The 144179-nt window shown below is 40.7% G+C and overlaps 5 protein-coding genes across 8 annotated transcripts; all 5 read right to left on the bottom strand.

Annotated features, from left to right (window-relative positions):
• Window positions 1-3429: 3429 nt before the first annotated feature.
• LOC311018754 (putative oxidoreductase YjmC) lies at window positions 3430-11900 on the bottom strand. Its single transcript, XM_084017827.1, has 11 exons — window positions 11739-11900; window positions 8368-8516; window positions 7855-8043; window positions 7381-7442; window positions 7177-7230; window positions 6997-7095; window positions 6721-6856; window positions 5423-5541; window positions 5058-5153; window positions 4826-4936; window positions 3430-4072 (listed from the first exon to the last, which is right to left on the bottom strand). Exons 1-11 carry the CDS (start codon window positions 11744-11746, stop codon window positions 4007-4009), a joined length of 1089 nt encoding a protein of 362 aa, XP_083873953.1. The 5' UTR covers window positions 11747-11900; the 3' UTR covers window positions 3430-4006.
• A 7558-nt stretch (window positions 11901-19458) lies between these two features.
• ifitm5 (interferon induced transmembrane protein 5) lies at window positions 19459-21488 on the bottom strand. Its single transcript, XM_084016884.1, has 2 exons — window positions 21225-21488; window positions 19459-19681 (listed from the first exon to the last, which is right to left on the bottom strand). The coding sequence occupies exons 1-2, from the start codon at window positions 21429-21431 to the stop codon at window positions 19460-19462; spliced, it is 429 nt and encodes a 142-aa protein (XP_083873010.1). The 5' UTR covers window positions 21432-21488; the 3' UTR covers window position 19459.
• Window positions 21489-27822: 6334 nt separating this feature from the next.
• On the bottom strand, window positions 27823-51383 carry cat (catalase). Of its 4 annotated transcripts, none has more exons than XM_084017820.1 (13): window positions 51226-51383; window positions 49091-49262; window positions 48822-48932; window positions 47868-47998; window positions 47626-47730; window positions 47276-47401; window positions 46988-47179; window positions 46505-46657; window positions 46069-46207; window positions 36775-36905; window positions 31931-32038; window positions 30120-30218; window positions 27823-28197 (listed from the first exon to the last, which is right to left on the bottom strand). In XM_084017820.1, exons 1-13 carry the CDS (start codon window positions 51289-51291, stop codon window positions 28132-28134), a joined length of 1599 nt encoding a protein of 532 aa, XP_083873946.1. In that variant the 5' UTR covers window positions 51292-51383; the 3' UTR covers window positions 27823-28131. The 4 variants fall into 4 exon arrangements, with proteins under 4 accessions (XP_083873946.1, XP_083873948.1, XP_083873945.1 ...); XM_084017822.1 differs by having other exon boundaries at window positions 30135-30218; XM_084017819.1 differs by lacking the exons at window positions 27823-28197; window positions 30120-30218; window positions 31931-32038; window positions 36775-36905 and adding exons at window positions 40565-41846; window positions 42591-42689; window positions 43903-44010; window positions 45002-45132.
• Window positions 51384-53121: 1738 nt separating this feature from the next.
• Window positions 53122-72028, bottom strand: syt12 (synaptotagmin XII). Its single transcript, XM_084016724.1, has 8 exons — window positions 71588-72028; window positions 63687-63747; window positions 62827-63020; window positions 61369-61773; window positions 57386-57601; window positions 55752-55872; window positions 54633-54766; window positions 53122-54005 (listed from the first exon to the last, which is right to left on the bottom strand). Exons 2-8 carry the CDS (start codon window positions 63730-63732, stop codon window positions 53832-53834), a joined length of 1290 nt encoding a protein of 429 aa, XP_083872850.1. The 5' UTR covers window positions 63733-63747; window positions 71588-72028; the 3' UTR covers window positions 53122-53831.
• Window positions 72029-74580: 2552 nt separating this feature from the next.
• On the bottom strand, window positions 74581-100059 carry peak1 (pseudopodium-enriched atypical kinase 1). The gene is made up of 4 exons (XM_084017814.1): window positions 96539-100059; window positions 88301-88539; window positions 81938-82749; window positions 74581-78782 (listed from the first exon to the last, which is right to left on the bottom strand). The coding sequence occupies exons 1-4, from the start codon at window positions 99922-99924 to the stop codon at window positions 77400-77402; spliced, it is 5820 nt and encodes a 1939-aa protein (XP_083873940.1). The 5' UTR covers window positions 99925-100059; the 3' UTR covers window positions 74581-77399.
• Window positions 100060-144179: the final 44120 nt, after the last annotated feature.

The raw sequence follows: 144179 nt of genomic DNA, 5'->3' as shown, positions 1-144179 counted from the left end.
AATTAAACTCTCTCGGGGTGCACTCAGCCCGACAGAACTTTTTGGTTACATGCTTGAATGGATGCCGGCCAATATACAACAGAACCTTTTCAAATAGAAAATCATTTGTTTAGGTTTTTTATCAAAGATAACGATGAGACCAGATTTGACTCTGCATATGTTGTATCCCAAAGACATGACCTGATGTGAAGCTGATGACCCTACTGGAGCTTCTACCCGTCCTTCTCCATCATCCTCTCGATGATGGGAGGTCACTAGTGATGGTTTTGAAAAATATGTAAAAGAATCATCTGAAACATTTTGGTGATATGTGTGCTCTGTCTAAACAGATTAAATTGAACTCTCCCATAAGAAGGACTTCTTTACCATCATATCTTTGGTGAATTGTAGATAAGTGGTCACAATAAAACACTTGTCGCAGTAGATGGTTGACAGTCTACAAATAAAAAAATGATGTAATATAATGAAGGATAAAGAGATAGAGGTAAATATGTTTTATAGAAAGGTGTAATATTGTAATGTAATATTCCAGTATTCCATTATTCATGTCTGGGGTTCAACTCCCAAAATCTTCAGGCATTTAAGTTTTGGACCAGCATGACGAACACCAATCAGTGAGGGAGACAGCAGATGGAGAGATGTTTGCATTCCGGAGCAGTTGGAGAGAACAAGACACCAGATGCTTTGCTTTTATTTTAACATGTCCACTTGGTCATTTGGAGGTATGGTAGCCCAAGCAGGACAAAGAGCCAAGGCCAAATATCTTGGCTTTGTAGGGACAACAGCTGTGAGGAACAAACCAGGAAGTCGCTCCACTTCATTAAAGACCCAGCAGGAGAGCAGCACAGCTTTTCTCGCTTTCCTCCCGTCGTCTCCATCACTCCACTCGTCTTTACATACATAATACTCACCTACCCCCACCAGGGTTGATTAGCAGCATATACTCAAGATAATAACTCCACTCCAATTCCAACTTATTGTTATTTATTTATTTATATATATATTACAAATTTGTATTATTTACTGTTTAAAACCAACCTATATTTTGTATACCTGCAATTGTCATTTTGTACCTATTTCATGGCATCCATGGCTGCGTTATTATTTTATATATTATTTCTCCATCTTATTAATGCGTCAGAGGGCTGAGATGCAGTCAAATTTAGGCCGAGGTGGATAATAAATTTGTATTTCATCGATACAAAAATCCTTTTTCTATACCAGGGGTACAGCACAATCAAAATATGAAAGACCAATTATCTAAAGTTGTATTTTGTCAACTATGGGCTTGAAAAAGTTTTGTTAGAAATAAAAATCAAATCGTTTTTTGTACTTTTTTGATACTGTGTCATATCTATCCTTAACACCAGCTGTGTTGTTGATGTGTGTATTTCTGATTCTCTGCTAAAGAGGTTAGTGACGAGCTCTGAGACGTCTAAGCTCTTCTGATCTTTTCCTCGTACAGTGTGAAAGTGTTCTCCACTGCTTTCCAGTAGCAGCTCCACTAATCTTCTCAGGATCCCTGCAGTGCTGCTTCTTCACAGCCATCACTATGACTTATCGGTTGCATCAGGATGTTACCTTCTGAATAAAGCTATTTGTTATTAATCTCACAGTTTCGCACCAGTTCAGTTAAATGTTCTATCCCTAATCTGACTAATATGCTCATATACAATGACCCTGCTTTATAGAGGAAAACCACCACTGCACACTCATCACGAAGCAGCGCATAGTGGCTTCAAGCCTAAAACAAACGCTGACCCACACACACGCGCGTCATGCCCTTGCTCCATCAGTAGAAGCCGCTCACTTCATGATTTGCTCGTTTAGTGAGTGACGGACAGATCCCCCGTCAGCACCACAAAAGAAAACACCTGTTAGAATCTGCTTAATCCTAGCCAGCGGCCCTGCTCTTTGGGCTCTTCGGGGCCCAGTCTAATCCGAACAAGGGCACCAGGCCAAGGCCAGGACAGATTAGACCCCCAAAATCCATCTACCCATCCATGCACACACACCTCCGAGTCTGCCCCCTGTAACAACTGTTTGAATCGGCCCCTTAATCCTTGGACTCGGCGGAGCCCTCCACCAAGCACACAGCCTCCTTCCCCCTCAACACAGGTCTAATCTCCATGCGTCCCCTTTACGCACACTCGCAGACCTCGTCCAGTCCAGCACTCATTTAGCCCCCATCTTCCACCTCCTTTCCCCTCCCCCGGTGGGGCTGAAAGCCCATTGATTTGTTGATTTCTCTTCTTTTGTCTGCAGCCGGCCGAGTGTTAACGGGACATCCAGGGTCTGGGGCCTAGTGCCAGGACTTTTGGCATTGGAGATTAGGTCCTGATTTGGGCATCTGTCACTGCCCAGTCCGTCCTCTCCCATGTGGCTCTGGGAGAGACCTTTCCTGCATCATCATCATCAGCATTTTTATTATCATCATCATCATCGTCGTTGTCATCATTCTTCGGTCATTTTTAAAATGCAAATGCTGCTTTAGCTAAAATTATTTTAACCCAGAAGAAAAAACATTTTACAGTTTACAATTTATATCATATATGAGACATAGGGGTCAGGGGAGCAACTAAGACATTAAAAAATAACATTCAAACACAAAACGAGCCCTCAACGGAAGCCGAAGGTCTTAAAAATTACGCAATCACGTCCACTGGACAAGGACCTTGACACACAGTATATGCAATCCTGGTACCTTCACAGCTCCCTGAGGCTGCTCTCTGGTTGAAGAGTGGCCTCCACCACAGCCTTTCATCCTCCTGGTCATTTTTAAATGTACGATAATGCACATGGACACACTGCCCCCCTGCTATGTATTCATCTTCACACAGCTGTTTATTCCACACATACACACCCATACACACATTCAAAACTGGGCCTATAATAGAAATCAGAATCCAGTAAGGAAAATATATTTATACCACTATGACTAAGACCATATAGTTTATGATATCAAGGTGATGAGTATCGATACTAGTTTGTCTTTACCTTAATGATGAGAGACACATAAATGAAAAATTAATCTGTGTGCATTATTATATTATATAGTATTATAGTATCTTGTTACAAATAAATGGAGGTAAATATAAAAGTATGTAAACTGTCAAAACCAACATCACAGATGAAATGTACATAAAATCCCATAAAGACATCTAATAGACAATGACGCTTCAAACCCAGGAGCTTACTGATACTTTGTCTCCATCTAGCGGTGAGACCTCTAACTGCATGTTAGATGTCTCACCGCTAGATGGAGACAAAGCTGCGGTCTCAAGGCTTTCATGGGGAGGTTGGATTTAAACATGAAAGCGGGTTGTTGTAGTAGGTGGTTAAATACAACAACTCCACGTTTCTATTCATGTAAAAGACAGACAGACAGACACACAGACCAATTCAGACCACATGAGACATTTGAGAAAACATGTTGAGATAATGATCTTTATTGAATAAGGCACATAGGAATGGTGATTTAAAAACAATTGCAAGAAAACGGGGACTTGAACTTTTAAAAGTAGCAAAAAATTCTCATGGCCATTTTTAAATGCTTCTCAGTATTAACAGAAAAGGTTCTTGTGCATCATACGGGAGCTAAATCACCATATAGTCACAAATATTGCACTGCATTATAACAGCTCGCCGAGAGGGAATGACCCAACTGTTAAGTTAATGTAACAAACCAGGATGACTATACGCCACACAAACTTTGTTAACTCGTTCACATCCAGTCGTCAGCCATAAAGCTTCAGACAAAGAACGTGCATATTTCTCTGTCTGGCCATGCAGCATCTTGAAGACGTGTTTACATTCACATTTGGGTGCAGAGTCTTGGGACACCAAAAAAACATGAAGCAAATTTAATTCCTCAGAAAGTTGCTTTTTGTTTTAAACTTCTATGAATTAAAACGATTAAAATACCTGACGAGTGGTGTTAAAATGAATGAAAATGCCTATGGCAACATTTGTGGTGAAACAAGTAGCTCAATGTGAACTGGATCGACTACTCGGAGATGACATTGTCACATGGCAGCAGGGGGCTGACGCCGACTCTCTTGGCACATTCGTTCTGCAGAAATAAAATGCAAAGTCGAGTTAGCTCAATCTCAAAGGCTTTTCCTTAAAGCATTAGTTGGACATTTGGGGAAATATGCTTCTTTGCTTTCTGACAGTTAGCGGAGCATGCTGGCTGTCTCCAGAAGTAACAAAAGCGTCCTTTGAGTAACTCTACCGCTCACTAAATAAAGGTGGATCCTGAAGTATAAAAATGAAACCCCATAAAACTAATCTTCTCTTTTTCCATGAAAAATATTCAACAAAAGGGAAAGTTAACAAGCTTCAGTGGTGCTCAAAGATTTTGGTAACTTTGGATGGTGCTTAGTTAAGCTAACCAGCTTGGTTGTAGGTTTATATTAAGGATACAGACAATATCTGTTTATTATGAGAGGAGTCTCAATCTTGTCATTTAATATGCTTTTAGTGAAAAGCATATTACCCCCCAAAAATATTGCTTTATTTCAAGAGAAGTGACTGATCACATTCGTTCCTGCATATTATTAATAAACTTAATAATAATAATGAACTATTGCTATGAGTAAAAGAGAATATTTCTGAATGATACAACCTTCATTTGAAAAAGTGTGAGAGACATTTTTTCCAGACACTATATAGACATATAATAATAATAATAATAATAATAATAATAATAATAATAATAATAATAATAATAATAATAATAATAATGATAATAATGATAATAATAAATTAATTAACTACAAAATATTTCAGATGACCACTTGGTTCTTTGTTGTGCAACTCTTACCATGTAGTTGACAACATTGATGTGGTAGGGGATCCCGCCTATCTCCTCACACTTCTTCATGTTCGTCCTCTCTGGATCTCCAGCAGTCAAAACAGGACGGTCGGGGTCAGCCTGAGACGAAAGCAATTAACTATAAGACTTTGCGGGTTGCAATCTTTGGACGTCATCTTCACATTCTTCCCCCCCTCCCATCAGTCTGTATATTAACGTTGCAGCAGTATGGTCTACTCACAGGGTCCATCTCCCTGTGGATGGACAGCAGGTCTGACATCCTGTCGCCGAACCCGGGAGCAAAGTTCTCTGGGTTAATTGCCACGAAACATTGACCCTGAAGACACAAAACCGGTGATGACATCACTGTTAAGTGACCCAATCCAAACAGTAAAGAGAGATGTGATGTAACATAAACCAGCCTGCGCGGGCCTCATTGATTGTGCTTATCTTTCAGATAGTGGTGCCTGTCAAAGACAGCATTTCAGTACGTAAAAGACGTGGCTATGAGTTTCAGGTAAACCATTGTCAATTTCACAGTAAGACAAGAGGACATGGGTCATGTTTTTTTTTTAAACTGGGTTTATAAACAAATAAATAAATTACCAGGTTGGCAACTCGGTCTGTTACTTTCCATGTACGGACATGTTTGCTGTACTGGGCACCAGCCAAGATACCACAGAACACTTCCACCATCATTCCTAGACCATAGCCTTTGTACCCTCCTGAGAACAACAACACAGGCACACAATCAAGTTGTTTCATGTGGAGAGAGTATGAATGCATCAAATGTACTTTGTCATAGGATATAGGCCCTCTCACAAGATGCATCATTCAAATGGTTGCTGCATGAAACTATCATATTACATTTGAAGAGAAAAAAATATTTGGAGAATAGCTCAAAAGTAGGCTTGGGCCAGTTTAAACATTTTCAAACCAGTCTGATACTAAGCCAAAGACCAGACCGAACTGGTCATACCAACCATTCCCACTAGGCGTCGCACTTGTCATAGAAGACCCTCCCGAGTGATACATTGTTTTTGTTTTTTTACACAGAAGATTTTTTTTAAACACAAGATTTTCACGGAAAGGAGATTTAAAAATGTCGATCGTACCATTTATAAATAACTTTGCTTTCCGGCATAACGCCGCAACGGTGTCTCTTTTTACAAAACGTCCCGGCTTCGTGGAACAAGAGGGGCGGATATGGCGCCGCAGACCGTGCGACGTATTCAATGAGCGTCGGAATTCCGATTAGCTTGTGGCTTCAAAACAACTGTGGAAGGTGAACTTTTGCTTGTCTTGCATATTTACACGACTCTTCAACAGCAATAGAAGTTGCTGTGCATCATCTGGATACAACGGCAGGCTCGTACGAGCAACTAGCAGCTTTTCGTCTTCTTCGGATCTACGTTTTCATCATTCATCATCATTTTGCCGTTAATAAATAAACACAATATCATTTTACTCACGTGTCATTATTGTTGCTTATTATAATGAAAGGCATATTGGGTTTAGTGCCATGTCGCAGAAAGTGGACAAATGCAGGTTCAACCGGTTTGTGCATACATTAATCCGGTTTAGCCCGTACACCGAACCGGTGAAACCGGATATCAGCCCAACCCTACTTGAAAGTGCTTTGATATGGGTTATGCCTGGGGTTTTCACTTTGTAAGACAAAGAGTCTGTTTGAACAACAGACTGACAGTCGGCCAATCAGAGCAGTGATTGCATTAGCAACTGTATAATTATTCCTTAATCCTTACATAAATCATCCGTGAAGACAGGAGGATTATTTCAACACAATATCTGAATGTGGGCAAAAATGTCTAAAATCTAAGCAGTATAACTTCAATATCATAATTTAACATTGGAATGAGCAGACTTATCAGCTGGTTTCTGACCTGTGGCTTCACTGCCACCGATGGGCACCAGTCCTCCTCCGTTCAGAACTTCCTTCGGGTCGGGGGTCAGCTTGCCCTGGGCGTCACAGCCCCAGCCCTCAGGGATGGTGTCTCCACGCCGCTCATGGAGCTCCACCTGGGCACATGAAACATGTCTTCAGTAGACTTTCACACACACACACACACACACACACACACACACACACACACACACACACACACACACACACACACACACACACACACACACACAAAAGAAAAAGGAAATAAGTGTACCTTTCCAAGTGCTACCGCTGATGTGGCCATATCCAGAACGAAGCTGTCTCCGTCCTTAGCAGGAGCTGCCACACTGATGGGGTTGGTGCCCAAAGTGCACTATAAACAGCAGGTTCACAGTATTAGAATGAGACAAGGCGTGACGTGCAGGTTGTTCTGGGGAATAAATAATAGATTCACCTCTTTACCACGTGTGGGAACCACCAGTGGGGACGTGTTGGTAAAGGACATGCCCTGTGGTGGTCAGAAAGTATTATATTAGACGTCGTACAGTGAAAACCATTTGGGAAAACAGCAGGTTTCACCTCCATTACTAAATAGAGGACATTTTTTGTAAATTAAATTAATAAAAACAAAAAAAAAGCAGATAAACATTTCACTCACAATCATGTTTTCCTTCAGAGCCTGCATTGCGTAGTATCCGGCAATACCGTAATGGTTGGAACCTGAGAAAGAAAAGTGCCATACAGTAAACATGTATTATTAATTGTTTTTTTTGTCGAGATTCATCGAGCACTTTAGTTTGAATTGATTAAAACCTATTAAAGCAGTACTTTTCCTTGCTAAAGTAAATTCTATGAATTCAAATCCAACACACTTTGTAGTCATCAGATACTACAGTGGTTTCTCTTCCAACGCACTTAATTGTCTGTTAAAGAGGATAATACCTTCACACATGCTGAACTTTCAGTCCGATAAAGTACAGACCTGGTTCACAAGTAGAGTCAACATGTTCATCCGACAAACTTTGGTTCAATCAAAATGCATCATACACTGGACGTTTCTATAGAACTGGACATGAGTTGTGACCTTTGAAGTGTCTCAATCAATCAGCTGTCCCAGGATGCTCGGACTCACCGTGTGCCACCACCCAGCCAATGCCAACTTCTTTTGCCTTCTTAATGGCCATTTTCATGCAGAAGTTTCCCACCACTGGACCCAGGAGGTTCTTCCCATCCACCAGTGCTGTGGCTGCGCTCTCCTTCTCCACCACTGGCTCGCCGTCCTTGGCACAGATTCCTGACTTGATGTCCTTTACATACATGTCTGGTAAAAAGTACAAATGACAAACATTTAAATAAAGGCACAAAAACCTAAAAAAACAAAGAGCCGAAGGCTATTTGTTTTCATATATAGACTTGCAGTACTTTGTTAGTTTGACCTGTCTTTTTCAAATGCATTCCTGGTATACACCATTGTGCATAACATGTTATATAATTAAATAAGAATGGGTCTTTAAAAAGTCAAATTTACATAAATGATTATCTGATTGGAATAAGGCTCTCACTTGTGGTCTTCTGCCCCTGGATTTAAAACCACCTTTAAATCAGACATGCAGACACAGTGTTAAACTTCCAGCCCACCACTGACCCATCCTGTTGAGTCCATGGCTGTAGTGGCCCCTGTAGTCTCCCTCCACCAGCACCTCGGCCAGGCTGTGAGCATGATGTGGCTGGGTGCCCACGCCTGTCATACACCTCTCAATGAAGGCTTGCACCTCCGCCTTCTTAATCAGACATCTGCAGCAAGAAAAAAAAATCATGATCTCATGATGAAATCCTCAAATATGCTCCCCCCCTCCCCCTCCCCAAGAAACCAAAGCCATATTCCAGTGTCGTGAGAGCATGTGTTACAATTGTATTTCGCAATATTTAGTAACTGTTTAGATAAACATAATATCATGTTGTTTTGCAAACAAACGTTATTCACATTCACTATATGGCTGCAGAAGTGAGGAAAGGTTATGACATTAAGTTGTCTCTTTTCATTCGTTCAATTCCTCTGACTTGATGAAGTTGCAAACTCAACAATGAGTCAACAATGAGGTTTGGCTGTTTGTTCTTTTCTGCAGAAGCAGAACATTGTGTCTGACTTTTGGCTTAAAAAGGAAAAGGTGACCTATTGAAATGGTGCTGAATTATGTTCCACACAAAAGTCCTGCAGACCACCTTTCTCATTGTTTACCCCACATCTCATAGGATTTGACAGAATGCCCACCCGACACTAAACAACTTAAAGTTTGAAGTCCGTGTTGCAACAGCGATTTCACAACCTGCAACCACATACATGATGTAGGTCATGACAGTTAAGCACCGCTGGTGCATTATATTGTTTGTGCAAACAGAAAACAGAAACACTGTGATGGTGGAACCACTGTAAACAGAACGGCAGCTCTGGGCTGCGGGACTATAAGAACCGACAGGACACCATGTACCAGATGATGTTTTGGAAAACCGAGTGTCACTATAACAGTGGAGTCATTGTTTCGCTTTCTGTTACAGTTAGTCACGTGCAAGATAACCCTCAGGAAAGGGCAATAATTAAACTGCATGTTTAAGCATGTGAACTATGAGTTAAACACTTAAGGATGGGCACGGACTTAAACATGGCAGTAGCTAAAGCATTCAGTCAAACTGTAATATTATTAGGCCTTTAATGAAAAGATCAAGGTTTTTAAAATCATGAAACTGCAAGTCCTGCAGCTATGAATGTTGCGGTCACATGCTTGACTAAATACATGACTAAATTAACAGCACATGATCAATCAGGCAGAGCAAAGACTGCTGAATGGAAGAAAAAAAACATGCATAAGATGTAAAAGGATTTGCAGCTTTTTAAACACTGTATGCAATGATAAGAATACAATTTAGAGATTCTCAGTAAATTCAATTCCAGCTAAGATACAAAAAATATAACTATGTCTTCCAAACAAATCGTAATAAGTTCTTTACAAACACAAAGTTGATGAACTTATTAGTTGACGAATAATAAGAAACAGATTAGTCATAAAATTCAGGCTTTTTCTCTGTGTTATCTAGTCTCGTCATACTGAACATGTTGTGCTTTACTTCCCCCTTTTCCCATTGTTCTCCTTATTCTCCTTCCCTTTTTTCCTTCATTGTACTTTGGGGGATTCGGTGGTTAGAGAACGGAAAGTCTTGGAATGCACTATAATTAGGTCCAGATTTGGGCTGTGGACGAGCTGGATCTGTCTCGTGATTGGACGAATCTCAGTTCCTCTCCAAAATAACATTGCGTTCTGTACAGACTGCTCGATAATCAATAACTGGTGCAAGTCAGCAAATCTTCTGCACCACAGAGTTTTTGTTTGCATGTTTTAGAATGATTAATCCACTTTCCACTGATTAATTCACTGAAACAGTTGCACTCCAGTTTAGGATCTACTATTCACCTTTCTGTTGTGGTATACGGTTGTAATTATTGCTTTCAGGCTAAATCTGCAGGATCTCGGGAGCCACATATTTGAATAGAGCTCAAAAAGAACACCGTGTGCACCTACAGCTCACATGAGCCACAGCCCAACCCTCCTATCACTAACTGCAATCAAAAACATGTGTGGTTAAGTTAAGTGTAAAGGGTGCAACTCTTCCTTTAGATAATTAAATAAAGCTATATTTAGGCCTCACTAATATTATGTAGGGAAATTAATGAGATGTACTTGCTGTTTTTATTTGACCAATGTTATTGCAGAAACCCCCCATTTGTTGTGCAGGATGAATAAACAAGGGAACATCTGGTGTAACACACGTTTCCCTATAAATCTCTCTTCATTCTCATTTTTTAACTTTACCCTCGTTGAAATTGTACACCTGGCCCCGTGGAGAAACAAAAACAGGGGTAATGGAGACGGGACTTGGAGCGGGGTCAGGAGGATGGAAAACACAGCAGCCCTGATGGACTCCAGAAGGCAGAACATTCAAGTATGTAGGAGGGCCCCGCGGAAGGTTATGCAATGTCTTATGTAAGAAAGTAGTTAAAAAAACCCTCGTACAATTTCAGAAAAATGAGAAAGAAGTCATTGATAAGGGAAAACAGACGAGGGCTGTCAAAATTGTCCCATGGACACGCTAGTCCCCCATGCTGTTTGTTTAGGTGCTGCTGTTACGTTTTCAGTTGCCATAGTTTGGAACATTCCATATTTCTCCATAAAAAAGAAAGACATTGGCACATAATCTGGTTTTGATTGAATTCTCTGTGGACAATGTGAAGAGTAAAAGAAGCTGTTGTTTCCTTTAGGGATTCTTGTTAGAAGTATAAGAGGACATGTGCATATCCATCCACACTGTCCTATAGGACAAAGAAATGACAATCATAATGGGTAAAGATCCACTGTAGGTTTTGATGCATTCATTAATTGCTCTGCAATCTTTAGAGACATTGCACCATGAATCACTTCACCTGTAGGAGGACCTGACTTTGAATATCCTGCTGAGTGTGTGAAGGAGTGTGTTATGTGTGTTTATTGAAACAAAGCAGTGACCTTGACAGGTCTACAAGGAAAACACTAAAGTACAGGCTGTAAAGTAAACTGAGGTCTGGTTAATCGATGGATTGTGCAGACTGCTAATACTGTGTGATGTGTTGTAATTGTTGTATTATATGTTCAATGGATCTATGCCAACTTACTTTAGTTCCCAAACGAAAGTAAAAAAAAAAAAGGGAGAGAAAAAAGATACAGCGAAAACGAAATGTTGCAGAGTGGAAGAAAGTATTTCAAATACTCCATTCCAAGTGTGCAAAAAAACGTAAAAGTACTTTGAGCAGAAACATGCCCCTTGTTAGTGCACCACATTAAATTAACCTTCTTTAGGCCCAGTTTGTTATTTTGCACTTCTGCAAGTTTATGAGTCTTATCATTCAGACCATCGGGACCAGTAGACTCTCACGTCACGAAAGTACACTCAATTGTCCTTCAGCTGGAGCGCAGAGCGAGTCCTTACCTGCTCATGTTGACTGTCCTGCCTGTTGCTCCGTCGGGTTGGGTCGCGCTTGGCTCTGGTGCTGGAGATCTGCTGGTGACGATGATCGACGGAGAGAAGAAAGAACACAACTCAACTTCCTCCTTAAGATATGGAGCGTTTGGAAACGCCCCGTGTTGTAAACATCTAGTGTATCTAGTGATGTGTATGTGGGCGTGTTTCAACGCGCGTCATCAAACAGGTTAGACTGTCTGGAGAGGTTGGGTGCTGGCGTTGCGTAAATTGCGCATGTTGCTGCGCCGGTGTTTGACATGCTAGATAACCAGCTTTTGGAGGACGCGTGGACGTGCGGTTAGTGCCCCCGGACAAAAGTAAGAATGCAATATGAAATCATATAAAAGCTCCATCAATCATTAAAAAACGTGTCGGGCATCCTGAACATAGGCCCACCTGTTCACCCTACAGTTAATTACGTCTGTTGCGTGTTGTAACAAATGAGAGCAAATAGCTTTAAGCTATAGGTGTTAAAATTAAATGGAACACCAGAGGTCTGAACCAAGCCTGAAACTGAACACAAACAAAGGAACTTGCTGGCTTGCATTTCCGTTGGTTTACTTTGATTTCTTATGTTTAATTGTTGTTTTACATTTCCCCCTTTAACATTAGTGGAAGAAGCAGGCTATTCACATTGTAGCAATACTACACTGTAGAAATACAGTAACTTTAAGAGTCCAGCATTAATTATGTTCTTCTAAGTTTGCTTTCCCCCTTGACACCACAGTTGTCTCATGTTAAAGAACAATGTCATCCATAGGCGTGTCTAGCCTGTTTTAGGGGTGCTTTAGCATCCCTAAGTCCCAGCACCCCTAAAAAATATTGCATATATAAATGCAATATAAAAATAACACTCATGTATTTTTTTTTAAACGCGAGTCCTTGTTTGACCAGCATAAACATGGTCAAAAACCATAGACAGTACTTATAAAGGTTTACTTTAAACTTAATATTTTAACAACGAAAATACAATAGACCCCCCCCCCCCCCCCCCCCCCCCAACCACATCATGGTATGGTATGATCCACTTTCTCTCTATCCCACCTGCCCCATTCACCCCATTATACCTCATTATCTTTTCATTTTAATACAATTTAATTTGTAGTACTTTGTAAAACCAAGTGAATTTATGCTCAGCATTAAAGTAAGATTTCCAGTCACAGTGATTCCCCCTACCCCGAAAGTCTGATGTTCTTCACAAATGTGGGAATAGTCCAAAATAATGTTAAATAGTCCAAAACGTTAAAAAGTACAGTTTTTTGTTTTAAAAAAAGGGAACACTTTTTGGGATCATTGGGTGTTCAGCCGCTGATGACATCCTTAAGAGCACATTACATAACACTGCAGAGTTCAGTGCTCAGGAGGACAGAAAACCAGCATCATACTTGAGTACAATGCCAACAAAGGAGGAGTGGACAACCGTGACAATATAACAAGCAAATATAGCTGCAAGAGGAGAACCAATCTTGTGATATTCTACAATATCATTGACATATTGGTCTATGATGTCTTGGTCATCTGGAGTGAGGTGAGCCCTGATAACCTCCAAGCTTGTTGGAGGAGCTTGGAAAGGGCCTTCCTTACACAGCACAGTAGAGCTGAGCCGATCTGAGCAACAAGATCAACAAGTCACACAAGAAGCATAGGAAAAACAGGACATGATATTGTGTGTTTTTTTTTTTTTATAAAAACAAGTGTTAAAGTGTACAAAATATATACTCTCCTTGCTCTCTGAAACATTAATTAATGATTAATGTATTAATGTCAGACAGGCTTTTTCTACATTGTACTGTAGTTAAAAACTTAATATATATTTATTATGAGGGAATTTTAGGCCCGGGTCAAAATTACCTATAAAGTAAAGTAACCTCAAAATTGTACTCAAGAACAGTAAATACACCTTGTTCCTTTCCACCACTGGTCCAGCATTTGATCTCTACACAATTGATGACTGATCTTGAATCAATTTCTTTCTCAAACAGGTTTATTTATACAGTAACAGTAACACCGTTACATAAGGTATTCTACAATCACTTTATTGAGCTTTCACAATCAGAAAATAAACAGTTGTGCTATTTTCACTGTTTTCCAGAGGCTGCCAACATGACACATATTAATGCATTTGTATTTGTTCCTTACAAGCATAATATTGATTGATTGACTATACTGACTTCATGTAAGGCTTTCATGCGATTGTCATCCAACCAATTCTGAGAAAGAAAGGAGATATTTAAGTCAGATTTTCTCTGCAAACCAAATCTGGGAAACCATGTAACTATTATACCATTATCAGAAAATATCATATTTCACCTGAGCTTCTATATTCCTATTTTAAAAAGTGTCTTACTGTCTAAGCAAAGAATCCGTGTCTGTCTTTGTGTGGCGAGTGTATTTCCACAGTGTTTTGCAACTTGGGCGTGATTTCCCCCTGGGATTAGAGAAAAGGAGAAGAGAAGCCTGGAGAACGGGGGGAGGAGGAGAAAGCAAAAGTACTGCAGTCGAGAACATAAACAGAACAAATACTATGAAAAAAATAAAATAATAATAAATATAATGACAATACTAAAATTAAATAAATGTGTGTGTGTGTGTGGGGGGGGGGGTATTTCCCTCTCTGAGATAATAAAGTAACCATCTTGGTAGACGATGGATGGCAGATGCTGTAAAGAAGAAGAATGTTAATCAAGGGCAAAGCACAAAACCAATGGGGGCATTAAAAAGTAACCTATTACTTTATTGCATGAGGGAAACAATCCCAAATGCCAGTCCAAAATAAATTGAATGAACTGAGGCCACAGTGGAAATGCAGTCCGCAGATTATGTGACCCACAGCTCCGGGAACAAACTAAACACAAATTATCCAAAACAACCCGGCCATTGAATTGCACAATTGGACTCCACTCACCACCTCTGGCATAGAGCTGGGCACATGGACTCAAAATGACTGACTCATTGGGTAACTGGGGAACACTCAGGCTGCATTCAGCAGCAGCTCACCACACTGTTGTGTTTTAGCAGCACCTACAACCAGGAGCGCGTACACACTACACTAGGAATGAGCATGACAGCGACTCACTGATCCAAATCCTGTAACAAATTGAACAACAAACACTGTTGCACACAGTCATCTAAATCCAAACCGTTCTTTCCTTCCTTGATGCAAAAGTCATCAATCACATCATCATACCAAATCTGCTCAGCAATTCACATCACAATCCAGAAAAGGAAATGCAACAATATGTCTGTGAAATTATATATTCCCAGTATTCTGAATAAAATTGACGTTTGTTCGGTAGCATTTCGTAGTGTGACTGATTTGACTAACTGTGTTAGTTCTGAGAATGCGGACATATCCGCATTCTTGACACAAAGTCAAGCTTGTTCTCAGTGGATGTTGGACCCCACAGTTGGACTCCTTGTCTCCGATCCTGTTCCTGATATACTGATGACAAGATCTCAAGCTGAGGAGAGTGTCCGGATTGGGAACCTCTGGATTGCATCCCTGCTATTTGCAGACGATGTAGTTCTGTTGGCTTCATCAGGCCAGGGCCTTCAGCACGCGCTGGGACGGTTTGCAGTCGAGTGTGAAGCGGCTGGGATGGAAGTCAGCACCTCCAAGTCTGAGGTGGTTCTCCACCAGAAAACGGTGGATTGCCCTCTTCGGTGGGGAGTGAGTTGTTTCCCCAAGTGAAGAAGTTCAAGTATCTCGGGGTCTTGTTCACGAGTGAGGGAAGATGGGAGCGTGAGATTGACAGGCGGATTGGTGCAGTATTGCGGGTTCTGTACTGGACCATCGTGGTGAAGAGGGAGCTCAGACAAAAGGCAAAGCTCAAAATTTAGCAGTCAATCTACGCCCCGACCCTCGCCTACGGTCATGAGTTTGGGTCGTGAACAGAAGAACGCGATCGCAGATACAATGTGTTTCCTTCGTACGGGTCCGTAGGCTGGCTGGGCTCAGTCTTAGAGGTAAGGTGAGAAGCTCAGTCATCAGGGAGGAGCTTGAGTCAAGCTGCTGCTCCTTCACGTCGAAAGGAGCCAGCTGTGGTAGCTCCTGGACACCTCCCTCGGGAGGTTTTCTGGGCGCATCCAACTGGGCAGATACCCCGGGGCAGACCCAGGACCCGCTGGGGGGATATTATATCCCGGCTAGCCTAGGAGCACCTGGGGATCCCCCAGGAGGAGCTGGTGAGTGTTGCTGGGGAGCAGGACGCCTGGAATGCCCTGCTTAGCCTGCTGCCACCGCAACCCGACCCTCGGATAAGTGGAAGATGATGGATGGATGGATGGATGGATGGATGAGTGGATGGATGGATGGGTGGCTGCCTGTGCAGCCCATGACTATACCCACCACTGCTGTTCGTGCTGCAGCGTGGTGAGACCATCACCACAGGTAGAATGGCAGAAAGGCTCACGTCAAAGCTTCGGAGGAATTCAAAAAGCCAAGGGCAGACAGAAACCACGACAGCTCAAATATCAAGGTCAGGGAACGAATGCTGAGGTGATATCCGGGATTCAGGTGAGGCAGGTGAGTCGGAGACAGGCAGGGTCAGCACCGGGGAATCAGTCTGGAGAAAAGTTCCGGAAAGTCTGGCATGCGAAGGGCGAACAGTCTGGCGGTGATTGTGTGTGAAGCAGGAGTCTTTATACTGGTTTGAATAGAGATTCAGAGCAGCTGTCTGCAACAGGTGAGTGGAAAAGTGGAAGTGAAGTAGCTACTGAATGGAAAAGTCTGCGGTGAGTCTGAATGGGGAGTGAGATGACTGGTTTAGCCGGGTTGAATACAGAACTGTGACACAGGTTGTTGAGCCAGAAGACAATTAACGTCCATGTGGCATTTCAATGGGTATCATGAATTGTATTAATCCACTGGGATCATGAACGTCTGTTGTACTTTCAGCTTGTCTAAATACCCGCCAGAAGATGAACCCTTTCCACACTGGATACTCATTGAGCTTGCCTCTTGCACTATTGCACCATCTTGTGTGCAGTGTCAGACAAGACACAATATGTTGCTCTAACACGCTTTAACATTTGCAGCCTCAAGGGTTTTCTTTGCTTTTGTTCAGGCTGTTGACTTTAAAGCTGTATAACAGATGCACAAGCAAACATGTAGGACGCAGTCCAATGTGTTGAACATTGTTGTGATTTATAGTGGATCTTTACAGGCAGGAAGCTTGTTTATAATAGTGTTGGTAGCATTTATTTTTTTGTTAATGGTTAACATGAGAAAGATAGAGAAGGACATTTTATCAAGATGGGTTGTTTTAGTGTTTGAGGTTAAATTAATGGATCAACTTGGAGTATAGTGCAGACATGGAGTATAGTAATACATACATGTTGTTTAGTAGATAATCGTTGTGTTTTCATTACCTTTGAGCCATCAACATACCGAGCAGATCATCTTGAGGGAATCGTCCATCATGTTTCTATAGCATCCCAGAAAGGACAACCTTTGGCTCTTGTTGTGTTTTCACATCTTTGCGTCGGCCATCGTAGGACTCTGACAGGCTTGGCACACAGGACAGGTTTCAGGTGGTTGCAGTCTGCAACTTCACTGCTAGATGTTGCTAAATCCTAAACTCTGTACCTTTAAGGACATTCCTTTCAGACTAATTGTTCAAATAATACATTAATACCCAAATCTCTTTAAATTGGGATTATTTATCAGTAAACACCACAAACATTGTCCTTGGTATGACCAAAGTGAACTATCTGCCTAGTTATTTTCATAAAACTCCTTTTTATGATAAAGTTTAGGTTAGGGTAAAAGTCAAGAATGTTTTAGTTAAGGTTGGAAGGTAAGGAGTGTTTGTCGAACCTGACTTGTGCCATGCCAAGTGTATAGTGTCTACATATATTCCTCCCCAGGCTTCTGCTGTAGTAAACATCTCCTCAAAAGAGTCAGTGCCCGCTCCTAGTCTGTAATTCTCCTCGGCTCAAACATCTGTAAGCATTTCTCTCTGACCACAGGAGCAAAATAGATTGTTGGAAGCTAGAGGCTGTGATTTGGGTGCGTATAAATAAAGTTGCGAGCAAAGGAGAGGCTGCTAATATGATGGGAGTCCAGAGGGTGGGAGGTCTTGAGGAGCGGGACACCCGGGTCATCAAAGACGATGGACGAGGAGGACAAATGGAGCCTCTGAGGGTTTCATACAGGACATTCAGATGAAGTCTCTGTGCTGCTCAATGGCATCTCACATTTCATATGCAAGTAAAATCTGGATTTATTTTTCTGCAAGATTTTTACTCCTTTCCACTCCTTAATTTATTAATAAAAACACAAGCATTCCTGTCCAATGGTGCATTATAATTCAATTTAATATTTGTTCTCGTCTGGCGCATTATTTAACATTTCTATGGGATTTATATCTTTGGAAACCTAAAATGTTGCAGCACAACACACAACATACAAGCAGTAATATCCATGCATAGACTCGAAGAGTTTCCTGTGGCACTAACCATCCAGCAGAGGGCTAATAGAAACTAGTCTTTCCTAAAACATGAGCCATTTCATCTGCTGAAAGTCCAGATTGAGCAGATTGAGTGGGAATGATCTTGTCCTGCTGCTGCTCCCCACCCTGCGCCCGGCTCCTCTGTAGTGGTCTGCCGGGGCGGCCTAGCCTAACAATCAAGGGCACGCTTGCACAGTTTCCTAAAACGGCATCATCTGTTTATAGTGCAGCAGCAGGCTCACAGCTGAGTTGAAGAAAAAAGAAACACGCCTTGTCTGTTTCCTCAGACTCACCCCAGAATCAAACCTACGAAGCAAAATGATGACTTTAAAATTAAGTCTAGGTAAAGTAAATAAAAGCATCGTGAAAGAGAAAAGAAAGGCTGATTTATTTTTCAATGCATTACTTAGTTAACAATAGCTGGTTTATTTAGCTCACTGACAAGAGGTCAGTAAGATGATATGAAATTAAAATACTTAACACCACAAAATACTAACAAAAAATACATGAATAATGACCAAAAACAGATGTATGTTGAAACAAAATGTTTTAAAAATAACTGCTTAAAGACGAAAAATAAATGACAATGGGAGGTGAATGTTGATTATCCTTTGTCATCATTGTGACATTCAGACTTTGGCTCCACAGTCCTCTGTTCTCTGCTCTTTCTACCCTGACTAAAGATGATTTCAGCTGTCATCAAAATTCCCATTCAACATAAATACAATAAATAATAACAAAAATGACCAAGAGTAGCTGCTTGCTCAATCTCACCACATTTTATAACTGTTTTTTCCCTTCTCTTCCATTTCAGGCTGTTTTGTCTCTTATCAACTTTTCTACCGACCATGTCTGGGAGACTGGCATGCAATCTAAACTACCTCTTATAATGCAGTAAAGTAATTTATTCTCTTATTTGAAGGTTTGATACCTGCCTTAGTACTGGTGCATCCCAAAGAGGACCTTCTAATAATACACAAAACACTTCTCTTTCTCACCAGTTAGGGTTATTTTAATGCGGTGCAGACTTTAGCCCAGCACACAGGTCCTGATTTCCATGTAGATTCCCTTTAAAGCTTGGCTTGGATTGGCTAAAATTCTTAGGAGCTATTAAGTCAGCCCTCAACTTCTGAATCCAATCGGATACCCTCTCCCAGGTAGCGTGAATGGGTTGATATTGAGACTGATCTGTTTTTATTTATTTATTTATTTCTCTCTCTCTTCCTTTGCCTCCATCTACCAGCTGAACAGTTTCATGAAGCTTTGGAAGCCGTCCTCCCCGAAGAAGTCGAAGGAGCCCTCGGACGTGCCCAGGTGGACGAGCAGGAGGACGAGCAGGACGACGACCAGAAGTGGAATCAGCATGTTCCAGCCGGCGGCCAGGATGTTGTACCACTTGGCCTTGTCCGAACACTCCTGGGCCAGCTGTAGGTTGCCCTGAGTCTTCTGGTCCCTGGCCTACACAGAGGGACATGCACACACTCACATAATTACATACAGCCGCTGAAGGCAGAAAAAAACACTTTGTTTCGATATAGCTTAAAGAGAGTTGAAGACAAGTGTCGACTCTACTACATGGTCCAGCTATTTCTAACGACAACTTGTGTACATAAAAAAGTTTTAGTTTACCCGATGTACACTGTAAAAAGTGAGAGGAGAGGGGTAAACAAAGACATATTATAATGTTCAGTTTACAATCAGGTTATGACAGCGTGTCCCATAATTCCCGGTTTTTCCAAGACCAGGTTCAAGTTTGAGCAAGGGTGGAGTGATATGAAATCCTTGAGCTGCTTCTAAGTGTACCCATACATTTTGGAAAGCACTAGGCTGAGTCTTTCCCTAGCACTCTCTAATTTCCCATGAGTACTTGCCCATTAGGAAGATGCCAATTACGCCATTTTTAACTCCCCAGACAAGCAGCCAGTCAGTGTCTTTAATTTGAGTGCTGAGCCAATACTGGGCCTGTGATTCAGAGCTGTGCCCTATGCAGACACAAGATTAAAAAATAAAATAAAAAAACCTATAAAGGGTATGCGTATGCTTTTGTGGGGAGTTTTTCCACAAACATATTCCTCATTCAGTCACATTCTTTGTCTTTCCAGGATCATTGAACCGTCTTTAAGTTAGACAACATTGCCAAACAGGTTCCTGTTTCTCCGCAGGCCATTCCTGTGGTAAAGGGTACACCAACTTTCTACCATTTGCCATCTGAACTGGGACAATAACATTAAATGGGAAAAAAGCAATGTTCAAACATTGTAGAGACCAATGTTTGAACATTGCTTTTTTCCCATTTAAAAAATAATGGATTTCATAACAGCATTTACATGATGGGATACATGATACATTTACACTTGTTTTCAACCAACCTATTGTACAAGTCTGGCACTCTAAATTCCTTCTCCTAATTTTAGAAATTATACTGCTGGCATTCATCTCTGCACCATTGCTTTCCCTTGCCAGATTTGCCAAAGTTTTGTCTATTTCTACAGAAATACTCCCCTTAGATTCCTTACTTCTGCAGATTAGGTTTCACCGGACTGTCACTAAACAAATGATACATTATTGTATATTGTTAACTTATTTCAAAATTGTTCTCTTGTCTTGTCAAGTCTATTTTCATGTTTCTACCTCGCAGTTACGGTAATGAAACAGTTTTATGAACACGTTTTAGATCACTTAATAAACATCAATGAAGTTAGCTTGGATTTACACTGAATGGTGAAGGCTGAGAAATATATTTGAAAATATAAAAAAAAAATAGTATTAATGAATATAACAGTGTCAAATAAAACAATTTCACATGACAGTGAACAATGGCTTGGCTCTTGTGTTGTTAGATCCGGCTGTAAAACACATCAGTGGAGAGAATCTTTCATCACGACAGCCTGATCTTTTTCCTTTTGACTCCTCAGTTTCTTGGCTGTTGCATGATTGATGAAGTCCAAACTAAAACTTACAAATGTGGCACAAAAGTTAAAAGAGGAGCACAAGATCTCACCTTGATGGAGTAAACGAGAGCCATGAATCCCAGGCAGCAGAAGTTGACGTACAAGGTGTTGCACAGCGACCAGACTAGATAGTCCCGGGGAGGATTCTTCCCGGTGTTGTCCATGTTCACCACGGTGGATCCGGCCGGCTTACGGGCGGACTTACAGTTGGTGAGCGGGGTGCAGTCTGAGGGGAAGTTGTACGAATGGTTGTCCATGTTAGCGTTTAGACAGATGATCCCCTGTGAGTGAATAGCTGGGTTTGTGAAGTGGTGAGCCTTCCAGAAGCTTGTGCACGGTCCCTCTTTGGAAAGTAGTGCCCCCCCCCCCGTATGAGAGACTTATAAAGGCCCATGAAGAGGGAGGTGACCAGGAGGGGACGCATGGGCAGGGTCCTTTAATATATAGCAGGTCTGTCATTATGTGGTCAGGCCTGAGAGAGACTGAAATAGAGATAACTAGACACAGAAAGCGGTATATGAGAGAGAAGACAGAAAAAGAGACATCAAATAGATTCATGGGAGCAGTGCAAGGTGTCTTCCACCAAAGTCCCAATCACCTTAGTTTTCTCTGGTCCAGCTGCCCAAATGCAAAGTTTTGCTTCATGTCATTGTGATACGTGATAGTTTCAAGATGGCGCTGCACAAGCTTGTTACAGCAGCTTGACATGGTGAAATATTTTAAGTATGGGTGTTCACCTGAACAATAAACTGGACTGGTTGGACCACTCAAATGCACTCTGCAAAAAGGGACGGAGCAGACTCTGCTGACGAGGTCTTTTTGAGTGCAGGGAGCAACCTTGAGGAGCTTTTTGACTCTGTGGTAGCGTCAGCCATCTTTTTATGTGGTCTGCTGGGGCAGCAGCATCTCGACTGCTGACAGGAAGAGACTGAGCAGACCCATTAAAAATGTCCACTAATATATCTTTTCATTTAAACGTTTTACTGTTACTTATTTTTAATATATTTACTTTTACTTATTTCTTATATTTCTTCTGTTTTGCCTCTTTGTTGCACTTTGCTCTTTGCTGCCGTAATCCTGTAGAAATATTTGTATTTGATCTAATCTTCACAGAATATCTTGGGTTTTTGGCTGCTAGTCAGCCAAAACAAGCAAGTTAAGGGTGGCACCTTCGGGCTCTGGGAAATGCTAATATAGGTATATTTCAATATTTTCTCAAATTTAATGGACAAAACAAGAAACCAATTGATCCCAAATTATTCAGCAGGTTAATTTATAATGGAAATGGTTGGTATTGGCAGCCCTTACAACACAAGGTAGCATCTCTGTGCTTGACAAATGACAAAACAGAGATGATAAAACTGTAATTGAGAGGGCTAAGAGATAACGAGGCTACATCTGTTTTACTTTGACTAAATCTTTCTTTTTACAGGACAGGATTGGCTCAGTAGGCTATTACATTTTTAGCACATCAAATCCATTTAGTTACACACATTGGAGTTTCCAAGTACGACCACAGTCTACTGCTGATGGTCACTCAGCATCCCCATTGCAGGAAATAGGTGTTTAATGCCATGCGAAAAAGGGACAACAGGCATTACTCATATTCTTACAGGTTTCCCCAGTCAGTGTCGGGGGACGCTGGCATGTTGCTGTCTTTGTTTGGATGTGAAGCATGTGAGATTTCGACAGTAGTGAGGAGTTTTCACAAAACAAAAGCACATTTTGAGTTCAGGCCACATCATTATCAGTCAGACAGTGTCAGAATTCTGAGAAGAAAATCTGAATGATTCTCCAAAACACTCCAGTTGCAGTCAAAGTAGGACTGTAAACATTGCCTCGTCGGCCTATCTCTTTACAGTTGTCACCTCGTGCTTAGCAGATGTACATTTCTACAAGGGGCTGCACAGGGAACACAGCGAACACCAACGTGTATGTGTCTATTTAGTGGCGTTGATTGATTCAATTCCATAGCTTGACTGCAAAGTACTTGAATTGGAATTCCTATGTTATGCATGGTGACTGCCCTCTACTGGTTGAAACCTGGCCATTGCAATTTAATTTTGCCATTGAGCTCATCTGGACCCAGAGCAGCTCGTCTTATAGCGCGTCACACCCGTACAGCATTGAAAACGACCACGCTTGTGTCATGTTGCTGAGAACTGTTAAAAGAGGTTAGTGCAAAGTATAACGATACAAGGTGAAGGTGTCCTCCACGTCGAGTAATTGTTGTATGTGCATACTTAACTGTATGATGTGTAGCCGAACGATATACACAGAAACATTACTCCGACTGCTTACAAAATGCAAAATAAACTTTTCGAAGTTAATTTGTAGTTACATAAATGACACGTGTTCGCAAAAGTAAAACAAAGCTACAAATGTCAAGAAAACGAAAAAATAGCAGAGGATGGTTTCGATCCATCGACCTCTGGGTTATGGGCCCAGCACGCTTCCGCTGCGCCACTCTGCTCCGTATCCTGCTTGGCGAACACAACTCGTTATATAGTGAAAGCATGGCATTACGGACTATTGGTTTCTTTCTGTTATCTTCTACAATCGTTTTTTTATGTAATAATTCGTTTTTATTTTAAATTTGATTTTTAATACAATTGTAAAAGTTTTGTGGACCAAGCTGCGATGGTTTTACTGTCCTACATAATTGCTATATAAACATTTTCTTTATACATTAGGCCTATAATGTATTTGTTTAATGTATGTTTTCTTCCCTTAAAACATGTGTTCTATCAGTGATGCAATACAAATAGTTCAGCCTCTCTAATGTTTCTTCAATTACTTATGAAAGAAATAAAAAAATATGTCAATGCATCCATCTACCCGTTTATCAAAGGCACACAAATCTAATCAAACAAGACTTTTTTTAAGCCTTAGATGCATGAGTGATTCAACCCTATAATTTCTTCCATAAGTGGGTCAAAACTGACCCGTATTAGAATCGTTTTTGTCATTTTTGTAATAATAATTTGTTATATTTTCGATTGTATACACAATAATTTTTTTTTAATTTTTTTTTTTTTTTTTACCCAGTTATTGAAGCATGGGGTAGCAATACAAAAACTAAAATGTCTTAAAATGTAGGCTATAAAAGGTAGATTACTTTTTTTTTAATTGCCACTACTGTAAATGTCAAAATGTCGTAATTTGTAGAAATTAGGAAAATCATGTCATCGTGTATTGAAATACAATCTGTTAATTCATCATTTAAAAAATAACTCACAAGCATATTTCAGAGTTTTGATAAGACATATTTATTGACAGATTAAACTGTTCTCTTTTTTTGAACAATGCTAGGAGACAGGCCTTGTCGAAAGGAAATCAGAATTTAATAACAAAGTCTGGCATAAAAGGGTATTATTGATTGTCAGTAAGGAAAACATGGATGAGTTAACACGTTTGTAACACAAACACATCTGTATTAGTTTTGCAGAATACAAGTAAAATGGTATAAGGTTAAAAAATTGTGCTCTAAGTGTAAAGCACAGAACCACAAGCATCACTAAGCCACAGCAGCAGGCAACTCTACCCATATTTAATATTAGGGTAATGTACATTAGGGTAATGCCAATTTGTATTGTCCCTGTAACTTGAGTATGCCTCATTCGTTTTTACAACCATGACAATGGTTACAATAATGGAAATTAGGATAATGGCAGAGATGAGAACTGTGGCACAGATGTTGATGCAGCGGGCAGTAGAGCCATAGTGTCGGGCACCGTCCAGATCTCCAACCACCTTCCGGTCTCTGGCCTGGAAGGATTATTTTAAAAGTGAATTCACAGTTATGCTTCAATTAAATGGAACATAAACTAACAACACTGACCCTTTTCCATCCATTCTCCCTTTACCCATATCGTCTTCTTCACATAATTGTTCTATCTCTGATTCTTTTCTTTTCAAGAAAAGTAACACATTTAAAGTCTCTATTGTCTTTTTTCTTTTGTCTCATTTACTAATGGAACATCTTTGTATTGTATGATTTCAGTTGTTAAATCGTCATTTTGAGGACGACTGAACAACTGCAAAAGCATCTAAAAGCAAGTGAGGACTGTGTCTTGTCTACAAAAACTTGGCAGACACTTCTTTATTTTCCACTAACCCTTTCTCTGCTTTGTAAGAACTGTTATTTTAGAATTTGATATATTGCTAAAGCAATATACTGGCTGATTTACTGGCTGGCTGATTGGGTGATCATAATTTATCAACTCATAACCACTGGTATGGATCCGGGTCGGCCTTAGCTAGACTTGCCTAGTTTCAATACACGTTAATAGGCACAACGGAAGATTTCCCATGAATGAAACTCACCTTGACAGAGAAAATGAGAGCTGCTAGTCCAAGACAACAGCAGGGGTATGAGTAGAGTAAGCAGAAGACGGACCAGATGATGTGGTCCTTGGGGGGTTCAGTGGGGATGGTCACGGTGGTGTGCTGAACCACTGTTGATCTTCCAGGCTGTACAAGGATCCCATCATTGCTCTCCCACAATGGAAGACTCTCATTCCCTGGAGGATACTTTGCTGTTGGCTCAACCATAGTTTGTAAGGCAGGCTGCAGGGCAATGTGCAAGAACTCAACTCACAAGGAAATAAGAGAAGAACTCAATCGTCAAGGAGTTTCCTTTTGAAGCCTTTTGGGCGTTGGCATACAGGTCTGCCCCCCCCTCCAACCAAAAGCCAATGAGGCAGCAGCAGAGGCAAAACACACATGGCAGAGAAAATATAATACATGATGTTTTGTTGTCTTATAAATGTGCTGAAGAGTTTGCCGATTCAATAAAAATACAGTCGATTATGTCCATTACATTTTCATCAACTGTCATGTTTGAAAATAAAAATAAAAGATGCTACAGAGGCTGCACGGTGGTGTAGTGGGTCGTCTCACAGCGAGAGGGTCCCAGGTTAGACCCCCGGGTCGGGTTCCGGTTCGAAGTTTGCATGTTCTCCCCGTAAGCGTGGCTTCCTCCCACAGTCCAAAGACATGGGATAGGTTAATTGATGACTCTAAATTGCCCGTAGGTGTGAATGTGAGTGTGAATGGTTGTTTGTCTCTACATGTCAGCCCTGTGATAGACTGGCGACCTGTCCAGGGTGTACCCTGCCTTCGCCCAATGACAGCTGGGATCGGCTCCAGCCCCCCCGCGACCCTGAATACAGGATAAGCGGTAGAAAATGGATGGACTTGCTAAAGAGCAGCCGAGTAGGTCACTTCACAATCTGTTTTGGTCATTTTTTCCGAGGGGTGACGGTATAACACATTTGGATCAAATGACCTAAAAGACTGATGAGCTGAAATCAGTGTAGAAACAAGACCAGAATACCTGTTAGTCAACTAGAAAAGCAGTTGCTCAATGGTTCACAAAACAGAAGCTAAGATAATACGAATAAATATAAGCACTGTGAAGATAAAGCCCTGCATCACAAGCATCTGGTTTGTTTCCATTTGGTGAAACTTCCAAGTTCAAATAAAATATTTAACAATTAAAATGCTATAAAGTACATAACACGGTGGAAATGTAGTACTACAATAGTGCAAGAGAGTATCAGTGTGTATTCAACCACATTTTTTTTACCCTCAACTCTCAATTTCAAAGAAGAATGAAACTTGACTTTCAACCACATGTTTTTTACCCTCAACTCTCAATTTCAAAGAAGAATGAAACTTGACTTTCAACCACATTTTTTTTTACCCTCAACTCTCAATTTCAAAGAAGAATGAAACTTGACTTTGACTTTCATTTATTTAGTAGTGAAACTGTTCCTAAGACACATGACTCATAGACAAGAATTGTCAATTCAAGTGATCCTCTGTCTTTCTGTGTCTTTCTGTGTCAAACGATCCATGAAGATGCAAACCTGCTTAAAAAAGTCAGCGGGAACAAAAGAAACGGAGAAAAATTAGAGCTGCCAATAAGCTTTGAAATTAATAATTACATTACAGGCACTAAATACACATCATCTGAAAAAGGTTCACTTGAATATTAATAAAAAATCTGTTACATTCCGATACAGAACATTTTTAATGTTTTCAAATACACAACAATGGTAGGTTACATGGACATACTGCACAGTGATACATTTGATTGTTTGCGTCCTGTTGGTGGATCTTTACGGTGTCTTCTCAGGATGAAAAGGACCAATATGACATCTTTAAACTTAAACTCTGAAATAATCAGGTTTTTCATATTTTTTGGGCAGTTGTTAAATAATAAATAAATGTAAGAAATGTATGAAAACACCAGACAGAGCAATTCATAAGTGATGCTTCCAGTTTTATGTCAAATCTGTCTATTCTACTGTGTGTTACGACACATAAGGCACTATTGTCTTAGCTGTAGTGGAAATAATCCCTCTACTTGAAACTTGCTCTTGGTAAATTGCATATCTGACAAATAATACAGACGGCTTCTTTAAAGTTAAGATGAAGAAAAGAGCACAGCAGGACACACAATCTGAGGAATTATTGGAAACAGATATTCTTCATAGCTTCATAGTTGGGGTCAATTGATTAAATGCAATCAAATCAACATGGTAATACAATTACATTTTAAATTTCTTTCAAGGCCTTCATGTGGTAGAAGTCAGGCACTCAAAATGAGCATGTTTTCATTATAACCAGGTATAAAGAGTCAAAATTATACACCATGATGTTTTAATTGGTTAAAAACAAATCCTAGTGATTCAATCAAGACATATGAACCTCACAGGGTTTTATCAGAGATTAAGACCCTCCTGAATATTACGAGCTTTGAGAATTTTGAAGAAAATCAACTGTTTGGATTGGCTGAACTAAAGATGAATTTATCTCAACCCCGACACTACAAGGTTAGTATTTTAGTCATTGGCAATAGTGGACGGTAGAGCTCGTCATAGCAGTTGGTAAAAGTGCATTTGCTCTTGGTTAAATGAAGGAGACACCCCCTGGTGGAAAATTAAGTCATCACATCTTGGAGGACGCTGCGATGGCCGAGGCTCCTGGACGGCTGTAAACACGCACAGGTGTATTCTGAGAAAGACAAAATGAGATGGAGAGAGAAAAACAGAGATATTGTATTTTCTTTTTACATTTTTCAAACATTTCATCCCACATCTCATCTTTCCTTAAGGTGAAATATTATCCTACAGCTATAAATGTCTTCCAATCAGTTAAGTCTCATATTATTACTTTAAAAAAAACACAGTGGTGGCAAAACCTGCTTTATAGTTTTGGATCCAATGCAATGACGTTCAAAGAAACTTCTGTGTGTTACGTTTACATTTACATTTAGGTCATTTAGCAAACGCTTTTGTCCAAAGCGACTTAAAAAAAGTACATTTGTCAAAAGAAGGAAACAAAGAAACCACAACGTATCATTGCCGATAAAGTAAGAGCTAAAAATAGAACAAGTGTTAGGTCCTCGTAGTATGTTTCTAGAACGTTTACAACTAGCAACTTTGAGCTTAATGCCGACTTGTCCACAATGACAATACTGACATGCTAATGTTTAGCAGGCTATATTCTATTTTTGAAAATCTAGAATAGCCTGTTAGAACATAACTTTCGCAACTTGGCACTTCACACAACATACAGGTAAAGTAGATGGTAAAGTCATTCGTTTTGAAAGGATTTGGTCATAAACCAAATGTGACAGGATGGTCGGGTAGTTTCCACCGTTCCCCCTCCTCCTTGCTTGATCCACACCAGGTGTGTGTCAGTGCGCTGCACTGATTGTAGGGCGGAGCCGCCAGCGCTCTTGGCGCAGGTGTCTATTTAATCCAGTCTGTCCTTCACCTTCCTCATGGCTGGTATCTTGGCGTGGCATGGCGCTGTGTGTGGTCTGAGCTGTGTGGCGGTTGGCGTCGCCGATTTTGCCGGACCCTCGATTTTGCTGGACCCTCTCCACCTTGAAATTGTAAGTCCTTTGCGTTGCGCTATTGGGGTATTTCTGCGGCCTCTGGGCATTACACCTGCTTTATCCTTGTGCCTTGCAGCGTGGCGGTCAGCTGGCTACTGCTGTGTGGGATTGGAGTTGTCCGTGCTGCGGATTCACTCTCTCCAGGATTTACCTGTGGCTTGTGGCTTGTCGCTCTCCCTCTCCTCTGTGTTAGCAGAGCCGCACCTGTGCTTCGGGGTATGTGATCTGTACCGGTTACTCCTTTCGGTCAGATAGTGATTAGTATTAAAATTGAAATCTTTCGTGCATGCTTTCCAGGTACGCTCTCGGCCTGGCTGTGCGCTGCGGTGCTCCACTTACCGGCGTCTGACGCTTCGGTGCACCGGGACTCTACTGCTGTCTTGTAGTGTTTTAATGTCCAGTCTCACGATCACCGTTTACTTGCTCTCTTTCCCACTTACTATTGGTCCTATTGGACCTTAAGTGCTCCACCGTTGTGTAGCCAACCAGTGAGCTCTGATTTATTATCCTTAGTATGTTTATTGATTGTTTTGCATGAATATTGTTTCCTTTTTAGTTTATTATGACTAATTGCTTTGCTTTTGTGTGCTATTAACAGTTTGCTTTTCTTTGTTTTTGTTTAATGGTTATGTTTGTTTTCTTTATTCCAAGGTTTATTTGTTGTATATAATTGATTGTGTCGTTGTTTTGTTTTTGAGCCACTGCTACCTGAGTGAAGAAAAGGTGGTTGAAATATTGCAGCATTTAAAAGAGTAGGATGTCACTGACTAAACTATTTTAACTTGTATTTTTATATTGAGAATTAATAAAATTAATTATTTTCATAACTCACGTCTTGTCTGGGTGCATTCGGACTTGTGTCCTTTAAAACTAATTTCCTGGGGGCGAAATTCCCCCAGGTGGCGTTGTCGAGCAGCACTTTATCTGCAATTTAAATTGTTAATTTTGCACATACCACCCTCATGCCACACAAAGTATTGGACATATTGGAATTTGACTATGGACTATTACGTAACGCTGGATTACACCTTACAGGGGATGTGATTACCTTCTGGGCCTCTGCATTGTACTTGTTGAGAAGGGTCTGAACCCGGTTTGCGTAGTCTGGATGGACAGCCCTCAAGGTCTCGACCTGCATGAAGAAGCAGACGATGAGACTCGAAGGCTCTGAGGACATAGTTTCTCAATCAGCAACATATTAAACTGTAAGTAAACTATTGTCTACCAAAGAGTTCAGAGTGACTGAGAATCAGAGGCAAGGGACTTTTAGAAACGGTGATGTACCCACTTCCTCAGGAAATCACAGTGGTTTGTTCTGCTGTGGTTTGTTGTTGAAGGTTAAGTTAGGTTAATTGGTGAGTGACGCATGGAACAAAAAGAAGAGAACTATACATCTCAATACAATGTAATCAATTCTGCAAATGCTATTCAAACAGGGCTGTAAACTAACGGTCGCCACTCGCCAAATGCGACTAAAATATTCCCCTGGCGACTTAATTTTGGAGGGATACATGCCACTGGGGCGGGTAAATGTTTGTCCCGATGGTCGTGCTCTTGCAATAAATTATGCATGATATTACAAAACATTGTAATAGCTGTTGTAATGGGAATTTTGGATGTTTGTACTTTATAATCAGAATATTTGTCAGGCTGACTCGATCCGCATCTCCTCATCTGACTGTTATGCTATGATGAAAATGAATGCCTGTTTGTAGATATGAACATGAGTGCCACATTGACATAAGATAATTTCAGGACTATGACGCATGTGTTCTGTAAATCTTGACCTTGCCTGTACATCTTGTCTTTGTAAGATAGGACATGATCCGTCCTTTGGTTCCTCCTCCTTAAAAGGGAGATTGTTGTTGGACTCAGGGTCGTTCCTGCTGATTCTGAACCTTTGCATCAGAAGGCAGGGGTGAACCTCCTCTGCAGATGAGAATACTTAATGGAATAAACCTCGGAGAAAAAGCTGATCCTGGTTGTTGATCTTTATTGGGCAGATTCATTTTTCCACAACACTGTAAACTGATAAATTATGACGGTAGCAAACGTCAAGCTAAACCGGTGATTTGTTGTGTGCCAACCACAATTAATGCAGTGATACTCAAACATTACATATGTTCCACCAACAGCATCCATCCTGTGGAAAAACTGCATTCACCTGATTAATGCTGATCAGTGGCGCAAAAAATCATTACCAATATTGGATTCACAGGATGTTTGTATCACTATGATGAATTTCTTTAGATGACAATGACCTTTTTACTGAATTATGCTCATTTCAAGGTTTTCTTTGACCTAAATATGTGCAATTGGTTCACCAACCAAAAAAGATAGATTTGTCTTTTGTGCAGTTGCCATGTAAAGGAAAATGGTCGAATGATTTAAACAGTCTATCCAGTTTCAAGACAACTCTTCACATAGTTCATCGCTCCAAAATGCAACTTTTGGTAACATTTCAATTAGGGAACACATATTAATCATGAACTAGTTACTTATTAGCTTATTCTTAAGTGGTTTCCAACAACTCCCTAACTCACTATCAATAAGCAGTGATTAGGAAATTATAAACTGCAAAACTCTCACAGTGGTTAATGGCCTAGTAGTTGCAGAATATGATCATGCAGAATAAGGCATTAGTAAGTTATTTATAATGGCTTAAAAACAGCCAATATGCTAGTAATATGCATGCTAATAATAAACTAGTTCATGGTTAATATGTGTTAATATTAATCTAAATTGCCACCCAACTTTCTTTTAGATGTATAAAATCACAATACTACGAAAGACAGTAAGGTGACGGAATGTGTGGATACTAAAAAAAAGGAGATGTGGACTCACCATGCGTTTTTGAATGAAGAGCTGGGCCCCCTTCAGGGCCCCTGCCATGTTCTGGCAAAGTCTCTGGCGCTCTTCTTCGTTCAGGATCTGCATGTAGAAGGTACGAACCTGCAAGAAAACACACACACACACACAAAAGTTGACAACCTGGTCAAAGAGGATTAAATCAAAATGAGATTCCTAGATGAATTTCAAACAGAAATCAAGAACATTAGGTATTCTATAACACTATTTCAACAAATCAATGGGTACCCTGCAAATATACTAAGCAGCAGTAACCATCTGACTTACTGCCCCTTTATCCAGACATGAATGACCTTGTTTGCATGACTAATTTCATTTGAATATATTAATACATTTTAATGGCCACTTGGGGCCACCAAACAACCTGTAAAAGATTAATTGGAATATGATCATCATATACAGTCGTTATGGCGAAGAAGCTAACATTAAGCATTCATTTGGAGTTGTGTTTCTAATTCACTCTCCTTTTAGTTCCGTTTTGGATTTCAACTCTTAGAAATATCTTTAGCAGCAAACTTGGTGGGTGTTCATCGTGCATACAGGACAGGAAGTGGTGGACTGAACAGAACATTGTTTTGCAAGCAGCACTGATGAGAGCAGTGAGTGGAAATCACAACAGGGGTGGGGGGCTGGAAAAAAACAAGAGTTGAAAGAGGAAGGAACATGCTGCAGAGTTGAGTGTTAATTCTCAGCAGGTTTGACACTATGAGTGACATTCAAGTAGTAATTTGATCCATTGTTGACACAAACATTTAGTGCAGCTTTAAAATAATATTGAAAGTGTAGAATAACCTTATAACCTCAATTGGCGTTGCTTAAACAGGGCCCTTGTTAAAATGTAAGCCTATGTTTATGTTCTCAGGTTACATGACTGTAAATATTGTTTACTCTTAGAGACACAAGAGGGCGCAAGAGCACACACAATAATTAATGTAATGAATGTTCATGTATTGTATTGTGACCTAATGGACTTCCCGTACATGGACATTTTTATGCGGGACGTTTTTTCATATTCCAGTTAGTCCGCGCTCAACCCAACCGGCAGATGGCCACATTTCATTGTTCTGAAATAAATGTTCTATAATGAGAGAAGTCGTCAGCCTCCTTCCTACGCATCGTCAGCAGCACCACTCTGCTGATAAAACTCAACAGGTTATGGGCCCAGATGCAGCGGCGTCGCTCAGCGGAGAGGCATGGCAGTGGTTACCCTCATCGACGGCAGTGGACGGCGGTGCAATGCGAAACTGTTGGACGCTCTGTATGTGCCGTCGTACCCGCAGAACATTTTCTCGGTGAAGGCAGCAACCACGAATGGGTCCACAGTCGTCTTCAAAGAAGATAATGATGTCTTGATAACCAGGTATGGTACCAGGTTTGACATTCATGTGTTTGGCAGATTGTACTACCTGCACACTGAGATTGAGTCAACTGATGATAAGTGTAATGCAACCCACGACATCCAAGCATGGCATGAGATACTAGGCCACTGTAATTATGATGATGTGCTTAGGTTACATGATGTTGTTAATGGTATGCAGATCAAGGGAAAAATGAGTAAGCCTGAGCAAGAGTGTGAGGTGTGTATTCAAGGGAAGTTTACACAAACTAGAAATAGGAACCCCGAGCAAAGGCTCCTTTAGAAATGATACACACAGACCTTGCAGGTCCAATAGCCACTGAGTCATTAGATGGGTACAAATATGCACAGTCTTTTACCGATGATTACTCAAATGCAGTATTTGTTTACTTTCTAAAGAAAAAGAGTGACGCAGTGCAGGCAACTGAAAAATTCCTTGCAGATGTATCCCCTTATGGGAAGGTGAAGTGTATGCGATCTGATAATGGAACTGAGTTCACAGGTGGTGATTTCCAGGCGCTGCTGAGGAAAAGCAAAATTGGGCATGAGACGACAGCTCCGTACTCACCGCACCGAAATGGAACAGCAGAACGTGGGTGGCGTACTCTTTTCGAGATGGGCAGGTGCATGCTAATTGAAAGTGAGTTACCAAAACACCTTTGGCACTACGCAGTACAAACAGCAGCAACGGTACGCAACAGATGCTTGAACAAGCGCACAGGGCTGACTCCTTACGAGATGTTGACAAACAAAAAGCCCAATGTGTCCAGAATGCAACGATTCGGGTCTGTTTGCTACAATTATGAGCAGGAAAAGGGAAAGCTTGACTCCAGGTGTGATCAGGGGCGTTTTGTGGGGTACGATAAAAATAGCCCAGCGTATTTGGTGTATCACCCAAATACAAACAAAGTGCAAAAACACAGGCTGGTGAAATTTGTGAGCAAAACAGCTGCAGAAAAACAAACACAGACAGATGAGCCAGATCTAAATGATGACGGTGTGGGGCACAGAGTCAGGACTAGGGGGACGCAGGGGGTCAACAGGAGTGCAGAAAAGGCTCTAGAGCAAAATGAACCCGGTAAAAGTCCACATTGCGATAGTCCAAGGGCAGCAAATGAGTCTACTGAGCATAATGAAACTGGAAGTGTTACAAGCATCGATCCTGAGAGTAGGCAGTATCCAACAAGAGAAAGGAGGGCACCAAATTACCTAGGCGACTTCGTGAGAGAAGACAGTGATAGTGACGGGATGCATGTCACAGTAGACTACTGCTGCAGAGCAGTTTGTGGCATTCCGCAAACTTATGGTGAAGCAATGCAGTCAGACAATTCAAAAGAATGGAGAAAAGCAATGAATGAGGAAATCCAGTCTCTAAATGAGAATAAAACCTTTACCTCGACAACACTACCCGTGGGCAAGAAACCAGTGGGGGGTAGGTGGGTTTACGCAATCAAGTCTGGTGTAGATGGGAATGACCAGTACAAGGCTCGATTTGTCGCCAAGGGCTACAGCCAGAAAATGGGGGTAGACTATGGGGAAACGTTTTCACCTACAGCAGACCTAACCAGTGTTAGAATTGTGCTACAGAAGGCAGTGCAGGAAAATTTACTGGTCCACCAAATGGACGTGAAAACCGCGTTCTTACACGCCCCCATCGACCACGAAATCTACATCAATCCACCAGAGGGCTATGAAGAAAAAGAGGGTGTAGTCTATAGGCTAGAGAAATCGCTTTATGGTCTCAAACAGTCTGGAAGAAACTGGAACAGGGTTTTACATGATTGCTTAACTGAAAATGGTTTCACACAAAACCAAGCTGACAACTGTGTTTATTCCAAAGAGTCTAAAGAAGGGAAAGTGATCATAATTGTGTGGGTCGATGACTTGATCATCGCTGCAAGCGATGAAGGAAAACTGAAAAAGGTGAAAGGGATGCTTGCAGAGCAATTCAAGATGAAAGATTTGGGGCAACTCAAACATTTTCTTGGTATTGATTTTGATTTTTCTGATGGATGCATTAAGATGTCACAAGAGAAGTACATTAACAAAATTCTACAGCGTTTCAACATGTCAGAATGCAGGGTGAGAGATACCCCTTGTGAGCAAAAGCTTGAATACAGTAATGATGCAGTTAAAATGACAGATATCAGGATGTACAGAGAGGCCGTGGGCAGTCTGATATACCTGACGACCTGCACTAGGCCCGATCTGAGTTTTGTGGTGAGCAGGCTGTCACAGTACCTAGCTGAGCCTACAGAGGAGCAATGGGTTACTGTGAAGCATGTCCTGCGATACCTTAAAGGTACAGCAGACAAAGGTTTAACCTTTAGGAGAAGCACTGAGAATCTTGGTATAAAAGCCTACAGTGATGCAGACTGGGCGGCTGATACCAGTGATCGCCGCAGTACCACAGGATACTGTGTTAGTCTGTTAGTGCACTTGTTTCATGGAAGGCAAAGAAGCAACCTACTGTTGCACTTTCCACATGCGAAGCAGAGTATATGGCACTTGCTTCTACTGTTCAGGAATGCCTTTACCTAGAACAATTACTGGAGAATATGGATGGTTACCAATACACACAAACGGTAATACACGAAGACAATCAGGGGACGATTGCTCTTGCCAGAAATCCTGTGAATAGAAAGCGTTGTAAACACATAGACATTAGGTATCACTTTATTAGGTCTACTGTGAATGAGGGTAAGGTGAATTTAATGTATTGTGCTACTGATGAAATGGTCGCTGGTGTGATGACGAAGCCTGTCAGCAAGTTCAAACTGGGAAAGTTTGCAGGTCTTCTTTTTGGTGACTAATATGTGTAAGCCAAAGGTACACATTTGTTTAATCTTGTTTTGGTGTTTTTGTGTTACCAACCTGAGTACAAGTGGGGGTGTTAAAATGTAAGCCTATTTTTATGTTCTCAGGTTACATGACTGTAAATATTGTTTACTCTTAGAGACACAAGAGGGCGCAAGAGCACACACAATAATTAATGTAATGAATGTTCATGTATTGTATTGTGACCTAATGGACTTCCCGTACATGGACATTTTTATGCGGGACGTTTTTCATATTCCAGTCAGTCCGCGCTCAACCCAACCGGCAGATGGCCACATTTCATTGTTCTGAAATAAATGTTCTATAATGAGAGAAGTCGTCAGCCTCCTTCCTACGCATCGTCAGCAGCACCACTCTGCTGATAAAACTCAACAGCCCTAGTTTTAAATGAGCAAAAGTCTCTCAGTAAGATAGTCAGCAAGGAAGTAAACACGACAAGAAAAACTAAACTACTGGCCCTTCTGGTGACCTCAATATTCTGGCACAACAAAGTACAGTTGGGAAGTGTGGGAATGAATATACTGTATGTGATACACAAATAAAAAAAAACTGTATTTGAATATTGTGGGCACAAATGGCTTTGTCATAGAAAAACATGCCTAGAAAAGTGTGATGTTATCTTTACCTGGGTGACGTTATCTTCATCTGCACTGTTGTAACAAGCCACATCTGGAGATACCTTAAACTTGGACTCCACAAACCGAGGCTGGGTCTCGGGGGCACTGAAGCTGTTGGGATAGTAGTTTGGAGCTCCACCTAGAGGCCGGACAGGTAAAACACTGGTGAGACGGGTAGGATGAGTAAAATGCTGTAGAGGGTTGAATTGAAATACAGAAGTAACTGAGACAACATCAGAAAAGTGTTATGGTGTTATCAGTGAATACAACAACAACATGCCAGTCACTATGGCTTTGAACATACCATAAACTACATACAATATACATTACAGCATACATCTACATACAATTTACATTTACAGCATTGCATATTCAAACTGTTTTTTTTAACATATGTTATGGTGTAGACTGTTGTGCTAGTTAGTCGTCATATATTTAGTAAAAGGACAACATGGTAGAAAATAGGAAAAAACAACAACATAAAGGAACTGGGGAGAAGGCAGCATCTCCAACAAAAGGGCAAAAGTCTAATAATTGATGAAGAAATCTTCTTAATAGAAAAACAAACATTCAGAACAACAATAGAACAGAGCTGAAATAAAACCATAAACATAACTGTGTAAATTATGGGAAAATGTGAATACATTTCTCAAACTGTGTCTGACATTGTTTGTTGTATACTGAAAGCATGGCATTACGGACTATTGGTTTCTTTCTGTTATCTTCTACAATCGTTTTTTTATGTAATAATTTGTTTTTATTTTAAATTTGATTTTTAATACAATTGTAAAAGTTTTGTGGACCAAACTAATAATTTGGATACTGATGCTGCGATGGTTTTACTGTCCTACATAATTGCTATTTAAACATTTTCTTTATACATTAGGCCTATAATGTATTTGTTCTTTGATCTTCCCTTAGAACATGTGTTTTATCTGTGATGCAATACAAATAGTTCAGCCTCTCTAATGTTTCTTCAATTACTTATGAAAGAAATAAAAAAATATGTCAATGCATCCATCTACCCGTTTATCAAAGGCACACAAATCTAATCAAACAAGACTTTTTTTAAGCCTTAGATGCATGAGTGATTAGACCCTATAATTTCTTCCATAAGTGGGTCAAAACTGACCCGTATTAGAATCATTTTTGTCATTTTTGTAATAATAATTTGTTATATTTTCGATTGTATACACAATAATTGTTTTTTTTATTTTTTTTTATTTTTTGACCCAGTTATGGAAGCATGGGGTAGCAATACAAAAACTAAAATGTCTTAAAATGTAGGCTATAAAAGGTAGATTTTTTTTTTTAATTGCCACTACTGTAAATGTCAAAATGTCGTAATTTGTAGAAATTAGGAAAATCATGTCATCGTGTATTGAAATACAATCTGTTAATTCATCATTTAAAAAATAACTCACAAGCATATTTCAGAGTTTTGATAAGACATATTTATTGACAGATTAAACTGTTCTCTTTTTTTGAACAATGCTAGGAGACAGGTCTTGTCGAAAGGAAATCAGAATTTAATAACAAAGTCTGGCATAAAAGGGTATTATTGATTGTCAGTAAGGAAAACATGGATGAGTTAACACGTTTGTAACACAAACACATCTGTATTAGTTTTGCAGAATACAAGTAAAATGGTATAAGGTTAAAAAATTGTGCTCTAAGTGTAAAGCACAGAACCACAAGCATCACTAAGCCACAGCAGCAGGCAACTCTACCCATATTTAATATTAGGGTAATGTACATTAGGGTAATGCCAATTTGTATTGTCCCTGTAACTTGAGTATGCCTCATTCGTTTTTACAACCATGACAATGGTTACAATAATGGAAATTAGGATAATGGCAGAGATGAGAACTGTGGCACAGATGTTGATGCAGCGGGCAGTAGAGCCATAGTGTCGGGCACCGTCCAGATCTCCAACCACCTTCCGGTCTCTGGCCTGGAAGGATTATTTTAAAAGTGAATTCACAGTTATGCTTCAATTAAATGGAACATAAACTAACAACACTGACCCTTTTCCATCCATTCTCCCTTTACCCATATCGTCTTCTTCACATAATTGTTCTATCTCTGATTCTTTTCTTTTCAAGAAAAGTAACACATTTAAAGTCTCTATTGTCTTTTTTCTTTTGTCTCATTTACTAATGGAACATCTTTGTATTGTATGATTTCAGTTGTTAAATCGTCATTTTGAGGACGACTGAACAACTGCAAAAGCATCTAAAAGCAAGTGAGGACTGTGTCTTGTCTACAAAAACTTGGCAGACACTTCTTTATTTTCCACTAACCCTTTCTCTGCTTTGTAAGAACTGTTATTTTAGAATTTGATATATTGCTAAAGCAATATACTGGCTGATTTACTGGCTGGCTGATTGGGTGATCATAATTTATCAACTCATAACCACTGGTATGGATCCGGGTCGGCCTTAGCTAGACTTAGTTTCAATACACGTTAATAGGCACAACGGAAGATTTCCCATGAATGAAACTCACCTTGACAGAGAAAATGAGAGCTGCTAGTCCAAGACAACAGCAGGGGTATGTGTAGATAAAGCAGCAGAGGGACCAGATGATGTGGTCCTTGGGGGGTTCAGTGGGGATGGTCACGGTGGTGTGCTGAACCACTGTTGATCTTCCAGGCTGTACAAGGATCCCAGCATTGCTCTCCCACAATGGAAGACTCTCATTCTCTGGAGGATACTTTGCTGTTGGCTCAACCATAGTTTGTAAGGCAGGCTGCAGGGCAATGTGCAAGAACTCAACTCACAAGGAAATAAGAGAAGAACTCAATCGTCAAGGAGTTTCCTTTTGAAGCCTTTTGGGCGTTGGCATACAGGTCTGCCCCCCCCTCCAACCAAAAGCCAATGAGGCAGCAGCAGAGGCAAAACACACATGGCAGAGAAAATATAATACATGATGTTTTGTTGTCTTATAAATGTGCTGAAGAGTTTGCCGATTCAATAAAAATACAGTCGATTATGTCCATTACATTTTCATCAACTGTCATGTTTGAAAATAAAAATAAAAGATGCTACAGAGGCTGCACAGTGGTGTAGTGGGTCGTCTCACAGCGAGAGGGTCCCAGGTTAGACTCCCGGGTCGGGTTCCGGTTCGAAGTTTGCATGTTCTCCCCGTAAGCGTGGCTTCCTCCCACAGTCCAAAGACATGGGATAGGTTAACTCATGACTCTAAATTGCCCGTAGGTGTGAATGTGAGTGTGAATGGTTGTTTGTCTCTACATGTCGGCCCTGTGATAGACTGGCGACCTGTCCAGGGTGTACCCTGCCTTCACCCAATGACAGCTGGGATCGGCTCCAGCCCCCCCGCGACCCTGAATACAGGATAAGCGGTAGAAAATGGATGGACTTGCTAAAGAGCAGCCGAGTAGGTCACTTCACAATCTGTTTTGGTCATTTTTTCCGAGGGGTGACGGTATAACACATTTGGATCAAATGACCTAAAAGACTGATGAGCTGAAATCAGTGTAGAAACAAGACCAGAATACCTGTTAGTCAACTAGAAAAGCAGTTGCTCAATGGTTCACAAAACAGAAGCTAAGATAATACAAATAAATATAAGCACTGTGAAGATAAAGCCCTGCATCACAAGCATCTGGTTTGTTTCCATTTGGTGAAACTTCCAAGTTCAAATAAAATATTTAACAATTAAAATGCTATAAAGTACATAACACGGTGGAAATGTAGTACTACAATAGTGCAAGAGAGTATCAGTGTGTATTCAACCACATTTTTTTTACCCTCAACTCTCATTTTCAAAGAATAATGAAACTTAACTTTGACTTTCATTTATTTAGTAGTGAAACTGTTCCTAAGACACATGACTCATAGACAAGAATTGTCAATTCAAGTGATCCTCTGTCTTTCTGTGTCAAACGATCCATGAAGATGCAAACCTGCTTAAAAAAGTCAGCGGGAACAAAAGATACTGAGAAAAATTAGAGCTGCCAATAAGCTTTGAAATTAATAATTACATTACAGGCACTAAATACACATCATCTGAAAAAGGTTCACTTGAATATTAATAACAAATCTGTTACATTCCGATACAGAACATTTTTAATGTTTTCAAATACACAACAATGGTAGGTTACATGGACATACTGCACAGTGATACATTTGATTGTTTGCTTCCTGTTGGTGGATCTTTGCGGTGTCTTCTCAGGATGAAAAGGACCAATATGACATCTTTAAACTTAAACTCTGAAATAATCAGGTTTTTCATATTTTTTGGGCAGTTGTTAAATAATAAATAAATGTAAGAAATGTATAAAAACATCAGACAGAGCAATTCATAAGTGATGCTTCCAGTTTTATGTCAAATCTGTCTATTCTGTACTGTGTGTTACGACACATAAGGCACTATTGTCTTAGCTGTAGTGGAAATAATCCCTCTACTTGAAACTTGCTCTTGGTAAATTGCATATCTGACAAATAATACAGACGGCTTCTTTAAAGTTAAGATGAAGAAAAGAGCACAGCAGGACACACAATCTGAGGAATTATTGGAAACAGATATTCTTCATAGCTTCATAGTTGGGGTCAATTGATTAAATGCAATCAAATCAACATGGTAATACAATTACATTTTAAATTTCTTTCAAGGCCTTCATGTGGTAGAAGTCAGGCACTCAAAATGAGCATGTTTTCAGAATAACCAGGTATAAAGAGTCAAAATTATACACCATGATGTTTTAATTGGTTAAAAACAAATCCTAGTGATTCAATCAAGACATATGAACCTCACAGGGTTTTATCAGAGATTAAGACCCTCCTGAATATTACGAGCTTTGAGAATTTTGAAGAAAATCAACTGTTTGGATTGGCTGAACTAAAGATAAATTTATCTCAACCCCGACACGACAAGGTTAGTATTTTATTCATTGGCAATAGTGGACGGTAGAGCTCGTCATAGCAGTTGGTAAAAGTGCATTTGCTCTTGGTTAAATGAAGGAGACACCCCCTGGTGGAAAATTAAGTCATCACATCTTGGAGGACGCTGCGATGGCCGAGGCTCCTGGACGGCTGTAAACACGCACAGGTGTATTCTGAGAAAGACAAAATGAGATGGAGAGAGAAAAACAGAGATATTGTATTTTCTTTTTAAATCTGCAATATATAGAATTCACAGCATAGTGAACAATTAATTGATGAATGCATAAGAAACAAAAATCACTTCACAAACATTTCATCCCACATCTCATCTTTCCTTAAGGTGAAATATTATCCTACAGCTATAAATGTCTTCCAATCAGTTAAGTCTCATATTATTACTTTAAAAATAAACACAGTGGTGGCAAAACCTGCTTTATAGTTTTGGATCCAATGCAATGACGTTCAAAGAAACTTCTGTGTGTTACGTTTACATTTACATTTAGGTCATTTAGCAGACGCTTTTGTCCAAAGCGACTTACAATAAGTACATTTGTCAAAAGAAGGAAACAAAGAAACCACAACGTATCATTGCCGATAAAGTAAGAGCTAAAAATAGAACAAGTGTTAGGTCCTCGTAGTATGTTTCTAGAACGTTTACAACTAGCAACTTTGAGCTTAATGCCGACTTGTCCACAATGACAATACTGACATGCTAATGTTTAGCAGGCTATGTTCCATTTTTGAAAATCTAGAATAGCCTGTTAAAATATAACTTTCGCAACTTGGCACTTCACACAACATACAGGTAAAGTAGATGGTAAAGTCATTCGTTTTGAAAGGATTTGGTCATAAACCAAAGTATTGGACATATTGGAATTTGACTGTGGACTATTACGTAACGCTGGATTACACCTTACAGGGGATGTGATTACCTTCTGGGCCTCTGCATTGTACTTGTTGAGAAGGGTCTGAACCCGGTTTGCGTAGTCTGGATGGACAGCCCTCAAGGTCTCGACCTGCATGAAGAAGCAGACGATGAGACTCGAAGGCTCTGACGACATAGTTTCTCAATCAGCAACATATTAAACTGTAACTAAACTATTGTTTACCAAAGAGTTCAGAGTGTCTGAGAATCAGAGGCAAGGGACTTTTAGAAACGGTGATGTACCCACTTCCTCAGGAAATCACAGTGGTTTGTTCTGCTGTGGTTTGTTGTTGAAGGTTAAGTTAGGTTAATTGGTGAGTGACGCATGGAACAAAAAGAAGAGAACTATACATCTCAATACAATGTAATCAATTCTGCAAATGCTATTCAAACATCTCTGGTAGTTCTCTGTATGCCATTATGGTGGACACAATAAATACTAAGCCAATAAATCTGGACTGTGTTTCTACTCTATTTCTGTGGTCACACCTGCATTGAAACCTTTGGGGGTTTTTTTTTCCACGTAAAAAATAAAAAACCCCAACCACAATTAATGAAGTGATACTCAAACATTACATATGTTCTGCCAACAACATCCATCCTGTGGAAAAACTGCATTCACCTGATTAATGCTGATCAGTGGCGCAAAAAATCGTTACCAATATTGGATTGACAGGATGTTTGTATCACTATGATGAATTTCTTTAGATGACAATTACCTTTTTACTGAATTATGCTAATTTCAAGGTTTTCTTTGACCTAAATATGTGCAATTGGTTCACCAACCAAAAAAGATAGATTTGTCTTTTGTGCAGTTGCCATGTAAAGGAAAATGGTCGAATGATTTAAACAGTCTATCCAGTTTCAAGACAACTCTTCACATAGTTCATCGCTCCAAAATGCAACTTTTGGTAACATTTCAATTAGGGAACACATATTAATCATGAACTAGTTACTTATTAGCTTATTCTTATTAAGTGGTTTCCAACAACTCCCTAACTCACTATCAATAAGCAGTGATTAGGAAATGATAAACTGCAAAACTCTCACAGTAGTTAATGGCCTAGTAGTTGCAGAATATGATCATGCAGAATAAGGCATTAGTAAGTTATTTATAATGGCTTAAAAACAGCCAATATACTAGTAATATGCATGCTAATAATAAACTAGTTCATGGTTAATATGTGTTAATATGAATCTAAATTGCCACCCAACTTTCTTTTAGATGTATAAAATCACAATACTACGAAAGACAGTAAGGTGACAGAATGTGTGGATACTATAAAAAGGAGATGTGGACTCACCATGCGTTTTTGAATGAAGAGCTGGGCCCCCTTCAGGGCCCCTGCCATGTTCTGGCAAAGTCTCTGGCGCTCTTCTTCGTTCAGGATCTGCATGTAGAAGGTACGAACCTGCAAGAAAACACACACACACACACAAAAGTTGACAACCTGGTCAAAGAGGATTAAATCAAAATGAGATTCCTAGATGAATTTCAAACAGAAATCAAGAACATTAGGTATTCTATAACACTATTTCAACAAATCAATGGGTACCCTGCAAATATACTAAGCAGCAGTAACCATCTGACTTACTGCCCCTTTATCCAGACATGAATGACCTTGTTTGCATGACTATTTTCATTTGAATATATTAATACATTTTAATGGCCACTTGGGGCCACCAAACAACCTGTAAAAGAGGAATTGGAATATGATCATCATATACAGTCGTTATGGCGAAGAAGCTAACATTAAGCATTCATTTGGAGTTGTGTTTCTAATTCACTCTCCTTTTAGTTCCGTTTTGGATTTCAACTCTTAGAAATATCTTTAGCAGCAAACTTGGTGGGTGTTCATCGGTGCAGGGCAGGAAGTGGTGGACTGAACAGAACATTGTTTTGCAAGCAGCACTGATGAGAGCAGTGAGTGGAAATCACAACAGGGGTGGGGGGCTGGAAAAAAACAAGAGTTGAAAGAGGAAGGAACATGCTGCAGAGTTGAGTGTTCATTCTCAGCAGGTTTGACACTATGAGTGACATTCAAGTAGTAATTTGATCCATTGTTAATACAAACATTTAGTGCAGCTTTAAAATAATATTGAAAGTGTAGAATAACCTTATAACCTCAATTGGCGTTGCTTAAACAGAGCCCTAGTTTTAAATGAGCAAAAGTCTCTCAGTAAGATAGTGAGCAAGGAAGTAAACAAGACAAGAAAAACTAAACTACTGGCCCTTCTGGTGACCTCAATATTCTGGCACAACAAAGTACAGTTGGGAAGTGTGGGAATGAATATACTGTATGTGATACACAAATAAAAAAAAAAAACTGTATTTGAATATTGTGGGCACAAATGGCTTGGCCATAGAAAAACATGCCTAGAAAAGTGTGATGTTATCTTTACCTGGGTGACGTTATCTTCATCTGCACTGTTGTAACGAGCCACATCTGGAGATACCTTAAATTTGGACTCCACAAACCGAGGCTGGGTCTCGGGGGCACTGAAGCTGTTGGGATAGTAGTTTGGAGCTCCACCTAGAGGCCGGACAGGTAAAACACTGGTGAGACGGGTAGGATGAGTAAAATGCTGTAGAGGGTTGAATTGAAATACCGAAGTAACTGAGACAACAACAGAAAAGTGTTATGGTGTTATCAGTGAATAAAACGAGAACACGCCAGTCACTATGGCTTTGAACATACTATAAACTACATACAATATACATTACAGCATACATCTACATACAATTTACATTTACAGCATTGCATATTCAAACTGTTTTTTAAACATATGTTATGGTTTGGACTGCTGTGCTAGTTAGTCGTCATATATTTAGTAAAAGGACAACATGGGAGAAAATAGGAAAAAACAACAACATAAAGGAACTGGGGAGAAGGCAGCTTCTCCAACAAAAGGGCAAAGGTCTAATAATTGATGAAGAAATCTTCTTAATAGAAAAACAAACATTCAGAACAACAATAGAACAGAGCTGAAATAAAACCATAAACATAACTGTGTAAATTATGGGAAAATGTGAATACATTTCTCAAACTGTGTCTGACATTGTTTGTTGTTGTTGCAAATTCTTGGATTTCCAATAAGGAAATCTAAAAAGAAAAAACTCCTGCCTATTTGTAATGACCAATTCTGTCAAAGAATTTAATAGAGGTCAAATAGCGACATCTGCTGGGAAAACCTTGGTATTACATGTGGTGTGAGTGTGCTTTGCTTCAGGTGATGTGGTATGAAAACAGTGGTGGAAAAACTCGAAGAAACCCAGATATTGCCCTACTTCAAGACTTCCCAGATAAACATATGTAGAAGTCCTCACTGCAGCAGGCCCGGGTTTGAATCTGACCGGCCTTTTCTGCACGTCTCTGTCCTTGTTACCATTGCAGAAAGTAACACATACGCAGGCACGTAGAGACACACACACACACACACACACACGCGCACACAGGACTATGAATTACCTTGGTTGTCAAACATGCACATCGGACCATCCCGCTGGTAGTTGGTCACACGGGTCCTGAAGGGGCAGTTGACGGGAAGCTGCAGGTAGTTGGCTCCCAGCCGGTGCCGATGTGTGTCTGGGTAAGAGAAGAGGCGACCCTAGACAAAGACATGATACACAATACATAGCATTGTTACACTGGAGCTTTATCTCTGCTGGAAGAAAATTAAAACATGGGTATCATCAAATCACCACACTGAGATGCCTAAACAGGCTCTTTCATTATGTATTTGGATACTAAAGACAAGATATGTAGTAGAAAAAAAAGGTAAATGTTCCGACAATTGGTGAAGCAAAGTGACAAAACATTCTCTGATCTCCACCAACAAACTATTTTCGTTTTGAGTTTGAGTTTTTTGTTCTCAAGTTGACTGAAAAACCTGTTGTGGCGTTACCTGCAGCATCTTGTCGGGGCTCGGCTCGATGCCTGGTGGCATGTTGCTGGGGTCAAAGGCCAGCTGCTCCACCTCTGCAAAGTAGTTGACTGGGTTCCTGTTGAGCACCATCTTGCCCACAGGGATCAAGGGGTATTCTTTATGTGACCAAACCTGAATGAGAAAACTCCATTAGCTGAAAAATACTGCAGCCTACTGCCGGATGGGCAAAACAACACACCCGGCGAGTATTTGTACACGGTCGATCTTAACATCAGCTCATTCCAAATATGTATACATATTCTAAACCAGACATCTGTCAACATGCATCCCTAACATTTAAAAGCAGAATCTAAGAGTAGAGTAATCACATATTACTAATAAACATTGTACATCTGCCCTGGGGTTGTACAATATATCAATAAGTAGCTACTGTACAAAAATCATTCAATATGGAGCTAATTCATACTACACTAAATAGTAGTACTAATAGGTATGAGGTACCTTGGTAAGATCGAAGGGGTTGAACTGGAACTTCTCAGCCTGCTCGAAGGTCATGACCTGAATGAAGAAGGTCCAGGATGGGAAGTTGCCATTGGCAATGGCGTTGAACAAGTCTCCAATGGCATAATCTGGGTTGGTGGAAGCCAGGCGGTCTGCCTCCTCTACTGGCAGATTCTTTATTCCTTGATCCGTCTAAAAAAACATGACATTCTGTTACTGAGCAATGCCAACATCCCAGGAGGCGGAGCTATTAACTCTTATGGGGGTTTACCCTGGGCTCAAACACACCTTGTAGTGGAACTTGCAGTAGAAACGCTCGCCATCAGCATTGACCAGTTTGAAGGTGTGAGAGCCGTAGCCGTTCATGTGACGGAACCCATCAGGCAAACCTCGGTCGCTGAACAAGAAAGACACCTGCACGGGACAGAAGACACAAGACAATGACGAGTCCTGCAAACTTTCCTGTGCAAACTACTGTCGATGCAAATAAGAGACTACTGCAAGTATAAATAAAATGTGCCAAATAATACAGTGTAACACATTAAAAATAGTCATGTCAGCTGCCCTTAATCTTCCTTTCTGAATACATTCAACTAGAAACAATCTTCAACAACAGCATCAGGCTCAGCAGCCGCTACCTGATGCAGACTCTCAGGCCTCAGACTCCAGAAGTCCCACACCATGTCAGGGTCTTTCATGTGGGTTTGGGGATTGCGCTTCTGGGAGTGGATGAAGGACGGGAACTACATGGAGAAAAAGAAGCGTGTTCTACAACCTCTTCTTATAATTATTTGTGCATTTGCTAGAAAACTTTAGACACTTAAAACACTGAACACTAAATAACAGCAGATTCTGGCTCATAAACCATGTACTCACTCACCAGCAGGGCGTCCCTGATGAAGAAAATAGGGGTGTTGTTGCCTGTCAAGTCCCAGTTGCCCTCCTCAGAGTAAAACTTGACTGCAAAGCCTCGGGGGTCTCGCACTGTGTCTGCTGATCCTGATTCACCAGCTGACATAACATGGAAATATTACTAAAATAATATGTCAGAATTCCTCAGAAGTAGTTAGAGCCAAATGTTCCTATTTCAAAGGAGAGTTGGGCTTCAATGATTCATCCAATAAGCATTCATTTCATCCCAAGAAAAATAATTGAAATTACATTTTTCACAAAATTTAATTTCAATAAATGCACATTAATTCTGTTTGAGTATCTATTGCTTTTCTTTTTTACATATAGATAAATTAACTTTGATAAAACAAAGACTTTCTCTAGGACATGGTTAAGGACTTTTTAACAATCATTTTCTAATGTTTTATAGATTGTACAAATAATAAAGAGAATTAGCTTTATTAATAATGCAACATATTTGTGGTAATTTCTGAGGCTTGTTTACCAGATGAGCTATAAAATAACAGTCCGAGTTTGAGGGGAAGGAGTGCGATTAAAATGAGAGCACATTTCCAAAACACTCACAAATGTGTATTACTCCCATCAAAGTGCCAACTCAAATATGTTGGGCCCAACCCATCTGTTGAAGCGAGATAACCAGTCTGGTGCCAAACAACCACCAGTAGCCTAGAGACCCTCAGTTCATGGACCTGGCCGCCCCAAAGTTAGTTTGTGTTTTCTCCCCATTTTTTTCTGTAAGCTCATTCTATGATTGCAGCATTAGTTGCATGAAACATGTCAATGTGTAAGGACATAAAATGCAGGGGTGGAGGGGAAATAATTTTAAACTTAAACAATCTATACATGATATTTTAGGGGAAAATCTGCACGAGATAAACAAGGTATGAATCCTACATGAAACACATGACAAGATTATTCTCACCCACAGTGGAGAAGCGGACAGCGATAGGTGTAGTCTTGCCGACATGCTCAAACACCTTGGCCTTGCAGTAGCGAGTGATGTCATGAGTCACCTCAAAGTAGCCAAACGCTCCTACATCATAGAGAGAAAAGGGAGTTTGAGCAATCGAAATTTGTATTTTAATGTACATTTACTGGGGGAGGGGTACAAAATATCCTTTTTGTAATAAGAAACAATTGGGAAATAATATTTCTTTTAAGGCCAACAGAAGAGAATGATGAAACACTCACCTGCCCCTTTGGCATGCACCACTCTCTCTGGGATTCGTTCCCGGTCAAAGTGGGCCATCTCATCTGTGAAAACCACATCTTGCACAAGCAGAGGGCCCCTCGGTCCTGCAGTCTGCAGGTTCAGCTTGTCTCCAACCGGATGGCCAGCCCCAGTAGTCAGCGTGTCTGGCCTCTGTTGCAAACAGAATTTGTATGAAAAAAAAATGGAAAAAAAATCATACTATTTTTTTTATAATAAATTGACAACTTAAAAAAAACAAACACAAACTCAAAATAATACAAAAAATACAAACAAAGCAATTTAGTTTGTGCAACTAGCCAGTATTTAAGCAAATTATCACAATTGTTACAGATTCTTCTGTCGACCCTCCGATCTATGAAATCAACTAATGGTTTTGTCCCTAATTTGAAAAAAATGAGTTTGCTTAAGAGATGAGTCGATTGACAGAAATGTTGGTCATTTTAAAATATCGGGTTATGGGAACAAGCAACTGCAGGTCCATTTATGCAATCATTTGCTCTTCATTATTCTCAAAGCTGTAAATCATTTACAACGGTGCACAATTACAGCTGCATTATTAAAGACTATCACAAGAAATATTAAAAACAATATTTGTGATGTGACATATATTGGGGGGCATATTAATTCTGCCAAGTCGATTGCAGGGTCATGTCAAAATAAATTATTTCGTTGGGGTTATGCATAAATTGATCAGAGGTCCGAAAATCCCTCCGGTGGGTCTTACACAGTGGCGTGCACAGGTAGACACTAGGTGGTGCTAAAGCACCTGCCCTTGCCCTCTGGACCAAGCAAGTGCCCTTTTGAAAGTTCGTTTTTTTCACACAAAGAAACACGAGACAATCCGGTCAATTTTCAAAATAAAAGCAACGCGCCTCAGTTGCCAAGCTGCAACTTGCATTTATTTGTCTCTGTTGTGAAGTAGCCGGTTTCAACGCCACACAGCTGGGCATAAATTATCAGCTGCTCACAAGCTAGACGCTACCCAAAATCAGTAATAGATATGACGTGATGATGACCACCAGTAGAGTTTGTCATTGGTATCCTACAGCATGTGAATCTATCTGTATACTTACTTAAGATGAATATTTAGTAGGCTATTGTATAGGTTTACATTAGGCTAGGCCTACATAATTAACACTTGCAGTAATGTATTTGCTAAATGACAAACAGGCAATACCCAATTGCCTGCAGAAAAAGTAGCCCTGTGCCTTGTTGAAATATTTTTTCAACAAGGCACAGGGCTACTTTTTACTCTTTTTATTTACCAATTGCAGCATAATGCCTAGAAAGGAGAGGATAAGAAGGGAAAAAGAAAGGGAGCTACAGCAGGCAGCCCAGGGGAGCAGCTCTGTGGGAAATAAAATAATAGCATATAACGTTCAACATGTGCCTGTAATGTTTATTTATTTTTTAAATCTCACACTGCTATAATAAGGCAGCCGTCAGTTCTACATGCCGCATAAAGTGCCCTTATTTTTCACTGAGCACCTGCCCCCCAAAATGTCTGTGCACGCCACTGGTCTTACAATAAATAACGTACAGTCAGACATCATAAATGAAAACAAAAACTGCCACAAGAAGGCCTACAAAATCCGAATTAACATGAAGTGGTCAGAGGGACGTGGGCAACAATAGGGTTCATTAAGGTGATGGTAGCTGTTTGCTCTGATATGATCTGTTTATATAACCCACAGGGGTAAAGTGCAAGCACAAACACTCCTCTTGACAATGACCTAGTTACTTAATATCTTTAACGGAGCTGTTTGCTTGTTAATTTTGTGACTAAACGGGTTGTTGTTTAGTATCTTGCGGTTATTCTATTTCCTTTATTCGGGCTAGCTTAGCATGTAACGTTTGCAAACGACTGTGAACAGGTTTGCTAGTGAGAGCTTTGACGTTACAATAACAACAAATTATAAACGTGATTGAAATAGTCAGCTGCTCTAAATGACTTGGAAATGTCTGCAAAGGCAGGTTTAAGTGTGAAACGCTAGCTCGCTCGACAAGCTTTAGGTTTTGGCTGCTAACGTTTGCTGGTTTACCCTAAATGACCTCCTATATATCATGCAGCGCCATGCAGCAACACTTGATCAAATGCGGGTTATATACAGACCTGGGAGACCCTGTTCTCCGCCCATGTCTTCATTTGATCGCTAGCTTTATCTCTGTTGTCAGCCATCTCGACAGTTCAGCGCCACTCCACAAACACAGATGAATGTTACCGCCGTAAACGTAATGTATTTATCCTGCAGTTCTTCCTGAACTTTGCTCAACGTGACCCCGCCCCCTCTTGCGCCCCCTTCTCGCTGATTGGCTGAAGGGGGGATACTGACCTACTTCTGAGGACAACGCACCAAAGCCAGAAGTTGTAATTGTCTTCAAGATATTATATTAAGTCAGGTCATATTATATGATGTTGTGCTTTAGCAGTGGTGGAACCCAACATTCCTACATTTCAACTATTTAAACTACATGTACTGCAGTAGGCCTACTGTATGCTGCTTAATTCAGTAAAACTTTGAGGTACCTTTACTTTGTTTGAGTATCAATATGTTGTCCTACTTTACACTTCTAGTTACTACATCTCGGAGACATTTTTTTAAATTACACATTATTTTGCAGATTTCTATTATTAACACAGCATTTAAATTAACTCATGCATTATACTATATGTTATTGGTTAAGGTACACAGTGGTACATAAAGTCATTCAAATTCAGCCAATTCTGTAGCTTCTAAAGACCTACCTTTTTTATAGGAAGTGGAAAGTGAGACGGCTTTCTTTTTTCCTTCTCTCTGATTAAACAACTCCAGGTGATCCCAACAATATAAACATGTATTCACACTGTTACTGTTGAATTGCTTTTATTTCAAACAGCATTCACACAATACACTGTATTCTTGAGGCACATTCACATCAAGTGCTAGATAACTTCATGCATGGTCAAATGTAGGCTACAGCTTTGTTGACTAGAATGCAAATGCTGATTGTAAATGAAAATATTGCTTCATTATTTGGCACAGTAGGAAATATTGTCTTTTTTATGCAGAGGTGTGTTATTTTTGGAGTGATTTCCAAAGTGAAGTGAGGAACGCAATCAGAACATGACCAAAAATGTAGACTAGGTTCTGATTAAAACCCAAAATCACAACAGTGCACAAGGTTGATGATGTTTCTTCGAGTTAGTTATTTCACATGATAATTCACATTCAAAAGTTACAACAAAACAGCACTATTGCACAATGTTGTAGAGAATATCTGAGAAAGATAAAAAGCCACCTTGACATTTTGACGTTTACTGTCACAGTAGCTTCATTTTTTTTTAGTAATATTACCATTCAAACTTCAAGCTTCAAAGTGGCTCCTGTTGGTTGTAAGAACACTATCAGTGCTAAGAAGAAGTTTACATGTATCTTAATGACAAAAGCTAAAATGAGCGTGACAAGTGCCTGGTGACAAACAACTATAATTCAGAATATCAAGGTGTTTCCTCTAAGACAAAAGGAAGTGTTAACCCATTTAAAGGGGTTAGTATACTTACATCATACATCACAAGTTAAATTCCCAGAGGTGTTTTGATAACAATTCATTGATCAGCAGCGATACTGGTGTTAAATATAGTGTTGTATAAATAAACTTGGAGTCTGGTGTCTATTTAAATTGTAATACTATGAAAAAACATGATTTGCACCCAGAATTTAGAGGAAAAACAATTAGAAGAATGTTCTAGTACACTATTTACACTGTTTAATATGCTTATGCAACATATATTGCATTAATCATGGTAAAAAATAGAACAATGTAATATATTTATATGCTGAAAACGTGATTTGGCCACCCTGTAGCAACTGCTAAATTACAATTATTTCACCTGGATAAGAGTACCTGGATTTTATTTTTTTCCAAAATCACAATAAAATATTGATCGTACCAAAACCTCGATTATTTGTCCATCTCACTGCTCACAAATTGCACAAGCTAATCCAATGGAGCTAATTCAACTCTGCTCTAAAACTGCTACAAATCAATCAAGTATAGGTGGAATTAATGACTAGTTTGAAAAGACAAAATTAGGGTTTTCCTGAAAGAGTAGTGATTTCGCTCCTCCGTCCAGTCAGGCATTCTCTAGACAGCTATAACAGGCTACAACCAGAGAAGGCACCATGCAGAGAGGGTTTACCATGCCTAGGCTGGGCTCCCTTTGTTAATTCAATTTCACATCAAAGTCTATTTTGAGAAGGGAAAAGGTATCATCTGCTTTGCTGTAGTGGGGTATCAGGATTCAGCTCAATTCTCAAGCCAAGGGGTGAAGGAAAACTAATCAGCTTTGTGTGTAATCTGGGTAATTTGGGATATGAATTGCGCTTCCCTAAGTGGCGCCCTCACCCATAATGTGCTCCAGCCAGAATGAAGCCAAATATTTGAATTTGAGTGTCTAATTGATCCAGGGGTCAATAAAAAATAAAACATGTTCAGAGTTGAATACTGGCTTTTCAGATTCCTCCTCCGCCAAGAAGATGAGGCGTTTACTTCAATGTGTTACTACCCAGCAGAGTGGCACATACCCCACACAGTATCCTACTGCGGGCCAAAAACTCTTATCTAACTAAAACAGTGAAACAGACTCACATGGCACCAATTAATGGGAGGGGTGAAAGGAACGTGAAGAAGCGAGTGTTTTACTGGAAACAGGTCGGGTATGTACGAAGGGAAAGAGGGCTAGATCCTGCGCAGAGGGTGCCACATGGACACGGGCTTTCTCAGAGTGGCCAGCATTTGGTTCCAGTGGGTGATTCCCATCCCGCTGGCTTCAGGGCCGATGATCACATGGCCCAGGTTCTCACCCCGGCCGTCATCTGTAGCCTCTGCCACTGTCACCCTCAGGGAGAGTTCCTGCAATCAGCATGACATGGTTACACAACCGGCTTTGTAAGCATGACTCAGCACCTTCTTTAAAACACGGTTCATCCGCATCTTTGTGGAGTCAGTTAAATGGACATGTAATAACAATATTTGATATATTCTATTTAACCCTTACATTCTGTTTGGGTTGAAATTGACCTGTATTTACATTTGACAGCAGTAAAATTACACTAAATGTATTTTTTTAAGCCTGAAATTTGATTTGATAAGTGATCCTAAACCGCTTTTGTTTAAGTGTACAAATGTTTGTAACATTGAGGGTGTTCCAGGTCAAATTTGGCCTGTTTATTGGTATAGAATTTTGATACACCAGTGTGGGTCAAATCAAGGAAAATAATCTAAAGACAAACCAGAATCCATTTATTCTGAGCTAACCGAGATCAAAACAGAGGTTAAAAGAGGTGTTGGGGGGTCAGAAGAGTATAAAGGTACCTGAGCTGCTTTTACAGTGAGGTTATGGCAGCGAAATTTACTGCCACCCGCTCTGATTACAACGAGGGGCAGAGGTCTTTAAGTTTGCTTTCACCCTCGACACCACAGTTGTCTATATGATTCCCTCATTCAGGACTCGTTTGGTGCCGCAGTCTAAAGCCTCACCTGCAGGACAAGGGACGGCACAGAGAAGATCATGGCTTCGTTGAAGATGGGATTTGTGTCGTCCCGTTTGGTGGAAGTCTTCTTCTTGCTGATCTTCCTGCCGTCTTGGAGAAGATACACTTTGACAAACGGATCTGATAACGAGAATGAGCGAATCAGATTACGACTGCATTTAACGCCTCTAAAAGCCATGCTACCCATGTACAAACATCTTGTTTACACAGCTTGTAGAGCATGTAATAAACTCCTCATTAAAGAATCAATTAGGAGCACGGTTCTGTACACAAAATGAGCTCTGTGGATGATGATGTGTTTCAGAGGGTGACCTGTAAGTATAATGTTAGTGTGTCAGTTATCTGGACATTTAATGTGATGAAAAGGTCATTTAAGTTAATTCTGCCTGTCTGGATATGAATAAATATTCTATGGGAGTTGACGTTGACAGTCTGTTATTCATGAGTCAGTTAGTATTGTGTTCAGTCGCTGATATGAGTGCTTTAAAGAGACAGTGTGCAGGAATAACTCCCATCTAGTGGTGAAATTGTGTTTTGCATTCAATCGAATAGTGCTCTCTAGCGCTTTGTTGCAACTACGGTAGCTGTTATGTACCAAGAAGCTATCACGGCATGTCGTCCAATACCACTTCACCAGTATTCTTTCAGTTGATGATCGATACATGTATAAGTAATTACTCCTCGAGCAAGATAGTGATTTATGTTGCCATGTTTCTATTGGTTTATTTTTGGTAGCCTACCATTACTTTGTCGTATCCTATATCATCAGCTAACAACTGAAAGAAACATGAATCGCGTTTAGGCGTCATGTCCCTCCTCTTCAAAATGTAAGCCTTCTTAGGATTTACCCATCCAATGTAAAAACAGATAAGAAATTATTCACTGACGAGGATAAATCAGATTGTTGGTTAATTAATGAGGACCTATTTATCAATTAAGATATTGATTTTAGCGAATACATTACTTTAAATGTTACACACTGTCCCTTAATTGTTTTTGTTTGGATCGATTAAAATACACAGATTGAAAGTTCATATAAGGATATCAGACACAGTCAAACACATGTACAAATAAAACACAAACAGCAAACACAAATGTCCCAGACCTGCAGTGTTCTTGCTGTTGGTCCACACCAGGTTCTTGCACTTGGCCACAACAACCGTGAGGCGCTCTGCTGTCGGCAAGTAGCTGAGAGACAACAGGATCTCCCCAACTGCATCCACAGCCTGCGAGACACCAGAGCATGGCAGACATTAATGTAACATGACATGTGCCAGTCTGGGTGTAGGTCTAAAAGCACTTCTCAACCATAAAACAACTATTTGCTATGTGAAGATATGGGAAATGTAAAATGTGAGAACACCTTCAATTAAATTAAAATTATATTTAAAATGTTATGATTCAATTTCAGTATTCATTTGTTAGAAATAGAATTAGGGAAATGTAATAATCGTTATTATTCGAGTGTTAATAATGGAAATGATCATTGAATAATTTCTATTCCTTCATGAATTGATTTAACACCTTTTTGATTTGGATTTTAAACACTGTAAAAGCCTGTAATTATTCCGCAGACCCAATCCTTGCTCCACAACCATGGATAAAAAACAATGTGAACGAGACTACAAGAGTCATTTTGTTAATGGGTTGGTGAGGGTGGAGTCTTTAATGATCATTCACGTTTGAGTTTCACCAGCGACGTAGCATGAATCATGAGTCAGAATTGTTGATTCTCTGTTTGTGTCTCATGGTGTTTTATCACTAAATCAATAATAAAAATCAATAATAATAATCCATAATCTCATTACATTTAACAAGGAATCCACTCAACTTGAATAAGATTTGTATTCATTGAACATGAAGTGTGGTTTTGCATAACATCCAGCACACGTTCTCAGAGAGCACCATGCTTTCACACAGATTCAGATACTTTCATTTATTTGGGGAAGCAATACATGTCATACTGGAAATGTAATCTAATAATCTCTCTCTAGTGTGTGTGTGTGTGTGTGTGTGTGTGTGTGTGTGTGCGTGCCTCTGTGTTTGTCTACAGCTAATCTCACATTCTGCTGCAACAAACTGCATAATATTTGCAGTGTTATGGCTGCGTGCTGAAAATCTCTGGTCGTCGTGGTGACTCACATGAGCGAGGAGAGATCTTTGAGGAGCCAGAGTGAAGACAGATCACAGATTTAATTCAAGTGTACCTCTCCAAGTTTTAGATTTGATTTGTTTTCTGATTCCCCATCTCATTAAACATCTGTGTTCTTAGGTCTGAACAACAAAACCACCACAAATAACGTTATTCATTTATTCGAAAGATTTCTTTTCTCATTAGCTGTTATTTGCCCCACTAACTTTTATTACGGATACAATTAAATTCAGGGAGAGTCTGTTTGTCAGCAAGAAACACTTAAAGATATTTCCATTCAGTCACATGAGGCTGAGAATTCTTGAGCATCAATATGAATTACAATATTTAAATGTTCAAAATAAATTATTGCAAGCATTCAAAAGACACCATTATCATATTCTGAGTTATTAAATAAATAATAATAATAATTCACAATGAGAATATCAATAAATACAGATACAAATAATGAATGCAGAATATTAACACAATGCAGTAGAAGTGGTTCTGCTGCCTCTGAGCAGCACATAGTACAGAAATACAGGACGCAGGTTGTTCTTTATACAGGTGTTAAGCGGCTACAGCGAGAAAACTCGGCTCATACTCACCTTATTGACATCCTGAAGGTAGAGCCAGGCGTTGAATGGTCTGATGGTTAGGTCCAGGTCCGACAGCTTGAGATCTGCGACCCCAGCGCTGATGTTTCTCTCGTCAGCATCGATGCCAAAAGCAGCACAACGCAAGCTGTACTCCTCCAACAAGGACGCGTCCATGGGAACGGAGAAGTGCTCATCAAAGATCACGGTGAATGCATTCGCCTGGATCTGTGAGAGGCAGAATATGGTGGAAATTTAGGGATTCATCCACCATCCACCGCTCAGATAATTGTGTCAATTTGAGAGGCATCACAGACAGGATTGTGATCTGATTCCTAAAGTTGGTTGACTGTGGCACAAAGAAACACAGTAAAATACAATAAAAACACCCGAACTGAAGTTTCTGTTCCGTCACTGTGCAGTATTTGTAATTTGAATCCCAAGTGTTAAGTAAGTCTCTTCATCCCACCTGACTCACTCGACTGATTCAGGCTGGGAAGTGCAAAATGGCAAAACACTTTCTATTTATTCAAATTTCTCTCATAGATTTCTGCTGCCCCCTCAGTACAAAGCAGGTGAACACTCTTCGTTTTCAATGACTCTCTACTGAAGAAATAGCGCCTGTAAAACCTCTGGCAGCGTGTGCTGTGGACTATCCATATAATTGGGAAATTGTTTCTGAAAAGACACACTGCTGTTTTTTCAATGCAACTCTTCAATGTTTCAGCACCACAAATTAAATGATATTCATCTTCATTGAATTCGAGTGGAGCAATTCATATCATACATATAATCACGTAGCCATACTCCATATTGTGCTATTGTTATTTGTACATCCTTCATTTATGTTTATTCCAATATGGACTACTGCTTAAACCTTCTGGTAAAATGCCTTTATGTTGTAACGGTGCTTACTGTGTATAAATACAATTAAATAAATCTAATCTAACATCTCACAATCTGGGCAAATAAAAAAAAAAAATTATCTAGATGAGACATTTTATTTACAATTTGGCTGTCAACCCACAGAATCAGTCAAAATAAGTGAAGCCATAAACTGAGCACAACACCAGCAGAAACAACAAGCCAAATGTGCAAAATGTGAAAGTGTATTAGAAGAATGCCTGACATTCAGAACGTGCAAAGCACAAGGTCATCGAGAATACAAACCCTTGTACTGACTACAGTGGTTATAACAAAGCAAACTGTCCCACACCAAGGGGGGCTCGGGGTTCGAATACGGGTTCGGGTCAGCCTTCTGTTTCTGTTTGGTGCCTAAACATAACCAAGTACTTTTGTTGTGTTCTGGAGGATTTTCTTTCCCTTTTGTAGTCATAAACCATGATGAGTTTATTTTTATTGCACGTAACCATCTTTGTCACTCTTTTTGTCATGTTTTGTTTTGGTGGTTAAACCACATGCATTCAAATTGTTCAAAACTGTGACCATAATCCAGAAGATAATATGTTTCCCTCAGAACATAATTGAGAGTGCAGTTTAGGAGTTTGGGAAGGTAATATTATAGGAGACAGGGTTGGTCTCGGGCTAAATCACGTGCTGGAATGAGGGTTTACAAAGCGATCGGAAGTTACCAGGCAACTAGTGCATGTGCAGATGAGAGTGGAGTTAATAATAGCTGCTTTTCACACCAGCGTGAAATACAACGAGGAGTATTCCTTCTAAATACAATCCTTTAATAGAAACACAATCACAAAGCAAAAGCATGTATTGTGGTCATCAGGAGCTGTTTTTAAAATACAATATAAGAATGTTGACGAAATCCCAGGGAGCACAGATCAGCCTGCGAGGCTGACCTTGGATTGTGCCTCGTATCAAACTCTTACATCCAACACCTACAGAATCCAGAAATCCTGCTGTGCACATATAAACATATAAAGCAGACAGAATCTCTCTGCATTCCATCCACAACGTGAGTCTGCCTGCACTCTCATCGCTGGGGAGGGAGAACAGTGGCAATGTGTGTGGTGAAAATGAGGCAATGAAAGCTCAGGCAGAGAGAGAGAGAGAGAGAGAGAGAGAGAGAGAGAGAGAGAGAGAGAGAGAGAGAGAGAGAGAGAGACATACAGGGATAATCAGAGTGGCATGCAGATGATTACAGGCAAGAAAAAACAAGCAAGAAGCAGCGTTGGGAAATAAATGGGGAGAAAAAAAGACGAGGAGGGAAAACGGGATGAAAGAGGGAGTGATGGACAAGTGATGGGTGAAAACAAAAACAGTGACAACAAACAGAAGAAAGCGAGCGAGAGAAGGCACAGGAAAACAGAGAGGGGGATAAGCTGACTTGGCCATTAGGGTGAGAGAAGCCGCTGTCAGCATTTCTTTGGTTTTCGCCTCTCTTCAACATTAAAGAGGGAGCCACTAAAGGCTTTCCTTCCATTATTATTACACCCAGCCGGAATGCATTAATAAAAGAAAACAACATGCTCAAGTAAGGGTGAACCCATGGTGAGTCTGTGTGCCGTCCCCCTTCAGCTGGCACAAAATGTACAAGGCCACGTTCACAGGAGGCGAGATGCCGATGACTCACAGCCAGGCTGGAATTAGTACATTTTATGGCAGCGCCTCGCTAACAGCAGAAGGCAGGTGTAGCAGATGGAGGAATCGAACCCTATCCTCCAACGTCCAAACGGTCACTTCTCGTTAGATTCAAGCTTTTTTATTGAATTCTTAGTAAGTAATGGTAGCAATAACATAATGACATAATTTGTATAGCAAATAATAATACATCTAGAATCTTTATATTCTGTCTCACAGGATGCTCATCAACATTTTAAACTGAGTGAACAGAAAATGAATCATTTTTCATATTAAAGATGTCATTGCATATATATCATCATCATAAATCGCAGGTAAACACAGGTTATAGGTTAGATTTCAGAATAGTGAGCTGAAAGCCAATCACATCTCCCCCTGATGAAGGTAAATAACGTGAAAACAAACCTTCCTGACGGCATCAGCTCCCAGGAGACTGACCACTCAAGTAAATGAAATGGTACCTTCTGTCAGACAGGAATGGATTAGCTTGTCAAGCTGTAGGATCTAGTCTCTCACCCCCGTGGGAGTTATCACCGTCTCTGTCTAAAATCTTCAGGTCAAGTAAGCCAAAGCTGCCTGTTGAGCGAGAGAGCTTCTCAACGCCATGAGCCACTGTTATCTTCAGTTCTTTGCACATGTTCAGTCGTCACGGCTTAACAGCTAATTAACCATCTGAGAAGTTTTTTTTTTTTTTTCATTTTCCCTCAGTCCTGAATATCTGCCCCATTAGTAGTCTAAGTGGCAGTGATGCTGGAAGCCTTTAACGAGGATCTTTAGTGATTATCTAATTATTTCATGATCGTGTGTTTGAAATGCTCATAAATGCATTGCCTTTACTTCACATTAACATTAGTTTTTTTTTATCACTGTAAATTTGAATGGAACTTGATCACCTCACCATTCAGACACAACTCCCATTCGTTACAGCATAAAAAAAGAAACAAGTGTACAGATAACAAAACACCATGCTCAGACTATGAGATGTGGTTGGAAGTTCCAGTTCCAAGAGTTACATTTCAAACTACTATTACACTCAAGATCAAGTAGCACCACATACTGAGATTCTTCTTCATTAGAAGAAACATATCCATCCATCATCAACCTCGGGTCGTGGGGGGGCTGAAGCTGATCCCAGCTGACATTGTGGAAGGGTTCACCCGTCACCAGGTCGCCAGTCTATCGCAGAGCCGACATGTAGAGACAGACAACCATTCACACCTACGGGACATTTAGAGGCATCAATGAACCTATCCCCATCCTGCATGTCTTATGACTGTGGGAGGAAGCCGGAGAACCCGGAGAGAACCCACGCTCACACGGAGAGAACATGCAAACTCCACACAGAAGGAACCCGACCCGGGGATCGAACCCCTCTCGCTGTAAGGCGAGCAGCCAGCAAACATATCCACATAAGCACAAAAAGACAACCGCTTCCTCACCCTTGTGACTCCCACACTGATCTCCTCTGGCCCCAGGGAGACTCTGATGAAGCAGCCCGGGAAGTCTCCCTCCTCCCTCTCCAGCAGGTCTTTGCCCTGGTGCAGAGTGATGTGGAGCAGTCCCGGCCCGTGGCCCGGATGCCTGGGCGGCTCAAACTCGAGCGTCACCTCCAGCTGGCCGACTGTGTAGTCGTGGCCGAAGTTGTTGGCGATGGAGGAGATGGAGCTGAGCGAGTCGGTGGAGATGGATCGGTTAAGCTGGGCCATGCCGGTCGGGTCCAGCTCCCTGCTCATCAGCTCCAGGTGGCCCAGATCCCTGAAAGCGTCCGGGGTGTCGCCGAGGGCCAGGCTGGGTTTCCGGCTGGAGGTGGTGGAGGTCCGCCGATGGTTGTTGGCAGCCACTCGCTTCAAAAGTGTTCAGTAAAGGAAGAAGATTTTAAAGGCACTTTGGAAACTAACTCACAGCGAACTGTATCACCAAGGAGTCTATAACAACATTTCATGGAATGGCAAAAAGCATTAGACCTGCAATAACAGCTGCTTGTTTAGACATCCAGTCTAAAGAGAGAAGCATTAGCTTTGTAGTGTGTCCCTGCTTTTAGCTCAGCTTTTGGTCTCAACCAACTCTTGAGGGAGATATCTGCTTCTTCAGCTGCTAAATGAAACACTTCGTTCCGTTAGTTGCTACCTGTGCCCGACTGCCGTTTGTTACAGAGGAGACAGTTTACGGTTGGTTTTTAGAGCTTTTAGTGTATCACTACGAGAGACCTCGTTCACACTGTTTAACTCAACTGGTTTCTACTTTTCATATTTTTTCCTGACATCATGTTTGGTTTGTTTGTCAGTAAGATTACGAAAAAAACGAATGGCTGGATTTTCATGAAATGAGGTAGATGAGGGTCTAGCATTGGCCAAGGAAGAAGACATTACATTTTGGAACAGATTGGCTTTGGCAGAGGTCAGTTACTGCTGAGATCTGGGAACACATTGTTAATAAGAAGCTCAAATGGGCTAAATACAGATGATCAGGTTTGTCCGTTATTTGGAGGATAAGACAATGGTGATTGATGTAATTATTATCCAAATCATCCTGCTTGCATTTCTTTCCCTGTCAAACTTTTTTGTACTCATTTTGTCACATTCCATGATGGTCACAATAACAAAAACAAGACACAAAAGCAGATCTCTTCCAAGGTACAGAACATGTGCAGTTGAGGCCCAAGATGGTTAAAGCAGTGGATTTCAAAGAACAAAACCTCTTAACCCACAGGAAATGTTCTTTAAAATCAGCTGCTGCCTCAATTGGAAAGAAAACAGGCCAACTTCTCGACCACTACAACTACTAGAGCTGTTTGTTCTTGCCACGAAATGTACAAAATCTTTCACCTCCTGCCCTCCAGACATATATTTTTTGCTCAACATTGATATTTTACATTTCTAAATAGCATTTAATTCTACCTTTTGCCTGACTTCTGAAAAGGAGGTTCCATATTTTTCTTGCAGATATCGATAGTCAAAGTTGGGGAAGGGGGACGGTGCAGGGAAGGTTCCAGATTTCCACAACTTCCAGATGTTGAGCCCGGCCACGGCCAGCAGCACGAAGAAGCCCACCAGGTAGATCCCGACCTCCCAGCCGGGCGGGTTGCGCACCACTGAAACAGACACACAATCAAGTGCTTCAAGCTGTCTTTACTTCCAACTCATCGATGCTAGAATTAAGTACGGCCTCAGAACTGTCTGTATTTCATATTTGACCAGCAGTCTGATCACTGGTAGCAGTCCACAGTTTGGGAGAATCCCAGAACAAAGTTTAGAGAGGCTTTTATTTATAAGACCAGGGGTCTTAATAAGATCACAATCACTGAGCACAGTCAGACACCGTTTGAGGCCGACGACTTTGGGAGAATTCAGGGTGCGAAAATGTTCTCTAAATCAGATAATAGTTTGGGACCAAACGACATCAGAGCATGTCATGTTGTATTTTAGAGAGGGATTATGAGCCTGTGCCGAGCTGGCTTTCTCAAAATGAATTGCTTCTGTGGGAGGACGTTGACAGCTTTATCTCTACTTTTTTAACACGAGATATAAGCCAATTATAGGACAAGTCAAAATGTGTTGTAACATCGACGGCCTTGAGCAGGAGATGAGGACCGAGGAGCTGCAAAAGGTGACAATAGCTGTCCAATAGACCTGATAGTGGAAACACCGATGAATTAATACAGCCTAATTTCTCATACTCTCATAAACACAAGTATTTACATTTACCAGTGTGGATAAAATCACATTAATCCACAGGAACTCGCAGAAAGAAAACTCACCACTCAGATGGTAGCCTGATATATCCTCACTTTGAGCAGAGGACATGGTGCTGCAGCCAGCCTGGAAAAAAAAATATGATTTTTAAAAAAACATCCAAACAATACATTCCTATTCAAGTACATTTTTATATCAGGGGCCATAATAAAGTAAAGTCTGATTTTCAGAGTTCTTGCCAAGCTCAGATAAGAGTATCACTGAATAAAATGTCACTTTGGTTCATCATCCAGAATAAAACATGTTATTTTCATGGATATTCAGCTGAAGGCAATTAAACAACCTTTTCATACTTAGTATAAGCGACATTTGAAAAATGTCATTATTATCTTAACATTGATCTGAGTAAAAATGGCTGAATGAATCGGCTGTAAGGGCATAAAGTACCGTGGGAACCTAACGATTGTTGCTATGGATACATGAACAGAGCACATGCACAATAAGATGCATGACGAGAGATGTCAGGGTTCTGGGTGCATTTTTATGGCTTTGTGCCATGATGGGTAAAAACCCATCAGTGAAGTCATCTGCTGAGGTGATTGGTGAGAATGAAAACCTGCAGGCGTAGTTGGCCATCCCTACTCCAACAGGTCGATACCACATAATCACACAAACTTCTGTTTTCTGGTTACGTTTAGGCAATTAAAACTACTAGATTGTGGCCATGAGCAATGCTTAAAGTACTTCACGGATTTAGCATTATACTGCTATAACAACAATTTGCCTCAAACTGCAAGGATTGTGAAAGATGGAACTGTGGATTTTGTGGCCCCCTATATACTGTCAGTAAAACTCAGTGATTCACACATTCACTGTAGGAGCATGTCGTTATTAGCTCTGTTAAGTTAAATCAATTCACTTGTCAGGGTTTTAAATAACAGCAGGGTTGTTTTTCAAGCGACAAAAGACAACAATGTCTTCCTGCCCCCCTCTCCTCCTCCGCAAACTGCAAAATAATAATGATTTAAAAAAACAACAACGATGGGTGCTGGAGAGTGACTCATTCCTCCACCCGCCTCCTCCTTCACCCCCCCCCCCCCCCTTGTTGGAATCTCCCCATATCTCAGTGACTCGGGGGAAACGGGAACATTACACTAATGATATAGAAAAGGCCTGGAGGGGGGTTGTCTACTCAATTCTGCTGAGCGCTTTGCAGACCACAGCCATGCGGGCCAATTAAAGTGGCTGACGCAGTGCAGGGCCCACTGACAGCTGCTGATGTGCCATTAGCAAAGCAGGGGGAATCTCGAGCAGACACCAACCCCCTCAACTGGATCCCCTCATCGCTCAGATCAGCTCGACTCGGCTCGACTCAGCTTAAGGTAACATATGAGCGAAGGTCCAGGGGGACGCTCAAGAGAAGGAAGAAGAGGAGGATGGATCAGCGGGGAGAGAGAGAACCGGAGAGAGAGAGAGCAAGACTATGTTTCAGACAGATTTAGTAAGGCAGCGTGGGCGCTCTGGTGCATCAGTGGCATTGAGGTGGCAGAATACTAACAATGAAGTTCAACTGGCCTGAAATAGAAAAGCATTTGAAAACAAGGAGGCTCCCATTAAGTGGAGTTTTGCGAAGGCTCTTAATTTGAGCTCAATGCCAGCTGATTTGAGGAAGTGGACGTGATTTGATCAGACAAAAGATGCATTTGTGTCCTCGTCTGTCGGTCGTACCCCAACAGCCCCGATCAGGTCACTTCATCAACACCAGTCATTATGTTCCAAATTTATTTTTGGAACAAATGTGGATCCTCGGCACACTGCCTTCGACAGAGAACAACATAATCTTGTGTGTGACCTTTGCTGCTTGTTATCCTCCCTCTCTTTCCCATTTCTTGCTGTCACCATGCAACACATAACACCGAAGCAGAAGTGTCTCCGATGAAGATGTTATGAGGAGGCTGCAAATAGTTTGTGGAATAAACTGAGACACAGAGAAAAAGGGGGGAAATGGGATCGAGACATTAAGATGGAGAAAAACAGTAACTTGGACCAGGATGAAGCTTTGTACACTACAGTGCTACTTTTTCACATTTTTTTTTTAATTGCAATGATTACACCGAGACCATTAGAACTGAAACAATATGTACACTAACCTCAACCTAAACCATCATATCTTATTTCCATCACATCAACAGGTCATACTTTCTCCTGAGGATATGAGTTTTGGCTTCGGCTAACAGGTCATTAACACACGACCCGTGAAGGAAAACGTGCATAAATAATTTCCACTAACGTGTCATCTTCATGCCCACATAATCTTGACTCTTATGGCTTCTTTAGATTTGTTCCTGTAGGAGTTCTGCGTCTGATAACATCCCCCCCTTAGGGAAGTCTGAAACGACCGTCTTCCCTCAGTGCACTAGAGCAGTTGTGTGGAGGACGCTTTAATTACCGAGATAGGCATGGAATGAATATCTTGTCACAATGTCAGCTTGCAAAACAGACTGTGATGAGTATTAAGTGGCATGTGAGTAATGCAATGGAAGAGAGCCTGTGATAATATTAGTTTCCAGAACACTAATGAGGCTGTCAAAGTAAAAAGAAATCAGCACAAAGGAAAAGTCAGAGTTAACAACCATCTATCATTATCAACACTGTAATGCCAAAACAAGAGACATATTTTTCCTCCCCATTATGGGACGAAAGTTAAAGTTAATTTCCAGACTACAAGTAAAAATGACTTTGGGTGAAGGCAGGGTACACCCACACAGGTGGCCGGTCTATTCCAACCAATCAAGCTCACACCTATACGGACAATTTAGAGTCATCAATTAACCAAACCTGCATGTCTTTGGAGCTGTAAAACATTAACATCACAGAGAGCACGTGGTTCCATCTATCACCAGTACCTCAACACCACTATCCCCAATATTAAACTCAGTCTGGAATACAGAAACACAGAGACCTGGACCTGAGAGCCTCCGTACCACATGGACAGCTGCACACATCGATCCACAGGGAAATCAGGCTGAAAGCTTCCATCCAAAAAGTGGGTCTAATAAGCTGATATGGAGCATTTGTCATACTGAGGATAATTTTGTACACCAAGCCAGAGACATGCTTCAGAGATTTGAACAGAGAGGATGAAAAAAAAAGGCTCTCAATCAAGCATTCACCAGAGCCAGGAACAGGAAGCACCTTCTTAACGAGAGACCCAGTGAACAGCAACCCCCCAATTCTGATCTAAATCAGGGTAGCGGGACTGATTTAAACACCTCAATGAGAATCAGACACCACAGGTCAGCCTCCTCTGTGTCTCCAGCTGAACCTAAAGCAGCTCAGACACAGACAGCAAATCCAACACACCTGCTCAGAGGGCAGCACACTCTTCTCTGGATATGTAAATATGCAGTAGCTGCCACGGTTTGCTACTCACAGTCAGGAAAAAAAATCACTCTATTGGGGCTGCATGTTAAAACAGGTTGGATCGATAAGAACTGACACACTGATTCATGTTTACACACCCACACACAGAGAGAAATAAAGAAGAAGAAAGGTTAGATAAGGAGAGGGGTGAAACAACGAGGAGATAGTAGAAGGAAGTGATGGGGGAACAAAGAAGAGATGAGGGTCCGTGTTGAAAAAGAAATAAGAAACGGAGAGCAGCTGGCAAGCTTGCTCTCCCAAAAAACAGATTAATCAAATTTGCTTTTAATCTCGCCCCAATGACTCATAATGAAATGAACTTACTGCTACACTGAAATGGCCAGAAATAACAAGTCATCTCGCTCTCACTCTGTCCTACCTACTCACATATCTGCCTGTTAGCTTCCCCACCAGCTACACTTTAACGTTCTGGTTGAGACAGCTCGTTTGGTGCACGGTTAAGCAAAGGCACCATTTAAATGTCAGCGACGGTGCCGGTTGAGACAGGAAGAAGAACCACGCTGCGGCCAATCAGCTCAATCACTCAGAGTCAAACTGAACTCAAACTCCTTTGGCAAGGCTCCTTCCCTCCTGAAGGCTGCTAACCGTGTGGTGCTTAGGTCACGAAACCACAAGTATTTATGCTAACGTCGCTGTGAAGCACGTTTAAACAAGACGGCGAGTCAACATGCTAGCAGTGTTGTGAGGCTGAACCTCAAGGCTAATGTCAGCATGCTAATATGCTCATAATGACTATGCTAGCAGGCTGATGTTTATCAGGTATAATGTTTACTATTCTTCCATGTTAGCATGCTAACATTAGTCAATTAGCACTAAACACTAAGTACAGGTTAGCCTGATGGTAATTATATGAGTTTGGCTAAACAAAATAAAATGTTTGGTTGTGCTTGAAGTGATATTGAACCCGTAATCGAGCTGCAGGATGTCTCCGAAACATGAATCGTTCTCCATCACGTTGTGTGCAGATGGGCCCACACAAACCCCCAAGATATCTTTGATTTTCAGTTCAAATGATCTTTAAGCCATAACCATGAAATTAACTGAGATACCTGAATCTACGTTCGACAAGTGGATGTTTGCACACCACTTTAATTCAAAATGGAATCAATGGAAAAGGCCGTTGTGTGTAACAGCAAGCAGAGAATTGTTTGCCCCGTCTACTTCGATTATTCAGTGCATGGCTCCTTAAACAACTCTCACAACTGGAATTTGATGTGGCTCTAAAAAGCTGGTGTTTAAATATTCTCTCTTCTTCTTTGCCAGAGACAGAGAAAAGCTCTCCGTGCAGTTTATGATGAGCTTAGGAGAAAAAAAACTGACGACTTCACTCTGAACCACAATTAAACATCAGAATAGGCTGAAGGATACAACTTTACTTACACAATCAAAGCAGAGAAATTGATATAGAACGGTTATTTGGTTGAATTAACTGCAGAATAATTACGTAAAACTAATGTTTACCTCCCCGCAGAATCAGCTTGATCATGGATTCACACATGCGTCCCAATAAAACCACGGTCAGCAAGATACTTAAAGAAGTAGCTGAGTGTTTCAAATTAATTTACACACGGCGGACTTTTTCCATGCCACTGCTTTTTCATTATACTTACTACTTATTAGATTAGCACCCTGACAATTAGGCTAATACGGGACAGAGAAAGCACTTAGTGCTACAAAAACATCTGTCAGTCCCGAGTTAATGTCTTGCAAAAAGGTTCATTCGCTCTCAGTAATGTGAAGGTGGCCAGAAGTTTAAATTCTCCAAAGTGGGGGAGAGCAGTGATTTGAAGCCAAGACACATTATTATTGATTAAGTAACTGCAGTCAGATCCAAAGTTATTTGGACAGTAACAGCGTTTTTAATGCTTCATCCAAGGTTAAATCTTACTGATGCTCAAAGATGAGGCAGAAGGGATTCAATGTTGGCAACCTAGCGAGTTGGTAAACGACGTTTCAAAGTTGCCCCAGCCACATAACTGGAACAGACAATGTCAAAAGAAATCTTTTTGGTTCAATTTTGACTGAATAGGTACACAAGCTCAAACACACCAACAATAAATAACCAGTTGTTGTTGTTTTTTCTTTTATCCATATGAGAGGAGCAGCTTTTTTGAAACATTAATAGTTAAATTACATTTTTGGGACATCTTTTTTTATTTCTTGCCATGAGTTACATGAGAAATCAATGCCACCCCCTGTAATTGTAAAGTAATTGTCGTTTTTACACTTTAGATTTAGTAGATATTGAACAATCCAACGGGTTAATTTGTGGGCTTTTTCATGAGTCATTAACTTCCAGTCTTTATGCTTAACCAACTTAACCAGATCTAGCTACATATTCACAATACAGGTGTGAGTGGTATAAACAACATATAATACCTGACAACTTCTACTGGAGGAGTCTCACCACATAAACGTGATCCATCTTGTCATTTCCTTTACACTCAGCCTGCGGAGGCATCTCCAGGAGAAGTGAGCAAACAGACCACACGCCATTCTTCACAAAGTAAGGCAATCCATTACATGGTCTATTCTGGAAATATTAGCGGTGATACATTGAGGTGTGAGCCACCACTCGATCTGAGGAAAGAACCATTTTCATGATGGCAGAAGGCCTCCAGGTGTTACCGAAGATTCACAGAGCCACATCTCTCATCTAAGTGTCTCCATCTAAGTGCTCTCAGTTTTCTTAATGTAATAACATTTTTCTTTCAAGGAGTTCAACGGGAACACAGGAGAGGGAAGGTGTGTGTGTGTGTGTGTGTGTGTGTGTGTGTGGGTGTGTGTGTGTGCGGAAGCAGGGGAAGCCCATGACAGAGAGTGAGAAAGACGGTTGGCGTTAAACGAATGGCTGAGATGATTGCAAGTGCCGGTGGAGGAATATAATTCTGAGCAGGTCGTATTTCAGTTCGGCCCCCGAGGAGAAGGCAAGAGTCCCAGTGACACACACATACACACACACACACACACACACACACACACACACACACACACACACACACACACACACACACACACACACACACACTCACACACACACACCGTTATTTTATCTCTGCTGCCAAGCCACTTCACACAGACCTCAGCAACATTAGAAAGCCGGGGGAACACACTTAGAGAGCTCGAGAGGTGCTCGACAGTGAAGATCATGTTATAAAGGTTCTTTTTTTGGAGTTTAAAATGTCTAAAGCAAAGCAGTATGTTTAGTTTTTTTTTTCAATGAGCGTTCCTCTTTTTAAATGCGCTTCATCGTTGAAAGTTAACTCCCACACATCTTTTAACTGTTAATTAATGCAATATGCTGTCAGCGCACATTTCATTTTGGAGATGGAAGACTGGAAAGAAGCCAAGAGATAAAAAAAAAGAAGAAAAAGAAATCAGTATGGAGGAAACAGGACGTCTACAAAGCCAAGAAAGTGTTCGAGGGACGATCACTCAACTTTAGTTCCAGTAAATAGCACCAGCACCTCAACTAGCTCCAAAAGTCACATCCACTTGAACCCCTGGAAGCCAACCAGCAAAGATTCTGTTACTTTCAGATGCCATTATCTGAATCACTTTATAGGATTAACATGGGCCGAAATCTTCTCTCTCTCAGCGAGACACTGATTCCCACTGATTATGGCTCGTGACCCTTCAAAGCAAATCTGTTTGTCATAGCTTGTCTGAGTTGTGAGCAATTGCACCAAATACCACCACAAAGCAAACCATAGTGTTTTGGGGTTGGGAACCCTCAGGTTAGTGGGGCACAAGCAAAATCTCAGTTTGATTTGACAGATTCTTACAATCAGGATTCAGTACTTTCTGAGCGCTGATCAAACTGCAAAGTTCTTACAAAGCTTTTTGTATTAGGATGAAATTAAACGCAAAATGTATTGGCAAAATGAGGTATTGGAAGGAACATATCATTTTAGTATTAGTATACATTTTATTTTTGGAGCTCACCCTTGACTTAAAGGGCTTTCCACTAGTATACACTCTACCCTTCGATTGGAAGGATAGCCAGTCTTAAACCGTTTCCCTAAGTAAGCTATTGAAGCCATAAAGAGTAATAGGAGCCATAAAAAGCTGAGCAAAGTCTGTTGCAAACAAAAAGACACATCCCTGAAGCTCCTCATCAACGCTGCACGAAGTTTTTAACACCACAGTTCTCGCTTGGAGTTCAGAGGAGCGGAATTCATCCCTTTAACCCCCCGGAGCCCCTGAACGCATCAGTATCAGTTCACTGCCACAGCCAATAACGTGCTCCTGGTCCAGGTCGACCTGCGATGCGCATCGATGTGTGGGTCGGCTGAGAGACATGATCGAGCCAGTAAAAAGGCAGCCAGCCCGTCTCCTGAGATGCATTCACACAGCGCACTAATGCCTCACGCTTTAAATTGATCCCTTTACTGTCAACAAAGAGGCAGAGGTGGAAAGAGACGCATGCGAGTCCCAAGTCTCGCCGTGGTGCGTGTTGTGCTCGGAGTGCAGGCAGGTGGTGGATGGAGCCAAATGGCCTGAGAGAGCACGCATTTCTTACCCGGAGTTTTCTTTTGGTGCAGTAGGGAAGAAGGAGGAGGAGGAGGAGGAGGAGGAGGAGGAGGAGGAGGAGGAGGAGGGGTAGACCAACTCCACCGCTCTCCCTTCTTCAGGCGCCTCTCTCCATCCAATGACACCGGTGCCGGTCCGGGTCTATGTATCCCGGGGCTTGGCGTTCACACTCCGCCCGTTTCAGCGCATCCGGCCAGCTGGAGATGAGGAAGATGAGCAAAAAGGGGGTGCTGAGGAAGAGGAGGAGGATTTTATCTTCCACTCGGAGGTGTCCGTGTCTCTGTGCTGCTGCTGCTCGCTGGAGCCTGAAAAGCTGCTGCCAGAGGCATTTCTGTACGATCCGCAGCTTCACCCAAGACCGACCGACTGACCGACCGACTGCAGAAAGAAAGTCCCACCCCTGCAGCGCAACTTCCACCGCCGGGCCGCTCAATAACCGCCGCCTCCTCCTCCAAGGCTCCTCAGCAGTGCGCGCACACACACACACACACGCACACGCACACGCACACACACACACACACACACACACACACACACACACACACACACACACACACACACACACACACACAGATATTCTGGGCGGGAGGGGGGGGGGGGGTGTTCAGGGACACTCCAACTTTTGTTCCCCATCATCTTCCTCCAAACCTCCTCTCCTCTCTTCCTCATCATCACCATATCAGCTGTTATGATCCAGTATGACATTATATTTCAATTATACACACACACCCTCATCTGTATTCATCATCTTATTTTGATAATTCCCATTCATTTGAATTTAGCAACCATTAATAAATGATTAATAAGCCTTTCAAATAACCCATTAAAATGGGTAATATGTAGGACTCTTCCTGGCAGCTTTTTAAGCTGCTTGGCAACATATAGTGTTGCATATTACGTTTGATTGGTTGATAAAATATGATGCATGATCAAGTTTTGAGATTTTTTTTTATATTGTGAATGTTGAGCAGTTGTGACTCCATTTTTACTCTCATCCTCAAACAGCTGTTATTAATTCATCTATCATTCATGGCAAACATTTAGGATGCTGCATCTTCAACACGTGTGACATAAGTTTAAAATAAGATGTAATGAAGTGGATTGCAGATGCAAATGTAGCATCATTAAATCTGCAAAATTAATTAAAGTTAAGTTTGCATTTTTATAATAACATATCTAGTTGGAAGTTCAACTGCCTTTGTGCAGAACACAATAATTCATTTAAATTATTTTCTTCAAATCTATCTTCAAAGGACCCACCAAACAAACAATGATCTTGTTGTATTAACTCTGTTCCAATATAACAGCGTAGTGGGAGGAGCCATGAGAAGCAGGCCATAACTTCATGAGGGTTGTGTGTTGCATTGGACCACATCAGCCTTGGCTCTTTAAGTACCAATCATAGCTCAAGGTTGCTAGGTCAGTTTGGATGGCCCCGAGCTTAGTTGTTCAATCTGTACTCAGGGGGGGAACGATTTCATGAAGCTAGCGCTGTTGCAGTTATTGTCCTAATGTTGTCCTAAGTACTTGATTAACATTATAATACGACATAAAGCTGCATGATTTTTTTTATTTTCTTAAATCAATCACTGTTGCCTGGTGCCCAACATCAAAAGGAGTAGCAAACAACACGTTCCTCTGATGAGGCAAACAATGTAAATGTTGTTTTCTCCCCCTTACTTCGGCATATGATCATTTACACACTTACATCAAACGTTTGGTGACCATGTCCTCAGCTGCAGCTGTGACTTGGAAAAACAGAACATGATGAACAATAATGGGATTAAAGGTCAGCTTTGTTTGCCGACAGCAGTGAAGTCTGGTCAAAGTCACCACTCCCACCTGTGAAGCAGACTTATCCCTTAATAATTCCTCCCTGTCATGCGATATGAAATACTATACATTGAGTTAAGGCGGTCTAGACGGCATCACCTCATGCTTTTAGATCAATTGTGTTGTTTCTTATTTTTTGCTTTCATATTCATCCTGCAAAATTCATACAGCCACATAGAGTTGACTGAATGTGGCACACATGAGAGTCAAAGGAAACATTGTAACAGTCAGTTTCAAATAGGATGAGAATGGTGCATTCTGGGTTTTCTTTGCCTTTTCAATGTCTCCATCTGGTGGTGGAAATACAGTAGTGATTATGAAACAGAAATGCCTCAGTAGAAATCCAATAAAAGCACAAAAGTACAAATAACCCGCTACACTAAGTTTGTATGACTCATATGTTGCCAAATATCAGTGTTTTAGGTGGTCCAAACAGTCATCTTTTACTCTCAACTTTGTATTAAAAAAGATGAACAAGACACAACAAGAAATGCCAGGAACATGATTAGGTAAACATTCACTCAATCTAATTCTTAAATCTAATATTCCGAAAAACATCCAACAATCTATGTAGACAGAAACATCAGCCTGGGATTTAATCAATAACTAAATAACCCTGTAGGCTCAGAGATTCCTACACTGCTGCACGACAATCACTGAGATACACAGGCTCCTTTGAGATCGGCCAGCAAAGAAACACAAGGCATTCAAGTTCAAAATCCAATTCAAACACTCAAGGTCGCAGGTTTCTCTTGAGTTTAACATTTTCACAGAGCTTTGGTCGATGGTCCCCCGAGAAGATGAATATATTTCCAGTTTTAGCATGGTGACTGTAAATAATTTAAAGGCTCATTATTAGCCCAGGGCTTGAGGATGGTTGTTATTTTGGGGAAATCAGTGGAATGTTGAAATCTGTAGCATCAAGCCCAAAATGATGATGTCAAACAAAGTGTTTTACTGAACAAACAACTCATCGTCCTCTCAAGCATGTGTAAGGGTGCACAGCAGTGAAATAGACTTAAAAAATGACTAAAATGCCATAAAATCTGTTTCTTTTACAATCTCTCAGTTCCTATAAACTCTAGTTATTCTCTATCGGAGGGTAAATTAAAACGCACCACACCGGCAATAACACAATGGCACAAAGTGTATATAAAAACATATATTTATTGTTCTGTTACTGTTGGTTAACGTGATCAACAATAAATGGCGGCAGGCCAGGAGACACACTGTACACATATTAATAGAAAGCCTCGGAGAGCTTCTGTTTTTTTTCCGTTCAGTGGCAATTAAAAATGCAAAGAGAGAAAGTAGCAAATATTTGCTGTTGGCCGTACAGTTGATGAAAGTTGGGTTTTAATGGTGCGTGCAGAAGTCATCCTTCAGCCTCTTTTCAAAGTGGTTCATCTCCTAAGCTGATAACTTTACAAGAGGGGTAAAAATACTGTACATGTTTCTGTATATCAATGCTCCTTAACCCTTAAAGAATTAGATCTTTTTCATGTATCCTTTGTTCAGGACAGTGATAACTACTCACCCTTTTCTTCCCCCAAGACGAGCGAGGTTGAAAAACGTAAAGCTTTAAAAATGAATAAATGATATTTAGACTCTCTAAAGACAGAAATAGAGGTGCTCGGTACTTGACAAAATAATGTGTGGATTAAAATAGATAACGGTTATATATATTTATACTATATATAATATATAAAGGCTTAAATCTCTAGATACAAGGACAGCCACCAGTGCTGTCCACACACATTCCTTAGTACACAAACCGTTTAACGCAGCAACAAACTCACACCTGCTTTGTCTCATTTTTCTCTCCACCGAACATTTAGTCTCCTACTGTGCGTCTGCAGTAATCACAGAATCCTGGTTTTTCCCAGTGATGAGCTGCAGTTAACCAGAGCAAATATATCATAAACCTGTGCATGCAGAGCCTTTTTGCAGTGTCAGTTGGAAAGCGACGAGAGAACCTTCAACAGAAGTAAACCATTGCTGTTTTGTTCTGAGTAAAAGATGCTTTTCGGCGTGTTTGATCATCGCAACCACGAATAAAACCTTCTTTCTGTTTTTTCAGCGGAGGCTTGTATACATGTATCACTTCCACTGACTCCAGGCTAAAAGGTTCTGATCAATATCACAGAGCTCATTTAATTAAAGCAGAATGAATCTGTTGAGTGACAAGCAGTGAGCGTGGATGCAGGATCTGCCGTCCCATTGGCCGGATGAAAAGAAAGCGGACGGGGGGAAAAAAAGGAAGGCGGAATGGAAGCAAGTCTCAGTGGTTGAGTTCCTCCTCAAGGCCGTCGTTGATTTTCACACAAAGAGTTCATTTTGTGAAACTAAGTGGTTCAGTTGGAAGATGAGTCTCTGAAGCGCATGAGACCAGGTCCAGGTCCAAATGTCCGTTTCAGTCCAGGAAAACTTTTACATTCCACACGCTGCGAAGCAAATCAAATCCAGTTCCTCGTCTCCACGGAAACTTCTCCGTCTCTCCTGTGCCATCATGTCATCAGGCTCCATCGAGGAACAACGTTCAGACTGAATGTGCAAAATGTCATCCGTAAACGCAGAGCCGCTTCGAAAACAACTTGACAAAAACAACACAATAGACAAAGGAGAACTTTTTTTTGCAGTCCCTGAAACATCCCTGTCTCCCATCCATTGTAAGAAGTATACTGAACCGTTTCTTAATTTGCAGGATTTAACTGAAATGAATCAGTTTATGTGCCACAAAACTAATGGAAGAGAGAATAAGCAAAAGACTGCACATTTCCATACGCTATTACCTCTGAAGGAAATAACAAACAAAGATATTCATTGCACACCAAATCAAACCAACAGCCATTTGGACTTCAAAACCTCTGCGAAGCCAAAATGCGCTCAGTGTTGAAACCTACCTCATGTGCAGAAGTGTAAAATACATTTAAGGGTTTGACTCCAGACTTATGAACTTTGAACCATAACGACTGACATTGCACCCATTTATAGTTGAGTCTCAGCTGTGCAAAGTTTAGGACTAACAACAGGTGTAGTTACTGCAATAATGTCTGACTGCATTTAGTAATAAACTGAAATAAAGAATTCTGGTAAAAGAACTTCTAAAATCTTTGGCTTCATTGGTAAAATGGGTTTTTACTTTTGCATCAGTCTGGAACAACAACAAAAAAGGATCACACTGATTAGATTTGATTTTAAAGACGACAAATCTGCCAATGGTTATTTCAAATGACCTTTACAGATTTAAAGTCTGCTTCTTTTGAGGAATTCATTGTTGCTTAAAATACGACACTCCTCAGTTAAACCTCCCTTTCTGATGCTTTCCCTCCAGTACTTTGAAAGAAATGTTTCTATAGATAATTGATGTGTAACACTATAAATTCTCAAATGTATTCTATTTGACAGTGCCTTTAATAAATCTCTGAGACAGCTACCATGGAAATAATATCTGTCTGTCACAAACTGCACTCTGCAGAAATTGGTTGGAACTCAAAATCTAAAATCCCTCAGACAATCGTTAAATCCCCTCAATCTAGAACTGGTGGAGTGCTTTAACCAACATGAGCTGTGAGCTAAAGAAATAGATGAAGTGAATAATAAAGAGACGTCACTACCACGAGCCAAAAGGACTTCAACTTGCTATGTTGTTTAGAACGGATCGTCTCAGACTGGATCCGAGAACATGTCAGACAAGCCAGACTCTCAACCATCCTGCTGTTGCTTTAGGATAAGGAGATCCCTGATCATGAAGCCTAGCCAGTTTGATGGAAACACAACCTCTCACTCTACTGATTGACTAGGTCATGAAGAAAACACATTTTCACAACCAGCTGTTTAGCTTTAGGTGAGCCCTGTGGCTGCTGCGACAACAAAGCTGACTATTAGCTTACAGCACACATTAGCGTCAGCAGAGGGGACCGTACGGGGTGGGGGAGTTGGATCCATCGCCATAGTAACAGAGTAACTCAGAGGGGCTGCGACTGGTTCAGGTGGAGGTTGTGTGTTTGATGTGTTTGGGCTTGGCTCGGGGCTGCGTGTGCTGGCTGGCTCTGGTTCTGGGACGGAGGATGTGGCTGCGGCTGCTGCAGGATGTGCACCACCCGGCTCAGGGTGTCCGTGGTGGCGAACGCCAGATATTGGCAGCACAGCCAGTCCTCCAGGCTCACGCCGCAAGCCGCGTCCAGGGAGCGCTCGGCAAACTTGATCATCATCAGTGTCCGCTTCAGGTCCAGCCAGTTCTGGAGGGTGGCCTCGCGCTGGCTGCTTGTAGCCCCTGACATGGGGCCCGTGCTGCTGCAGCCCAGTGCCTGGAACAGGTCCTCCCGAGGGCCCCAGAGCAGGCACTGCAGGCAGGCCCGCGCCTCGGACATGCGGATTCTTTCAGAGGGGTTGACGGTGAGCAGCAACCTGGCCAGCTGCTGCAGACCCTGTGAGTAGAGCGACCTGACAGGCAGCGGCGGCAGGTCCGCCCACGTGTACTCGCGCTCCTTTAGCTCCGGCGTCTCCTCGAAGGGGTTGGGCCGGTGCAGCATCTCGTAGATGAGAATCCCAGTCTGAAACTCGTCGCACTTGCGGTATTGCGTCGCTGTGACAATTTCAGGCGCCAGGCGCGACTGGTCGCGCAGCGTCCCGGGGTCGGCGGCCATGAGAGTGCTCTTCTGTTTCGCCTGTGAGAAGTTACTGATGATGAGGCGGGCGGGGCATGTGGCGTTGGCGGCAGCCGTGGCAGCACCGGCAGAGGTCGCACCCGAACTGCCGCCGCCGCCGCTGCTGTTGCTGTTATTGTTGGGTTCAAGAATGTCCAGATTCCAGGGGTTGCCAGGTTGGCAGTGGACCAGCAGCAGGTTTTCCAGTCGCAGGTCACAGTGGGTCACATGATACGGTTTCATGTGCTCCAGGCCGGAGCACAGCTGCAGCAGCAGGAGGCAGACCTGACGCTCGTACAGCTCCGGGTTATGAGTGTGTCGCGCCACGCCTTCGCGGACAAAGTCGGCCACCGTCTGGAAAGGCACCTCCCGTGTGATCACCACCACTCGGCTCCTCAAGCGGCCAAGAGTGTTCATGTGACCTGCTGTCGGGGTTTCATCTAATTTACCGTTTGGCGCTTTGGAGTCCGTCACCTTGGTTTCAGTCTTAATCTCTTTCTCCTTCAGTCCATCTCCATCTTCCTCCTTTCCCTCTTCCTCCTCCTCGCCTTCTTCCTCTTCCCAGGGCAACAGGCGGGCAGGGACGTCGGCCAGGAAGTGTCCACAGTCTTGTTGAATATTGAAGTGCACGTCCAGGCTCTGTCTCACTGCAAGGCTGTGGAAGAACTGCTGCTGGGTCTCCTTTACTTTGCTCCGACAGATCTGGAGACACAAAGATAAGAAAGAGCATATTTTCATCAGTGTAAGATTTGAGCTGTAAAGCATCTCATAATGAAGCCAATTGCGAATTAATAATTTGCCAAATTGCCAATATTGTCATTAAGAGTATTCTTGTTTCATGTTTTCAACAAACCCCATAAAAAAGACAATGAATAGACCCAACTTTTAAGTATTATCTGTGTATCCAAAGCCCATTATATCGTCTTCCTCTGCATCCATATTGCCACATGATTGCACCATGTGTAATTTTCCTATATTACTATAATTTGAATTAATTTGAGTCCCATATACAAATAGACTATTTACTAATCTCTGAGTAACATTTGCTAAAAAAGTACAATGCCCAGCTTTAGGAAATGAGTAAAATTGAAAACAATGTATTTACTATATATATTACAGATGTTTAGTTTTAAAGTTTTAGAGGTCCACGGTATACTCCATCAAAGCGAGGTCGTATGACCTGTTTAAATGATCCAAGCCAACGTTTGTGCCCGTGTTCATTTACATGTTTATCAGCCTGACTTGTGATATGATATTAAGAGACTGCCATTCCTTTTGATGAATTGTCTCTCGACTGTCATGGGAGATTCTGCAACATCAGGAACAAAATACACCATTCTAATAGATAAATAACAGGAAAAAACCCAGATCAAAGGTGTTTTCTGTTTACAAAAACTCTCCGTCCCTGTTTCTCTAGAACATTTCCGTTAATGACAAATGGGAGAGAAGCAGCGAGCAGACTTCAGACTGTTTCTAACAGCAGCGAGAGCTAAACCACAATGACAGCGTCTGCAGCTCTGTGTTTCTACATTTTGAACACAGCAGAGAGAAGAGAAGCCAAATCAAGGAAAGGAGTCATGATATCTTAACGAGTTACTTTTTGTTTAACTGTTAATATTTAACACGACACAATAAAACATGATTGAAATTGGTGTTAAGATTCAGGGAAAAAAGAAGAATGTGAGAACACACAATTCATTTACACAGCCAGTTAAATATTAAGAAGTATCATTTCTGATCAGTAATTTTTAAAGGTCCACTGCATTTTTATTTGTTTGTATATCAAATTACCTGTTAGGGATATGGAATCATGCAAAAGAAAGTAATGCATTATCTAATGGCAGCACTACATTATTTTAAAAAAAAAACTCCAATTTAATTTAAAAGCTTTTGGTAAAATTAATCAACCTTTTTTCTCGTACATACTTTTATTTTCAAGTTTAAAAAACTGGCACCTAAACTATTTGACTGCAAATGCAAAAATTGACTTTGACTGGTCTCTTTGGCATGATGTACACTAGACTGTAATGTGGGATGCAGAACTCTTCCTATCAAATACGCCGTGTAACTCTTTAGGAATGTGAATGTTTCCTGGATGTTTGTTCAAACATGTCGGCTCAAACTCCCTCTGCCTCCTGGTCATTCTCTGAAGACGTATGAAGAGTTTTCGCTGTTTCGACGTCATATTTTGCCAGCCACGTATATTGTGTATTGCCACTTGTAACACCAAGCTCCAGGTTAACACGTGCACTTTCATTTATTATTCCCTCTTGTTTCCTTACTGCTGACATTTCAGAGACACTTCAAAGCACACCCGCTCCCTCGCTGAATTCCTCTGAGTCAAGAATTTGCACGGACATGCTAAAGGTGGATTATGAATAATTAACACCGCATTAAAAACATTGCAGCATGTAAGATCTAATTTGCAGGAGAATCAACTACACTTATGGGGTTAAGGAAGGCGGTAGCACAACTAGGCCATATTAAAATGGCGAATTGGGGGAATTTAATTGGGAAGCTTGAGCCTGTTTGTGTTCTGCTGCTCCTGGTTGCCTTATTTATGGATGAGCATCATAAAATAACAAGACATTCTCTTGAAAGTCGGCAGCTAATATGAGAGCATAGCTTTGAAGTGCGGTGGAGAGTTTCATATCCTGTGAATAATGCAACCTTCATCCATATCTGCTTTGTATTTAGCTTCCGTCAAGCTCAGCCCCGACTGCACCTCTCTCTCTCTCTCTCTCTCTCTCTCTCTCTATCACACACACACACACACACACACACACACACACACACACACACACACACACACACACACACACACACACACACACACACACACACACACACACACACAGTATCACAAGTAGAGAAAATACTACCATCACACAATTACACATATGAAAGGAAGAAAACAAAAAACAAAAGCATGCACACAGGTTTGACTGTACAACGTCATGCCCTAAAGGCTCAAAGTTTAAGTGCCAATATTTCAGCACACATCTTCCTTCACCTCAGCTGAGGGAGTGGGAGGAGATTACTGAAGACAAAAACAAACATTCTAAGAACCAAATAAATCTACTGCAAGGACAGCAACAACCAGACTCCAAATGTATCTTAAAAGCCATAGTGAGAAAGCAAAGTGAGGACTCGGAAAAACCCAAACTAATGAATTCAAACAAAAAAAAAAGCTGTCTGTTGCAGGATTTTGGTAAAAACACACATACAGTATAAATTACTCTGAATGTCTGTGGTTGAAATTTTAAACTAGCTTAAGTTTGTATTTTGTATGTCTCCAGATCACAGTTGATAATTTAATGTAATCCATGTAAAATAATGACATGCAAGTCGATGCAATATAGGCCATACAGTATCACTTAACATAAACTGAACTAAATTAATTATTAGAACCAAATTATGTTTTCTCTATACCAATTCAAGGAACACCTGTTGTTGTTTTTTGGTCAAATCTAATGGTTTCCCTATGGAATTAGCACTAAGGCTGTACCAAACAATTGTTTTCATTATGATCTGCAAATTATTTCTTTGATTAGATCTATAAAATGAAAAAAAAGGTGACATCTTAAAATGACTTGCTTTGTCAAACCAACATAAAGCGAGTATTCAGTTTACAAAATGATAAAACAGACAAAAACGTAAATCCTCACATTGGACAAGCTGGAGTAAGAGAATGTCTGGCATTTCTGTCTTGAAAAAACCCCCTGAAATGATTAGTTAATCAAAATAGTTCCTACATCTATTTATTAATTGTTAATTTAAAGTTATTGTTGCTGCTACAAAGCATGCCATTCATTCGGCAGAACAAACTGATCTCTAAACGGAACCAGACAACTCACCTTGATGGCGTAGTTGACCAGCGGGTCCTTGGCGTAGGAGGCAGTGTAGTATACTGCATCCCCTGCCTCGCAGCAAGGCTTCCCAGTTGTCAGCCTGAAGTGGGACCAGCTGTCTGTACCGAATCTCAAGTGATCCTTCTGACCAGCCATGAAACGGTCCTCGCACTTTGTTGCAAGTTTTCGCAGCGTGTCTGTGTGAAGCCCGCGGATCCTCCCCACCACCTCGTCCCAGCTGTCTAAGCCCCTGTAAAGAGCAGGCCTCTGGGGTTTGGAGCCTCCAGCAGCAGCAGCACTTCGACCCGTTGTCCGACCCCTTCCAGCCAGAGACTCTGTACTCTGGTAGGCCCTCCTCTCTCTGCCTGTTGTAGCACCCGGTGCAGCAAGTTGAGGAACCAGGGAGGGCACGCTGTTAGTTGGGCGGCCCTTGTTGGTAGCCATGGCGGCTGTTGGCCTCTCCAGGGAGTCAACGCTCTCCTGTTCGTGGACTCGATGAGGCTCGGAGCTGAGTGAGGAGCTCTGACTAGCTGTCTCCCAAGTGGAGTCCAAGTCGTAGATAGGGTTGGCCACGCTCAGGTTGGTGCCCCCGGGTCTCGCCTCAGCCCGAGGTCTCAGGCCTCCCTGGACCGACTCTTTGCCTCCCAGGCTGTGTTCGGTGATGGCGCGAGGTATGACTTTCTTAGGTAGTGGTGGAGGTGTGGCCTTAGGAGCAGGCTGGTCGGCAAGGCCATCCAGGTCGATGGAAGCCAAGGTATCGTTGGATGCTTTGATGTTTCGTGGCTGTTTCAGTGGGATCATGTTGGCTCTGGATTGACCTGGTGGAAAATAAAGATAACAATATGTGTACTGGAAGAATACAAATCCATGAAATTCAAACTGAATGCTTAAACCAATGACCCACAAAACCTGTGTGGAAAACAATATAATGATGTTGTTTATGAGCAGAAAGAAAGTACTAACTGGGCAGTCTTTGTTGGTGGAAAGTAATTAGTACCTTTAGTTCAACATTGTACTCAGGTACAATTTGAAGTACTTTTACTTTATTGTACTTTATAGTTCTACTCCTCAAAGTGTCAGAGGGAATATATATATATATATATATATATATATATATATATATATATATATATATATATATATATATATATATATATATATATATATATATAAAATTGAAATGGCATCAAATGTAATTCATTTAATGTGACTTTCACTTAAGTCAAATCAGAATTCCAAACAGCCGAAAAAGGATGAAAATGACACCTGAAACTAATATCATTCTTTCATTCGCCACCAGTGTTGCCCATGCTTCTGGTTCTTCCCACATGAAGACCACTCATGATGACAAGAGGCTGACACAAGGTCGTGTGCTGCGGCACGTGAGGGATCTGGTGGCCCTGAGGAATATTCAAGCCAGAGAGCAGGACAGCTTGGGTACAAGTCGTCCCTCCAACCATCCAGCTGCCCGACTCAATCTGCAGTTCTGTTCTGCAGTGGGGCTTAAGGAGGCAGCAAGGAGGGCACATTTATCACTGGCATCAAGTGACCTTATTTTTCTGGGATGGTGGTGGGAGGGAATTGGAGGGTTGAGGGGTTGATTGAACGCCCTCGTTGTTCTTTGGAGTCGAGGACCACAGATGCAGATGGGTCAGAGATAAGTGTCTGATAGGATGAAAGGAACAAGGCAGCCATGGCACTTGCATGGTAGGAGAGTGTTTCAAAGTCACATCCTTTGCCAAATGACTTTTTCCGTCCCTTTGGTGAAGGCAACTGCAAAAACAAAAGTGTTTCCCTTTGCGCAGTGCAAATGCTACTGATCACAAATTCTTGTTAAATTCTACGAGTGACTCCTCACATGCGTGTCATTCTGCCATCATCTTAAGAAAGCAAAAGACATCTTAAGAAAGAGCTGTCAGGATGAGGTAAATGAGTCTGGGTAATCCTCCCTGGAACGGGTAGGCTATATTTAATGTGTTCTTCCACCAATCTGCAGTAATCCATCCAAGAAAACAGGCGTCTCCCTCTTCCAGTCGTAGGGATCTGCTATTGCAGCATGTGGCTGTGACTTAACTAAATTACGTAAGACTCACCCAGTCTGTGCTTGTTTGCCAATTAATATTTTTATTGATCGATTAAGCATTCTGAAAGAAATCAGAATGAACTAATGGAGGATGGGAATTTAAAAGCTATGCTTCGTCTCTTTTTCAGGCCAGGTGTTGTTGTTTTTTAGCTGTGTTGTTGCTGTATTGGTATGTTGGTGTTTGTTGTGTCTGATTGCTGTGGTTTGGTGTGAAATAAACCTTAAAAAAAAAAAAAAAAAAAAAAAAAATGGCCATTACAATATTTCCTCTTTTTTTGTCTGATAAATAAAAGTTGCAGATTATTTTTATAATAACATACATTAAGAAATGAACACGTGTACCATTATTTACATTTTAAGAAATGCACAATGTCATTTTTATTACTTAAACTGTACAAGAAGTAAGCACAATTCTAGTTGAATTAAATGGCCTTTTAACCCAACTACACAGAATGCTGTAACATTTTTGTGAAGGATTGGATCACATTTTAAAATGTAACCTGCTATACTATCAGTGCCAAACAACACTGTATTGACAATTCAATGTAATAGATGACAGTGTGGAAGATGGTGGTAAAAGTAACACCAAAATAAAGTAAAGTGTAAATAAGTGGTGCACAGTAATTGAAACTGATTTCAACTTATTTTTTTTTATCATTTAAAAACACTGTTATTCAACTAAAAGTCTTTTGCCCTTTTGACCCTTCATCTCCAGCAGATAAAACAGTGGAGAGTCCCAATCCTCCAAAATCTGTTCCAGATTAAAAACAGAGAGTCTCATGTGACTAAAACAACTATTTTTCTACTGCTTTCTATTTCCTCCATACACATATGGATGCCAACACATGCAGATTCAGAGGCATCACACATCATCCAACAGGATAGGATTCAAGATTTTCTTCCTCTTTATGTATATTTAAAATATAAATTTAAACTGCAACTCAGAACTGGTGAAGAATAATTTATAATTCAGTAGTCTCGTCAGAGAATGAAATAAAAATGTATTGTTTTTAATATTGATATACATAAAATATATAAAATGGTATATAAAATGCCCCATTAAGGAATCTATTCACAATTCTACAGAACAGGATTCACCAATATCTATTTGTAAGGAGATGAAGAAACTTGTTGCCATAGCAGAGTGATTACTGTTCAGCCATCGTGCTCCAATGAAACCATGGAGGAGGTAGGTAGAATAAAGAGGGGAGGAATGAAGCGAAAGCAGAGGAGTGGGTGGTTAAACTGAGGGAAGCGAAATACAAAGAGGCAACGGGTTGAGGCACATGCTAAACGAGGGACAGCGGGAGAAAATCAAGAAAAACAAGCCTACCTCAGTTCCAATAATGGCTCAAAGTTTTTAGGTAAAAGCGGTGCAGCAGCTGCGCACGGAGGCAGAGTGAGGCGGTTTTCTCTGCTTCCATCCCTGAGAGTCTGTACGGAGCCGCCGGTGCCAACAGGCAGACTCAGCGCTCCCACCAGTACTTCAGATTTCTCACTGAGTGAGGCACTGAGTGCTCTGCCTCCTACTGATGCTCTGCTAAAAACACAAGTGTGTGTATACTGTACTGTATATAGCCGGAGAGAGAGAGAGAGAGAGAGAGAGAGAGAGAGAGAGAGAGAGAGAGAGGCTAAGTGAATGTGGTTCTCTACTACGTGTGCAGATAACCGGAGCTGTGGACAGCAGAGAGCGGAGGCAAATCAGTTCTATTTCTGGGAAGTAAACAGGCAGGATAGAAGTGGAAACTCAGCGGCTATGGTGTTAATCTTGACGACTAAACACACTCAAAATGATGCATCGTTACTCTACACCGCTAAAGGCAAACAAACGCACAAATGCGCACTCCTGCCTTCGTTCCTCATTTGTAGAATTAGGCTGCGAGCAGCTCATCATGTGACGTCCAGGGAGCTTTTAACACATCCACAAGAGCCAGTGTGCAGTCTGAGCCCCACAAATACACACACAGGGTACACGGTGTGACACATAAACACCAACACGTGGACACAGTGAAGGACCTCTGTAATGCATCTACTCCGAAACCTCACACTATCCACTCTACCATTTGTGTTTGTGTTCTCTCTCTCTCTCTCTGTCACACACACACACACACACACACACACACACACACACACACACACACACACACACACACACACACACACACACACACACACACACACACACACACACGCACACACACCACTTGATCATAGGAGATTGTTTCCCACACACAGAGCTTTATGTTTTAAGTGCCCAGCTATGTTTAACTCTCTCTCCCTCTAGAAGCCTGGAGTTAATGTGCTCATTACAAGACAACCACCACCACCACCGAATCTGAAATACTGATCTCCTGACAAAATCTAATTGAAATGTAAACTGTCAACAACAACCAGGCTCCAAAACGACTGCGACAGAGGAACTATGTCATCATGGTATCAGAGGAATGTCAAATCGAAGACTGCAGTAGTATTATAAAGCAGAGAGGGCATTTGCGCCTCATTTTCTGTTTTTTTGTTTTCTGTGACTGTTTGAAATTGTTATGAGCTGCTGTGAAAAATCTTAATCTGTTTTTAGTAAAAAAAAAGAAAAGAAAAAAAGGTCTCTCTTGTGATTTGGATTTCTTACTTTCAAAAGGAAATTAAAACGCTCTGCGCACTAATATCTCACAGTTAAATCTTCATTTTGAACCAAGAACCCAGAAGGCTGCTTGGTTGCATGTAGAATAACAGAACAATTGCAGTATGCTGGGTGAATTCCTGTATGTTTAGGACAGTAGCTGCAACTCCAAAAGGACATATAAATGTGTCCTGATGATTGTGTCAGATCTTGCTTCTAACTTACAGCAGATATAGCAATATTTAGCTTCAAATTATGTCACAGGTAAGAAAACATAATCTTCTTTCATACACTGGTCAATTTTGAGAGTCTGGGCTATTTTGCATCCATCAGATGGCTTTTTTTAGATGTGTGGAAAGGAAATACACAAATTACACATTTCTTTGTTTCTTCACTTTGTCTATTTGTGTCTATAACCTCCTTAATTAACCAAAAGTTGCCATTAGATAAAGTCTCATTACAGACAACTTGTTATAAGAAAAACAATTCTTAATGTGATCATCTAGGGAAGATTCATGATGATATCTATGTTTATTAATCACCTGCAGTGTCTCCTCTGCTCCGTTCCCTATTCCCACTCTTTTAATTTAATCAGATTGTGTACTATCGTACAAGCAGATGAGTCATGTAAAAATTGATGAAAAGATTCAGGCTGTGAAGGAGACTTTCATGCCTTTTTCAAAGTCAACTTGAACATTGATGTTTCAGACCAGACAATTAGGAATACTTTGAGAACAAAGACAATGTAATAATTAGTCTCTGATACAATATGAGGATACAATCTTTCATGACACTGATAGCAGTACTGTGGTCAGTCGTGCAATACCTACTCTTTTAATGTGCTTATTAGTGCAGGCCTCCTTCAAACCCATCAATCGTATCAAATATCGTTCAGAAACACAACAAAGAGAAAGAGACAAAGGCAATGAGACAGAGAAGATTACAGAGAATAGGATATTGATGGAGACAGGAGGCTAATCTGTTGAATCATGTGAGGGAGCGATGAGAATTGGTCCAGGCTCAACAGGGACGCAGGCAGCCCCACAAAAAGGCACACCAAACTGAAATAACACATTCAGAGATATTCTAGATTTCAAGTGAGATGAAGGTGTGTGACAAGATGTGTTGGGATTTAGATCTCCAGCTGTTTTAGCAGGGAATAAATTGTGGCTTGTCACATGTGAAGATATGTTGATGCTGAAAAAAAGTAAAACCTTGTGACCTGCAGATACTGACAATGTGGGCAATATTCATCCATCCAGTTAGTTAGTACTATTTTGTTCAAAAAGCAAAATTTGAGTTTAAAAAATAAATAAATCCATGTTATTGCTCTGAGGGACTGTGGAGCACAATCAGCAGCTTATTTGCATTTTATCCCCATGTTTCTCTTCAGCTTTTTTTTTTAACGGGGAGTATATTCTGAGCTACAGGAGAAACTTACAGCAAACAGTGATTTCTGCAAAGGAAACAAGCACATTTTTGAAGCACTGAAACATTAAACCCAGGTGAAAGTCAGTTAATACATAACATAGTGGCAGTTATAGTGTTGTCATGTATAGTGGATTAGCAGAAAATCAGCCCCACACAGAAGAAATATGCTCATTTGTACAATAGCTTTATGATACACAAGCTTAAGACCAACAAATCATCTTGCATGCATCGTTCTTACCCAGGTTGCTGTATGTGGCGCTGCATTGGCTGGAGGCGGGGGAGTGGGAGTGATTCCCTTCCTCTTCTGGCTCCCCGAGGCTGGCGGTGCCCTCGCTGGCTGAGGCCGGTGTGTTAACCTCATTGGCGCGGCCCTCCTCCCCCTCCCCAAACACCAGTCCCAGATTCACTCTGGCAGGCAGGGAGGCAGCGCCGGGCGGCTCCCGATCCCTAGCATTGCTGGCACTGACTGGTACCTGGCTGCAGATGACAGAGAGGGGCATGGCACATTTAGATATAAAAATGTGGAATACTTGCTCCATTAACATTCTGATTAAATTAGTCTTCTTTCCTTTCTCCCTTTGTTTGCATCTATGATACCATTTTCTCTACTGCTTTGAGTTTGTTCATTATTCTCTGTTGGTGATGAGGTTTAATTCTGCGTGAAAATATCTGTGACAAAAAGTACGGGATGATAATAGTGAGCTCTATTGCTCAGACAGTGTTTATAGATGATAAACGAGCTGTTATTTCGGTCTGTCATTGTTAATTTCGTCAGTGACAGATAACTGAATCTAAGATCACAGGGTATGAAGAAATCACAAACAAAATGCATTTGTTCTTTTTTTGTTATTATTATGGCAGGTTTTCCACCAAAGCTTTCAGATTGCTGTCTGCATCACTTAATCAGCTCATTCTTTCATCTGAGCAAGTGATGAATTAGAGGTGGCATAGCTGTAATTATGTGTGTGTGTGTGTGTGTGGTTATATACCACTACACGTACGTTGCCCTGAGCGAAGGTGTAAGCAAAAGGTAAAGCAGGTCACAATTCCATGTGATGAGGCAGGTCTATATCTAGTGTATGATTTGAAGTGTTTAACAAGGTGAGATGGATTTCATGTACCACAGCAGATTGATCAGAAGGTGTGATGATATGGTGGCAGACTTGTGATTAAAAGCTCTCTTTAATGAAAGAAAGCACATACTTAAAGCGGTGGGAGTACATGCAGGCTTTCTGAAGCTTGATAGATAGACTAAAAAAAGAAACTACTGAAAAAATAAAACATGATCTGACATTGATGTAAACTGTCACCTCAAGAAATCGTTATGGAGTGTGGCGTTATGAAACGCGACGCCTGACGTCTTCATGATTGGCTGTGTTTTATGTCTCGGTTGTAACACGGCTCTTACGGCAGAGATGAATATGATAATGTTCCCTTTCATGGTTGCCATATACTTCATAATGTACTGACACTGGTCTAGCTGAGTTATGGCCACTAGAAATGTAGGTCATATCTTACAGTTACTCAACTGTGTTGTCACTGTGAGTGTTGAGATGGCACAGTGGCTTCAATCCCAGTGTGAAAGTCCTGGAGATGCTATGATGAGCCGTGTCGTAACTGTAGCTTGTTGCTGCTAGCGACACAAGTTGCACAGGCAATCTGCCACATACAGGATGTGTCTTTGTAAGGAAGTGACAGGACCACAATTGCCCGTGGGGCCCTGTGAGCATCACCTCGTTATTGCGCTGCAAATACAATGTTTCTGACATGTCATGGTTGGAAGCCAGTTTGAATTTTAAAGGTACCATGGGAAGTGTTTAACCCCTAGTATTTGAGTGCTTCCCCATTTTGATCATCTCGTGCATGCACACTAAAATACCTGCATGTGCACACAGGTGAGACGCTATATAACCCTGCCAATGGTTTTACACTCTTTCAGAGATGAAGAGGTGTCAATAACGTGACAATATATTCATTAATGTGCCAGCAGAAGACTGCTCGCAAGGAAACATGGATCTAAACAACGCGGTCAAAGATGTTCCGGAACAAAACATGATGCTTTACAAGCCGTGCTAATGGTATGAAATGGTATGCACTTCATCTCTCAGGGTCCGTCCTCATTGTGTTGCTAATTTTGCTAATATTAGATATTTAAACGGCTACTACAACATAAAATCACAGGATTTTTGTCACAGTCACCTGGGTATCTGTGTTTCGCTGAATAAATACATAAATGAATACACCTCAGCAGCTGGTGTTTCAGCAAAAGCCATCTGGGATCAGTCTGCCCATCTGATCACTGTAAATAAGATACTCAAAGCAACCTGGTTACTGCCCTCTGATCTAAAAACAGTTCAGCCGGGGGCCTGTCAATGTGACCTGAATGAGCCATTACAGCCTCAGGCCACCTGGGTTGTGGCCACCCAGGTTGGGTGACATTCTAAACTACTGTATTGTAATACACAAAAAAGCTGCTACCTAGCTCTTCAGCAGGTGGCTGGGCCTGCCATCTGTTCCAAATTCCAGATGCTATTGTGGTGGCATATTGTTTAATCTGTTAGAATAATAATGATAATAATTTTAACATGAAGAAGAAGAAATAAAGTAGCTCAAACAATAATGGCAAAAGATCATACAAAGTTCACCGAGGTGTTTTCACAGCCGGGGTCGCTGTCATGGGTGGGGCAAGTTAGGAGTAATGTTTGTATTCACCTGAATCAAGTGTGTCATTTCCTTTGACTGGAACTATGATTACACATATAATGACTAATGATTGAGTTGATCTGAGGCAAAAGTCTTTGTTAAGAAGAAGTATAGCTCAAGAGATGACAGAGTTCCCACTGTAGAGGATTTGTCCAGCTGAGTGTTTGAATCTATACACAAGTCAAAACTAAAGAAGAGTCAGAAGAGAGTGCCTTGATTATAGTCTATACATATATACTAAAATATTAAAGAGACATTTGTATGGATCATCATTCATGCACTTGTGTACGGTGTTGTGACGAGATGTGTGAAGCAGAAAGAACAGAAAATAACATTGAATTAAGTTTAGAATTCACAGTAATTTGCATCTAAAATAATTATTAACAGCAAAATCAATACCAACAGACATTTATCATAAACAAAACAAAGCGGTTAATGACTATAAAGATACATTCGGGCCACGCTTCTTTTGTTTTCATTTTTCAGTTGAGGGATGACTACATTATTTTCCAAGTAAATATTTCTCAAACTAAAACTGACACTGACATATTTGGAAATTTCATAACGGTGTAGCCCTCCAAATACATTAGAATCTAATCTGAAAAGTCATTTGTCTGCTACTACACTGGCATTTTGGAGACAACACCGAGTCCTTGATAAGAAACACCAGTGTTATTGCAATATTTTCACTATGACGTGATAGAAAAGTGAACACTCAAAGAAAACACTCAGCTGCTCGTGTGTCTGTCTCTACCCTGGGGCTCTGCGTCTAAGGAAAACACCAGATCTGACATGTTTATGATCTGTCTTTGTAGACCAAAAGCACTCTGTATGTCTTTTAAAAAGGGTCGATCAATAGCCTCTGAGTTGCCAGAGCGTTCCTTTAGTGCTCGCCAGCAGTAGACAACTGATATAAAAGGCCCATTGTTGTGATCCAACTAGAAAACAAAGAGTAAGTAAACTGTGAAGAATGAGTACCATTCCAAAAATAAACTGTTTACTGTAGTACCGGTGTTAGGATAAGTGCAGAAAAATGGCATTATAAAAATCTGCTTCCTCTTTTATTCTTCCCTAATTGTCTTCATGCACAGACGTCATTACATGGTTCTGGTTTTAACTAACCACGCAAACTCTAATGTATCATACACAAGGGTACAACTAATATTAAGCCACTGAAAACCAGACTATTTATAGGTTACACTCTGCTGAAAAATGACCCAAAAGAGTATTAAATCACAAGGAAGACAATCTCCAGCACACAATCCTGGATAAGCAATACACCCAGAGTGGAAAGACATCTCGAGAGGCCCTTGACACAATAAATACCTTTATGGCTGCTACACGTTTCAATGTCAGGACCTGACTTGTTCAGACAGCATGAAGCTGCCCCAGTGCATTCACTGTTTAATGAACAATCTCTGATCCAAAAAGAAAAAAAATCACATAATCTCAAAAACCCTCTCCTCCCTACTAAGTCAATAGAGCTTCGAATGACCTGGATGGTCACAGGCATTAACAGAAGTGAATGAAAGAAAATGGTTTCAGCTCTTACCCACTGTACTGGCTTACACAGCTTCCCATCTGGAAACCTTGACGACAAGGCAAAGGTGAGTTCACATTCTAGGAAAGAGCAGTAATAAGCCGGGCTAGTTGCAAAGAATCCAAAAGTATTTCCCTACATGTGTTATTTCCTCCTCTTCCTCTGTTTCTCTCTCTTTGAATGTTCTTACCTGCCTAAGGTAATGTGTTTTTGCCAGCGCTGTAGAGCACACGCCCACTGGAAGCCAATAAAACAACTTGCAGTAAAAAAAAAAAAGAAAAAAAAGAGAGCATTGTTAACTCTTCATTTGCCAATAAAGAAAAAGGTCTGTTAAGTGACCCATGTGAGCCATTCATGACATCCAATCGCTGACCTGCTGGTCTGTTCTGAAGCCTAAAACCTTTCACTTAGGTATTTTCTTTCATATGAAGACATCCACGATTACAGTCAACAGTGGAGGTTAGTGCAACTACCGGTAAGTAAAAATATGTTATTTCGACATGTTCTAAAAAGCAAGGATTAACAAATAAATATAACATTTCAGAAATATTTTAAAGCTCCAGTACTTTGCAGAAGCACTGATTTAAAAAAACAACAACAACAAATCCTTACAACCTTCTTTAAGACTGGAGGGACCTTGCAGTAAATAACAATCAGACCAGCTGTTAAAGAACGCTTCCCTCTGAGACATTTTTATTCACGTTTCACAAATACATCCTGACTGCAGACTTTGTCACATCTTACTTTTGCACCACCACCGGAAACTTGGGCACCAAAGGAGAAGTTTTGAGTTACTGATTAACAAGTTCACAGTGAAGGCTGTTAACAGCAGGGTCACAAACCAATACTTGACAGAGACAGGGGTAAAGAAAATATGGCACACTAGGCCAAAGGTGAGCTGGTTTAACAGTTTGATGTATTAAATCTGGTCTGCTTTACATATGATCCCACACTGACTTTATTAATTAGTGTGAATGTGTCTCATACAATACTGCAAATAGTTGTAATAAATGCTTAATTAATGATTCAAGAAATGTTGTTGGTAGACTCAAATATAATTGCTTGAATGCTTTTATTGCAAACAGCCGGTCAGTACTTCAATGTTGCGGCAGATGTTCCTTGCTTCATATAAACTGGAGAAATATTTAGAATGAGGGATCCTGCATCAGTTCATCTCGACTGCTGACATCAGTTCTGGGGATGAAACTCAATATTGGCCACTATTGACAAACCAGCTTTGTACTGAGGAGGCTGAAAATAAAAACTAATTTTATTTCTCTTCATTTGAGCCTCTGACTGACATGAGTGAGAACTCCAACTTTGCCTGGCTACTCTCCAATACATTCAGGTCACCATCATATACCCAGTTTTAGCATGGTATTACCAAGACATCCCATATTAATAGCAAAGCTAGCGTATACTTGATTCCTCTACCGCTCGTTATAAAGTGAGAGGAGAGACAGGAACTAGATGACTATAGAGCTGAAACTTCAGGATGAGAGAAAAAGCAAGGACGCTATAAAGGAGACAGAATGGGGACAAGCTCTTGACAGGATAAAGGAGAGAAATATTCAAGAGTTCACAGTGCTCCGGGCTCAAAGAAGGAAAATGTGGCGTGGAAGAGGAGCAAAAAAAAAAAAATGTACACGAAAACAGAGACAGTGATGGTGGAAATCCAAGCACCTTGATCACAAACTCAGAAGAAATGGAAAGTATGAGAGTGGCTGAAATACAAAGAGGAGAAGAAACAGATAAAAGAAGGTGGAAGTCAAAATCTGATGGATCACGTGAGAAGATAAACAAGAACATCTGAACAAGCTAAACTGTATGTGGGTGTGACAAATGCTAAGAACACAATTCCACAGTGCTATTCCTACTAATCATGTGGGTGGCTGTGGGATGCATTTCGTGGAAAAACCACTGACACAAAATGCCACTCTTCCATGACAACAACAATCAAAGATGGTGCACAGTGGCTGGCTTCAGTTAGTCTTCTGTGGTGATTACAAAATGAATGGGAACATGCCTTTTCCACTCACAAAGCAACATGACACCCAAGAAAGAAGTGGAGAGGAAACTGTAGAGCTTCAGCTTATGTAAGGAATACTTTCTAAATGTAAAAGTTTTCATACAACAAAAGAACCTTTTCTTTTGCTAGCTGCTCAGTCACCACTCCTCACAAAACATGTACTAATTAGTCAGTTTGCATCATTTATTTTCATTTCAATGGGTGGGAACGTGCATTCGTAGGGAATTACTTTTTCTAACCAACTGATTTTGATGAGTTCACAATTCATACTTACTGTAGGGTTTGGGGTGAATGGATTTACATTAAAAAGGAAGATATGTATTTTTTTTTTACTGTAGTAGACTTAATTCATCATTAAAATTGTGACAAAAATTGTCACAAATTAAAAGATTAACAATAAAAAAAAGTGCATTATTCAACTTGCTGTCTGTGTGTGTGCTTTTTTTTTTTTTTTGCCACTGCAGCATCTATTTGACAGATTACCATCTTTCTGGGCACTTAGCTTAATTTCTTAGGTGAAAACAAGCTATGTTCAGCGAGACAAGCTCATAATTTAAGTCAGAAAATATATTGTATTGCACATCTGGGTTATCTTTATCTGGCATCATAAGTCAGACTAATGGAAAAGTAGACCAAGAAATTAAACACAGAGGACAGGTCAAAGACAAATAATGAACTTATAATGCAAGAGGTAGACTGATGACTGTGAATGACTGTGTGTGTGTGTGTGTGTGTGTGTAAGTGAGGCTCTGGTGTAATTTGAGGAGCTTAAGGGAATATTGCATCAGTGATAAATTGACTAAAGGTTGATCCGTCTGCTATGAATTGCAACACGCTGTGAGGTCCCAAATGAAGGGAGAACTGCTGAGCACAGAGCCTGCTGTTCAGGTAATAGACGGCATTAATGGAGAGACCACGGCTGTACAACCCACGCATTTGACTTGGAAAGTGGGCGAGCAGACATGACAAATGAATATTAAAAACCTCTGTATTATAGTGGAAGAAGCATCCATGACAGATTGGAGGAGCAGCTGGCAAAGGTTCAGCATCTTCATTTTAAGCTAGGTGTCATGAATGCTCTGATGGAAATGCATGTGGATAACGGCAAACATGTATTACTGCAATAAAAATGTATTGTTGCATGGAAAGTAATTGATAACATGGTACATGTTGGTACCATCCTGTCTAGTGGCTTAGGCCAGACCTCTTATTTACATTCAACGTTCGTTAATTACTGAAAATATGAACTGTATTCGGGAAAACATAGTTGTTTACTTTACAGATCAATTATGAATTGCGATGTTAAAAACATTAGCAGCTGTCGGTAATTATTGTTACATTGAGTAGAAACGTAATATTTCACAACTGTTGTCACATTTATTGACTAGAGTAGGAAAAACAATTAGATGTATTTATGTTAACAGTGGTGGAATGTAGTAGTAAATTACCCTACGTAAGTACCATGTTGAAGTACTTCTATTGTATTGTACTTCTTACTGCACTAAATTTTTCTGACAAATTTACGTTGCAGATCCAGATTATTAAAAATAATATATAATCAACTAATACATGATGATGTATTATTGGAGATAAAACTACCCAGCAATATATAAAGTTGTTAAAATCAGCCTTTACCAGCAGCAAATTTAATGTGATGAACTTTTAGCTTTTGTACTTTTACTTGAGTAATATTTTGGATGCAAGAGTTTTAACAGAGTATTTTCACTGTAGTATTATGTTCCTAGCAGAGATCTGAGTACTGCTTCCGCCACTGTATGTTAAGATTAGTTTGTTGAAATATTAAAAAGGTTTTGTGATTTTAATAAAACTCGTTCAGACTCAGAGTTTTCACTGATAGTAAAATATGTTCTTTACTGTGATAGCTTGTTTTTGACCAACACCATAGTGCAACGTTATCAGGTTGGTAAGATAATATTCAATGGCACCAATGATTATGATGAAAAGTGATGTAGCCTACTTAACTGTGTTAATTCTTGTTTAATATTACCTGGCAGTCCTTTGCAATAGATGTTTAGTTTACCAGCTTTAAGTTTTTTTTTTCTTTCTGAAACCATATTTATGTTTAGCATACCAACTGGATAATCCCCAGTTTTAAGCAGAATCTTTACTATGAATTGCTATTGTTAGAGGCTTTGCTCTGGTCATGTGAGTGATTAAAACCTTGGAAAATCTTGGACAAATACCTGATATCCTTGCTGATGGGATCACAGTCAGTGGAGTGTGAGGGTGATGTTCGCCCTGGGCTCAGAGGTCTGGATTCCTTGCTATCATCAGGTGTCAGTGGTGCATTTTTTCTCCACTCCTCTACTCGTAGCTCTCCCTCTCCATCACCAGGGGTGCTGCCACTTTCTGGTTTGTAGGTGAAGATGATTGTTGGTTTCTGGGTGGGGTCCTCTGGCTTGGCCTCTGTGAACCAGTGGTGCTTTTGGATTGGCGGTGGTGGAAGCATGTGGATGACTGTTCCATCAAGCCCAACCAACTTGCCTTTGTCCTTCTCCCTCTCCACCCTCTCTCTCTGCTCATCCTCATCTTTCCGCCGACGAAAAAAGCTCTTAAATGAGATCCAGCGCTTGGGTTTGGAGCTTTCTGTTGAAATGCGTCTCGCCTCTCCACCTGGGCTGGCTTCACCTTCACTGGGCCGTACAGGCGAACTGGAGGCAGAGCTCTTGCTCCAGTTGCCAAAACGTCTCTGAAGGATGTTTGAAGCATGGTAAGGGGAAGATGTAGATCTAGGAGGGGGGAAAGGGGCATTGGGCTCTGACTGGGGGCTGGAGAGTGGTACAGCAGCAGAGGCACTCTGGGATTTAGACAAAACTTTGGAGGGTGTTTCCTTCTTGGGTTTGGAAAGACAGCCATCAGTTGTAGAAAAGAGAGACTTGGGTCGGGTGAGAGTCTCTTGCATGGCATCAGGGGGGAGGGCATACAGCTCCTCAGAACTCACGGTATTGGTTTGTGTTGAGGGTGACTCTGGAGGAGACTGGGGAGGCTGAATGGAGGCCACAATTTGTAAAAGCACAGCACTGGCCTCCTCCCTATGGCTTGCCACTGTCCCAGAGCACAACGCTAAGTCTTTATTATCATCTTTACTGCATTTAGCATCTCCACTTGTCTTGCAAGTGTGTGTACCAGCATTGGCAGTAGAGCTGTTTTTTGGTAGGTTTGCAGTAATGGCAAAAATGGCAGGGGAATATGTTGATGTTGCGGGGGAAAGGGCTCCTGTGGAGCTGACCACAGTGCTTGTCACAGTGCTAGAGTCTGTAGTGGTTCTAGATTGTAAATTTGGGGATTTTGACACTGTCTCAGGTGGAGCCTTTGTCTCTTCAGATGAGGCTCTCTCTGATGTGCCTCTACCAGAGATGGTTTTCTCGGTTGATGAGGACTGGACACTCTCAGAGGATCCAATCTCTTCATAAGTATGACTGGCAACCCTATTACCTACCCCCTTTGGCTGTGGCAGTTCCCCACTAAGTCCCAAGAAGCTTGTGTACACAGTCAGGTTGTCATATGCACTTGGATTGATGACAATAGGTACCTTAACAGCATTCTTGGAGCTGCGGGCATATGCTGGCTCATCCCGAATAATAATTGGAAAAGGAGGCATGCCTGCATTATTGAAACTGTTAAACTTTATTTCTGATAAGTTGGAGGATTTCACAGGAACATTTCGGGATGAAGACAGCCCAGCAATAGGAGAAGTGGGAGCTGACTTGTGGTTGCAGTGTTGAGCAGGAATGGAGGGGCCAGGATGACCCGCAACGCCTAGATCCACTTTAGGTATCTTTTGGCGAGGACTTGTGCTTGATGTCCACACTTCTTGGTATCGTATGTTCCCTGATTTCTTTCGAGAGGAACCTGACAAAACTACAGATGTGGGTGATGTTGGCATTGCAGGAGAAGAAGGAGAAAGAAGGGATGTTGGAGACAGGGGATGACCTAAAGGAGTGCTACAGTATGCTGTAGGACTCGAAGGCATTGACAAGTTTTTGGGTTTTGGAGTAGAGTCTAGAGACTGTTCATCTTTGTTGGTCATGGATGCTGACACATCCACTACAGTGTAAGGCTTACAGATCAGAGATTTTTCCAAATTCACTATACGGTATGGTTTAGCCTGCTCCTCAGTGGGACTGAAGCTAATAGTGACTGGTTGACCTGGAAGGGCCTGGGGCATTGGTGTGCCTTCTCTGCCATCCTGATCTTCTAATCTAATGGCCAGGACAGCCTTGTGTGTTTCAGTCACCTTGAGTGGACTCAGTGCTCTGTGGACCGGCTCCTTTTTGGGGAGAGAAGTGCAGGGTACAGGTGCCTTAGACGATGTGTGAGCAGTCAAGCCATTTCGTAGAGCACATGGGGCACTGCTCCCACTGCTCGAAGTCGTATGAGAATCTTCTGGTAGTGATGACGATGATTCCGGAGAAGTGGTACACTCTGAATTTGATAAGAAACCACTAACTTGCATGTCATGGGGCCCATAGGGAAGAAGTGCTCCATTGGAGTCCATGGAGGGGTATCCATTCAAGATCTCATCATAGCTATCATCATAGTCCACTGCACAAATCCGCATTAGTGAGCGGTTGCGAAGTGGCACAGTATTCCACTTTTTCCCTGCCGCAAAGGGCACTGGAGACATTGTAGCAGCGCGGAAATTTGAGAATCGGGGTTGTCCTCGCATACGGATCTCCATGGCAAGTAACTCTTCATCACTTTCATCCCAGCTTTCATGTTCATCATCCCTTTCAGTGTCTTCGTCCTCATCCTCCTCTTCATCATCATCATCTTCACCTTCACTGGAAAACTCAGGGTAGCAAAAGCGACCACCCTCTGTGCTGATGACCTCAGAGCTATTGCTAAGGGATACCCGTTTTTGAACAGTGCCACCACCACCACAACTGCTGCTCCCCATGGCAAGACAGCTTGAGGCTGGAAGGCCTCTTTCCAAGGACTGTCGGTACGAACTACTGATTCGCCCCCAAAACAAGTCCTTAGAACCAAAAAGGGGTGTGGGGCTAGGGCCAGGGCCTAACCCAGCAATTTCCTTTAGGACATCTGTCAGACCACTGTTGTTGTTATTTCCACTTGGGGTCCTTGGGCTTAGTTGTCCATAACCTTCAATCTCCTCATTGCCATCCTCTCCTTCGTTGTTGTTACTGGGCCCACCAGGCCTCTTACGGTTCAGTCCATTGCGATTCCAGACCGTGAAGGCTGATGGTTTTCCTTGTTCTATCACATTTGGCGGTCGTTGCAGGTTGCCATCTGAATCCAGTCCTGCAGAAGAACAGGGCAGCATCATCGTGGGTTTAACGGCAATGGTTGGCTTTTTAGCCACCGGTGGACGGAAGTGTCCTGAACGGGCAGACCCACTGCCAGCCCTCTGGGAGTTGATGGTAAGATTTGTGTTTCCTCTGGCCCCAGCAGGAGGTTGATGCTGTTGCTGAATTATTGGAGGCCTCTGCTCAGAAGGAGGTTTCCCTCCACTACTCTGAGCCAGACAATGCAGACTCTTAGGTTTAAAGCAGTTCTTGCACTCGCCTGGTTTCCACACGTGCTCGGTGAAGGTACTGCAGGCGGACATGGCTGCTGGTCCAGTGAGGCAGCCGCTTGGGTCAGTGGACAGGAAACCCCTCCATGGAGCTATGGACTACAGGAACTAACTGTAGTATAACAATGGTAAACACTATTTAAGTCTCAAATGTGGAGGACACTGGACCTGAGAAAGAGAACAGGAGAGAAAGGTATAAATTAATCAAATGTTTCAAAATTTGAATTAATTGTTATTCTAATACAAAACATTGATATGCTTAATTTGCCACAAATATATCACTTATATCACAGAGACAGAGAGAAAGAGAGTGAGACTATATAAGGAAGGTAATGCCACATTGTCTCCATTAGGTGGCAAACTTTCTTTACTTAGCAGCCAATCTATCCTATGAGGTAGTCTGTCTCTTCCTAACCCTCATCTGGACCGGTAAGGTTTAAAAAGTAGTGAGAGCTTATTTCTGAATTGCTGCCCTGTGTTGTTGTTGGCTGTATCAGTCAGCCTAAAAGGTAAAGGTAACTAATACTACTCACAGAATCAAAACCTCAATGTTAAAATAAATCAGTTACATGAAAAAGGGAATTCAAAAGTGCTTTAACTGAGTTCACATGCATGAAAAGCTGACACCGCATGCAGGAATAGTTTTTAGGTTTACAGTGAACTCTGAAAGTACAACAACTGCAGTACTTTCAGAGTTGTTTTTTGGACACAGCTTTTTGTTGTTTTCCAACAAACAAGTGCAGAAATTTAACAAGTGGGCGAAGAGTTTGTTGATGCTTTCATCAATACTGGGTCCTACACATAAAATCATTATTTGTAAGATAAGACTGACATTTTAAAACTCGAGCACAAGCATGGTCTCAGGTTATCGGTCTGCACATTTATATCATACACATCCTGTTTTCTTCAGCAGCCAGGCCACTTTGTGGCATTCGGAAACATTCTTTTGTTTTTAAATTGCACTGTGCAAAAGTACCCTAGTTAAAGCAGACCACCAACACTTATACCACATCAAAATTGTAAATAAGTGGCTTGTTGCTCAAATAACAAATTAAAATCAAGCTGTAACATGGAAGCCTGTTAAATGAGCCATAATGTGTTGGAAGATACAAATTGTTTGACTTTGGATTGAATTTGAATTCATTTTATGGGCGACCCAAACTTTCATTTCATCAAATGAAGCTAGGACTATGGTTCACTTTTGGGCTGATATCGACAGGGGTGGAAGAATCAGTCTTCTCATCCATCTAACAAGGTCATAGGTGTCGGATCCTGTACGGAAGGATGTTACTATGACAACACACTGGACATGCCCAGGCCCAGACACAATGAAGCAGGAACTCTTGAAACAAACTTTGCTGACCAAGCTGTGATGGGTGGGTTTATCCTGTTACACCGCAGAGGCCGCAGGAAAGAAAGACAATTTTGTAATTCAAACAATATTATTCCAGTACAGCCCAAAAATACATAAATGACTCAGTCCAATATATCTTTCACTATATGCGTGTCTCCAAGCTGGAACAAAAGTAGTATTTTGTTTTGCACAGCTGTAATGCAGCTGTTGCACAAGTATTTTTCATGAGGAAAACAGAGGACGGAATAAAACAAGTGGTATTAACATTTCACTTTTTTTCACATTGAGGCAGAGCTGAATTTCTTTAATGAGATCTACATAGGACAGACATTCTTTGTAACTACATTATTTCTTCCCTGACAGACAGTGGCGGGGTTGGCAGAGGGAACAGTTCTCTTTTGAAATCAAGATAAAGCCTCCTTATTGTATTTGCTTTTTTTTTTTTAAAGCAGCTAGATGGAATCATGAATTTTAGCTCCCTGGCTGCATTCTAATAAGATAATACAGTTTGTGTTTCTGATCACGATTCTGAGAACCAAGAAATATCTAATATATGTCACAAAGCGTACACTTCTCCACCGACCAAAACCCCCAGTGGTGGATGTGACAGCATATTTTACTTTTCTCTCAGCTACCATTAAAATTCCATTGTTGTCTTGATTTCATTTTTTCCTTCCCTCGACAGTGGGGGCTAACGTGACACTCCGTCTCCCAGCAAGAAAAACATACTTATTTTCGATTCTCATTAAGCCGAAAAGCCAGGAAAGGGTGCCATGTGGTTACTGACAAGACCCCACAATGTTTAATCTGGAATGACAGTTATGCCATGGGGACAATAACATTCCCATCTGCCCAACCACCTAAATCATGCAGTCCAGTATTTTTAGTCCCCATAGCGCGTGGTGCGGAGCACATCATTAAAATATGATAACTGCAGACCTCATACAGAAAGAGTGGGGATACCTCTCCGAAACAAGCAATCCCTCTCACTTATGTAATGGTTTCTGTTTGAACATGAAAATAATTCTATCTGTGGTGATACTCATTGATATGCAAGTGTTCCTACTCATGCCCATCAGCTATACGCACTGCTATTTTTGTGTCCCTCTCATTATATAACACATATTACACAACACAATAGAAATTGGATGAATTACAATACAGCATATCTGTTTCACACACACACACACACACACACACACACACACACACACACACACACACACACACACACACACACACACACACACACACACACACACACACACACACACACACACTACAGTGGGAATGGGTTGCATAGATGTGAAAAATGTGCAGTCACACAATGTTTTAGTTCTACTTAGGCGGGATTGTTATATAATATTGATGGTGTGTTATTGATCCAGTCTTTGTGTGACTCCACAGCGGGACTCAGCAACATATTTGATTGAAGGGATATGAAGCAGCACTAAGACGCAGGCGATTATTGGAAAACATGGTCATACATATTTTCATTCTTCCTTCAAATCTCTACGTTCCATATCCTGGAGCTTCCTCTGACTTCATTGTCAAATACTCAGTCAAACCTATCAAGTTAAGAGTTATGGCTAAGCGCCTCTATCATTGGCCACAAACATTGATTTTATATTGCATATTGTTTATTGACTGTACAAAACAACCCCACAAAAACATGCGAGGTAAAAATATGTCTCCATCAGTGAAACATTGTTATTGATGTCTGCTTAGTTATTCTCCTCAGTCTTGTTTTTGTTTATCACCGACTTGCTTGCCATGCATATTTGATGAGGCCGCGGCATTAGTGTCGATAATTTAAATGGATGTATGAAGACTGATGGATGTCTCAGGTTGAGGTACGCCTGTTCTCCAACAATGATGTATTTGTGTTCTATCAACTTAGATTTAGAAAGACAAAAAGTACACAATCAAGGAGAAGCACATCTAGGTCCAAATGTGACAAGTCAAGATTCACACTGACTCTATGTGACCAGATTTACATGCCATTTAATAAAAGTAATAAAGATGTTAATTGGTGATGAAAAAAAAAAGTCTAGGAAGGATGTAGTACTTCTGGTTCAGCATAATTTTATCATATTTCATTTGGGGAATTTAAACTGGCAGATTGAAGGTGGAGAGTGGAACTGATCGGCACAGTGGATAGCTGAAAACGAACCAATCATAAGAGTGAGAGTTTTGTTTTGTAAATGGTCCATTACACTGTTCTGTTCTTTACACATTACACTGACCCAAACCATCTGGCGACGCACGTTATAGCCATTATTCATATTATTGTAATCTGTCTGTTGGGGACCACATGTTGCAATTTCCTGCCAGAACCAATGAAGATCAGAGACAAACTGATGGTCATTTTAGGTTTTGTTAAAAGAGAATTACATTTTGGATTATCCTGGAAAATAATAGCAATATAAAATAATACATTTGGTGAAACGGCGGGCGGAAAGTGAAGAAATGAATGCGAAAGAGAGGAGGAAAGTCAATAGGTGGAGCTACGATGAGAATTTATGAGGTTATAAATCTTAATCTACCAATAAGAATGATAAAGGTCAAATCTGTCCACCAGGCGCAACAAAGTGAACCAGAGACTCAGGAAGATGCCAATCGATAAGTCCATACAGTCCCGAGCAAAGATCTAATAAACTAGATTCATTGAAAACACCTGTGTGTGTGTTCAGAGGCTTTACGATCTAAATTTAAATCTCACCAAGTTGCTAAATTAGATTTAACACCATCAAGACTTGGGAATTTTTGTAATCTCATGCAAGCGGTGACAACCACATGTGTTCAATTTGAGGAGGATAACATCATGAATAACCTGCATAGACAAACTGTATGTTCCACATCTGAACTCCCCTACAAAGCAGTATAATGCAGTCAGGTGCTGGCCACAGCAATAGATACAGTAAGAATCACAACTTTAAAAAGAGGCTTGCCACGCATTCAAAATATGCCATAAATATGAATTTCATTTTTATGAGTTTTTGGTGGATCCGGTCCTTACATGTAGCTGTTACGTGCCATGTCTTTGCTTTGAGAGGGATCTCATTCCCTCAACGGGTCAACTGCAGCATGAGTGAGAGGAGCAATAATTCGGTTTTAACATTCAGCACACATGCACAGTGCTGCTCTAAATACAAGGGCGACGCAGGGAATTGAATGCTTATGTGTTGACTTTCTAGTTCCACGAGGCAGCCTACGATTCTTCCCTTCAGAAAAATGTATTATAACTCTGATACATTTGGAGAATAACATGTGCCTGTGTATGATCCGAACAGCTTTTTATCAATACTTAGACACAATGTCTGTGTGCAACTGATATGCAAACAAAAATGTTTCTGGAGTAGCTGTAAAAGGTGAAAGGTCAGGTTACAGACGCCTCATGGCAGAAGCTGCACTTATTATCCCTGTTGTTATCTCCAGTCGCCCCCAAGTGTGTCCTGCCGTCTCCTTCTCCCCTCTCATGCTCAACAATTTCTCCCGATTCACTAAAGCTCTTCCTTCTCATCTCATTTTCTTTCTTCTCTCTCTATTCTCCTTTTTCTTTGTTGTTTGTCTTTTTCCCCTCTGGCTCCACATTTCCCACTCCCTTTTCTCCCCATCTCCTTGTCCCCACCCACTCACTTTTTATTCAGGCGGTTTCTCTTCAGGCCTGTTTTCTCACTTTCTCCTCTGAGATAAATCTGCTTCGCTTTCTGTCCCACTTTGCAGAACAGAATTTCAACAAATGACTGCAAGAGCTATACATTTTGCAAAATCAACTCCAAAGTTGAAAGTGACCACAAACATCCATCCTTCCTTCCATCCTTCCATCCATCGACTGCTTATCCTGTATTCAGGCCTGGAGCCGATCCCAGCTGACATTGGGCGAAGGCAGGGTTCACCCTGAACAGGATGCCAGTCTATCACAGGGCCGACATGTAGAGACAGACAACCATTCACACTCACATTCACACCTACGGGACATTTCCAGTTGACCACAAACAAACTGAAACCTGAAACACACACACACAAACACATTTCCACTGCACTTGTCACCAAACTTAATTATTGTGAACACATAAAAAAAAAAAAAAAGCCTTGATTTGGGAATTTCAAATCCACTTTCTGATGTGTTAACTTTTGTAAGTGATTCCATCGCCTATGGCCATTGGCAGGAAGTGTACAAAAAAAAGCATATCACGTACATGACAACAATAGCAAGCCTTGGTTAATGAACGGTAGCAAGAATACAGCCACCTGCTTGTCCACAATGCCTCTACAGCACTACAGTACAACCATGTCACAGGGGAGGGCATCGCTTGTTTCTATATAAAATGTTCTGACTTTTTTTGCAGACTCATTTGGGATTTGCCAACACTGAGGTAATATTTACATTTACTTAAGTTTTAATCATGACTCCAGCTGATTACTATATTTTCATTGTTGAATAATCTGCCAATTTCTGTCTTGATAAACCAATTGATCATTTTGTAGATAGTTTTGTTGCCCATAAAAAAAAACATTACATTTAAAAGTTAAAATTGCAAAATCATTTTCAACTTTTTTCATCTCTAGATTGAATGACTTCATATGAAAACAACTTTAACCGGTTATTTCATTGCTTTGATCGGCAAACAAAGGTTGTATTTTTTTTCCCCATCCTTGTTCAGTGAGCGTTCCCATCTGTGCTGTCAGAGATTCTGATTTGTGGGAAAGCCACAGAGAGATGTAAGAAAATCTCACAACTTCATGAAGACAACCGAGGCTGCTGGCATAGCGAACACATCTCAAACGGACTCAATCCCATATTCCCTCGAAAATGCTGAAAATCCAGTTGTGCCGCTTGTGGCTTTCTCTCAGTGACAACAATATGAAAACAACAAGCCAGTCTCACAGATGACAAACACCACACAAACCAACAAAGCTTTGCCGCAATGAAAACAAAGACGGTCAAATATGATGACGACTTCCAGAGCTGGTCTCTGTTGGTTTTTCTGCACTTGCTGGGATAGACTTAACTGTTCACATGAGATGCAGTGTTGGCCCTCGATCTGTGACCATCTGCTCCTGATTTGATAGCAGCGAAAACTGTCTGGTTTGGTGCCAGCCAACATATCACCCAAACTCCTGCTGCTTGGTGGCACAACCAATAAGACACAAGGCCCGTGGGACTGCCAAGTGACACCCAGACGTGTACTAGGATAAGAATAACTTCTGAGCAGCGAGGTGGGATAGAACTTTATTTACTGTACGCCACGTAGGAGAGACCTGTGCGTAAAACATTTCCCTCGGTGTGTGACTAAAAATGGAAAAAAAGAAGTGTTCAAGAAATCAATTTAGCATGCAGTGAACCGGCTCTTATCTTAGCAATGCGGTGAATGCAATCACTGTGCAACACGAGAACAAATGAGAAAGAATCTCAGAGGGAGCCTCTTTTCCATTTAACTCCCGACAACCATCACAGTGAGTCTTTTTATTTTTTTTTTTCTCATATTGTCTTTCAACTGCATTCCAAACTAATTCATCTGGAGTCAAACGCTGAGAGTTTTAGAACGATTTAAACAGATAAAACACAGGACTTAATTATTATTAGAAAATAATTAAAAATATAATTTTGACAACACCAAGCATCTTTGCATTCATTTCCAGGGTTACACATCATTTTTATACAAAGGGGATTTTTGGAATATCAACAGACTATTTTTTTAAACCACACATATGCCATTTTTGATCTTTTCCTTTTAACGTATCCACCTGAAACCTCCCTCGTCAGACTGTGAGCATGTCAGTGTGTGTTAAGCAGCCGGTACATTTCAGCCAGAGAAGAGTACCACCACCCCAACCTCATCTTTACCCCCCATTTCCACCTGGTTGGATTGATCCTGACACAGTCAGACCGGTGTCTGCCGGTGTGACAGGCCAGATGGAGAGAAGGGGAAGCGATAATGGTGACTTAGGTGTGTGTCAGCGGGCGCTTGTGTGTGTGAACGTTAGGAACATGCGAATCTCAGAGACAGGTGAGAGACTGCATGCAAACGGTGTCTAAATGTGAGCTGCTTACACAGCCAATATAAACCCCTGTGTTTAGCTTTGACATATGCTTCACACATTTAGGTGATGCATTCAACCCCATAGTTATACCCAGAAGCAGCAATATAGTCTTATTATTATTAAAGTATTTTTTTCACATCTGTATTCTACTAGCACTGTATGGATGTGGATGTGATTGCTGGTTCATGTTAAAAACGTTGTAGAACATGAACAAATACAGGGAATGGATGCTTTAGAACTTTTTATATCTGGTTTGACAGGTTTTTCCACTCAACCCACTATTGCTGGTATTTTGCTGCCTCTGGCTAACAATACACTCTCCACTAGCACCTGCCCGAATGGTAATTAGCTTGTGGAACCCTCAACAGAGGCGAGGTGACTCACTCGTTAGCCACTTCCATCATCAATTTTGGACCCAGGGATCCTTTTGTTTCGGAGCCGACGACTGAAGTAGCAGGTGAGTCATCTCACTACTTTTTAAATCTCTCTTTAAATTGCTGAGTTGCACATGTGCAGTACGGATCGTGCAGGAGTATGGATCGGGTAGTGGTGAATGGCACTTGTTGTTCCTGTGTAGCATAAATGAGCTGATCAATTAAATGAGAATGTGATATTGGATCGGTGCACAGATACATGATCCTGCATTTTAGGATGTATAGGAGACATTTCTGATTTTGATTCTGAATAAGAGACAGCGAGATTAAGATGTAAAGAAGTGAAGCACCAAATGCCACAGAGAGAAAGTTCATGTTCAAATTTCAAATGAGGTTCGACCACACTCACCTCTCCACAGAGAGGCAATGTTCTCCCCCTGAGAAAAGCCAGTATGCTGATGACAGAAGCTCATTTCCCACCCAGAGCACGTACATAGGGAGCAGGAGCTCGCTGGGCCTGGTACATAATAGTGAAATAACTGACGCTGAAAGCTGAAGCCATGAGGAGATGGCATAAGGGATTGTCTGCTGTTTATGGCAGCAGGCTTGAATGATAAGGCAGCCGTGGCAGTGGGTTAGACAAGGTTGAAATAGGAGGGGAACTGCAGAGAGAGGCCAGGCAGTGGGAGAAAGCCGTGCACGCGGTTGATTGTTGAGTAAGCCATTGTGAGCCACCACCAGTTCTTTAAAGAAGAACCCAACAGTATTTATTGCTTCTTATTCTCAGTATTATATCAAAAGCTTTCAAGATTTTTTTTTTAGGATAGAGGCAAAATGGGCTAGAACCACACACTGCAAATGCCCTAAATGTAAATGTATTGCTGTTAGTGACGCAGCAGATCTATCTATCTATGCTAACATGTTTTGCCATGATGGAGAGTGAGAAGAGAGTGTTTGACTGTGTTGATAATTTCCTTGCAGTGAGGATTTTCATTGAACTGGTACTTTTCATTGCAGTACAAATATACAATAACATCTTTAATTCTGAATCAATGATTAAAAATAGATATGTCCTTGAGCCAGTACTCCTTGAGCCAGACAATGAACATTAAATTCTCCCAACATGTGCGTGTTAGAGAAAAACATAGTTGCTTTGGGGAAAAGTATCCCCCATGTGAATGTAATGTTATGTAATAAAAAGAACATTCATAGCCTGACCAATACTGACTTTTTGATCGTGATGTAGTCAAAATGTCCAACCCTGTAATGGAAACACTACCTGAAACATGTCTTTGTCATATATACCATATGTATAGGTCTAGCTGTTATTTGCACCCCAAATTCACACTGTGCATCAATATCTACAAAGCCTTTCACCTGTTCATTGCAGGAGATATTATAAACATACAGTACAACTACAGGCGTTCAGCAACAGTTCAGCACTTTGCTGAAGGGTACTGCAATAAATGAAGTGCAGGCTGCAATAATTGCCTAGTTTCCTCAGATTTCCTCAGCTCATCCAGGGACTTAAAGTGATAACCATGGAGGATCTCCCCCATCTATTCTAGCATTGCTACCTAAAAGTACAGTTATGGGTGCCATTGACTAATCGCTTCACTTAGTCATGGGTGTTGCATGGTAGTATAAAGTCTCTTCCATCATAAACTGTCTTTGGTGGAAAACAACCAGAAAGCAATGCGGTATAGGAGAATGTTGGATGAATTAACCTAACCGACAATGAAAGGCTCGAGCCATGTTTGAGTGTGCATGAGTGCATGAGTACGGGCACATGCCAACCAGCTTTCAATTTCAAGGAGCAAAGCTACTCTGAGTCACAGCTGACTTGTTCCACACGGTTTCCAATTTCTACCAAATTTCAGCTGCTGTTCACAGAGCGATTCTGCCAAAGTGATTCCACTTTTTGTCACTCCAGTTTCAAGGAGCTTTTCCGCAAGTATGACTCTCATTAGCTGCTCAATTGAACTTCAGTTTTGAGTAAAATCAGCTATGCAGTTGGCATAAAATGTGTTCCCTCATTTATAAGTAAAGATGAGGTTCAATAGAAGGGGAAAAAACCCATTCTGTTTAAATTAAGCGAACAGTCCTCTCTGCTTGGTAACTTTTTCTTCATTAAGACGGACAGAATGAAAACTGAGAGGAACATAGAGATGCATGTGAGCTCTGTAACTATAACAAAGAGTATTATTCTAGTCTGTGAATGGATGGATGGACTCGCATTTCCATAGCACCTTTCTAGTCTTCTGACCCCTGAAAGCACTTTATACTACATGCCAACATTTACGCCATTCACATTTTTTACACTGATGGCAGAAGCTGCCATACTATCTGCCAAACTGCTCATCAGGATCTAATCTAAAGCTCATTCACACAAACTCACACTTTGGGGTCCAGTATCTTGGCCAATGACATTTAGAAGTGCAGATTGGAGGAGCCGGGGATAAAACCACAGACCACCCAGTCTAACTCCTCAGCCAAAGCTGCCACAACTGTAACATGAACAAATGAAATGGACTGATCCCATTATGAAACCAGATCCCAAAACAAATGCATAATAATCTGTTTCTTCTCATTTATTTTATACAGACAGTAATGCAACACAGATAAAATCCTCCGGCTGGGGACTGAGGTAATATTTTCATCATAAAAATAAGGGAAATTTGTGTAATACACTGTACATTTAATAAACGCAACAGGGGACAATAGGCCATAAAACCAAAAGGCATATCTTATGCTATGAAAAAACAAAACAAAATGAATAAATACAACTTTTGCATTACAAGGCGTATTACAATTTGTTCCACCTTGACTATATTCAATGTTAACCCCAATAGCTTCAGTAACTGTTGAATATCTGTGTTTTTGCATCGTGTTTTTGCATCGCTTGAAAGCAACAGGGATTAGGAGTTGAGCTCTGGTTTGTTTTTATCATCTCGGTGACGCCGTAGGATGTGCATTAGCATGTGTTACCTTTAACATTACCTACAACACACCATCCTTGTCTTATACACAACCCTTTGTCCCGGGCTCCCCATAATGTGACTGACCTTGTACGCTAATCCACTTGTTGTGATAACCTTAGCGCCTGTTGCTATCAGCGTATGGCCAAAAGTTTCTGGGCGGATCTCATGCTTGTGAAATATGGCTCAGCATTTGGCCTCATCAATCTACACACGTACGTGCAATGAACCGTGACCCCATGGTTCAGCACAAATATACACACAGCTACAGCCCTAATTGTCACAGTGTGTTGTGAATCCCATTAAACAGATATACATTCCGTAGAACAGAAGAATTGCCGACCATTAGAAGCAGTCAGCTCGTAAGGAAGATGTATTAGCTGAAGTGATCCATGTGCTTGACTTCACAAATTTGCTTGCATGCAAACGTGTTAATCACACTGTTTACATTATCTGCAAACAGTGCTGCAGAGATAAAAAACATTGTCTGGAGAAAAAGATGCACAAATCACACACAGATAAGTAAAACAAAGCTCCCACTACAGCCTTCATCACAAGAGTTATGTACCAACAAATGAGTAGCAGTGAGAGACACGCTATCTAAACTACAGAATTTCCCCTGTGAGTTACTCTCACAATCTAAACAAGTCAGCGAGATGACAGCGTACAGACCACCAAGGAAGGCAGACAAGAGAAAGGAGGCGAGAGCAGGCACAGTTTATTCACATTATTTGAACTCCATCATAGCAAAATACTCAATTTCTCACTTAGTGTAATGACACAATCAAAATCTCAATCTTACAACAGCTAACTACAGTTTGTCTGATGGTGAACGTAAATCTCCAGAAGAAGAAAACAACATGAATTCTGTATTAGATGTGTTATGTGTTGTCACATATAGGAGCAGAAGGCTTTTTAGATATAATAACCAGAAAGAAAACTCTGGTATAATACGATATCGCAGTCAATTATGTTCATTTAATTGTGGGAAGCCAAATCGTGATTGCGATTAATATTTTATGAATGGTGCAGCCCAAAGTGTCAGATGACAGTCATGCCACGCCATTGATATGTAAAAAATGAATGCCACACAATGATACATAAGTTACCTTTAAAATGCTTGAGAAATGCTTTTCATTGTGGATTGGCTCATAGAGTGTTCCTGCTGCATCTGGGGCTCATCCATATTAATGAAACACTAGATGGACTGACTGTAATGGACTGAATGTACTGTGATGAACTAAGTGGTTAGACGGCAGGCCGTGTGTGTGTGTGTGTGTGTGTGTGCGCGCATGTGTGTGCATGAATGAAGGGTAGGGGGTTGTGTGGTCTTGTGTATGTAACTGTTGCTGCTGTGTTCAATGGACACTTGGACTGTCATGGCAAAACAACAGACAGTGTGTAATGAACAAAGAATAGTGTGTCAAGAAGTACTAAGACTTGTTCTTGTCATTTCTGTACTTGGGAGTAGTGAGAGATTATAGAGTGTTAGTCAGATTAATGCCTCTAATCCTAGGTGTTGGACAATATCAACCGGAAACAGTCGAACAAGCTTTAGTCCCCTTTGAGGCTTCTAGTTTCTCGTCAAACACTATTGCCTATTTTTTGATGTTGGGGACGTAGATACTTTTTGGGCTGTATCCATCCAGCAGGGGAAATATGTTGCTGCTAAAGACGTCCTGTCAACTAAACACGCAGGGTGTAATCAAAACTCTTCGTTGTTTCATTATTTGCATTTGCACTGCCAAATGAGTCCATAAGGATACGGAGTGGCCAAAACCAGTTGCCAGCAATTAGAGCACACATTTTAGCAGCAACATTTACTAGGCCCGTTTTTCAGCTTCTTCAAGCCTCGAGTCTTGCCTGAGTAAACAAACTCAAAACATGGACTGTACAAGCCCTTTCAGTGGTAGTGTTGGCAGACGGCGATGAGTAATGTGACAACTAAACGACCTCATTATAAGCTCGACTCACATAGACTGACAGATTCGACTTGGAACAGCCAATGCAAAAGATAGATGATACTGTCAAAGCAATGTCCTCACTTCGGTAGTACGGTTCGGTCATTAGCCCGTGGTAGTTTCAACTGTCAGTCTCAGTTGTTCAACAATCCCAGAAGATGTAAAGCTGCAATTCAGTTTCAATATAGCCTGGAGACCTTAACTTTAAGTTCCGGATTATCTTAGGCAAAATATTTTTGCACGTTAGTAAATATCAGTGTCAAGTCGTACTTCTCATGGAAACATACCTGTGCAAGTATAGGCACATGTCATTGTTTTCTTCATCTATTTTCAACCTTTAAGTGAAGTGAATACGAATCTCATATATCTCCATTAGAGTAGAGGCTGCTCCTATCTACATATCTGCAGCCTGCAGGCTCGCTATGACGTTTTTGAAAATATGTCATGCAAAGAAAATGCATGAAGATCACAATATAACTTTATAGATTAGGTTTGCAATTGCACTCGATGGCCAGGCATGGCTCAAAGCACCGACTGTTTTCTGTTGGGGTAGAGAGAGGGTGGCAGAAACTCAATGACACAAAGTGGGGGAGAACTAAACTAAGAGAAGAAAAAGAGGGGGGGAAAAAGAAAGCAACAACATTCCAGCGCAATGTTTGGTATTGTGAAAGCTCTGGGAGAGTTGCTGCAGCGTGGCCTGGGAAAGAGCCAGTGTCGGTCTCTGGGGAGACCAACCCGCTGGCCTCCAGACAAACACCAGCAAAGTGGCAGAGCAGACACAGCCAGATGTGTGGGAGTGCACTATACACACCAAACAGCTCACAGATTTATGAACACAAACACACACGAGATGCAAAAAGACGAACACAGTTTTGTTCCCAAAATAAGTATCAGCTATTTGGAAAATGTGATACCCACAAAGTGATATTAATTATGTATTTTTACTAAAGTTGTTGGGTATCATAACACCTCTTAACCGCCTTGACATGTCTCAAATGTAATGGTGTGCTTCAGAGGTGCATTGTATTCTTACATAGAAAGGACAAAGGATGTTTGAGGAAAACTGGATTACTAGCAGAGAAAGCTTATTTAAAATGTATAATGTATGGGACTGTATTCCATTATACTGTATGTAAAACAATACATAGAGTGCAGAGTATTCCTCACTCAAAATAACAATTGCTAACCTTGTAAAACTGGCGTGAATTTTACTGCAGAGCATCATTTTAGACCTGCCTTGTTTAACGTGAAGGTTATACAGTCAAAAGCCTGGTCGTAATTTTAAGGGACTAAATTAAGAGATATTTCTACTTGCCTGATTGACAACATCCTAAAATCCTCATTGCAGTGAAAAATCATTGGATATGTATGTAAACTAGTGGCAGCAACTTATGTCATTTAACATGTTCCATTGAAAAGAAGTACAAGACTGCGTTTGTAGAACTATCCGCTTGCTTGTACACAAATTTGCACAAATGTATGTGCATGATTTCAACCTGAACACATACATTCTTAACAGGAACACAATGTTCCTTGTATTCCACAGGAAAATCACAGTGTGTGCTGCCTCCGTGTTCCCAAAGTCCTTGTCACTGGAGCAGGTAAAAATGTGCAACATGATATCATCACAGATTGAAGATTTGGCTCTGTACTGTCTAGCTTTTGGAAAGCCATTTGTGTTGAGGAAAAACATCTCTACTGTCCAAAGCCATGTGCATGTTATGGATAGGTATGCTATTTTTTCCCCTTCCCATAACATTCCTATAGAAATCCCCAGTAGTAACAACTATATCGAGAGCACACAAAAAAAGAAGCACAAAGAAAACAGTCAGGGGGAAGCTGGTAAATCAGATCTGGAGTCTGCTCAGTGAGAAACCCAGAGGCGCTTTGCTTACCCTGGTCAAACATGTGCCACGCTTCTTTGCCCGTGTTTTAGAACTTGCATGCAAAGAGACGCTGGAATGACAGAAAAACAAATGTTCAGTCACTGCTGTGTTAATGTGCTGGTCATGGGAAAAGGAGGAAATGCACACGTCTCATGTAAAGTAAAAACATACGAGCTGAAACATTCACACCACGACTTACTACGCACAACTGCAGCACCGTAGCAGGTCTATATTAACGCAGAATCCGGCTGTAGGGCTATAAATAACAAGCGTGTCATCATGAGATTTGTTTCTCTGTGGTACAGTTTTCTGTCTCTCGCTCACGTGTACTCTCAGTTTCACACGCACGTACGTTAATCCGCCCTCAGTTTCACGCACTCGCACTATCCACGCTCTGGTGTAAAACTGACACGGTGATTAGCCTGGGGCAGGTGATGATTGTGGAGAGCTCATGAAAGCTTTTCTCCCACCTGCCTAACACCCTCCCTGCTGCCGTTCCCTCTACTTCCCATAGAACAGAGGCTCGTATGGCACCAGGCAACATCAAACAACGACGGTACAGCAATCAGCTGAGATCACAGAAAATTAATTCGGCTCCAGGACTGTAATATCACACTTAACACACACTTGCCCAAAGTGCCTGCACTAGTTTCCTGTACTAGCACAGGAAGTCTTTAAGGCAAGGCAGGCAGCACATTCCCTTCCTGTCAACAAGTATACTTTCATTGATATATTAAAGCATCCCGTTCATTTTCTCAACTTCGTTCACAAGCAACGTGTGTGAAAGAAACTAAGAGAGAATCTCATGAGTCTGGTCACATAAACAAGGTTTAATGACTTGAAAATGTTGTCAGAGTGTCAGAATTAGATTAACTTTGAAAACCAGGAAAGCATTTATTTTTTGTCTTTTGTCCTAAATCGGTTTTGTTTAAATGTGTTACACAGTAGAAAACTACTCTTGCCACTCTATCAAGGCCTAAATGAGAGTATCTACAGTAACATACGATATAGAATATATGGGCAGAATATATAGGAGGCTACAAAAGAAACAGCCCCAAGACAAAACTAAAGCTGCTGCAGAAACTCGCCCTACTTTCTTCGAAGAACAATCGCCCGTTTCTGCTGGTGCTCGACTTCTGGAGAAAGGAGAAGGGAGGGAAAATATTTGATAACAGTTCCCAATTACCACCAAGAAAAGAAGTTTATGTGAATGTAGAAATGCTCTTGCTTTTCCCATGGTGGTGTTGGACTCTGCTAGGCTGACTGTAATGGGGGACAGGCTTATTTCACTAATGGTTTAACCATGGCTTTGTCTGTTTGTCTGCCTGCTAACTGTGCTCTCCGGAGAACGGCTATGCTAATCCAGAAATCTGGCTCCACTTTGGAAACCATTCACAGCTGTCTTTTTGTGTTATGTGAAATCAAGGGTTTTATTCCAAAATGTGAAAGACTTTGAAGAAGATAAAAATGTCAATAATAGAGATAATGAATCCTTAATGCGATTCAGTTTGATCAAATATTCACTTCCATAAGTTGGCATCCATTGTGTCTCAAAACTTGACAGTAGAGAGTCCAAGTTGAAAAATGATCAACTCGAGAAAGAGATTATATACCCAACAGTATATGGAAGAGCCAGAACAGCTGTGTGGGTTTGACCTGTCTTGTGAAAAAGGTGGAGCCGGCTTTATTCCAGCGAAACAGAGAAGACATATTAGGAAAGGTTACAAAGAAGAGACCACAATCCAAGTAGCTATCAAAAATGTCACAACAGTAATCACAACAAAACAGAGAACAAATCGTTTTTTTACAGTATTTTCTAGCAGCTCGACGGATTGCTTTCCAATTTTTTTTTTTTTTGCAATGTGGCTTTGAGGAAGATGATGTGAGGTGTGGGCCAAGAAACGACTGCTGGCATCAACAGCTTGGAAAGCAATACCGCATCATCCAATTACATTGAACACAACATCTCCCTGCTCTTAACTGCCAAGTGCAAAACAAACCGATGGCAACAGAAACTAATGGATACCAGAGAAGGCAGAGGCAGACACTTCCAGGCAAAATGCAAAGAGAAGGCGACGGGCAGCTCCCTGTAGGTCAAAAGCGAATGGATGCTTTGTAAAGAAGCTCACAGAAGGGACTGCACCTCTGTCTTTGCTTGAACAAGCATTTCATCCTCCTCACTTCATCCAAACAACCCCAAACCATTTCAGTTGGTTCCGTGTGTGAAATCGAGCCTTATGGGTCTCATAAAATAGAAAAAAACCCAAAGGAAATAAGATTCTACGCATTTCCTGTTCGTGAGAGGAAGTTTTGCTGCCTGCCAGTGTTTGCTGCTTACTACATGTTTTTTTTCCTTGGCAGAGAGATGAAAATAAATGTTGTCTCAGCACATTATCACAGCAGACATATGTGCAATCATCAGATCCTCCAAAGGGGTATCAGGAATTATCACACATTTAAATCATCACCTGAATATTTATGAGATTTGCCAACAACCCAAGCTATGATGAAAACGTTCTTTCCCGTGTTACACTTGGCTACCCTGCTATGCACAATTTCAACTCCTTCCATTCATATTACAAAAATAAAAAATAGAGTTGTATTTTTCTGTCTGTGTTCTCAACACAAAGCACCAAAGAAAAGCAAATGTTGCAGACAAAATTAGAAGAGACATTTGTGTTCCTTTGTAAAAGGTCAAAAGCCACACAAAAACTGTTGTTCTTACACACACACACACACACACACACACACACACACACACACACACACACACACACACACACACACACACACACACACACACACACACACACACACACACACACACACAGCAACATCTGTGGTGGGAGCAGTGGAGACACATGCAAGCAGAGCAGGACCCAAACCTGCTGAGGCACAACACAGATGGCTAGCTGCTTTTTACCCAGCTGGCACTGAGACATATGGAAACAGAGATCATTAGCAAGATAATGAGTGTATAGTAATGTTAGCAAAGGTGAGTCATCAACAACATCCTCACTAAGTTAAAAAGTTATCAATTCTGGATGGATATTTCAAATGACTAATGTGTAAGGGGTTGATTGTAGGGGGAAAATCTATGAATAAAATGATTCACCCACATATGGCCAAAAAGTCAACTCATGATGCTTTTAATTACAAATGTTGTATTTGCATACAGTGCACTTATATGTACAGTTGTAATGCGTAGCTAAATGTGAGTCCTGTCTGGAAACGTTCAGCCATACACCATCAGAAACATATGCTAACAAGTGGATTGGTCTGCAAGTCAGTCAGACTATGGCGAGTGTCATCTGGAGTATTGCAATGGAGTCCGGTCTGGGGTAACCAGCAATGCCCTGGATAGCCTCCAGGATGTACAAAACTAGGCTGCCAGCGTTCTCACCCACACCAAGCCCTGGCAGCACATCACTCCCACCCTCATACACCTTCACTGGCTCCCAGTCAAGTACCACATCTCTTACAAATTCCTCCTCCTCACTTACAAATCCCTCCACGCCCCCTGCTCCCTAGTACCTGCGAGACTTCCTCCAGCCCTATACCACACCCCCCAATCTCCTATTACCGTAGTAGTATTTTTGTATTTTCATCTCATAGCATAAGAGACGCTTTTCCATTTTATAGCCTATAGTGAAAGCATTTGTACAGTGTTCATGCAGTGTAATAACAAATTGTTTGAATGTATCATGGACATAGTTTAGCCAGTTGCCAGTGTGAAAATGCTACCTCACTCCCCAACAAGAGGATTTTGTCTGTTTGTGTGTGCCTTTTCAAACTAAATGGAAAGAAATGTATCCTTATGCATTTGGGATTATTTGTTACCAAACTCACACCCAACCATGACTTCTTAACTAAGGTATGAGCCCAACTATTACTTTAGTGTTACGTTACAATGTAGCATTGGAATAATAGTCACCCACTCATAATATCATACTGGCACAATGTTCCACTACAAGCATCAACTGTAGTAGATTTCTGCTGCTCAGAACATTAAGAATCCATTAAAGAAATATTACACAAGCTGTTATCCTTCAACTATATATTGCATTAAATATGGATGGAGTAAGTGGTTTTGAAATCACTAATAAGAAAAGTGCAGTGTTTGTAATTGATAACACATTCTGTTATTAAAGTGAGAACACTGGCTTCATGCATGCAGTTTTTTTGTTTTGGAGAAAGTCAATGTTGCTATGAGTGTGCTGGAGCGGTGTAATGAGCACAGCATGAGAAACTAATCGCAGCACGACTCCGGTCCATGGGGATTAACCAGACTCTTCTTGGCATCAACATTAAGAGTCACAAAAACGCAACTTTGCGATTCAAGACAGCGTCAGAAATAGAGCCACGGAGAAGCAGCTACTGCAGAGGATAAACCCAGGGTTTGGTGCGCCGTTAATTGAAGTGGACATGCTGCATAGACAACCGAGTAAAGCCTCTGAGGACATGAGAAAAACACAGATGGCCACACTGACCAACACACACGCACACGCACACACACACACATACAAGAAGGAGTAAACTCACAGTATAGGGAATCAAGCAGCAGCACTGGCAGCCATGAAGTCCCAGTTGGTGGAGAGAACCTACTTCTGGAACCTACGGACGACAGAGAGAGGAAACCGATAAAGACGGAGAAATGAAGAGAAGGAGAATGAGAGTGTGAGAGATGGAACGAAGAGGGATGGTGATGGAAAGAGAGGCAGAGAAAGTAAAACAAATGAAGGGAGAGCACTTTGTTAGTTTGCCTTAGGTAGAACTCTTCACACCGAGGCTCATTTTCACAGCAAGTCATTGTTCTGGCGTGGCGTTAAAGAACACTCATCAGATTTATTGGTGCATTTAGCACCCGGAAAAAGAGTTTTACTTGACTTGATGCATATGAACTAATTTGAGCTTCTAGTGGACCTGAGGAACAGTATTGCTCAGGCTTTCATTAGGACAAATACTATTTCCACCATGCGTTCTTTTTTTATCTGCTTGCCTATAGAATGTGAGATGGATGGAACAACATAAGCCCCTGAAAATGTTCAGCGGGGATTAATTATAGTTTGTAAATATTTTAAGCTTAACGGATATCCTGCATCAACCATAATAAACGCATCAGGTGTTTAATTCAAATAAGTTGTCTACATTTTCAGCATGATTGGCATATTTATTTACATTTGCTTCTAGAATTCAGTTTGTGTTGTTGACAAAACTACCAAAGTGCTGTAGCAGCGAGGTTGCATTAGAAACCGACGTGATAATGATACGTCTATTCCCAGCGCAACATCGAAGACACATTTTCCACCAATAAAAGGACAAAACAAGGGCGCTGACCTATTGGTCGTTGCGCTGCCACAAAAATAGGGCCCTTACTGGTCATTTTGTGTCATGTTTTACATACTTAAATATATATGCAATGCTCTACTGAGCATGGGAACATCTATCATGTCCTGGTAGCCTATATGCTAAAAATAGACTGGACAGTAACGGTTCTTCTAATCCAGTTGGTGGATTTAAGATGAACTGTGAAGGACATAAATTCTGTCAATGCATTAAAATTGTGAAGCTCACTTCCACATTTTGCTCTTTTAGGATCTGTTTGAGGTGTATTCAAAGACAAAATATATGGCTCTGTGAGTGTTGCTATGCAACCAAGGAAAACTTCAGAAAATAACGCAAACCCCCCCCATTTCAGGGATTCTATCTCAAAAAACGTTCTGCATTAATTCATCCGAGGACGAAGCGTCTTGTTGGGGATAAAAATAGCCACAGTGATCTGAGGAGCCTTGGATTTTATGAGCCTATTTATTCGCTTTAGAATGGAAAAATGATCCGTCAAAATTGGAATGTGGAGAGAAAATCTGCAGTGATGAAAAAATATGTTGTTATACATTATTGAACCAGTATTATGAATATATGCAATTTATTCAAAAATGTTGTTCATTTGTTTGAAAGCTTCCTCTTTACTCATTCTAGTACGGGGCTTTAAAAAAACATTTGCTTTTTGATTGACCTACTTTTTTTCTTTTCATTACAAGCTTAAAATCTTCAAACACCAACATCAAATGTTGTACTTGTATTTGTTGTGTGTGCATGAGGAACAACTGTCACACAGACTCATGGGCTCAGTAGTATGCCCATGGAAGTTAAGGATTAACTCATAATATGAATGTGCAAACAATTGTTATAACACAATTGTTATGACACAGTCTCTTCTGCACACAGCGGCAAAAGCTTTCATGCCATCTAATGACCATTTGTGGCAACTCACTGGCACAAGTCAACAGTTTAGCATGCCTGTTAATTAGAGTGAAATTTGATACATCCATCATTCATGTAGTTTGATGGTTTAGATTCAGAATGCGGCATTAGTATAATATGGTAAACAACACTAATAAACCTTTACTCACTTGGAAGAGAAAACACAGACTCTTCTGACAGCAACCTTGTAAGTGGAGGATTATAAAATCATCCCGACGGAGTCTCGAACTTTTTAAAAATATTGTCAAATTGGAGGTATGTATAGAATATACATGATCGGCTGACCACTTGTAGTGATGGTGGTGGTTTTAGGGCTGTTCCCATATGACAGCAATTACCTTAATGAGTAAGCATTTTTTACTGGTCAGAAATTATGCATGAAACAACACAAACCAGACTTAGGTTGTATAAGAAATGTACAGTGCGAGGTTGGAAATGTACTGTAAATCTGGAGATGTATACTGTAATGAGTATATATGTAATGCCTTGGGGTCCTGGGTAAGTTCCCAGTTGTTTTTATTCATTTCTTCTACCTAGATGATCAAACCTTTACCACCACTCTGTTGTGGCATTCCTCCCCAGAGGTTACTACTGTATCAATCCAACACTGTTTGTTTTGCTTATTACAGCAGACTTCAAATTAAAGTGTGGTGTTTCCAGGTGCCAGTGCATGCATGCCCCTGCCTCTGTGATCTTAATTGACCACAATCCCTAACTTCTACCTAGTAAACAACAGCTGGTTCCAGTTATCCATCTGCTACCTGTAAATTCCCTTCCACAGGACACACTGTTCTAGCATACTATTGGTTTGTCTCCTCTGAGACATGCACTTACTGGGACACCATAAGTGTGTGTTGCTGCTTTGCTACCTTAATAACCGGCACATTTGGTAGTAAACAGACTTTTGATCGACTGTCTGAGCGCTGCTTTTCACTATTAAATGAGTGGCTTGACAAATAAATGTTTACTGCCATGTCTGTTGTGGTTCTAGTTTTGTTGAATGTCTATAGGGGATTCAAGCCTCATGCTGGTTTTACAACTGAACGTGCCAGTCTTTGTTAAACTTCTCTTTGGTACCGCTTCTGAATGAAAGCATCAGAGGAACTTTTGGACAAATGATTAATTAAGGTGCCAAAATATGTTTCATCATTTATACTGAATAATTTCCTGTAATTAGCATTGATTTATTGGCATCATTGTAGGTGTTACATTAAGTGTCTTCATTTGACTCCCAGATCACCTTCACCTTCACCAGTCCATGACCAGATTCAGTCAGAATCATTTTGCTGACTCACTGTCTTTAACAATGGCCAAGGAGAGGCAGAGCTAATAGCTTGAAGAGGAACCACTCAACCAAGTAAAGGATCGGAAAGCAAAAAAAGAAACCGGACCAGAAACGCAGGATTCAAAATTAGTATCCGTGTTTGGTATAAACAACACTCCTTAGGGCACACTCACAAGGCCACACAAGGCAATCAGTACCGTTCCCAAGTGCAGTACCCTTCCTTGGCCCTGGCACGATTAGAAGAGGTAGGCTTCGGCACAGTAGAATTACTAATGCACGAGCACAAGACGCAATGTGGACATGACCTATAAACAGTAGGCCGTTCCGCTCATCATCGCTCAGTGCTCCACTCATAATGCATCATGCTTCACTCAAATCGCTCCCTACTCACTACCAAACTATCACTTGTCTTTTTAGATTCCAAAATTAACCTACAGACTGAAACTATGTCAGCATTGATCTTCTTGAACAACATTATCATCATCTGTTGATTTGACAGGGATAGTGCACCTGTATGACTTATTAGTTTGCTCTTTAAAGTACTTTATTAACTTCATTATCCAGATGTTTTTTGACTGAAAATAGTTGATGACTGTCCGTTCAAGACAGAGATGGATTCTGGGTCTGGTTTGGGCATGCCAGAGCAAAATTGGAGCGGCACATTGGGGCTACATGCCGTCCTTGCCACTCTGCACTCTGTCCAAAAAACTGCCCACCCTTAAGTAATTCAGCCTACTTTATATTCTTCAACATTTCTTGAAAACGAGATTCAATTAGAATGACTCCATCAATCTCCTACATGGCTGTCAAGCAAAACGTACCAAGTGACCACATGCCCTAAGCTAGACAAGGATTGAATGCGTTGTTTGGTGGTTACTCTATCTCTGGGTATCTACACAACATAATGACACATGTGTCAGCAGGTTCTGTTTTTCTCAATGGTCATTCAGGTGTACTGCATGATCTTACCCACATAAGATATCTATGTTGTTCAGAAAAAAATACTGTTAAGTACAAAACTTCTATTTGTCTCTCTAGTTTTAACTGACATCCTCAAATAAATCCAAGGGATTGTGATGCAAGCCTGTCTTAAGATGTAAGCCCTGTGTTTTTCTTAAATATGGTGTGATGGATATAGTATAAGTATGTTGTTGAGTACAGAGACACACAGGAAGCCTTTACAGAACAACAGGGCTCAGAACCCAGACAAACATCAGTTAAAATCCTGAGCTGCGAGGCAGAGTCGACGCCGCACAGACAAGGAAATTGTCTCCATCAGCTGTGACTTCCTGATCACACACAGATCAGTCCTCCTGGCAGCTTCATGAATATTCATGTGTCTATCGCAGTCATCGCAATGGTTGTAATGTATGCTCATCACCGTTATCATTGCTTCCTGTCATTCTGCTCATCCATGTCCTCCCCTCCAAAACCACCTCTAAAATCCAATCTCCAAACTGCTCTGCCTTTTCACCGACAGGCTCGTCATTGGTGAGAGAGGCTCCTCAGTGACAACTAATACACACAGGTGAGCTTCTACATTTTCTACAGTAAATTGGTAGCATCACTCATGCATACATGTTCCATCCGTTTTTTGATTATTCCTTAACTATGGTTAAGCCAGTCAAATGAAGACTGCTTTTAAGGGACAACTGTGGTCTGTCCATTTTGCATATAGTTCTGTTCTCCCATGTGGGTGAAATAAGGGAATAAGGAAAGTAGGGCTGTCTCTTCAACCAAAACATTCATAGTTGACTAACATTCGTACGATTTTTTCGATTAGTTGATTTAATCAACAGATCTGAAAAACTGAGATTCCCCACAAAGATTCACACAAAAACAGAACTTTTAATCTTGAATTTACCAGAGATGTGCTAATCATTTTCTCGATCATTAGTCATTCAGCATGATAACAAGTATAAAAAACAACTGAAGAAATCTTATTCGAAGACGACCAAGGTAAAACGGTCCATGAGGCCAACTCCTACAGCTTCAGGTACTCATCTCAATCCAATACCTCTAGTATTTTTTGATGCAGTCCATGACAGTTTTAAGCATTTTGGAAACATGTCCTGTTTCTCCATCAGGTGCGTTCATTGCCTTCTGTCTTCTGCAGTGAAGTTTGGGCATGTGAAAATAAGCACAATGATCTTCCAAAAAATCTGGTGGTGGAATCTAACCTATGAACTCCTGGTCCTTCCAGCAATAGTCAGGCAGTACGCAACCATGTGCTTTGGGGGAGTGGCTTTGGAGGGAGGGGCTGCAATTTTTTTGAATTGGATACTTTCAAAATCTAACATACTCTTGATGGTTTCTCCAAAATTGCCAACCCCATCTTTAAACTTGCTAAATCGTCATATCACTTTTAGGTGATATGACAATGCCTTTAATTCACTTTTCAGCTGAATGAGTTCAGGTTGAATCACACTTAATGCAAAATCCACTGCTCAGTGACATATGAATAGATTGAAATTGGGAGTCAGTTGACTCACAATTTCCACCCTGTAGTGAGATGAACAGGCAATGAATTGAAAACAAGAGCTAAAACACACTCTCTCGTCAGGCCTAAAAGCATTAGCCACCGTGCAGATGTGTGTATTGAGTCCTCCTGCATAGAGCTGATGAGAAAGAAATGTGTTGGAGGAGGGGTGGGATTATACAATATACATACATCAAAAATAGACACAGACAGCCACAAATCAAGTTGTATTAATATGACCGTACTCCAGACACTGCTGAGTTTGGGGTTTTTTTTCTGTTCACATTTGAGAAAATGTGAAAAGGGGTTTCTGAATCAATAATTCGCCATCTCAATCTCAGTGTGTTTTTCTCTTTCTTTCACTCGTAGGTTCCATTATAACAGTTAGTTAAATCCTATTACTATGCAGACAGTAAAAGGATCATGTTGAAAATGCTGAGCGGAGAGTCAGGTTGCAAACAACAGTTCCTGTAAGCAGATAAACCTTCTCTTTTGAACATCTTTTAAGCTGAGCAAGCTGCTTCCACACAAATTCAATATTCACAAGGAAGAGAGAAAGAAGCAGTTTGCTATGATATAAAAAGAATACAACTACAAGACAACTAAACATAAACTTAACCTTTTTGAAGACAAAAGTTGCACGAAGAAAAGTGTGATTAAGCACACAAGCACTGTTGAGTGGTGACCCACATCGTTGTCCCATAACACTGAAGTGTGACTAAGAAGCTACAGCTACTCGGGTGTATAAAGAGGTCTCATTAACGTGTGAGCCAGCTTGTCCAAAGGCACACATCCTGCTTAATTAGAGGATGTCCCTTCGGCGCCTAAAGTCCCTTCTCTGAACACTTCACACTTGAGATGGGAGATGATAATTATGATGCATAGTCGGGTTGTGGCTCCCTCTTCTGCGTTTATCCCTGCTTTTCCTTCATCTAATCTGTCCCTATGCACAGCCGTTTCTCTGTGGATCCCTTAAGTCCTGTGTGATCGCCTTGTCCATATGTGTCTCTGAGCCTATCAGTATGCTAGCAAACCTCTGCCATACTGAGGAGACATCCAACAGTTGTCGGAGCCTTGAAGAGCGGGAAGAAGAGGGAGGTGAAGAGTAAACAAAAAGAAGCGTGGCTAACTACTTACAAAGCAGTGGTGTGTATCCGATCAGTGGCCAGGCAGACGGATGAGGGAAGAGAGCCACATGACAAGCGTAGTCGATATGGAGCTGGTGCATGAATGAGAGACAAACAGGGAGGGAGGGAGGAAGAGGTGGAGTGCTAAGCGAGGAGGGAGGGGTGGAGGGAATAAGTATGACAGTGGTTCATGATGAGAGTGCCATAACATTACAGAGCAGAGATGGGAGGAAAGAAGTGGTAGGGGAAGAAAAGCTAGGGAAGTACAGGAGGGGAAGAATCTAATCAACTTAGCTGCTTACATTTGAAGGAGAAAAGGTAAAAGAAAAACCTCAAGAGGAAAGTCAGACAAATTGATGAGTGACAAAAAAGAGACAGACCTGGCCTTTCCCTCTCTTTGCCGGCACTCATTGTGTTCAAGTGTGACCAGCTCACTGCAATGTCACATCATCCAAGCCCATTAACAACTTCTCATGGTGAACAGATAGAGAAGGAAAACAATGAGAATGAGGTTGAGCTGGATTCACGGTGACATATCAGTTTCATGATACCTCTTAACGATACATTTTGCAGGCAGGGCCAGAGTTGAGGAGCCGCCAACCATAGATATGGACTTAAGTAAAGGCAACATCCGGTCTGCTTAGAGCACATTTAGTAGATGTTTCAGCCGCCTAATGGTTTGTAGCGAGGGTGAGTACAGACAGAGAAAGTGATCTACTGTTTCTAGATGAACAAATACTGAAGTACAGGGCTGTTAAATGGGATATAATGAAAAAACACAACTATATAGAAAACTTTGTATGATTTATTAGTTTGTATTTCCTTGGTTAATGCTAACAGCTCCAAGGCTGGGCTTGCTCTCAAACACCTGTCTCCTGGTTGAAAGTCCTGTGTTTGTTGTTATGTGTTTGTTTTCCTCCTGTCTTGTTTGGTCTTTATATCATGACATCACATTTTCTCTGAGCGTCTAATGTACATTACCCTCGTTAGCCTTGTCCAGTTCTTCAAAGTTTCTGACCCACTTACTGCATGCCTGTCATAAACACATGCTTTTATTAGAAATATAATTTCTCGGTCAAGAAAAGGGATTATCAAATCAATTTCTTTGGTCTAAGAGAGCTAAGATATGACAATTAAGTAGAGTGACAGAGCGGAGATAAAATGCTTTCACAGCAAGGAAAATACCCAGTGGTATAGTATCTTTTGGACTTGAAGACAACAAAACAGATCTGATTTAGGACATGACATGGTTCATGTTACGCATAAATATCATGAACCAGAAACAGCCTAACCTAAACAAAACCCTTCAGAGTTTCCACACCTAACACGCCTAGTTTCCACCGCTGCTTTCCACGGCTGCTTGCGTTGTTACGTTTGTTAAAATGCGGTGGCCACTCTGAGTGACTGTTTAACAACCAAAACAAATCCGAAGCATTCTCACTCAAAGCTGTTATGCAGCATGTCCAACGAAGAGGATAGAAACAGTTGATGACTACCAGGTTTTTCCAGGCGTTAGTCTTCATGGCACAGCACTTAATTAGCTTAAAGAGGCCATTTCCTATTGACAACAAAGGTACTATGCATGCAGATAGCGGTGCAGTTGGCAGCTGATGTAGTAAGGTCTATATGGCCCCATCATCTGTGCTGACATCTGGACCTATATATCTTCTACACTGAGGGGGCCAGGGTCCAGATTCAGAATAAAAACAGGGCACTTGGGGTGGAATTAGCCCAAGGACCCACAAGGGCATTGGCTGTAAAGAGAGAAAAAGAGCGGTAGGTAGTTATTCAAACAGCACACATTTTTTTAATGAGGGACTACAATGTGCACTCAAATTAAATTATCTATGAATTATGTGCTTTATGGCATGCATTTTATCATGTAATGAATACACTACAAACATGCAGAAATAAGAAGAAAAGACAAGAAAACTGATACAGAGCAAAAAGGAGGAAAGCACGAAGAAAAAATTACCATGCAATTTGTTAGACCCTTGGTTTCTAAGGATGATCTCTGGAGGGTCGGTGTGGAGAATGGGGAGGAGGAAGAGGAAGGATAAAGTCAGGGATGGGAAGCCAGAGGGATAAAAGTAAGGGGGGGTGGAGTTGGTTGCCAGTAATTAGCCATCTGAATGGCTCCACAAAAAGCAGATAGCTGATACAGGCAGGCGTTTCCTGGGAGATGGATTAAAATAACACAGAAAGCCTTTGTGGTTTCTGATGCTCCTCTATATCAGGGATTAGATTAAGCGTAGCTCCATGAAAATATTATCGATTTGATTGTGCCACGTGACTGTGGGATATAGTGATGACATTGTATTTTGAGCAAGGATGAATTCTATACTCATAAACACATGAGTTACACAACGCGGTAGGAAGACATTGGATAATGCTATGCAAGGGATCGTTTCATTCACAGGGGAAGCAAAATGCCCTTACTACAATGGTTCATGACAGGAACATTTTTTAGAGCTTACTGAATATCACCTGTCGGTTTTATAGATTTAACTCAACCCAAAGCAATAACAAAATGTCAAGATGCTGGAAAAATTCAGATGATTTAGATGCAGATTTATTCCCATTTCACCAGGTGAGGTTTGCCTGTGAATTTGGATTCTTCAATGACTTATAGCTACCGTGAGTCAACCACTGAGTTACCAACAGTCTGTGACCACACTAATGTCAGATGGCTTCCGTGATAAATGCCTGTGGTTAGACACAATTACGTATGACAAACCTGCTATTAACGTTTGCCACCTTTCATCCGTGAGCTGCGTGTTTGTATGTGGGGTGTTTCTCCTTGCATAAATATCACTGCCATGTGTGCATTCACACACACAAATACCAAGGAATCCTCATCCGACAGCTGTTCTTCATCACAGCCCTCACACATATGTCGGCACGTCTCCAACTATGTCATCCTCATCCATCCATCAGTTTATCAGAGAGTCTGAGACAATCACTCACCACCATTTTTATTTTCCCACCTCAGAGTGACAGGGACAATGACAGGATCATCCATCCTGTCCTTCACTATCAGCCTTATGTAAGGGTGAGAGGACTGTGTCGCTATAATGACTTCCTTTTACATGTGGAGTCTGCAGTGATAAAGCGATTAAGGGAAGTCTTGACCCACTTTTTTTTCTCAATTGCACATATACCAAGAACTTCAATAAAGCAATTTTCTTATTGAGCTCTGGGGACATAAAACGTCTTTTTTGACAACATCATTCAAGTAGGAAGCTAGCAATCGATGATTTCAATGACACATAAGCTAAGAGGGAGAGAGGGTTTAAATTTGGGTTCATACCTGATGTGGTGGGTTGGAGGCTTTCCCGCCATACACCGTAGCAACATTGGTTGTCTCTAAAACTAAAACATCATTAGCTCTTGACATACAACTACAAATCCGATGTGAGTCTTTATTGTTGTGGCTTTCTGACAATCTAGAGATTACTGTGTACTACCATCTGAATGGAGTAAAACTTCAATTGTCTGGGTATGGGCAATAGTAAAGCAGTTTACATTTTCCCAAGCTATTCCTGCGTTAAATAATTAGCTTCCTGACTCTCAGAGGATACATGGATAGCTTTTAGCTTTCTGATCACGAAGCCAGTTGGATACAAAAGGCCAGTATGAGTTTCAGTGTCTATGGAGAAATGTAAGAATGTCATAGTAATCCATCTCCAACCCCACGAGAGAGAGGAGGATGAAGAAACAGTTGAGCTTTTTGGCTCGCATTTCCCCCCAGCCAATGCTTTCCTTATTCGACTTTGCCAGGAGGAGACCAGTAGGGGTGTTGATTCCAGCTCTGTTCTGAGCCCATCCACAACCACTCTAGATAAGGAGTTGGTCCAGGAAGGAAACATTTTTTTCAACAGCAAAGGATGGTAGGGATGAGATAAGGCACTCAGAATTCATCAAAAAGACATCAAAAATAGAATAAAATAAATGTGAAAGGTGACAGTGATCGATACGTTCTAATATAAGTAACAGCCCTTTTTTCATGAGTGAAGGCAAAACCAGGTTTCGAATTGAACTATAGTTTATCCAGGAATGTTGTCCTTTGGCATGTTGAAAGCCTTGAGGCCACATATGAAGGAAGGATAAGACAGTGTTTTTTGAAACTCCCACACCACAAAATATTCCAAGTCATATTTTTCCTTTCTTACTTATTCAATGCAACTATCAGCGTATAGCACTCTGGTGCTTTTTCTTCCCTCCTCCTTCATAATCAAAGCATATGAAAGGACTTTGCGTCAGTGAGGTTGAGCTTAGGGAGCCGGGTGACTGAAAGTGATAATGACAAAGCAATGAATTGTTTTTGCTATATACAGCACTCCAGTATTAGAGCTCTGGAATTAATACTGGTGGAATTGAGAAACTGTTCTCAACTGATCTGAAATAGTCTATTAGAATTATTTAGATTTCTGCTGGTGAATTTATGAAATTAAAGTTATTTTCCAGAAGTATGCATTGAAACTTGAGGCAGTCGATATCTCTGACCAAGAAGAAACCAATAGCCACATCAAATTCATGAAACAATCACAGTGAAACCTGCCATAAAATGACTCAGATAATGGCAAAGGCAATAATGGAAACAGCAGCAGTGTATCCTGACAAAATGTTCTTCCAAACTATTATCTGTAGCCAGCTCACTACATGAACCACTGTATATCTCTGCCCACTGTCAGACTCTCCTCAGTGACTGGACAGTTACTTGTGCGTAAGCCCTGGAAGTACAGTATAATGGTTTCAAGCACCCCAGCTTAGATGATATAGCATGATTTACTAGACGAGTTGGACTCCGACAATTTGGCGCTCGACAAGCGTATGTGGATGCTTTAAGACAGTTGAGAAATAGACATACACTGCTGCTTACTTCCTCTGAGTGGAAAGCTCTAGAGCTTTGGGTATTGCAATCAAGCTAAAATATTGTTGGCATGCAAAAGCCACTGGCTAGTGCCCATACACTGCCTATTAGGATGCTAAGATGCAGTTCACTCAGTGGATTGTTTGTAAAAAAAAACAAAAAAACAAGAGGGAATGATGAAGTGCATCCCAGGATAAGATTTTAGAGCTCAGTGTGTGTGTGACACAAGATAAGACACAAGACAAGATTTGATTCAGTGATAGACTTCGCCTTTACTCAACGATCAAGTAGGACAAGACAGTGAAGGACTTCAGAGGTCAGCTTGAACACTTGCATTCCTTAAGGAGACGTCACTCACCTTGAAGGCACTCGGCTTCCACACTGTTGCATGGTAAATACACTTAAGAGTGTAAAAGCAATGACCTGTGCTTAAGTTCTTTTGTTGTAGGTAGAGTTTCTCTCAAACTCTTACTGTGCCTAAAAATATACCCTGATTTAATTGATTAATTTCTGGAAAAATCTGAAAATATCTAAACATAACCTGACATTATTATTAATCTTCCTTTGGTTGCCTAAACATACACTGTTATGCTTTGTTCTGACCGAATGCAAAGAAAACATTTTAATGCAAGCAAGGTCAATGGAAAGATGTGAATGGAGCTGCCCTCGTCTGAGCAGACTGATGTGAAGAAGAGTCCAACTGAGGAGAAAATATTTTGAACTGAACCAAAAAAATGTGTGTTTAATTTACAGAAGCAAAAGAAAAAAAGAAAACAACAGAAAGAAAGACCTTCCTTGAAGAAAGAGTGTCTCTTATGAATAAGAGAAAAAGAGCAGGGGTGCAACAGGTGCAACGTTGGCATGCTTAAGAAACGATATGTTATTGATGTTATGACCTGGTGATAAAAGTCTGAATTGGCCTTGACTATAGTTGTAAGATGTTCTATTTCTATGAGTGGAACGTAAGTGGAGGCAGCATTCTTTTCACACAATAATGCTGGTAGCAAGTTTTGTTGTCTTGTTTTTTATAATGGCTGAGGAAAGAAGTGTCTCTCAATATGTTTAGTCACTCTTTCTCAGGGGCTGCAATTGTTCCTTGAGAAAGTTAACATTAACCAACAGGAGCCCTACACCGCTGGCTTCGCTGGAGAAGAGCAGACAGGAGCTCCAGAGAGGATGGCTGGCTAGTTAGTTCGCTAATCTCCTAGCATTGAGGAGTGAAGCAGAGGGCCCACAGACACACTGCTTCCTGCTGGCCACCAGTCAGCTGTTGGGTTAATTTTCTGTAACCAGTGTAACTTTAGCATGAAACACAGTGGAATAAGCAAGGTAGATAGCTAACTAGCCAGCGATAAATTAGTAAAATGTAACAACTTAATGCTTCAGCTACACACTCTTGACACAGCGTAGGAAAGCGCACTGCTATTGCCAGATAAGTGACCAATTTTCCTGGAACCAAAGTTGTATGAAAACGCAGCGGAATTAGCAAGCTAGCTAAGCAGTCAGACGTCCACTAGCTAGCTTGCTAATTCCAACCCGCTTTGATACTATTCTGGTTACAGAAAATGAGCCCAACAGGCCAGCTCTTTATCACTCATAGTGTTTAGCCTATTAGCAACATTTGTCAACATATCGCTAATAGTTTAGCCTTCTACAACGCAGCAGCCGTATCTCAGCCAGCTGAGGTCAGCAGAAAGCTAAAGCTATACTATTAGCAACATTTTCTCCATCTCTGAAAGGCTTCAATGATATTGCAGCTCATTACAGCTTAGAATCACAGGTTAAGGCTGAGTTATGCTTCCGCGTCGACACAACGCAAGGGGGCTTGCGGACCCCTTACGTTCTTGCGGACCCCCCTTACGTCCAACGCAAGGGCCTGACGTGTGCCTCCCAAAAATCCTAGACGCGCGTCGAGGCGACGCAACACCAACGCAACGCCAACGCAGCGGCATTGGCTGTGATTGGTCCGCTAACTACATCCGCTGGAGACCGCTATCCGGTTTTCACTCATAAACACCGCCATTTAAACTTTTAAAAGGCTACTTTTATTGTTTTCACCTCGTTTTTATTGTTTGCACCTTCTTGCTTTTGCACAAAGAAATAAAACACCAAGTTCTGAAAAATTGTGGATGTTTAAAGCCGGAAAGTAAACAAATACGCTTACGAGGCTTACGATACGCCAAGAGTCTCGGTCGGTCGGTCAGTCTTTACAAAAACCATAGCGCCCTTTACCGGTGTGGCTTTGAATTGCATTTCGACACGTAAACCCAACGCAGAACCATCACGGTCTCCAAGCAACTGCGTGGCCGTTGCGTTGCCGTTGCGTTATCACTACGCGGAAGCATAATCAGGGCTTTACTCTCTCTAATGTGATTCTGCCTCCCAAAAACAGCAACATAAATGTTCTGTGTTATTTTAGCCGACTCCTCTGAGGCGGTACTTGTTTTTCCTCTAGCTAACACTGTGACATAATCATGACGTCAGCTATAAAAGGGTGTATGGGAATAACAAGCTGAGTAATATTAAAATGTACAGTCCTATTTTCTAGTCTCCTTTGCGTCTTCTCTTCATTTGTAACAACGCCCTTGAAATAACCACGTAATCTAAAACCAATCACGCCTCATACTCTACATTATCTGCTGATGAGATACATATGGAGGAATGTGATTCATTGGAATGCTCCTAAACTAGAGATAGATATTATATTCCATTACATAATTTACAAGGTAATTGAACTCTACACAAGCCACAGTGCTTGTACTTCTCAAGAGCACAGTGATGATTAAAAATGAATATCTCACAGGGCCATTTGATCAGAGAAAATTGTTACAATGACAAAATCGCAGACTCCCTCCCACTTTTCAGGGCAAAGGTTAGCATTAGAGCCCGACGACAGATTGGCCATGATGCATTTTACTCAGCCAAAGGAAGGCATCATATAAAATATTCAGGAGAGAACTAACTTGAGGAGAGAAAATAAAGTGTGGAGAGTGATGAAATGGTGCAATATCATTCTGTAACCATAAAATACTGAGTCATAATTTTACTATTCACAAGGGTGGCAAGGCTCAAAACCATGCTAATTAATTACCATCATGTGGCTGCCCTAAGGATATCAGTTATTGATCAGACACTGCAGCTGATCGGACTGATATAATACATCTCAACATCACTGAAGTTTTTATATTTTGTTTTCTGAATCACCATTCAGTTATGAAAATGTGTTAATCAATATATAATAAAGACCTGAACAATAAAACAATCAAAAACATTTTGTTTTATTTATTACAAATATTTGTCTTTTCATGATAACGTATTCCCCCCATTCATTTTATTATAGATATGAATAAAATCAGAAGGAGGAGATTCTTTCTGTCTACCATCATTTCTGATCATTTCTATTCACTTATGCGTGGCTTATACTTCCCGAGCGTTAGCTTTGCTCAGAGTTACATCATTTTAATTTTCCATGAAACATTTAAGCCTGATAAATAATGCATAATAATCATATTCTGGGCCATTAAATTATGACTTCACAATAAGAATATCAATAAATACAGACGCAAATAATAAATAAGTAATATAAATGCATTCTGCGTAGAAAGTCATCCTATGCCTCTAAGCAGGACACAGTAGGCTAAGCTTCACAGTATATTACTGAATGTTGGTTGAAGGTATTTGTTAAGCAGGTAACAGGCCTCAGAGAGAAAAAAAAAAATTACCAAAAATGCTGATCTTCTACAATGTGTTTTAGTTATTAGTTGTCCAACCTCATAAGATTCATCTTTATTAAAAGGTGCACACAATGTGAGTAAATGTACAAAAATGATCAGTTTTGGCTTTTGCCAATTGGTTATCTACGTCTGCTGTTTCAGTTCATCTACAAAGAGATGAAATGCAACAATAGCTAAAGACAAGAAAAAAATAATCCGGAATCATTCAGTAATTCAAGAATATCATCAATTTATAAATGATTTTAAATATGTAGAGACTTACAAGAGGAGAAAGCATTGTAATGAATTCTACTCACAGAACACCAGTATCAGACATGTGATATCATTATCAGTCCTTGCCATGCTGCAGCTCTGATTCCTACAGATCTGTCCTGTAATCTTGTCCTGTAAACGCGTAAGGGCTGATCTAACACACTTTAATACTGTCAACTTGCCCAGCAAACCGACAGCAATTTATTCACTAAAGACCTGTACATCTTAATGTCATACCATCACAATGCATTACAATACACCACCTTATTCCATATAAATATACGAGGCTTTTCACAGGGGGACAGTTTTGACACTTGCAAAATGCACTTCATGCCAATGGTGATACTGCCCATTACAAAGTAAAGCTATAGACCGTATGAGTATTACACACTATTGCATAATGTACTGCATAATGTAAAATATCATACACAATGCAATTATACACACAATCAGGTAGGTTTTTAGATTTGAGGGAAAACTGAACTGCATGTTTTTATAAAACTTAATCTGCAAAATATTACAATCTGAATCTGTCATGTATAACGGCCCCTTTGTCATATGATTCTGATGTACACTTTTGGAACCACAGAAGCCATACATTGAGTTATCTGTCAAACATCCTTCATCAGTCTGTAGTTTTCAGATGACTGGGGTGAATATATTGACCTTTTTATATATATATATATATATATATATATATATATATATATATATATATATTATTAAAAATGATGATCCGATGTGCACAATAAGCCAACTTGCTGTCACTTTGCTGAAGCTGCATCAGAGAACTGTTAACGGATCTCCCGGGGATCAACTTTCATGACAAGGGCACGTTTAAGAGAGAAAGTAATACCCAAAGCAAAAACAGTGAGTTCCTATCAATAACAGTTGGTAGAGATGAACACAGGAAGAGGGAAGGATTACAGGAAAGATAGAAAAGGGTCAGGGTTGCTATACAAGTACAGAATAATGCCCTCTCTATAGTCTGCTCATGTTGGCTTCCTGCTCCGCGCTGATTGCAACAGGTCTCTGAGGGCCTGTCTTAGACTAAGTCCATGATAAGAACCTGTGAAGTACTCTCTGAGAAACAGAGCCACACAAGAGGGAGGCAAAAAGAGGCAGAGATAAAGACTAGAGAGCAGAGACATTGCAGGAGTACAAAGAATGACAAAAGTGGGGAAGAAGAGATTCTCTTTCCCATCTGCTGTCTCCAGAATAGATTGCGGGATGTATGCTATCCAAAGGAGGTAAGGAAAACCTAGTTTGCATATGGTGCATAGAACATAAAGATAATATCCAGGTCTGTAAGCAAACAGGATGGAAAGGGTGACATTTCTTAAACCCAATCCATGAACGGGGATATGTTCTACTAATTTAACATATTAATGTATTTGTGGTGCTCTCTGATAAAAAAAATATATTTTTCATTACAGCTGCTGTGGGCAACTTGCAAAAGGTAGAAACATTTTTTTTTAAAAAACATAATAAAGGAATGCCACTATGCCTTGGATCTCTTTCTTGGGACTTTTCCTCAATTGACCACTTCTCTCTCTGCTGGACTCAAGGATGGATGGCTGTGAATCTCAAAACGGCATTTGGTGTGTGTCATTTAATGCACATACCAGACACACTATAGAAGGTAAAATAGCAGGGATGTGCTGATCTGAGGAGCAAATGTGTGAATATTGCTATTTTTCTGAGTGCTGGGGGAAAGGACATGGTCTACTGATCCTGAACCATCAGTACAATGTCATTTGATTTTACATATGTATGTCGCATATGCCACAGTATCTAGATGTTTCATGCAGGAGGTGTCATTCTTTTCATTCCCAAAGAAGTGATGAGTTTGCAGGTCTGAATTTGAAATAAAGTGGGAGAGGAAACGACAGGTAATTTAAAATAAATAAATAAATGATGAGACTGCATGTCAAAGTCATATGTCACGACTCATTAAAAAGTCACAAGCATAATACTCTAACCCCCATGATGAGTGCTATAGATGACTGAGTCATCAAAAAGCACAGCAAGACTTCAAAATCCATCAAAATCAATCAAAAGCCACCAGTCCTGCTCTCAATGCATAGAAATGAAATCATTAGAACAGTGAGCGAAGGCAATCCCTGCTGCGTTTACAGCCTTGTGTCACTTGGTTCTATTTATAGGATGGCAGGCCCAAATTAGCCCTTTGAAGTGTAATTCGTAATATTCACCAAAAATATTGAGTGAAGTCACTGGTAGCTATGCTGAGGATCACCATCAAAGCAGGATAGAGAAGGAGAAAGTGCAGTGTGGAAAATGAAACCGGTTTTTGGTTAACGTGCGAAAGAGGAGTTTACAAAGGCAGATGCTGAATGTTTGCTTCAGGTCTGTTAAGCAGTGAGACGATCTAGCCAGGAAAGGCAAATCACAAATGCTGCACTTTTCAATGTCAATTCAATTAATTGCAAGGCGAAAAGCGACAAAACCATACACCAACTTCAGATATTATTTCATTTCTTTTTTTTTTTTTTTTTTTTTTACAAAAAACATTAAAGTCTCTTCTTGGTAAGCAATGACACATTCATTTCATTGTTTTCATATAGGAAGGTGACTGTAAGACAGACAAAGTTCAGATCATGTTCTGGGAAGTCTGTTCAAGCTTTTGTTTGCTTTGCTCTGACCTGAAGTGCTGCACTCGCGCTCGTAATGCTCGCACATCTATGCCAGCCTGCCGGGAAATATTTCAACTCCAACCTTGCATTCCATCAACAGCTGAGCTTGTGAGAGACATGCAGTAACAGGACGCCAGAACGCAGCCAGAACCATGGATCAGGCGATGAAAGCTTTAAGACCTGTATCACGTTGCAACTTGACAGGTTTGGAGATTCATAACAATGGAACTCTGGATTGCTGTGAATTTTCCCTTTTGGAATGTCATGATGAGCTTCATGTGACATGAGGCCAACATCATTGGGAATGTGGATCTGACTGTTTTAGAAACAGGGAATAGATCAAACTTTGGGGGTGCTTTTCGGGCTCAGCTGGTTTTGTGATATAGGTAAGTTACAGGTATAGACTAAATGTTTAGTGTTGACACAACAATCCTGGCAGAATGAGGCAAAATACTATTGCTCCAGTCTTCTTAGCGAGCCATGCTTCATGCTATACCATTACTCAGGAGATGAACAAGGCTGCCAAGGAGGCCACTGCTGCAAACTGCAAATAATGATCCTTGAACAGATTTAACTTCAATGGACAGCAGAGAAATATAGCGTTAAAGAGTAGTAGCAGTGACAACAAGATCAAAATGATGATGGTGATTTGTGAACTGATGTTTCTGGAAATTAAGTACACTGACAAAGATGGTAAAGAAGAGGTGTTGTTCACTTCACTGCTTCTAGAAATGCCTTTGATTTCCATAAGAGGGACTGACTGCACATCAGATGGCCCTCACACCGATTCAAACATCTATAAATAAAATACCAATACTTTTTTGAAGATTAGAACCTTCCAGTTCTCTTTTTTTTGCCACACTGTCAATGTATTTCCTTCTCGTTTGATCCTTGAGCTATGTGCTTTTTGAAAAGTTAAATTTAGACCAGTATGGGCCGTGGATAAAGCAGTGGGAAGATCCTTCATCAGTCAACAATTCACAATAAAGTGCTGCAGGAATGATGAGTTAGCATGTGGTTTCTCTGTCTCGTCAAGTCACTGGGTATTAAATGGGGCTTTGGTTAGATGCCTGACACAAGGTTTGTGGTTAAGAGATGTTCACACTTTGCCCGATGACAAAACATGTCAGTAAATATCCAACTTGTGAATTCTGAAGCTTTAACTTGTTAAAAAAAGGTGGTTGCTAACAATTGGCTAAATGGGATTGCTATTCATCGTCACATAGAACACTAGTCTGGCATTAGTTTAGTGGTGATTAGTGAAATCATGGGTCCTCTTCAGTATAACGTTAGCTTTTTACATTTACGCTTCTAAAATTATAATGGCTGTTTATTTGTGAGGAATATCTTGCAAAAAAACATGTCAGTATTGTAAATGTTTTTTCTGCCACAGAGACTATTTTTTTGGGAGGGAAAGCCAAAGGAATAATTTGAATTTGAACCAGGACAATGCTAACTTCAGGACAATGCTAACTTCTATGGAGGTCCAAGAATTCAAAAATAAAGTTTCTATTGAGCTGTGTGAAAGGATAAAGATATGTTCTCCAAGGTTTTGAAAACAGGACAGGAAAGCTAGCTTTCAATTATGTTTTCTCTATTAAAAGCAGTTGGACTATGTTGGACTTGAATAGTTAGAATTAACTTTATAATTTCTTTTAATTGAACATAACAAGAGTAATATGGAAATGTTAGAATGTATAAAACAGAAGCATTTTGAAAAGCTGCTCTGTTTTTCATCAGTGCTTACAATGATTTTTTTTTTTTGTTAAACAAACTTTATCTGCTCTGTGCAGATTGGTCATATTCAGACAAACTTTCCTAGTCGTGATCAGCGTGGAGTCTTCTCAAACGCCTTAGAACAATGAAAAAAAGTGGATACAATAATCCATCTGCGATTCATCCAACTTTGCTCCGATTTTCTTTTTCACCTTGAAGGGATTTTGAAAGAGTTATTATATTTCTGATAAATTGTTTAACCCTGTCCCACTTTTCTCTCCTAAAATAGTTTCCACTTTTCCCCGTCCACTGGCAAGCTCTCTAAGATCTAATTTCATTTTGTCCATTTGGCATCTGAAGACTGAATTGCCTCTGGGGGCCTCCTGGCAAGAATATAGACACAACATTTCCTAAAAAAAAGGGGACAGACTATCATTCCATGGACAGAAAGTTATGACCTTGTGACACTGAAAGGAAACAATTACGCTCTTACTTTTTATGAGAAGCAACATAGCAGTTTTCATAACATTTTCATGAATCAGTCCTCATCCCTTTAGAAACAAACGCATTCTTTGGATTCAACTTCCTCTTAGGGTTCCACGGGAATATGTGATTATATGCTGCAGCCTCTTTCATTGTTTGTAGTTAAAACTACATTTTATATTCACTTAAATGCGGTAGTCTGCCTCCAGCTATTTGCTAAACAACATCAGGATCATAGGCATCTGCAATTACTGGCCTTAAAATAAAAGGCCTCTATTTGCAACTGAATGTCTCTTAATTTAAACTGAATTGATGCCTAAATTTGTATCTCAACCCAAATGATGACTAGTTACATTGCACATGTTGGGAGATAAAAAGGTTTTTCTTATTTGTTTTACGCCGACTAAGCCAAAATGGGATTATGTGTGACAAAATGCTCCTTGACAAATGCAATTTCAATATCTAACACCTAAAGGGTTAAACCCTAATGAGCCAGATGAGGTTATCCCCATGGTACAAGAACAGAAACAAAGAAGGTGCACTTTCCCAAAAATCCCCTAGGTAATAATTCGGTCTCAATCATCCTTCATTCTTTCTCAATGACATCGCTTCAGTGTTAACATCTTGATGCCATTACCAGTTCACGTCCCCCATCTGGTTTCTGCCTTTGTTGGGGAGACACTCATTTTTCAACGCTGTTCAGCTTGATTATAAAAATAGCCAGTCATGTCATGATTGCTTGTACTAAATGGCGATGTGGAAATATGATTGATGAATAGAATTTACCTGACATTCTTTTGGCAGTTCTTTCAGCCAGGCTCTGCAAGTACTGTGTTCAACTGGCTCCTTCTATACCGTACCGCAAATCCTCAACTAATGCATTGCAGTAAATTAGATGCCCTGTGCTTCAGTGACTTTAGTGCATAGACGATTGAGATGTAAAGTGAATTTTACCACCACTTACTGTACACTATTACACAAAAAGAGGATACAAAGCTTAAAAAAAATAAACACTTAAACTTCTTGGAATGTTGGAATTATATTGCTGCATAATTTATTGCTGCATTAACCTGTGCAGAAAGCAAATAGTGACTAACTAATTGCTGCAACTCCAAGGAGTGCTTACTTAAAATGGAAAAGACAACATTAAGTAAAAAACACTCGAAAAACAAAACAAGTTTACCATGAATCAATTAGATGTTTAAGCATGCATTTAGGTTCATCCATGTCATGCAGTCTCCTTAAAATTATACAATTCCAAGGATTGTCTTTCATGTCGAGAAGAGTAAATCAGAATGCAGAGCATTTAGGGATATTTCAGACTTGATTTAAAAAAAAATCAGTATTCAAGTGATTTTTATCGCGATGAGATATTGTCTGATGGAAAAATGATGGTGACTATACTGACATCACCTTGGGACTTGACTGACCCTTTGAGGTTATATATAACCACATATTGCCCTCTCCACTAAAACATATTTTTCCCATGCCCTCGGTTGACTGCATTGTCTGCATACAGATTGCACATTCTAAATGAAATGGGCCAAATTACAGCGCAAATGATCAATAACAGAGCAGGAGTGCGAGGTGAGGGCCAAGAAGTGGACTCTCGAGGAGCGAGGGTAAATGCTCTGTGCACCACAGATGAAAGATTACCTATTAGCTCAGAGGCTCAATTTTCATACTCATCAATAATGCATGGAGTATGGATGCTTTATTTCCCTGCTAGTGGCTTGCATTATTTGCCATTGAGAAAATAGGTTTGTGCGGGAAGTAGAAGGTCAGCATTAAGAGTGTACCCTTCAATGGACAACCAATCCTTCTGTCCCATCTAAACTCGATTTTTGGGGCAGAGTTAACTCATCTACATTTTTCTGACTTGGGGTAATACATTAATGCCCAGCTGAATTCACAAAAATAATGAGATACATCTATCTCAGCTAATATTTGGTGTCTAGCTGACGACTTCTAAATGTCATCAATTAGACGCCAAATATTAGACTGGCCCTTCAAGTTTTAATGGCTGCATGAAGTGAAACTACCAAGATTCATCTCATTTATATTCACACAGAACTTAAACCTCTTGTGAAATTGTTTTCTTCAATACCGACTTGATCTTCTTGAGTTAATTTAAATAAGTTTCTGTAAAACAGCCTTTAGGATAGACTTCACCAGCCAACCATCTCATCGATAATCCTTAATTTGAAGTTCATTCTATGCAGCATTAATATCAAGCTACTATGGGTCAAAGACAATATGTGATTAAATCAGTGAAAGCCAAACAAAATATTTCAATACATTCGCTGAAAACTAGTATTTACGCGTCAAGGGGTAAAAAAACATGAAAGATGTTAAGTCCTGACAGATGTCAGATGTCTGGTACAGAGGAAGGCATTCACCCTCTCATTCAAGTTTCAGAGAGCTGGCATGTAAACACAGCTGGAAAAGCAAGGGTGGGATGAACAGGGTTGGCCGGGTGTAGAGGAGTCACAACAAGGCCAGATTAAATATGGAGGATAAAAACTCACGTCTCCTCTCTTAATAACATCCACACAGATAACAATGGTGAGCAGTTACACTGGTCTTTCAATATGCTAAAGGCTTAATCAAATTATAACAGGATTATAAAATTAATCTGTAGACTTTGAATGCAGGAGGCTGTTCTTACTTGACCCTAGCCATCCCTTTTTCTGAATACCCATGCAGGTTCGCTTCTGGGATGGCATGGAGTTTACATCATATCATCATACATAAACTCATTTTTAACCCCTCAAAACCCCCTTCCAGTAAAACAAGATTATACTTTCAGCAGTTGGATTCAAGTAGACAGCCCCTGGGAGTGTCAATAAACCTGGTGTGTCCAATATGTGCCTAGGTTCTACTTTGAGTTAATGCGACTCTAATAGCATGTAAATCCCTTCAAAAATTGTGAGGATGATAAATCCCTCATAGGCAATGTTCTACCATTTTCTTATCTGGCCTTGTACATCACCTCCAACACTGAGTGACATCAATAATGCATTGGTCTGTGTCCTGTTGTAAAAAAAAATAAAAAATAAAAAAAGACCCTTTCAATCCGTCTGTTCATGAACTTTAAAGAATAGCTGCAAGAAATACTTTGGGATAGCAAAGCTTTTACAGTTATTTTCCATCACATGCTTCAAAGTTTATATTTATTTGCAGTCTCCCCAAACTCAAACAGCCCAACGGTATAAGATGCAAATCCTAGTTTGAATTCAACAGATTAGGTTTGCACTTTTGAACAGTTTCAAACAACCTCAAGCAGAAATTAGATGTTGTTGTTGACCATTATTAAGGCCATTTTAGAAAAACACGTCAAAATGCCCTCATGTTACAAGCCTCTCAAAACCTTAAAGTTGTTTCAAGCCCTACAATTCCCTTTATAACGGAGTTCTAAATCAACAAAATATATATGCCACATACTGCTATACTCTATCACGCTACAGCTAGAAATCTAACATTGTAACTTTAATATATAGAATATGCCATCTAATTTCTCATTCCATTTTGAAAGCAGAAACCACACAGTGGGGGCAGGATCTGAACAGCTGAAACCAGCTTGTTTGAAGAGCCACGCAAGACAAGGTTGACTAAACAGTGAAACAATAGGGGGTCGGACTAAAGGGCTTGGCACAGATCAAGTTGAAAGTCTTTGTGCAGACTAGTGCCCAATAAATCTGAAAGAAAGATTACATGACACCATGTGAAGTAGTTAAATCTATTTTCAAAAGTCATGGACTTCCCCTTTCACAGCGGTGCTGATGTGAAGTTGGCACACAGGCGGCAACCTCTAATGTGGACGTGCCTTAAACTTGCATTCTCTCTTATAGCCAGAAAAGGGTGACTCTTCTTGTTGTAAATAAGTCAATAGGAAAATGACCCTATTTCTCACATGATTTATTACCTCAGTAATCATTGTGAAGATCAATCGTTAGTTTCAAGTCTTCTTCAATAAATCATAATGTTAATTTAGTAATCTATGGTCCCAAAATGCAGATGAAGACGACCAAGATGATGACGGCCTTAGTGCCGAACTCAAGGCTTTGTCAATCCACAATCCAATGACGTTACGTGACTATGTCCACTTCTTATAGTCCATCTGTCCATCAAGTGATAAGCCAAGTTTATCTGCACCTTATGGGATGACTGCAATTTTTCAGAAACTGGTAAATCACCCGTCCATGTTCAAACAACCCATGCTTGCAACAATACACCATCTTGAGTGCTTGGGCAAAAAACAGCTCCAGAACTGCTCTCTGTAGCTCAGCCTACAGTATGAATTCACTGGTTGCAATTATTACAGTCATTACTAGTAATTTCCTTCAGTTCACTCTCATATGATTAACATTAGTCAGCACTGGAAACAGAAAACACAGAGTAACCAAGGTAACATATTTTTGTTGAGAGAATACTAAATTGCTTCCTTATGCACAATGACAAATCCATTCCACCCTTCCATTATGTATTAACCTTTTAACAATATGCCGGTCTACAGGAATAATATCAGCATAAACTGTCACACAAACACACAGACTTGCTTTTTCCCCAACAGAGCCAATGATGACATATTTGCAGTGCATGTCATGTGCTGGCTAATTACTCAGAGCATCTTACACAGACAATCAACTCCAGCCTCCACATAATAGGCGACACAGAAAATTGCCACTGTATTTATGGGTAAGAGGCATGTCGGAAAGCATCTTAAACTACTTTGTTTTGTAATACACATGGGCTGATTTGGTGGGATTTTGGAGGAGCAATGAGTGTTGCTAAGTGAGCCACAGATCAGAAAATGAATC

The sequence above is a fragment of the Eutrigla gurnardus genome (assembly GCF_963514095.1).
Source record: "Eutrigla gurnardus genome assembly, chromosome: 9".
Lineage (NCBI taxonomy): Eukaryota > Metazoa > Chordata > Actinopteri > Perciformes > Triglidae > Eutrigla > Eutrigla gurnardus.
The sequence above is the reverse complement of the archived record's forward strand: the minus strand, read 5'-3'. Positions and strand labels throughout refer to the sequence as shown.

Coding starts and splice junctions, on each gene's coding strand:
- LOC311018754 (XM_084017827.1), bottom strand. Junction 7,096..7,176: donor TTCCCACACGTGGTAAAGAG/GTGAATCTATTA, acceptor TGCTGTTTATAG/TGCACTTTGGGCACCAACCC. Junction 6,857..6,996: donor CAGCGGTAGCACTTGGAAAG/GTACACTTATTT, acceptor TCATGTGCCCAG/GTGGAGCTCCATGAGCGGCG.
- ifitm5 (XM_084016884.1), bottom strand. CDS start 21,431: ATGGACAACCATTCGTACAACTTCCCCTCAGACTGCACCCCGCTCACC. Junction 19,682..21,224: donor CTCTCGTTTACTCCATCAAG/GTGAGATCTTGT, acceptor CCCTCTGTGTAG/GCCAGGGACCAGAAGACTCA.
- cat (XM_084017820.1), bottom strand. CDS start 51,291: ATGGCTGACAACAGAGATAAAGCTAGCGATCAAATGAAGACATGGGCG. Junction 47,180..47,275: donor ACTGCAAGTTCCACTACAAG/GTGTGTTTGAGC, acceptor ATGTTTTTTTAG/ACGGATCAAGGAATAAAGAA. Junction 28,198..30,119: donor AGAAGGTAATCACATCCCCT/GTAAGGTGTAAT, acceptor TGTCTTTCTCAG/AATACACCTGTGCGTGTTTA.
- syt12 (XM_084016724.1), bottom strand. CDS start 63,732: ATGTCCTCTGCTCAAAGTGAGGATATATCAGGCTACCATCTGAGTG. Junction 54,767..55,751: donor CAACAGCAAGAACACTGCAG/GTCTGGGACATT, acceptor TCTCGTTATCAG/ATCCGTTTGTCAAAGTGTAT. Junction 54,006..54,632: donor TGCCGTCCCTTGTCCTGCAG/GTGAGGCTTTAG, acceptor TGCTGATTGCAG/GAACTCTCCCTGAGGGTGAC.
- peak1 (XM_084017814.1), bottom strand. CDS start 99,924: ATGTCCGCCTGCAGTACCTTCACCGAGCACGTGTGGAAACCAGGCGAG. Junction 82,750..88,300: donor CGCCACATACAGCAACCTGG/GTAAGAACGATG, acceptor ATTTTCCACCAG/GTCAATCCAGAGCCAACATG. Junction 78,783..81,937: donor TGGTCAACTACGCCATCAAG/GTGAGTTGTCTG, acceptor TTGTGTCTCCAG/ATCTGTCGGAGCAAAGTAAA.